Here is a 144,179-nt window from a genome sequence, read left to right as displayed (position 1 = left end):
GCATAATAGATCTGATTATCGATTTAACAAGGGGGACATGCCAATTTGAGAATCAATGCCAATGGAATTACTTATCTATAAGGGGGACACCCGATTAACAGTTAAAGTACACTATTTATTCAACCCCAATTTGAGAATCAAGGCATAATAGAATTTCTTATCTATTCAACAAGGGGGACACCCCAACAACAGTTAAATTACACTACTAATTCAACCCAATTTGAGAATCAAGGCGTAATAGAATTGCTTATCCAAGATTCTACAATTTAAGCTTTGTTAAACACTGATACGTATAACAAAAATTAAGATACTTGTTAAGGGCATTAGAGTTGGATAGTATTATGGGGCCAAACACTGGTTAAAAATTGCCCCCAGTGGGAATATCAGTGACCCTAGAACACATGGTCAACGGTGTGGATTTTATGCAATGTCTGTAAAGTTTATTTAGATACTGAGAGGCAAAGGCATAATTTGAAGCTCCTGGACTCCAAAACAAAATGTGCATAATAACGCTTTTGGCAAAGGGCATCATGGTCTTCTATACTCTCTAAAGTTCTCTCCCTGCTTAGAATGGTGTAGGAGCAGAGTGGTGGGCAAACTTGGGCATAAGAATTTTTCCCAATGACCTAGACACATGCTGGTTGGTAGGGCACTTGCCAGCCACATGCCAGCCATAGTGGGGCCATGCCAAGAATGCTAACTCCAAGCATCTTGAAGTTTTGGAGTGTCTTGGAGTTCCCTACTTTGGTTTCATGAAGCTCTACAAGTGTTTTCCAACAAAACAGCAGCTCTGAGTGTTTCTACAACATCTGCTGTGGAGCAATATATGATTGCCGATTTGAAGACCCCAGCAACTAACAGCAGGACTGCAAGAACAAGCATTCAGGTTGTACATTACAGTTGCCAGGGGGACATTCTTAGTTAAATTTCATGGCAACTTTTATAAGTTATCATAAAGTGGACAGCCTTTATTCCATACTGTTGTGCTTCTACACTCAGAGATAATAAAACAAGAAGCTGGTGTGTTCCCTTTTTTTCCATGCTCTTCTTTCCACATGCAACTCTTTTTGAATTTTGGTATAGTAAATGGCCAATAGTTACGGAATTACAGTGGTCACTGCTTTATAAGATATATTCCTGCTTGTGACTCTAATATAATATTACTAGTATTGCTGTGAATTGCCTTTCCCTTGTGTGTCATTTTATTTACTGTCCCAGTCTTCCCAGGTTTTGTTTGATTAGTTCCCAATTGTACAATTCACTGACATATGTTGCTACAGTATAAAGAGGGCAGGATATTCTGTATGAAAACTGGCATGGTTATACAACACATGGGGAATATTTATGAGGATATAGGATATTGCATAGATGAAGTGTAAAATGTTGAGACAGCAACAGAAGTGGAATATCAGAAAAATGTTGATGCCAATTTCAGTTACTACTTATCTTGGCTATGAGAATCAACAGTCTTAATTATTTCAGCATTGGCATGACATGTGCCACAATTATTAAGAGGTGCATGTATCTTAATAATTGTGGCACATGTCAGGCCACCAATATGCCAGAACTGAAATCTCCTCAAGCCAAGAGATGAAGTAGATTCCAGGTACAATGTGCGCCAATTTAGGGTACTTTACCATTAATGGCAGGGGAGTCCGGCAAGCTGTTCCGGCGGGTGAGAAGCCTGTTGGATCCGTCCTGCCGCTAGTTCACATGTGCCCCCGGACTGCCGCTCCGTCCCCATTGACTATAATGGGGGTGGAGGGGGAGTTCTAGCACGGAAACGCATGGCGAGAGGCAGCCGGACTAAAAGTACTTCATGTCGTAGTTTTAGTCCGGCTGCCTCTCGCCGTGCACTGCCGTCCTGCCACCGGAACTCCGCCCCCATTATAGTCAATGGGAACGGAGCGGCAGTCCGGGGGCACACGTGAACTAGCGGCAGGACGGATCCGACAGGCTGTTCACCCGCCGGAACAGCCTGCCGGACTCCCCTGCCACTAGTGTGAAACTAGCCTTACTGGTACACAGGTTGTTGACCATGAAGATTTCAACTGTGGCCTAGATCCTTCCACCCTGTCCTGTCAACTTTTTTGAAATTATATATGCGGATGAGAGTGGCATAGTCACAGAATTTCTCAAGAAATTCCATAAAGACCTGATGTCAAATTTCTTATTGTATAGCCAAAATGAAAAGGATATCATGTAAAATTGGGCCTATATGTCTGCCTCCATGATTTTTAAAAGTACTGCTCATCTTTAATTTATGTCAAACACACTAAAAAGGGCTATCTATTTTTTTTTTTAACACATGCACAAACCAAACGTATTAAAAAAAGTTATATAATGTCATGGCATACTACACCAGGCACCACTTTTCATTCCTACTTGGCTAAGCCTATGCTTTATTTCCTGTGAGATGCAGAAAGCTATGCTCTACTGTATGGGATACCACCCTTGCAACCGCAGAGGGTACCACTCTCAATTATTCTGCAGCCAAGCCAATATACTGCTTACACCCAATAGATAACTGGGTGCCATCAACAGGGCAACGCAGTAGCTATTAAACTTTTAATATGATTTAGAAAGTTATAGTTACAGATGAGTAAAACAAATAGGATTAGTTAAAACTAAACTCATATCCCTGAAAAAGGTGGTTTGGGTATTTCTGCCAGTAGGACTGTATTCAGTTCTTGTAGTCGTACACTACAGTTTAGCCATTAACTCTATGAAACACTGAGCATGAATATAAGAAACCCAAACATGTCATATGTTTTTCACAAATGACATAAAAATCTGCTGCAATATAAGAGGAGTGGAGAGCACAGCTCTAAAACTACACCAGAAGACATGGACATAGATGTATGTGGGAAGGGCAACGTGGACATGTGCCCCAGGTGCTGGTTGCAATATGGGTGCCAATAAGCCACTTTGTCTTCCAGGGTATTTAGATAAAGGGTGAAGACAGTGTACTGAATCTTTGCCTTAGTGAAGTAAAACCTATCTGCAACTCTGCCAGGAACGGTCCACCTACTTAGCAAGGATGAGAAGAGAAACTTAACATATATAGAATTAGAAGACAGGTAAAAAAATAATAATGTGTGTTATAAAACATTTCTGTAATGATGTTAGGCAGCATGGTGGCTTAGTGATTAACACTGTTGCTTGGCAGCTCGGGGACCTGGATTTGAATGCGGTGAAGGACAACATATGCACAGATTCTGTATTTTCTTCCACACCCCAAAAACATATGGCCAACCTGTTCTGGACTATAGATAGACCATATGTGTCCAGAACAGTCCACATTTATCTCTGCAAGGATGTTCCTCAATGTCCTTGTAGGCTAATTATGTAGGTACAGGAGTGGGGAGCCCATTGTGAATGACAGCAGCTCCCCATAGAGAAGGCAGAAACAGTTTTGGATCACCCCTGCCTTCTCTATCACTGTATGCATGCTGCACAATAAAAAAAAATGCAGTTTGTGATATTTAAAAGAAAAAGAACAGCAAATATGAAAACAGACTATAATTTAAATCATTATAGTGTTTTTAGTTTTTAGATTTTATACCTAGGAAAATGTAAAAAAAAAGAAGAAATATAGTCTGTTTTCACATTTTTTGTTCTTTTTCTTTTAAATATCGCAAACTGCAGTTTTTATTGCACAGTGTTATTATTATATTAGTGTTGTTATTATTATTAAAAATAAAGGCATACAAATAAAGCTTCCTCTTCCCTTTTTAAAATTAAATATACTATAATAAAATGGCATACAAATAAAATGCCACATAACAGTCAATAAAGTAGCCACCCCACTCTACAATGACATTACATGGCAGATGCCAATATCTAGTGTATTATGTGCACAGTTCTTGAAGCCTGTATAGGGCCTTTTCAGCAGAAAGAACACTCTAATTTTCATGGTTGCTGTAGAGTTCATGGTTAGGATTCCATACAGTACATCTATACTAATGTCCGTAAACAAGACAATATCCCTTTTTTTTTTTCAGTACATGGGAAATTTTCTCCCAGCTACTATATTTTTAAAAAAATTTAACAAAGTGAATTCTATGAAGCCCTGTCTTGAATATTAACTGTGAGTTATAAAAAATAGATTCTATTTGCATTTTTCATAGCCATATCAATAAAAAATAAGATGCATTTCTCTTTTGTTAGTCATAGCATGACAGATTTTATAATCCCAAGTTCCAGTATTAATACATTCTTTGTCATTTTGCAGTTAAAAGTACACAAACAAAGGATGAAAGAACTGTTTATTGACTGGAAGACTTCTGGAATATGTTTTATTATTTTCTCTTCAAGAAAGTTCTGCTACTTAATGTCTATGCCCCGGTTGCCGGCAAAGTATCTACTGGAATATTGTACATACCGGTACATATAGTACTATGCATTATGGAACGTTTCTGATTTAAGGTGCAGAGGTAGCTTTGCCCTTCTTCTATAGTGGAATCCAGTTACCATTTTTCTCATGAAAGTCTGCTGTGTATAAATATGCACCTACCACAACTTTAGCTTTCTTCATTGCATAGACAATTTCTAAATGGCAAGTTTCAACACTAACGTGCTAAGATTGTCGCTAAGACAGGTATGTTTCAGTATAGTCAACAGAACTGTATGGAGCAACAGTAAACATGCTCAATCTTCACTCCATAAATGCATTCAAGCTACAGATCTGAGGGAGAACGAGGAGACTGCAAAGAACCATAGTTGTTGTCTGTGTTGGTTCCAGCAGTCTAATATTTATTACCTATTCTAAAGTCATAATTGTTGTTAATGGGAAACTCATTTTAATATGCAATTTTAATTATGCAACTTTCTAATGCACTTTCCCACCCAGTCACATACAATTACATCACAGAGTGCTGATAACAGCATGTTGTGGCAATTTCGCAGTCTCAGGAGCTGAGACCATTCCATTTGTTAAGGGTGCCAGTTGTATTATACCTGCCACCTGGTTCTCACTGTTGCTGTCAGATAAAGCTCAGATCCTGGCAGGTTAACCCCTCAGATGCCACGGTTAATAGCGACTGAAGTATCTAAGTGGTTAGACAAATTGAGAAAGCTCCCTCTGTCCTTTGATCAGCACCATGTGAATGCAATCTCAGGCTGCCAAGTAAATTTTCTGGTCTAAAAGTCGCAGATGTCATTTTTGTGACTTTTTTTTACATTTTTTGTGACATTTAGGTCTTTCTACACCAATTCTGCAAAAGTTCAATTTTCTAGACAAAAACTCCAGATTAGACTGGGATTATGGCACATAATATGTGCAAATTTTCAAAATGTCACAAAAATGTTGCATTTCAAACCCACTGTCTTTTACACAAAAAGGTGTAAACCACTTTACACTCACACAACATACAATATATTATGAAGGTACAACAGTTCATACAAGACAAACAAACCAAGACTTAAAAGTGGCATAAATACAACATTAACCTTCTGTCACATTTAAATTGGAAAAAAAAAACTCCCAAAAAGATTTTTAATATGTGCCTGCAGAAGATTTTGTTGACGCACAACTCAGGGGACACAATTGCATTTTTAACCCCTTAGTGACATAATTTGTTTTAGCTTTAACCACCTCAGCCCCCAGTGCTTAAACATCCTGAAAGACCAGGCCACTTTTTACACTTCTGACCTACACTATTTTCACCGTTTATTGCTCGGTCATGCAACTTACCACCCAAATGAATTTTACCTCCTTTTCTTCTCACTAATAGAGATTTCATTTGGTGGTATTTCATTGCTGCTGACATTTTTACTTTTTTTGTTATTAATCAAAATTTAACGATTTTTTTGCCAAAAAATGACATTTTTCACTTTCAGTTGTAAAATTTTGCAAAAAAAACGAGATCCATATATAAATTTTGCTCTAAATTTATTGTTCTACATGTCTTTGATAAAAAAAAAATGTTTGGGTAAAAAAAAAAGGTTTGGGTAAAAGTTATAGCGTTTACAAACTATGGTACAAAAATGTGAATTTCCGCTTTTTGAAGCAGCTCTGACTTTCTGAGCACCTGTCATGTTTCCTGATGTTCTACAATGGCCAGACAGTACAAACACCCCACAAATGACCCCATTTCAGAAAGTACACACCCTAAGGTATTCACTGATGGGCATAGTGAGTTCATAGAAGTTTTTATTTTTTGTCACAAGTTAGCGGAAAATGATGATTTTTATTTTTATTTTGTTTTTTCTTACAAAGTCTCAAATTCCACTAACTTGTGACAAAAAATAAAAAGTTCTATGAACTCACTATGCCCATCAGCGAATACCTTGGGGTCTCTTCTTTCCAAAATGGGGTCACTTGTGGGGTAGTTATACTGCCCTGGCATTCTAGGGGCCCAAATGTGTGGTAAGGAGTTTGAAATCAAATTCTGTAAAAACTGACCAGTGAAATCCGAAAGGTGCTCTTTGGAATATGGGCCCCTTTGCCCACCTAGGCTGCAAAAAAGTGTCACACATCTGGTATCTCTGTATTCAGGAGAAGTTGAGGAATGTGTTTTGGGGTGTCTTTTTACATATACCCATGCTGGGTGAGATAAATATCTTGGTCAAATGCCAACTTTGTATAAAAAAATGGGAAAAGTTGTCTTTTGCCAAGATATTTCTCTCACCCAGCATTGGTATATGTAAAAAGACACCCCAAAACACATTCCTCAACTTCTCCTGAGTATGGAGATACCAGATGTGTGACACTTTTTTGCAGCCTAAGTGGGCAAAGGGGCCCATATTCCAAAGAGCACCTTTCGGATTTCACTGGTCAGTTTTTACAGAATTTGATTTCAAACTCCTTACCACACATTTGGGCCCCTAGAATGCCAGGGCAGTATAACTACCCCACAAGTGACCCCATTTTGGAAAGAAGAGACCCCAAGGTATTCGCTGATGGGCATAGTGAGTTCATGTAAGTTTTTATTTTTTGTCACAAGTTAGTGGAATATGAGACTTTGTATGAAAAAAAAAAAAAAAAACATCATTTTCCACTAACTTGTGACAAAAAATAAAAAATTCTAGGAACTCGCCATGCCACTCACGGAATACCTTGGGGTGTCTTCTTTCCAAAATGGGGTCACTTGTGGGGTAGTTATACTGCCCTGGCATTCTAGGGGCACAAATGTGTGGTAAGGAGTTTGAAATCAAATTCTGTAAAAAATGACCAGTGAAATCCGAAAGGTGCTCTTTGGAATATGGGCCCCTTTGCCCACCTAGGCTGCAAAAAAGTGTCACACATCTGGTATCTCTGTATTCAGGAGAAGTTGAGGAATGTGTTTTGGGGTGTCTTTTTACATATACCCATGCTGGGTGAGATAAATATCTTGGTCAAATGCCAACTTTGTATAAAAAAATGGGAAAAAATGTCTTTTGCCAAGATATTTCTCTCACCCAGCATGGGTATATGTAAAAAGACACCCCAAAACACAATCCTCAACTTCTACTGAGTCTGGAGATACCAGATGTGTGACACTTTTTTGCAGCCTAGGTGGGCAAAGGGGCCCATATTCCAAAGAGCACCTTTCGGATTTCACTGGTCAGTTTTTACAGAATTTGATTTCAAACTCCTTACCACACATTTGGGCCCCTAGAATGCCAGGGCAGTATAACTACCCCACAAGTGACCCCATTTTGGAAAGAAGAGACCCCAAGGTATTCGCTGATGGGCATAGTGAGTTCATGGAAGTTTTTATTTTTTGTCACAAGTTAGTGGAATATGAGACTTTGTATGAAAAAAAAAACAAAAAAAAAAACATCATTTTCCACTAACTTGTGACAAAAAATAAAAAATTCTAGGAACTCGCCATGCCCCTCACGGAATACCTTGGGGTGTCTTATTTCCAAAATGGGGTCATTTGTGTGGTAGTTATACTGCCCTGGCATTCTAGGGGCCCAAATGTGTGGTAAGGAGTTTGAAATCAAATTCTGTAAAAAATGACCAGTGAAATCCGAAAGGTGCTCTTTGGAATATGGGCCCCTTTGCCCACCTAGGCTGCAAAAAAGTGTCACACATCTGGTATCTCTGTATTCAGGAGAAGTTGAGGAATGTGTTTTGGGGTGTCTTTTTACATATACCCATGCTGGGTGAGATAAATATCTTGGTCAAATGCCAACTTTGTATAAAAAAATGGGAAAAGTTGTCTTTTGCCAAGATATTTCTCTCACCCAGCATTGGTATATGTAAAAAGACACCCCAAAACACATTCCTCAACTTCTCCTGAGTATGGAGATACCAGATGTGTGACACTTTTTTGCAGCCTAAGTGGGCAAAGGGGCCCATATTCCAAAGAGCACCTTTCGGATTTCACTGGTCAGTTTTTACAGAATTTGATTTCAAACTCCTTACCACACATTTGGGCCCCTAGAATGCCAGGGCAGTATAACTACCCCACAAGTGACCCCATTTTGGAAAGAAGAGACCCCAAGGTATTCGCTGATGGGCATAGTGAGTTCATGTAAGTTTTTATTTTTTGTCACAAGTTAGTGGAATATGAGACTTTGTATGAAAAAAAAAAAAAAAAACATCATTTTCCACTAACTTGTGACAAAAAATAAAAAATTCTAGGAACTCGCCATGCCACTCACGGAATACCTTGGGGTGTCTTCTTTCCAAAATGGGGTCACTTGTGGGGTAGTAATACTGCCCTGGCATTCTAGGGGCACAAATGTGTGGTAAGGAGTTTGAAATCAAATTCTGTAAAAAATGACCAGTGAAATCCGAAAAGTGCTCTTTGGAATATGGGCCCCTTTGCCCACCTAGGCTGCAAAAAAGTGTCACACATCTGGTATCTCTGTATTCAGGAGAAGTTGAGGAATGTGTTTTGGGGTGTCTTTTTACATATACCCATGCTGGGTGAGATAAATATCTTGGTCAAATGCCAACTTTGTATAAAAAAATGGGAAAAAATGTCTTTTGCCAAGATATTTCTCTCACCCAGCATGGGTATATGTAAAAAGACACCCCAAAACACAATCCTCAACTTCTCCTGAGTCTGGAGATACCAGATGTGTGACACTTTTTTGCAGCCTAGGTGGGCAAAGGGGCCCATATTCCAAAGAGCACCTTTCGGATTTCACTGGTCAGTTTTTACAGAATTTGATTTCAAACTCCTTACCACACATTTGGGCCCCTAGAATGCCAGGGCAGTATAACTACCCCACAAGTGACCCCATTTTGGAAAGAAGAGACCCCAAGGTATTCGCTGATGGGCATAGTGAGTTCATGGAAGTTTTTATTTTTTGTCACAAGTTAGTGGAATATGAGACTTTGTATGAAAAAAAAAACAAAAAAAAAAACATCATTTTCCACTAACTTGTGACAAAAAATAAAAAATTCTAGGAACTCGCCATGCCCCTCACGGAATACCTTGGGGTGTCTTATTTCCAAAATGGGGTCATTTGTGTGGTAGTTATACTGCCCTGGCATTCTAGGGGCCCAAATGTGTGGTAAGGAGTTTGAAATCAAATTCTGTAAAAAATGACCAGTGAAATCCGAAAGGTGCTCTTTGGAATATGGGCCCCTTTGCCCACCTAGGCTGCAAAAAAGTGTCACACATCTGGTATCTCTGTATTCAGAAGAAGTTGAGGAATGTGTTTTGGGGTGTCTTTTTACATATACCCATGCTGGGTGAGATAAATATCTTGGTCAAATGCCAACTTTGTATAAAAAAATGGGAAAAGTTGTCTTTTGCCAAGATATTTCTCTCACCCAGCATTGGTATATGTAAAAAGACACCCCAAAACACATTCCTCAACTTCTCCTGAGTATGGAGATACCAGATGTGTGACACTTTTTTGCAGCCTAAGTGGGCAAAGGGGCCCATATTCCAAAGAGCACCTTTCGGATTTCACTGGTCAGTTTTTACAGAATTTGATTTCAAACTCCTTACCACACATTTGGGCCCCTAGAATGCCAGGGCAGTATAACTACCCCACAAGTGACCCCATTTTGGAAAGAAGAGACCCCAAGGTATTCGCTGATGGGCATAGTGAGTTCATGTAAGTTTTTATTTTTTGTCACAAGTTAGTGGAATATGAGACTTTGTATGAAAAAAAAAAAAAAAAACATCATTTTCCACTAACTTGTGACAAAAAATAAAAAATTCTAGGAACTCGCCATGCCACTCACGGAATACCTTGGGGTGTCTTCTTTCCAAAATGGGGTCACTTGTGGGGTAGTAATACTGCCCTGGCATTCTAGGGGCACAAATGTGTGGTAAGGAGTTTGAAATCAAATTCTGTAAAAAATGACCAGTGAAATCCGAAAAGTGCTCTTTGGAATATGGGCCCCTTTGCCCACCTAGGCTGCAAAAAAGTGTCACACATCTGGTATCTCTGTATTCAGGAGAAGTTGAGGAATGTGTTTTGGGGTGTCTTTTTACATATACCCATGCTGGGTGAGATAAATATCTTGGTCAAATGCCAACTTTGTATAAAAAAATGGGAAAAAATGTCTTTTGCCAAGATATTTCTCTCACCCAGCATGGGTATATGTAAAAAGACACCCCAAAACACAATCCTCAACTTCTCCTGAGTCTGGAGATACCAGATGTGTGACACTTTTTTGCAGCCTAGGTGGGCAAAGGGGCCCATATTCCAAAGAGCACCTTTCGGATTTCACTGGTCAGTTTTTACAGAATTTGATTTCAAACTCCTTACCACACATTTGGGCCCCTAGAATGCCAGGGCAGTATAACTACCCCACAAGTGACCCCATTTTGGAAAGAAGAGACCCCAAGGTATTCGCTGATGGGCATAGTGAGTTCATGGAAGTTTTTATTTTTTGTCACAAGTTAATGGAATATGAGACTTTGTATGAAAAAAATAACAAAAAAAAAAACATCATTTTCCACTAACTTGTGACAAAAAATAAAAAATTCTAGGAACTCGCCATGCCCCTCACGGAATACCTTGGGGTGTCTTATTTCCAAAATGGGGTCATTTGTGTGGTAGTTATACTGCCCTGGCATTCTAGGGGCCCAAATGTGTGGTAAGGAGTTTGAAATCAAATTCTGTAAAAAATGACCAGTGAAATCCGAAAGGTGCTCTTTGGAATATGGGCCCCTTTGCCCACCTAGGCTGCAAAAAAGTGTCACACATCTGGTATCTCTGTATTCAGAAGAAGTTGAGGAATGTGTTTTGGGGTGTCTTTTTACATATACCCATGCTGGGTGAGATAAATATCTTGGTCAAATGCCAACTTTGTATAAAAAAATGGGAAAAGTTGTCTTTTGCCAAGATATTTCTCTCACCCAGCATGGGTATATGTAAAAAGACACCCCAAAACACATTCCTCAACTTCTCCTGAGTATGGAGATACCAGATGTGTGACACTTTTTTGCAGCCTAAATGGGCAAAGGGGCCCATATTCCAAAGAGCACCTTTCGGATTTCACTGGTCAGTTTTTACAGAATTTGATTTCAAACTCCTTACCACACATTTGGGCCCCTAGAATGCCAGGGCAGTATAACTACCCCACAAGTGACCCCATTTTGGAAAGAAGAGACCCCAAGGTATTCGCTGATGGGCATAGTGAGTTCATGGAAGTTTTTATTTTTTGTCACAAGTTAGTGGAATATGAGACTTTGTATGAAAAAAAAAAAAAAAAAACATCATTTTCCACTAACTTGTGACAAAAAATAAAAAATTCTAGGAACTCGCCATGCCCCTCACGGAATACCTTGGGGTGTCTTCTTTCCAAAATGGGGTCACTTGTGGGGTAGTTATACTGCCCTGGCATTCTAGGGGCACAAATGTGTGGTAAGGAGTTTGAAATCAAATTCTGTAAAAAATGACCAGTGAAAACCGAAAGGTGCTCTTTGGAATATGGGCCCCTTTGCCCACCTAGGCTGCAAAAAAGTGTCACACATCTGGTATCTCTGTATTCAGGAGAAGTTGAGGAATGTGTTTTGGGGTGTCTTTTTACATATACCCATGCTGGGTGAGATAAATATCTTGGTCAAATGCCAACTTTGTATAAAAAAATGGGAAAAAATGTCTTTTGCCAAGATATTTCTCTCACCCAGCATGGGTATATGTAAAAAGACACCCCAAAACACAATCCTCAACTTCTCCTGAGTCTGGAGATACCAGATGTGTGACACTTTTTTGCAGCCTAGGTGGGCAAAGGGGCCCATATTCCAAAGAGCACCTTTCGGATTTCACTGGTCAGTTTTTACAGAATTTGATTTCAAACTCCTTACCACACATTTGGGCCCCTAGAATGCCAGGGCAGTATAACTACCCCACAAGTGACCCCATTTTGGAAAGAAGAGACCCCAAGGTATTCGCTGATGGGCATAGTGAGTTCATGGAAGTTTTTATTTTTTGTCACAAGTTAGTGGAATATGAGACTTTGTATGAAAAAAAAAACAAAAAAAAAAACATCATTTTCCACTAACTTGTGACAAAAAATAAAAAATTCTAGGAACTCGCCATGCCCCTCACGGAATACCTTGGGGTGTCTTATTTCCAAAATGGGGTCATTTGTGTGGTAGTTATACTGCCCTGGCATTCTAGGGGCCCAAATGTGTGGTAAGGAGTTTGAAATCAAATTCTGTAAAAAATGACCAGTGAAATCCGAAAGGTGCTCTTTGGAATATGGGCCCCTTTGCCCACCTAGGCTGCAAAAAAGTGTCACACATCTGGTATCTCTGTATTCAGAAGAAGTTGAGGAATGTGTTTTGGGGTGTCTTTTTACATATACCCATGCTGGGTGAGATAAATATCTTGGTCAAATGCCAACTTTGTATAAAAAAATGGGAAAAGTTGTCTTTTGCCAAGATATTTCTCTCACCCAGCATTGGTATATGTAAAAAGACACCCCAAAACACATTCCTCAACTTCTCCTGAGTATGGAGATACCAGATGTGTGACACTTTTTTGCAGCCTAAATGGGCAAAGGGGCCCATATTCCAAAGAGCACCTTTCGGATTTCACTGGTCAGTTTTTACAGAATTTGATTTCAAACTCCTTACCACACATTTGGGCCCCTAGAATGCCAGGGCAGTATAACTACCCCACAAGTGACCCCATTTTGGAAAGAAGAGACCCCAAGGTATTCGCTGATGGGCATAGTGAGTTCATGGAAGTTTTTATTTTTTGTCACAAGTTAGTGGAATATGAGACTTTGTATGAAAAAAAAAAACAAAAACATCATTTTCCACTAACTTGTGACAAAAAATAAAAAATTCTAGGAACTCGCCATGCCCCTCACGGAATACCTTGGGGTGTCTTCTTTCCAAAATGGGGTCACTTGTGGGGTAGTTATACTGCCCTGGCATTCTAGGGGCACAAATGTGTGGTAAGGAGTTTGAAATCAAATTCTGTAAAAAATGACCAGTGAAAACCGAAAGGTGCTCTTTGGAATATGGGCCCCTTTGCCCACCTAGGCTGCAAAAAAGTGTCACACATCTGGTATCTCTGTATTCAGGAGAAGTTGAGGAATGTGTTTTGGGGTGTCTTTTTACATATACCCATGCTGGGTGAGATAAATATCTTGGTCAAATGCCAACTTTGTATAAAAAAATGGGAAAAGTTGTCTTTTGCCAAGATATTTCTCTCACCCAGCATGGGTATATGTAAAAAGACACCCCAAAACACCTTCCTCAACTTCTCCTGAGTACGGAGATACCAGATGTGTGACACTTTTTTGCAGCCTAGGTGGGCAAAGGGGCCCATATTCCAAAGAGCACCTTTCGGATTTCACTGGTCAGTTTTTACAGAATTTGATTTCAAACTCCTTACCACACATTTGGGCCCCTAGAATGCCAGGGCAGTATAACTACCCCACAAGTGACCCCATTTTGGAAAGAAGAGACCCCAAGGTATTCGTTGATGGGCAAAGTGAGTTCATGGAAGTTTTTATTTTTTGTCACAAGTTAGTGGAATATGAGACTTTGTATGAAAAAAAAAAAAAAAAACAACATCATTTTCCACTAATCTGTGACAAAAAATAAAAAATTCTAGGAACTCGCCATGCCCCTCACGGAATACCTTGGGGTGTCTTCTTTCCAAAATGGGGTCACTTGTGGGGTAGTTATACTGCCCTGGCATTCTAGGGGCCCAAATGTGTGGTAAGGAGTTTGAAATCAAATTCTGTAAAAACTGACCAGTGAAATCCGAAAGGTGCTCTTTGGAATATGGGCCCCTTTGCCCACCTAGGCTGCAAAAAAGTGTCACACATCTGGTATCTCTGTATTCAGGAGAAGTTGAGGAATGTGTTTTGGGGTGTCTTTTTACATATACCCATGCTGGGTGAGATAAATATCTTGGTCAAATGCCAACTTTGTATAAAAAAATGGGAAAAGTTGTCTTTTGCCAAGATATTTCTCTCACCCAGCATTGGTATATGTAAAAAGACACCCCAAAACACATTCCTCAACTTCTCCTGAGTACGGAAATACCAGATGTGTGACACTTTTTTGCAGCCTAGGTGGCCTAAGGGGCCCATATTCCAAAGAGCACCTTTCGGATTTCACTGGTCAGTTTTTACAGAATTTGATTTCAAACTCCTTACCACACATTTGGGCCCCTAGAATGCCAGGGCAGTATAACTACCCCACAAGTGACCCCATTTTGGAAAGAAGAGACCCCAAGGTATTCGCTGATGGGCATAGTGAGTTCATGGAAGTTTTTATTTTTTGTCACAAGTTAGTGGAATATGAGACTTTGTATGGAAAAAAAAAAAAAAACATCATTTTCCACTAACTTGTGACAAAAAATAAAAAATTCTAGGAACTCGCCATGCCCCTCACGGAATACCTTGGGGTGTCTTCTTTCCAAAATGGGGTCACTTGTGGGGTAGTTATACTGCCCTGGCATTCTAGGGGCCCAAATGTGTGGTAAGGAGTTTGAAATCAAATTCTGTAAAAAATGACCAGTGAAATCCGAAAGGTGCTCTTTGGAATATGGGCCCCTTTGCCCACCTAGGCTGCAAAAAGGTGTCACACATCTGGTATCTCCGTACTCAGGAGAAGTTGGGGAATGTGTTTTGGGGTGTCATTTTACATATACCCATGCTGGGTGAGAGAAATATCTTGGCAAAAGACAACTTTTCCCATTTTTTTATACAAAGTTGGCATTTGACTAAGATATTTATCTCACCCAGCATGGGTATATGTAAAAAGACACCCCAAAACACATTCCTCAACTTCTCCTGAATACAGAGATACCAGATGTGTGACACTTTTTTGCAGCCTAGGTGGGCAAAGGGGCCCATATTCCAAAGAGCACCTTTCGGATTTCCCAGGCCATTTTTTACAGAATTTGATTTCAAACTCCTTACCACACATTTGGGCCCCTAGAATGCCAGGACAGTATAACTACCCCACAAGTGACCCCATTTTGGAAAGAAGAGACCCCAAGGTATTCGCTGATGGGCATAGTGAGTTCATGGAAGTTTTTATTTTTTGTCACAAGTTAGTGGAATATGAGACTTTGTATGAAAAAAAAAACAAAAAAAAAAAACATCATTTTCCACTAACTTGTGACAAAAAATAAAAAATTCTAGGAACTTGCCATGCCCCTCACGGAATACCTTGGGGTGTCTTCTTTCCAAAATGGGGTCACTTGTGGGGTAGTTCTACTGCCCTGGAATTCTAGGGGCCCTAATGTGTGGTAAGTAGGTAAATGACCTGTGAAATCCGAAAGGTGCTCTTTGGAATGTGGGCCCCTTTGCCCACCTAGGCTGCAAAAAAGTGTCACACATGTGGTATCGCCGTATTCAGGAAAAGTTGGGGAATGTGTTTTGTGGTGTCATTTTACATATACCTATGCTGGGTGAGAGAAATATCTTGGCAAAAGACAACTTTTCCCATTTTTTTATACAAAGTTGGCATTTGACCAAGATATTTATCTGACCCAGCATGGGTATATGAAAAATGACACCCCAAAACACATTCTCCAACTTCTCCTGAATACGGAGATACCACATGTGTGACACTTTTTTGCAGCCTAGGTGGGCAAAGGGGCCCAAATTCCTTTTAGGAGGGCATTTTTAGACATTTGGATACCAGACTTCTTCTCACGCTTTGGGGCCCCTAAAATGCCAGGGCAGTATAAATACCCCACATGTGACCCGATTTTGGAAAGAAGACACCCCAAGGTATTCAATGAGGGGCATGGCGAGTTCATAGAAAAAAAAAATTTGGCACAAGTTAGCGGAAATTGATTTTTTTGATTTTTTTTCTCACAAAGTCTCCCTTTCCGCTAACTTGGGACAAAAATTTCAATCTTTCATGGACTCAATATGCCCCTCAGCGAATACCTTGGGGTGTCTTCTTTCCAAAATGGTGTTATTTGTGGGGTGTTTGTACTGCCCTGGCATTTGAGGGTCTCCGCAATCATTACATGTATGCCCAGCATTAGGAGTTTCTGCTATTCTCCTTATATTGAGCATACGGGTAATGAGATTTTTTTTTTCCGTTCAGCCTCTGGGCTGAAAGAAAAAAATGAACGGCACAGATTTCTTCATTCGCATCGATCAATGTGGATGAAAAAATCTCTGCCAAAAAAAGAAAAAGGAGGGGAAAGGCGTCTGCCAGGACATAGGAGCTCCGCCCAACATCCATAACCACTTCAGCTCGTATGCCCTGGCAAACCAGATTTCTCCATTCACATCAATCGATGTGGATGAATAAATCCTTGCCGGGATTTATTTTTTTTTAAATATACAAAGTGTTTGCCAAAGCATAGGAACACCGCCACCTCCTCAGCTCATATGCCTCGGCAAACGTATCTTTTACTGCAGAGGAGAAATCTCGTCTTGCAGCGCCGCATACACCGACTTGCGTGTAATCTGACAGCAGCGCAATGCTTCTGTCCAAATGCACATCAGTGCTGCAGCTAGTCGATCGGTTGGTCCACCTGGAAGGTAAAAAAAAAAAAGAAAAAACCAGGCCGCAACACAATAATTTTATTAACTTTGGAAGAGAACATATTAACTTTAACTTTTTGAACTAAACATTAACCTTTTTGCTTACTGGTGTTTTTTTTTTTTTTTTTTTTTTTTTTTACCTTTATAGAACAAACCTCTCCTTCCCCATGGGACAATGTGCAAAGCGCAAATCGCCCAAAGATGTGGCGAAGTACGTTATGCACTTTATCCCAGGTGAAAGGAGAGGTTTGCAGCAGCTGTGAGAGAAAGGGCCCTAATAGCCCTGTGTGCCTGTCCTGGTGAGATGTGATCCCTATGCTAGGTGTACCTGTGTGTGGTACTTCCGGAAACACTCTCCTAAGCATAGGGCAGGGTGGTCCGGACAGTCAGGACAGAAATAGCGGGTGTCACGCCTTATTCCACTCCTGCTACAGACACGACATTTTTTTCGGGGTGGCGGTTGGGTTGAGGTACCAGCAACGACACTGGGGAAATGTCGATCGTGTAGACGGCTAACTACACTGGTGGATGGGGCCACGGAACCTCCTGGGTAAAGGAGGTTCTCGATGATCTCTTCCTGGAATTTGAGGAAGGATCATGTTCTCCCAGCCTTACTGTAGAGAACAAAACTATTATACAGCGCCAATTGAATTAAATATACAGACACCTTCTTATACCAGCGTCTGGTTCTGCGGGAAACTAAATAGGGAGCCAACATCTGGTCATTGAAGTCCACCCCTCCCATGAGCGCATTATAGTCGTGGACTGAGAGGGGCTTTTCAATGACACGGGTTGCCCTTTGAATTTGGATTGTCGTGTCTGCGTGAATGGAGGAGAGCATGTAAACGTCAAGCTTGTCTCTCCATTTCACCGCGAGCAGTTCTTCGTTACACAAGGCAGCCCTCTCCCCCCTTGCAAGACGGGTGGTTACAAGCCGTTGGGGGAAGCCCACGCGACTAGTTCGCGCGGTGCCACAGGCGCAAATCCGTTCTAGAAACAAATGCCTAAAGAGGGCCACACTTGTGTAAAAATTGTCCACATAAAGATGGTACCCCTTGCCGAATAAGGGTGACACCAAGTCCCAGACTGTCTTCCCACTGCTCTCCAGGTAGTCAGGGCAACCGACCGGCTCCAGGGTCTGATCTTTTCCCTCATAGATCTGAAATTTGTGGGTATAGCCTGTGGCCCTTTCACGAGCTTATACAATTTGACCCCATACCGGGCACGCTTGCTTGGGATGTATTGTTTGAAGCCAAGGCGCCCGGTAAAATGTATTAGGGACTCGTCTACGCAGATGTTTTGCTCAGGGGTATACAAATCTGCAAATTTCTGGTTGAAATGGTCTATGAGTGGCCGAATTTTGTGGAGCCGGTCTAAAGCTGGGAGGCCTCTGGGACGGGAGGTGGTGTTGTCGCTAAAGTGCAGGAAACGCAGGATGGCCTCAAATCGTGTCCTGGACATAGCAGCAGAGAACATGGGCATGTGATGAATCGGGTTCATGGACCAATATGACCGCAATTCATGCTTTTTGGTTAGACCCATGTTGAGGAGAAGGCCCAGAAAAATTTTAAGTTCGGAAACTTGGACTGGTTTCCACCGGAAAGGCTGGGCATAAAAGCTTCCCGGGTTTGCGGTTATAAATTGTGTGGCATACCGGTTTGTCTCTGCCACGACTAAGTCCAAGAGCTCCGCAGTCAAGAACAGCTCAAAAAATCCCAGGGCCGTACTGATCTGAGCCGTCTCAACCCGAACTCCAGACTGGGCGGTGAAAGGGGGAACTACTGGTGCGGCTGAAGTTGGTGACTGCCAATCAGGGTTTGCCAGCACCTCAGGGATTCTAGGGGCTCTACGGGCCTGTCTGTGTGGTGGCTGCGACGGGGTAACTAGTGCACGTGCCACCGTACCAGCTTCAACTGCCCTTCTGGTGCTCGCTACTTCACCATGTTGTACGGCAGTGCTGGTACTAGGTCCAGGAAGGGCTGCGCTGCTGGTGTATGCCTCACCACGTGATCCGGCAGCGACAGCCCCACTCTGCTGCTCTTGAAGCGGATCCTGCATAACCTGTGGTCTAGCGACACGGGGCCGGGCTACGCCTGGTGCTGCCAGGGACCTCAACCTCCTCGTCCGAACTTTGGGTCAGAGAGCCATTGCTTTCTACAGGTTCATATTCTGACCCGCTAGATTCGTCAGATGAGGGTTCCCATTCCTCATCCGACTGGGTCAGAATCCTGTAGGCCTCTTCAGAAGAATACCCCCTGTTTGACATTTTGGACTACTAAATTTAGGGGTATTCCCTGAGACTACCTAAGAAAAAAAGCAAGCCTGTCTTACAAAGGGGAGGCTAGCGAAGTACCGGAGGCCGCTGCGGTTAATAAAAAATATCAAAACTGATTTTTTTTATCGCCGCAGAGCGTGTAAAGTGAATGTGCAGTGATCAAAAAAAAATAATTTTTTGTCACTGCGGTGGGGCGGGCGTGGGTGAACGCACGTGTGGGCGACCGATCAGGCCTGATCGGGCAAACACTGCGTTTTGGGTGGAGGGCGAGCTAAGGTGACACTAATACTATTATAGATCTGACCGTGATCAGTTTTGATCACTTACAGATACTATAAAAGTACAAATGCTGATTAGCGATACGCTAAACAGCGAATAAAAGTGACTGCGGTGCGGTGGGGTGGGCGCTAACTGACGCTAACTACCTAACCAAGGGGCCTAAACTATCCCTAAAACCTAACAGCCAATACTAGTGAAAAAAAAAAAGTGTCAGTTTACACTGATCACTTTTTGTCTTTCACTAAGTGATTGACAGGGGGCGATCAAGGGGTTAATTTGGATGATGGGGGTGATGGATGGTGATCAGGGGCTAAGGGCAGTGTTTGGTGTGTACTCACAGTGATGTCTGCTTCTCTGCTGGATCCAACCGACGAAAAGGACCAGCAGAGGAGCAGAGAAGCCATATAACAGATCATATTTACTAATATGATCTGTTATCTGGCTTGTGATTCGATTTTTTAAAAATCAGCAACCTGCCAGCGACGATCATTGGCTGGCAGGTTGCTGATGCAATAGTCCTTTAACTTTTGCCGGCCCGCGATGCGCATGCGCGGGCCGGCTGTGACCGAAATCTCGCGTCTCGCGAGAGGACGCGCCGGCGCGTCCAGGAGGAATGAAACAACCACCTCCAGGACGCGTCTGTGCGTACAGCGGTCCGGAGGTGGTTAAGGACCAGTAATATTTACCCCCTTTGTGTTCCAGCAGTCATAACTTTTTAATTTTTTCTTAAAAATTATCTTTTTTATTTTGCGGGATTAGTTGTAGGTTTTTAGGAGCCAATTTGGGGTAAGCATATTATGGTAAATAACTTATTATATTTTTAGGGGGAAAAATAAAAAAACAGCAATTTTAACATCATATTGTGGAATTTATTTACTGCGGCAGCCCTGCGCAGAGTCACGCATCTACGCGTCATCTCGCGAGACGCGAGATTTCCTGTAAACGCGTGCACACAGGCGCGCGCGTTCACAGGATCGGTAGGTAAGCGAGTGGATCTCCAGCCTGCCAGCGGCGATCGTTCACTGGCAGGCTGGAGAGGTGATTTTTTTAAACCCTAACAGGTATATTAGACGCTGTTTTGATAACAGCGTCTAATATACCTGCTACCTGGTCCTCTGGTGGTCCCTTTTGTTTGGATCGACCACCAGAGGACACAGGCAGCTCAGTAATATGTAGCACCAAACACCACTATACTACACCCCCCCTGTCACTTATTAACCCCTTATTCACCCTTGATCACCCCTGATCACCCCTGATCACCCCATATAGTCTCCCTGATCACCCCCCTGTCATTGATCACCCCCCTGTCATTGATCACCCCCCTGTAAGGCTCCATTCAGACGTCCGTATGATTTTTACAGGTCCACTGATACATGGATCGGAACCGCAAAACACATACGGACGTCTGAATGGAGCCTTACAGGGGGGTGATCAATGACGGGGGTGATCACCCCATATAGACTCCCTGATCACCCCCCTGTCATTGATCACCCCCCTGTAAGGCTGCATTCAGATGTCCGTATGTTTTTTTCAGATCCACGGATACATGGATCGGATCCGCAAAACACATACGGACATCTGAATGGAGCCTTACAGGGGGGTGATCAATCACAGGGGTGATCACCCCATATAGACTCCCTGATCACCCCCCTGTCATTGATCACCCCCCTGTCATTGATCACCCCCCTGTAAGGCTGCATTCAGATGTCCGTATGTTTTTTACGGATCCACGGATACATGGATCGGATCCGCAAAACACATACGGACATCTGAATGGAGCCTTATAGGGGGGTGATCAATGACAGGGGGGTGATCACCCCATATAGACTCCCTGATCACCCCCCTGTCATTGATCACCCCCCTGTCATTGATCACCCCCCTGTAAGGCTGCATTCAGATGTCCGTATGTTTTTTACGGATCCACGGATACATGGATCGGCTCCGCAAAACACATACGGACATCTGAATGGAGCCTTATAGGGGGGTGATCAATGACAGGGAGGTGATCACCCCATATAGACTCCCTGATCACCCCCCTGTCATTGATCACCCCCCTGTCATTGATCACCCCCCTGTAAGGCTGCATTCAGATGTCCGTATGTTTTTTACGGATCCACGGATACATGGATCGGATCCGCAAAACACATACGGACATCTGAATGGAGTCTTATAGGGGGGTGATCAATGACAGGGGGGTGATCACCCCATATAGACTCCCTGATCACCCCCCTGTCATTGATCACCCCCCTGTCATTGATCACCCCCCTGTAAGGCTGCATTCAGATGTCCGTATGTTTTTTACGGATCCACGGATACATGGATCGGATCCGCAAAACACATACGGACATCTGAATGGAGCCTTATAGGGGGGTGATCAATGACAGGGGGGTGATCACCCCATATAGACTCCCTGATCACCCCCCTGTCATTGATCACCCCCCTGTCATTGATCACCCCCCTGTAAGGCTGCATTCAGATGTCCGTATGTTTTTACGGATCCACGGATACATGGATCGGATCCGCAAAACACATACGGACATCTGAATGGAGCCTTATAGGGGGGTGATCAATGACAGGGGGGTGATCACCCCATATAGACTCCCTGATCACCCCCCTGTCATTGATCACCCCCCTGTAAGGCTGCATTCAGATGTCCGTATTTTTTTTACGGATCCACGGATACATGGATCGGATCCGCAAAACACATACGGACATCTGAATGGAGCCTTATAGGGGGGTGATCAATGACAGGGGGGTGATCACCCCATATAGACTCCCTGATCACCCCCCTGTCATTGATCACCCCCTGTTATTGATCACCCCCCTGTAAGGCTCCATTCAGAATTTTTTTGGGCCCAAGTTAGCGGAAATTTTTTATTTTTTTTTCTTACAAAGTCTCATATTCCACTAACTTGTGTCAAAAAATAAAATCTCACATGAACTCACCATACCCCTCACGGAATCCAAATGCATAAAAAAAATTTGACATTTATATTCCAGACTTCTTCTCACGCTTTAGGGCCCCTAGAATGCCAGGGCAGTATAAATACCCCACATGTGACCCCATTTCGGAAAGAAGACACCCCAAGGTATTCCGTGAGGGGCATATTGAGTCCATGAAAGATTGAAATTTTTGTCCCAAGTTAGCGGAAAGGGAGACTTTGTGAGAAAAAAAAATAAAAAATCAATTTCCGCTAACTTGTGCCAAAAAAAAAAAAAATTCTATGACCTCGCCATGCCCCTCATTGAATACCTTGGGTTGTCTTATTTACAAAATAGGGTCACATGTGGGGAATTTATACTGCCCTGGCATTTTAGGGGCCCTAAAGCGTGAGAAGAAGTCTGGGATCCAAATGTCTAAAAATGAGCTCATAAAAGGAATGTGGGCCCCTTTGCGCATCTAGGCTGCAAAAAAGTGTCACACATCTGGTATCGCCGTACTCAGGAGAAGTTTGGCAATGTGTTTTGGGGTGTCATTTTACATATACCCATGCTGGGTGAGATAAATATCTTGGTCAAATGCCAACTTTGTATAAAAAAATGGGAAAAGTTGTCTTTTGCCAAGATATTTCTCTCACCCAGCATGGGTATATGTAAAATGACACCCCAAAACACATTGCCCAACTTCTCCTGAGTACGGCAATACCACATGTGTGACACTTTTTTGCAGCCTAGGTGGGCAAAGGGGCCCACATTCCAAAGAGCACCTTTCGGATTTCACCGGCCATTTTTTACAGATTTTGATTTCAAACTACTTCGCACGCATTTGGGCCCCTAAAATGCCAGGGCAGTATAACTACCCCACAAGTGACCCCATTTTGGAAAGAAGACACCCCAAGGTATTTCGTGATGGGCATAGTGAGTTCATGGAAGTTTTTATTTTTTGTCACAAGTTAGTGGAATATGAGACTTTGTAAGAAAAAAAAAAAAAATCATCTTTTTCCGCTAACTTGTGACAAAAAATAAAAAGTTCTATGAACTCACTATGCCCATCAGCGAATACCTTAGGGTGTCTACTTTCCGAAATGGGGTCATTTGTGGGGTGTTTGTACTGTCTGGCCATTGTAGAACCTCAGGAAACATGACAGGTGCTCAGAAAGTCAGAGCTGCTTCAAAAAGCGGAAATTCACATTTTTGTACCATAGTTTGTAAACGCTATGACTTTTACCCAAACCATTTTTTTTTACCCAAACATTTTTTTTTATCAAAGACATGTAGAACAATAAATTTAGAGAAAAATTTATATATAGATGTCGTTTTTTTTTTCAAAATTTTACAACTGAAAGTGAAAAATGTAATTTTTTTGCAAAAAAATCATTAAATTTCGATTAATAACAAAAAAAGTAAAAATGTCAGCAGCAATGAAATACCACCAAATGAAAGCTCTATTAGTGAGAAGAAAAGGAGGTAAAATTCATTTGGGTGGTAAGTTGCATGACTGAGCAATAAACGGTCAAAGTAGTGTGGGTCAGATGTGTAAAAAGTGGCCTGGTCATTAAGGGTGTTTAAGCTAGGGGAGCTGAGGTGGTTAAATAAGCCTCACAATTCCATGTTATCCATGCTGTGTATTTGGTCATTTGAGCTATTTGTGTTCATTACTAATGTATTAAGATTTGAGCAGAACTAATATTATCTTTTTTTATGTATAGATTGGTATTGAATTTGTGTTGTACATGAAAAACATCTATAATGAATCTGTTCCAGAGAGTCAGCATGTCATGGCTGCTCTGTAATTTGACTTGACCGTTCTGCTTCAATTGGAATCACATTCACAGCCACAGCAGTATAATTTAATGAGTCATAGGGAAGGTCTGTTCTTTTAGCATTCCTCTCTGTAGACAACAGATTTAGAGAAAGAATCTCATTTAACTTGACTGATTCATTAAGGACATTGTAGTACATAGAACTTTCACAAATTCTTTCCTAGGGAAGTTTTTGTACTGTGCACTGTAATCATGTCAGGCTAAGTTTTAAAGGGTTTCTGTCACCAGAATAACCCTATTAAACTAGCAAACATTAGCGATGTGCTAATGTCAGCTGAACCTAACTAGTCTATTCCTCCTTTTATCTACTTTTACTCCAGAAATAAAACTTTAATAATATGCTATTTAGCCTCTAGGAGCAGGAAGGGGGGGGGGGGTGGCATTGCCACTGTTCCTAGAGGCTCCGTTCTCCCACCTCTGGCCACGCCCTGCTACATTAGTTCACCTCCAACTGCCGACCCTGTGTGCAGGGGAAATCTCACGCAGTTCAGTATTTAGTGCAGGCGGAGTGAGGAAGCTGGCAGCCAGCGAGCGCCCTCCACTCACTGCGCCTGCGCCGAATACTGAACGGGACAGTGCAGGCGCGAGATTTACATAACAGTCAGGGCCAGCAGTAGGAGACCAACGCTGCCTGGCCCTGTCAATCTAGTGTAGCAGGGCATAGCCAGAGGTGGGAGAACGGAGCCTCTAGGAGCAGGGGCTAATTAGCATATTATAAAAGTTATATTTCTGGAGTAACGGGGGCATAGATAAAAGTAGGAATAGACTAGTTAGGTTCAGCTGACATTAGCACATCGCTAATGTCAGCTAGCTTAATAGGGTTAATTATGGTGACAGAAACCCTTTAAAAAGGAGCAGAAAGACACAACTCCTAATAAAAGTAGAAGTCAATTTTATTGAAGAATTTGGCAGAATTAACCTTTCTTATCATTCTGGTGCTTTGCTTAATGTGTCAGAATCTAGAAAATTTGGTGTATCAAACTGAAGACTAGAGATGGCCCGAACTATCCGACGGCGAACAGTTCCCGGCGAACATAGCTTGTTCGCGTTCGCCTCTGCCGGGCGAACACATGCGATGTTCGGTCCGCCCCCTATACATCATCATTGAGCAAACTTTGACCCTGTACCTCACAGTCAGCAGACACATTCCAGCCAATCAGCAGCATACCCTCCCTCCCAGACCCTCCCACCTCCTGCACAGCATCCATTTTGGATTCATTCTGAAGCTGCAGTCTTAGTGAGAGGAGGGAGACTGTAACTGCTGCTGATTTAATTGGGAAATCGATAGCTAGGCTAGTGAATTCAGTGTCCACTCCAGTCCTGAAAGACTCATCTGATCTCTGCTGTAAGGACAGCGTCCTGACAGCACCCCAAAAAGCCCTTTTTAGGGCTGCAACATTAGTCTGCTTTTTTTTTTTCCTTTATATACATATTGCAGTTGCCTGGCCTGCCTGTGTGTGAGGAGCTGCAGGCCCACAGACTGTAGTGTGCCCACTGCCAGTGCTCACCCCTGTCATTCCGTGTGGCACAGGACTTTGCTTAAAAAAAGGCACTTAATTTTTACACTTTAATCTAAGGTTAGTTGCCTGCCAGTGTGTGTCAGGCTGACTTCCACTGACTGTAGTGTGCCCACTGCCAGTGCCCACCACTCATACCGGCTGGCACAGGACTTTGCATAAAAAAGGCATTTAATTTTTACACTTTAGTGTAATTTCAGCTGCTTGCCTGCTGCTAGTGTGTGTCAGGCCGACTTCAACTGACTGTAGTGTGCCCACTGCCAGTGCCCACCCCTGTCATCCCGTGTGGCACAGGACTTTGCTTAAAAAAAAGGCACTTCATTTTTACACTTTAATCTAAGGTTAGTTGCCTGCCAGTGTGTGTCAGGCCGACTTCAACTGACTGTAGTGTGCCCACTGCCAGTGCCCACCCCTGTCATCCCGAGTGGCACAGGACTTTGCTTAAAAAATAGGCACTTAATTTTTACACTTTAATCTAAGGTTAGTTGCCTGCCAGTGTGTGTCAGGCTGACTTCCACTGACTGTAGTGTGCCCACTGCCAGTGCCCACCACTCATACCGGCTGGCACAGGACTTTGCTTAAAAAAGGCATTTAATTTTTACACTTTAATGTAATTTCAGCTGCTTGCCTGCTGCTAGTGTGTGTCAGGCCGACTTCAACTGACTGTAGTGTGCCCACTGCCAGTGCCCACCCCTGTCATACCGAGTGGCACAGGACTTTGCTTAAAAAATAGGCACTTAATTTTTACACTTTAATCTAAGGTTAGTTGCCTGCCAGTGTGTGTCAGGCTGACTTCCACTGACTGTAGTGTGCCCACTGCCAGTGCCCACCACTCATACCGGCTGGCACAGGACTTTGCTTAAAAAAGGCATTTAATTTTTACACTTTAATGTAATTTCAGCTGCTTGCCTGCTGCTAGTGTGTGTCAGGCCGACTTCAACTGACTGTAGTGTGCCCACTGGCAGTGCCCACCCCTGTCATACCGAGTGGCACAGGACTTTGCTTAAAAAATAGGCACTTAATTTTTACACTTTAATCTAAGGTTAGTTGCCTGCCAGTGTGTGTCAGGCTGACTTCCACTGACTGTAGTGTGCCCACTGCCAGTGCCCACCACTCATACCGGCTGGCACAGGACTTTGCATAAAAAAGGCATTTAATTTTTACACTTTAGTGTAATTTCAGCTGCTTGCCTGCTGCTAGTGTGTGTCAGGCCGACTTCAACTGACTGTAGTGTGCCCACTGCCAGTGCCCACCCCTGTCATCCCGTGTGGCACAGGACTTTGCTTAAAAAAAAGGCACTTCATTTTTACACTTTAATCTAAGGTTAGTTGCCTGCCAGTGTGTGTCAGGCCGACTTCAACTGACTGTAGTGTGCCCACTGCCAGTGCCCACCCCTGTCATCCCGAGTGGCACAGGACTTTGCTTAAAAAATAGGCACTTAATTTTTACACTTTAATCTAAGGTTAGTTGCCTGCCAGTGTGTGTCAGGCTGACTTCCACTGACTGTAGTGTGCCCACTGCCAGTGCCCACCACTCATACCGGCTGGCACAGGACTTTGCTTAAAAAAGGCATTTAATTTTTACACTTTAATGTAATTTCAGCTGCTTGCCTGCTGCTAGTGTGTGTCAGGCCGACTTCAACTGACTGTAGTGTGCCCACTGCCAGTGCCCACCCCTGTCATACCGAGTGGCACAGGACTTTGCTTAAAAAATAGGCACTTAATTTTTACACTTTAATCTAAGGTTAGTTGCCTGCCAGTGTGTGTCAGGCTGACTTCCACTGACTGTAGTGTGCCCACTGCCAGTGCCCACCACTCATACCGGCTGGCACAGGACTTTGCTTAAAAAAGGCATTTAATTTTTACACTTTAATGTAATTTCAGCTGCTTGCCTGCTGCTAGTGTGTGTCAGGCCGACTTCAACTGACTGTAGTGTGCCCACTGCCAGTGCCCACCCCTGTCATACCGAGTGGCACAGGACTTTGCTTAAAAAATAGGCACTTAATTTTTACACTTTAATCTAAGGTTAGTTGCCTGCCAGTGTGTGTCAGGCTGACTTCCACTGACTGTAGTGTGCCCACTGCCAGTGCCCACCACTCATACCGGCTGGCACAGGACTTTGCATAAAAAAGGCATTTAATTTTTACACTTTAGTGTAATTTCAGCTGCTTGCCTGCTGCTAGTGTGTGTCAGGCCGACTTCAACTGACTGTAGTGTGCCCACTGCCAGTGCCCACCCCTGTCATCCCGTGTGGCACAGGACTTTGCTTAAAAAAAAGGCACTTCATTTTTACACTTTAATCTAAGGTTAGTTGCCTGCCAGTGTGTGTCAGGCCGACTTCAACTGACTGTAGTGTGCCCACTGCCAGTGCCCACCCCTGTCATCCCGAGTGGCACAGGACTTTGCTTAAAAAATAGGCACTTAATTTTTACACTTTAATCTAAGGTTAGTTGCCTGCCAGTGTGTGTCAGGCTGACTTCCACTGACTGTAGTGTGCCCACTGCCAGTGCCCACCACTCATACCGGCTGGCACAGGACTTTGCTTAAAAAAGGCATTTAATTTTTACACTTTAATGTAATTTCAGCTGCTTGCCTGCTGCTAGTGTGTGTCAGGCCGACTTCAACTGACTGTAGTGTGCCCACTGCCAGTGCCCACCCCTGTCATACCGAGTGGCACAGGACTTTGCTTAAAAAATAGGCACTTAATTTTTACACTTTAATCTAAGGTTAGTTGCCTGCCAGTGTGTGTCAGGCTGACTTCCACTGACTGTAGTGTGCCCACTGCCAGTGCCCACCACTCATACCGGCTGGCACAGGACTTTGCTTAAAAAAGGCATTTAATTTTTACACTTTAATGTAATTTCAGCTGCTTGCCTGCTGCTAGTGTGTGTCAGGCCGACTTCAACTGACTGTAGTGTGCCCACTGCCAGTGCCCACCCCTGTCATACCGAGTGGCACAGGACTTTGCTTAAAAAATAGGCACTTAATTTTTACACTTTAATCTAAGGTTAGTTGCCTGCCAGTGTGTGTCAGGCTGACTTCCACTGACTGTAGTGTGCCCACTGCCAGTGCCCACCACTCATACCGGCTGGCACAGGACTTTGCATAAAAAAGGCATTTAATTTTTACACTTTAGTGTAATTTCAGCTGCTTGCCTGCTGCTAGTGTGTGTCAGGCCGACTTCAACTGACTGTAGTGTGCCCACTGCCAGTGCCCACCCCTGTCATACCGAGTGGCACAGGACTTTGCTTAAAAAATAGGCACTTAATTTTTACACTTTAATCTAAGGTTAGTTGCCTGCCAGTGTGTGTCAGGCTGACTTCCACTGACTGTAGTGTGCCCACTGCCAGTGCCCACCACTCATACCGGCTGGCACAGGACTTTGCTTAAAAAAGGCATTTAATTTTTACACTTTAATGTAATTTCAGCTGCTTGCCTGCTGCTAGTGTGTGTCAGGCCGACTTCAACTGACTGTAGTGTGCCCACTGCCAGTGCCCACCCCTGTCATACCGAGTGGCACAGGACTTTGCTTAAAAAATAGGCACTTAATTTTTACACTTTAATCTAAGGTTAGTTGCCTGCCAGTGTGTGTCAGGCTGACTTCCACTGACTGTAGTGTGCCCACTGCCAGTGCCCACCACTCATACCGGCTGGCACAGGACTTTGCATAAAAAAGGCATTTAATTTTTACACTTTAGTGTAATTTCAGCTGCTTGCCTGCTGCTAGTGTGTGTCAGGCCGACTTCAACTGACTGTAGTGTGCCCACTGCCAGTGCCAACCACTGATACCGGGTGGCACAGTAGCTTGCCGATAAATAAGGCATTTAATTTTTAGACAGTAGTCTAAATTCAGTTGCTTGCCTGCTGCCAGTGTGTGTCAGGCCCGCTTCCACTGACTGTAGTGTGCCCACTGCCAGTGCCAACCACTGATACCGGGTGGCACAGTAGCTTGCCGATAAATAAGGCATTTAATTTTTAGACAGTAGTCTAAATTCAGTTGCTTGCCTGCTGCCAGTCAGTGTGTCAGGCCCTCTTCCACTGACTGTAGTGTGCCCACTGCCAGTGCCAACCACTCATACCGGGTGGCACAGTAGCTTGCCGATAAATAAGGCATTTAATTTTTACACTTTAGTGTAATTTCAGTTGCTTGCCTGCTGCCAGTGTGTGTCAGGCCCGCTTCCACTGACTGTAGTGTGCCCACTGCCAGTGCCAACCACTGATACCGGGTGGCACAGTAGCTTGCCGATAAATAAGGCATTTAATTTTTAGACAGTAGTCTAAATTCAGTTGCTTGCCTGCTGCCAGTCAGTGTGTCAGGCCCTCTTCCACTGACTGTAGTGTGCCCACTGCCAGTGCCAACCACTCATACCGGGTGGCACAGTAGCTTGCCGATAAATAAGGCATTTAATTTTTACACTTTAGTGTAATTTCAGTTGCTTGCCTGCTGCCAGTGTGTGTCAGGCCCGCTTCTACTGACTGTAGTGTGCCCACTGCCAGTGCCAACCACTGATACCGGGTGGCACAGTAGCTTGCCGATAAATAAGGCATTTAATTTTTACACTTTAGTGTAATTTCAGTTGCTTGCCTGCTGCCAGTGTGTGTCAGGCCCGCTTCCACTGACTGTAGTGTGCCCACTGCCAGTGCCAACCACTGATACCGGGTGGCACAGTAGCTTGCCGATAAATAAGGCATTTAATTTTTAGACAGTAGTCTAAATTCAGTTGCTTGCCTGCTGCCAGTGTGTGTCAGGCCCTCTTCCACTGACTGTAGTGTGCCCACTGCCAGTGCCAACCATTCATACCGGGTGGCACAGTAGCTTGCCGATAAAAAAGGCATTTAATTTTTACACTTTAGTGTAATTTCAGTTGCTTGCCTGCTGCCAGTGTGTGTCAGGCCCTCTTCCACTGACTGTAGTGTGCCCACTGCCAGTGCCAACCACTGATACCGGGTGGCACAGTAGCTTGCCGATAAATAAGGCATTTAATTTTTAGACAGTAGTCTAAATTCAGTTGCTTGCCTGCTGCCAGTGTGTGTCAGGCCCACTTCCACAGACTGTAGTGTGCCCACTGCCAGTGCCAACCACTCATACCGGGTGGCACAGTACCTAGCACGCGTAGTACCACTTATCTAAAAAAAAAATGACAGGCAGAGGCAGGCCACCCCGCAGGGGCCGTCGTGGTCGTGGTGCTGTGATTTCCACTGTCCCTGGAATAATGCCCAGTTTTCAGAGGCCACGTACCCTGAACCCGAAAAATTCAGAGGACGTAGTTGACTGGCTTAGACAGGACACCCAATCTTCAACAGCTTCCGCTAAGAACCTTGACGCACCATCCTCCTCCAACTCAGCTTCGGTCACCTGCTCTCAAGTTACCACGCACCCGCCCGTCGCCACTACCACCACAGCCACCACAGCCGCTTCACTTGATCCGTCAGAGGAGTTATTTACACATCAGTTGGATGCAATTAGTGATGCGCAACCATTATTGCCAGATGATGTAGATTACGGGGATATGTCTCAGTCAGGCAGGATTACACACATGGACGTACAGTGTGATGATGATGATGTTGTACCCGCTGCTGCTTCCTTTGCTGAGGTGTCAGATACAAGTGAAGCGGTTGATGATGACGATGTGTCCACGGATGCCACGTGGGTGCCTGCTCGAAGAGAAGAAGAGGGGGAAAGTTCTGAAGGGGAGACAGAGAGAATGAGGAGACGAGTTGGAAGCAGGGGGAGGTCGTCGCAAGGAGTTAGTGGCACAGTCAGACAGCATGTATCGGCACCTGGGGTCAGCCAGACAGCACGCCAGTCAACGCATGCTGTTGCCACCACTAGAATGCCGTCATTGCAAAGCTCAGCAGTGTGGCATTTTTTTTGTGTGTCTGCCTCTGATAAAAGCAATGCCATTTGCAACCTGTGCCAAAAGAAACTGAGTCGTGGGAAGTCCAACACCCACCTTGGTACAACTGCTTTGCGAAGGCACATGATCTCACATCACAAACGCCTATGGGATCAACACATGAGTACAAGCAGCACACAAACTCAAAGCCACCATGCTCCTCCTGGTCCTGCATCTTCAGCCACGTCAACCACTGCTGTCCTCCCTGCCCCCTCTCAACCACCCGCCACTCCATCTCTCACCTTCAGCAGTTCCTGCTCATCTGCCCACAGTCAGGTGTCTGTCAAGGACATGTTTGAGCATAAGAAGCCAATGTCACAAAGTCACCCCCTTGCCCGGCGACTGACAGCTGGCTTGACGGAACTCTTAGCCCGCCAGCTTTTACCATACCAGCTGGTAGAGTCTGAGGCCTTCAAAAAATTTGTCGCTATTGGGACACCACAGTGGAAGGTACCCGGACGAAATTTTTTTTCAAAAAAGGCAATCCCAAACCTCTACCATGTCATTGAAAAGGAAGTCATGGCATCTCTGGCATACAGTGTTGGGGCAAGGGTCCATCTGACCACTGATACCTGGTCTGCAAAGCACGGTCAGGGCAGGTATATCACGTATACTGCGCATTGGGTCAACCTGCTGACGGCTGACAAGCATGGAATGCGTGGCTCTGCAGCGGAGTTGGTGACACCACCACGACTTGCAGGCAGACCTACTGCCACCTCCTCTACTCCTACTCCATCCTCTTTAATTTCCTCCTCGGCTGAGTCCTCTTCTGCTGCGGCGTCTGGCTGCACATCAACTGATTCCCCCCAGCTCCCCAGGGGCTATTCCACATCCCGGATACGACAGTGTAACGCTATCTTGGGGTTGACTTGCCTGAAAGCAGAGAGCCACACAGGACCAGCACTCCTGTCCGCCCTGAACGCACAGGTGGATCAGTGGCTGACCCCGCACCAACTGGAGATCGGCAAAGTGGTGTGTGACAATGGAAGCAATCTGTTGGCGGCATTAAATTTGGGCAAGTTGTCACATGTGCCGTGCATGGCACATGTGTTGAATCTCATCGTACAACGTTTTGTGTCTAAGTACCCAGGCTTACAGGACGTCCTCAAGCAGGCCAGGAAGGTGTGTGGCCATTTCAGGCGTTCCTACACGGCCATGGCGCACTTTTCCGATATTCAGCGGCGAAACAACATGCCAGTGAGGCGCTTGATATGCGACAGCCCGACACGTTGGAATTCAACACTCCTAATGTTCGACCGCCTGCTCCAACAAGAAAAAGCCGTCAACGAGTATTTGTATGACCGGGGTGCTAGGACAGCCTCTGCGGAGCTGGGAATCTTTTTGCCACGTTACTGGACACTCATGCGCAATGCCTGTAGGCTTATGCGTCCTTTTGAGGAGGTGACAAACCTAGTCAGTCGCACCGAAGGCACCATCAGCGACCTCATCCCATTTGTTTTCTTCCTGGAGCGTGCCCTGCGAAGAGTTCTGGATCAGGCTGTAGATGAGCGTGAAGAGGAAGAGGAAGAGTTGTGGTCACCATCACCACCAGAAACAGCCTTGTCATCATCGCTTGCCGGACCTGCAGCAACGCTGGAAGAGGAGTATGAGGAAGAGGAGTCAGAGGAGGAATGTGGCGGCTTTGAGGAGGAGGAAGACCAACCACAGCAGGCACCCCAGGGTGCTCGTTGTTGTCACCTATCTGGGACCCATGGTGTTGTACGTGGCTGGGGGGAAGAACAGACCGTCAATGACATCAGTGAGGACGAGGAACGGGAAATGAGAAGCTCTGCATCCAACCTTGTTCAAATGGGGTCTTTCATGCTGTCATGTCTGTTGAGGGACCCACGTATAAAAAGGATAAAGGAGAACGATCTGTACTGGGTGACCACGCTACTAGACCCCCGGTATAAGCAGAAAGTGGCAGAAATGTTACCAAATTACCGAAAGTCGGAAAGGATGCAGCAGTTCAAAACCAAACTAAAAAATATGCTTTACACAGCTTATAAGGGAGATGTCACAGCACAACGGGAATCTAACAGGGGAAGAGGTGAGTGTAATCCTCCTCCTACCACGGCGGCAAGGACTGGACGATTTACAGATGTGTTGTTGATGGAGGACATGCGGAGCTTTTTCAGTCCTACTCATCGCCACAGCCCTTCGGGATCCAGCCTTAGAGAACGACTCGACCGACAGGTAGCAGACTACCTCGCCTTAACAGCAGATATCGACACTCTGAGGAGCAATGAACCCCTTCACTACTGGGTGTGCAGGCTTGACCTGTGGCCTGAGCTATCCCAGTTTGCGATAGAACTTCTGGCCTGCCCTGCTTCAAGTGTCCTGTCAGAAAGGAGCTTCAGTGCAGCAGGAGGCATTGTCACTGACAAGAGAAGTCGCCTCGGTCAAAAAAGTGTTGATTACCTCACCTTCATAAAGATGAATGAGGCATGGATCCCGAAGGGACTGACAGTGGGGGATACGTTTGACTAACAAAAGGCCTGATTACATGCCTTGGCCTCAAAATGGTCCCCACGCTGCTGTATTTAATGTCTGCATACCGGATGACTTTCGTGAATTCTCCACCACCAACTAGGGTTCAAGCCGTAATGTTTTAGTCACTTTTCTGCCTGGAAAACATAAATTTTTCCGGCCGCTGCTACAATAGCGTCTGCAACAGTGCCATTATTTTTCAGGCATGTGTACATGCCTAATTTTTCTGTCCTATGGTGCAGCACTGTGGCTGCAAAAACAAACCAAAAAAAAAAGGCACATACAAGTGTCAATTCCCCTTCGTGATCGTTACCTTGTTGTGGTGAAGGGGCTTGCGTATCACAATGAAGCAATCATCATCACCTCTATAAAAGTGTGTTGGCAATGTTGCCACACCCCAGATGATAAGGCCGTTGCTTCATTATGGTCAGACCAAAAGCGATCGGGTGGCCACGCTACTAGACCCCCGGTATAAGCAGAAAGTGGCAGAAATGTTACCAAATTACCAAAAGTCGGAAAGGATGCAGCAGTTCAAAACCAAACTAAAAAATATGCTTTACACAGCTTATAAGGGGGATGTCAATGGGGGATTCGACAATGGTTAATCAATTCGACCGGATAGGGTCCGTAACAGGGATTAAACTGATAGCAATAGTACTAGTTAAGACACCACTCATATAGGGTGTCACAGCACATTGCTCTGTGCACGCGCAGTGCCCCAATTTGGGAGTAAGAGGACCGACCAAGCTGCTTTTTCCATCTCCCGGTTCCTGAAATCAATTCAGTTTAGTGTATGAGAGTTTGGTCTGTCACTGTGAAGGCAGTCGAAGGTACCCGGCCTAAATTTTTTTTCATAAAAGGCAATTCCTGATATGGGACGTAACAGGGATTAAACTGATGAGAATAATACTACAGAAAATACCACTCATATCGGTGGAGGGAGCCAGCGTTTTTTTAACCATCTCCCCGTTCAAAAAATCTATTTAATAAATGGCCCCCAGATTGGGGATGTTAGAGGGATTAAACTGATGAGAATAGTACTACAGAAAATACCACTCATATCGGGTGTGACAGTAAATTGCACGGCGCAGATGCAGTCACCGTGGTTTAAAACAGAGTGGAGGGAGCCAGCGTTTTTTTAACCATCTCCCCGTTCGAAAAATCTATTCAATAAATGGCACCCAGATTGGGGACGTTAGAGGGATTAAACTGATGAGAATAGTACTACAGAAAATACCACTCATATCGGGTGTGACAGTAAATTGCACGGCGCAGACGCAGTCACCGTGGTTTAAAACAGAGTGGAGGGAGCCAGGTTTTTTTTAACCATCTCCCCGTTCGAAAAATCTATTCAATAAATGGCACCCAGATTGGGGACGTTAGAGGGATTAAACTGATGAGAATAGTACTACAGAAAATACCACTCATATCGGGTGTGACAGTAAATTGCACGGCGCAGACGCAGTCACCGTGGATTAAAACAGAGTGGAGGGAGCCAGCGTTTTTTTAACCATCTCCCCGTCCGAAAAATCTGTTTAATAAATGGCCCCCAGATTGGGGAGTCGGGGACGTTAGAGGGATTAAACTGATGAGAATAGTACTACAGAAAATACCACTCATATCGGGTGTGACAGTAAATTGCACGGCGCAGACGCAGTCACCGTGGATAAAAACAAAGGGGAGGGAGCCAGCGTTTTTTTAACCATCTCCCCGTTCGAAAAATCAATTCAATTGACCTTTCGGGGACCCTTGGTGTTGTACGTGGCTGGGTGGAGGAAGAAACCTTCAATGACATCACCGGGACGTGGCTAGCTTGGTATCCAACCTTGTGCAAATGGGGAGTTTGCGGTTGTGCAAATGAACTGTTTGCGGTGCATTAAAAGGGGAGTTTGGTCTGTCAATGTCTGTGATGCGGGCGTAACCCTTACACTACCTGATCGATACAACATCATACCTGATCGTATACACACACTGGATGTTTTAAAGCACGTTATTCCAAACAATTTAGGAATGTTAGTTGATTTATGCCCTTTATGGATTAAAACCCGACTCTGCGTCCACTACGTAATTTTCCATGGGAGTTTTGCCATAGATCCCCCTCCGGCATGCCACAGTCCAGGTGTTAGACCCCTTGAAACAACTTTCTCATCACTATTGTGGCCAGAAAGAGTCCCTGTGGGTTTTAAAATTCGCCTGTCTATTGAAGTCTATGGCGGTTCGCCCGGTTCGCCAGTTCGCGAACATTTGCGGAAGTTCGCGTTCGCTGTTCGCGAACTGAAAATTTTATGTTCGCGACATCACTACTGAAGACATGCACATCTTAGATGCCCAGATCTGAAATAGTTTGAAGAATAGGACAAATAAGCACAGACAAGTACCCTCTTATTTAGAATCAGTGATTACTGCTATTAATCAACTGTCAGGACTAGAGATGAGTGAATTGAAGCTGACGAATTGGAATTTGATCTAAATTTCAGGAAAACTTTGATTTGCAACGAATGCGAATTTCCTCGCGCTTTGTAGTAACGAATCACAATTTTCCTAAAATGGTGGCCAACCGGCAGCCAGCCAGCCCTGTGATGTCACAGCCCTATAAATATGGCAGCCATTTTAAATTCTGCCATTTTCCAGCATTTAGAGTGCAGGGACAGATGTGTGAAGGCACAGCATCTTAGTGCAAGAAAGAGACATAAGAAGGCGCTAGGGACATTAATATGAAAGTGATTTACAAGTGCAGGGGACGATTATTTGGGGATCCAAATTAGAGAGCTCTGTCATTCCAGCTGTTTGTTATTGGGCTGCAAGTGTTATGTTGGAAAACCTTTAGTGGCCGATATCTTAGCATCTTATTCAGTACGACAAGAAAAATATAAACGCATTTCACTTCTGCAGTTATTTCTGTTGAAAGCGTATAGGGGTGTATTACAGTACAACAAGAAAAATATATACGCACTGCACTGTTGCAGTTATTTCTGGTGAAAGTGTATAGGGGCGTATTACAGTAAAAAAAGAAAAATATATTCTCAATGCATTTCTGCAGTTAATTCTGGTGAAAAATATATACACACTGCACTATTTGTTTTCTGGTAATGCGTATAGTGGCCTATTTTATTCCAACAAGAAATATACACTGCTCAAAAAAATAAAGGGAACACAAAAATAACACATCCTAGATCTGAGTTAATTAAATATTCTTCTGAAATACTTTGTTCTTTACATAGTTGAATGTGCTGACAACAAAATCACACAAAAATAAAAAAAATGGAAATCAAATTTTTCAACCGATGGAGGTCTGGATTTGGAGTCACACTCAAAATTAAAGTGGAAAAACACACTACAGGCTGATCCAATTTTGATGTAATGTCCTTAAAACAAGTCAAAATGAGGCTCAGTAGTGTGTGTGGCCTCCACGTGCCTGTATGACCTCCCTACAACACCTGTGCATGCTCCTGATGAGGTGGCGGACGGTCTCCTGAGGGATCTCCTCCCAGACCTGGACTAAAGCATCTGCCAACTCCTGGACAGTCTGTGGTGCAACGTGACGTTGGTGGATAGATGATGATGACATGATGTCCCAGATGTGCTCAATTGGATTCAGGTCTGGGGAACGGGCGGGCCAGTCCATAGCATCAATGCCTTCATCTTGCAGGAACTGCTGACACACTCCAGCCACATGAGGTCTAGCATTGTCTTGTATTAGGAGGAACCCAGGGCCAACCGCACCAGCATATGGTCTCACAAGGGGTCTGAGGATCTCATCTCGGTACCTAATGGCAGTCAGGCTACCTCTGGCGAGCACATGGAGGGCTGTGCGGCCCTCCAAAGAAATGCCACCCCACACCATTACTGACCCAATGCCAAACCGGTCATGCTGGAGGATGTTGCAGGCAGCAGAACGTTCTCCACGGCGTCTCAAGACTCTGTCACGTCTGTCACATGTGTTCAGTGTAAACCTGCTTTCATCTGTGAAGAGCACAGGGAGCCAGTGGCGAATTTGCCAATCTTGGTGTTCTCTGGCAAATGCCAAAGGTCCTGCACGGTGTTGGTCTGTAAGCACAACCCCCACCTGTGGACGTCGGGCCCTAATATCACCCTCATGGAGTCTTTTTCTGACCGTTTGAGCAGACACATGCACATTTGTGGCCTGCTGGAGGTCATTTTGCAGGGCTCTGGCAGTGCTCCTCCTGTTCCTCCTTGCACAAAGGCGGAGGTAGCGGTCCTGCTGCTGGGTTGTTGCCCTCCTACAGCCTCCTCCACGTCTCCTGATGTACTGGCCTGTCTCCTGGTAGCGCCTCCATGCTCTGGACACTACGCTGACAGACACAGCAAACCTTCTTGCCACAGCTCGCATTGATGTGCCATCCTGGATAAGCTGCATTACCTGAGCCACTTGTGTGGGTTGTAGACTCCGTCTCATGCTACCACTAGAGTGAAAGCACTGCCAGCATTCAAAAGTGACCAAAACATCAGCCATACTATTTACAAATGCCTAACTAGGCAATAGAACCTGTCTTGACCCAGGTGTAAATTAATACTTCACTTTTAATATGATTCTCTAAAAATTGAAATGTACTAGACGTATGTGCAATTGCACTCTTTAATTGAACTTAAACAAGACCAAGAAATAATAAATTAAAAACACAATGCACCTCTGCACTGTTAGTGGCATACAATGTGCACAGTGAAAGTGTGAGAGATGTGCACTATCTCCCACCTTGTATAGTTATGAGCAACGTGCTACTAATATCTCCGCAGATAAGCGTGACACTACCACAGCACCATATGTGGCTCACTTGCAACAGAGAATAGTTGTAATGACAACCTAATGGACTAGTAGGGGAATAGTGATTAAACTATTACATGGGGCTTTACTGATAGGAGAAAGTGGTAACGTTAGAGGCCGTTACAACCTACTCAGTGACCAGCAGTGATCGCCCTATTGATTTAGCAGTGAGACTGACACAACACTGTCGGTGTCTGACCGCTAGGTGCTAATACAGTGGAGAGGTACAGAGCAGTTAAAATTTAAAGCTGTCCCCCAAAAACATCAGCCAGGAAGCATAGGAACTGAGAAGTGGTCTGTGGTCACCACCTGCAGAACCACTCCTTTATTGGGGGTGTCTTGCTAATTGCCTACAATTTCCACCTGTTGTCTATCCCATTTGCACAACAGCATGTGAAACTGATTGTCACTCAGTGTTGCTTCCTAAGTGGTCAGTTTGATTTCACAGAAGTGTGATTGACTTGGAGTTACATTGTGTTGTTTAAGTGTTCCCTTTATTTTTTTGAGCAGTGTATATTCGCAGGTCATTTCTGCAGTTATTTCTGGTGAAAGCATATAGGGGCGTATTTCATTAAAAAAAAGAAAAATAAATACGCACTGCACTGTTGCAGTTATTTCTGTTGAAAGTGTATAGGGGCGTATTTCAGTAAAATAAGAAAAATATATACGCACTGCATTGTTGCAGTTATTTCTGGTGAAAGTGTATAGCGGCGTATTTCAGTAAAATACAAAAAATATATATTCACTGCACTATTTAATTGTTTTCTTGTAAAAGCGTATAGTGGCCTATTTCATTCCAACAAGAAATAAATATTCTCAGGTCACTTCTGCAGTTATTTATGGTGAAAGCATATAGGGAAGTTTTTTATTAAAAAAACTAAAATATATACGCACTGCACTGTTGCAGTTATTTCTGATAAAAGCATATAGGGGCGTATTTCAGTAAAATAAGAAAAATATATACTCACTGCACTATTTAATTGTTTTCTGGTTGAAGCGTCAGTTCACATCGGCGGTTATATGTGTTGAAAGCATGGCTGGGAGTCAGCAGGGTGGCAGCAGTGGGAGGTCAGGAACCAAATGTGCCCGGGGTAGAGCACCTGATTCGCAGCAGCCCACCTGCTTGGTAAGTAGTGGTGCAGGGGTTCACGAAAGTAGCGGCTGTAGCAGTCAGTCAGTGCGGCGGTTATATGTGTTATTTTGTATGTCAGTACAAAAAGAAAAATACATTCTCAGTTCACGTCGGAGGCAGTTAGATGTGTTGAAAGTGTTTAGTGGCCTATTTCAGTGCAAACAGAAAAATGCATGCTCATATCACGTCGGCAGCTGTTAGATGTGTTGAAAGCGTTTAGTGCCCTATTTCAGTACAAACAGAAAAATGCATTCTCAGTTCACGTCGGCGGCAGTTAGATGTGTTGAAAGCGTTTAGTGGCCTATTTCAGTACAAACAGAAAAATATATTCTCAGTTCACATTGGCGGTTATATGTGTTGAAAGCATGGCTGTGATTCAGCAGGGTGGCAGCAGTGGGAGGTTGGGAGCCAAACGTGCCTAGGGTAGAGCACCTGCTTCGGAGCAGCCTACCTACCCGGTAAGTAGCAGGGGTTCATGAAAGTAGTGGCTGTAGCAGTCAGTCAGTGCAACAGTTATATGTGGTAAAATCTTTATTGTATTTCGGCCGAAAAACAAAATGTATTCAGTGGTCAGCGCTGCGGTTATATGCGGTTAAATCTCCATGATGCCTCCATGATAAATCTGCAGCGTGGGGGCCCTGTGTGGCTTCTACACAATTTCAAAATAATCCTTTAGCAGAGCTAAATGCCAGATGACCAGGATGCTCCATGACCTTCCCAGGAGCTGCTGTCGGGAGCAGCGGTTCATTTCTGAGATGTCCGTATAGTGCGGGGGGAATCCGAAGATGCTTTCCATCTCCATGCTCCGTTATATGTGGTAAAATCTTTATTGAAGTATTTTGGTGTGAAAATTAATTTTATTCAGCATTCAGTGCTGCACTTATATGCGTTAAAATCTTTTGTGAATTATTTTGATAGAAAAAAAATTTCATTCAGCGTTCAGCCCTGCCGTTATATGTGGGAAAATCTTTTGTGACCTATTTCAGTGGAAAAAAAAATCAGCGTTCAGAGCTGCAGTTATATGTGGTAAAATCTCCATGATGTCTCTATGATAAATCTGTAGCATGGGGGACCCTGTGTGGCTTCTACACACTTTCAAAATAATCCTTCAGCGGAGCCAATAGATGACGGATGACCGGGATGCTCCATGACCTTCACAGGAGCTTGTATTCAACAATGCTGTAATATGTGGTGAAATCTTGTGAGATTTATTTTGGTGGGGAAAAAAATTGTATTCAGCATTAAGCACTGCAGTTATATGCGGTAAAATCTTTTTTGAATTATTTCGGTGGAAAAAAAATCTTGTATTCAGCATTAAGCGCTGCACTTATATGCAGTAAAATCTTTTTGAATTATTTTGGTGGACAAAAAATATTGTATTCTGCATTAAGCACTGCACTTGTGTTAAAATCTTTTTAGAATTATTTTGGTGGAAATACAAATTTCCACCTCCTTCATTAACTTCCTCATCTCTTCATTAGCATCGGACACACTAACTTTACACCCCCCCCAGCTATATATATAAGTGGTGCAAGCACCACCTAGGGGTGAATAAAGGTAAATGACACTGCCAGCCTGTTAAGGGAATTACAGCATGATACCACAATACATTTGATATGACATTTAGCAAGAGTTTAAAGTGCCCACATATAGCACATAGTGAGACACTAAGATGAATCAGGCGTGGATCAGCCAGGATTTCCACACACCAATGCCTGATGCATCAGGCTAGATCATCCATGGTGCCACACCAACAATTTTTTTATTTTTATTTTAATTTTTTTTTCCCATTCAAGGACCACTTTATTAGGTCTGACCATCACCTTTGGGGGACCTAGGGGAGTAATAAGAGCTGCTTGGGGTGAGCGGCAGACATTTTGAGTACCATTATGTAGAATCTGGGGCTTTGTTGAGAACCGAGAGCAGTACCTGATCTTACACTCTCTGAGGATTTTAGTGACCTCCACAAAATCTTTGCATTTAGCCAGGGTGGCTGCAGAGATCCAGATATATAGATATATACATTTTAAATATTTTTGCAGATGTGGGATTCTCCCTCAGGGTACACTGAAACAAGTCCTTGACTTGATAGAAGTGGATCCTCGAAAGGACATCTCTCGGCACAGAGGGATCCAATCTACATGGCTTTGGTATCTTCTTTTTTTATTTTTATATTTATTTTTTTCATCATACATGAGATTTTTGTAATAACATTGTTAATCAACGTACAAGGTAACACATGAGTGCAGTGAATATTACACAGTGGATTATAATACTATAATGATAATATAATATATCATGGTGTAAGTGAATCAAGAGTTCCTTCTGTTGAAATTCCTATATTGTTCCCAGATTTTCCAGATCGCTCTAAATTTAGGGAAGTTGCGATTTTCCCAGGATGCCAGTTCCTCAAATCTATAAATAGCATCTGCCTTTCCAATCCACTGCTCCACAGAGGGGAGCTCCTGTGTAAGCCAGTATCTAGGTATTAATAGACATGCACTGGTGAGAAGCTTTTTAAAGGGTGGAGGTATTCCCCCCCCCCCCCCCCCCCCGGAGCACCGGGCAGAAAATCCCAGCAGGGCCAATTGAGGAGACAAGGGGATTTTTGCTCCACAAATCTCATTACATTTAGTAAAAATCTCATTCCACCATTTCTGTATCAATGGACATGACCACCATACATGGTAAAAGGATCCTTTCTCGGCTCGGCAGCGCCAACAATTATCACTATTTGCCTGATCATACCTACAAGTGAGATTGGGGGTTCTATACCACCTAGTGAGAATCTTGTATCCGTTTTCCTGGATCCTAACACATCTTGAAGAAGTGTGGGGTATCTTGAATATATTGAAGCATTCTTCTGGTGTGAAGGATAAGCCTAAGTCCCGCTCCCAAGCAACCACACATGCTAATTTTTGTTGTGGAAGGGGGAGCATTAAGTACCTTGTAAAGGTTTGAGATCGGTTTTGTCAACGGAGTTGATCTATCTATTTAGCTTTCAAACCAGGTGATAGGTCTAAGGAGAGCTTGTTTTGGGATATGTTTGGATATGAATGCTCGAAGAAAGGATACCAGAGGCAGATGTTTCCTCAGAACTGGGAAAATGGACACAAGGGTTTCTCCATCCAGCACTGAGCCATTCTCATCGTAGAGGGAGATTATTGGTATTTCTAACTGTCGGATATCAATTGGAACAATTTGACAAAAGAGACCGATTTCTTTTGGCTACCTGCCTCAGCTACTATTCTGATGCTGTTACCCGCCTGATGCCAAGTGCTCCTTCTTTCACCCACCATCTTCAGCGGGTACTGGTATTGCTACCCACCTCCACAGTCACCTTGCCTCCTGATGCTGCTGCCACCTCCAGACTGTCATTGTGCCGCTCTGTGGACTCCTCCTGGTGCTGATGCTGATGCTGCTGCCTCCTCCTCCAGACTGCCATTGTGCCGCTCTGTGGTCTCCTCATGCTGCTGCCACCTCCAGACCCTGTCATTGGGCCACTCTGTGGTCTCCCCATGCTGCTTTTACCTCACCACTATGTCATAGGTCCACTCTGTGGACTTCTCATGCTGTTCCCACCCTCCCCACTTCATGACTGGTCCACTATTTTGGCTTTCGGCTTGGCTGACATCATCATTTATTTGACACTTCTTCTGTCAGAAGGAAGGAAGGAAAAACGAAATGCACAACAGATCCTGTCTGTGTAGCAGCTTCAAGTCCTGTATGGTCCCATCAGAATTGGCTTATGATTTAGTAGCCAAAAGCAGGAGTGGGTACAAAACACAAAAGACATGCAACTATTCAGTTTACGTGTCATCTCTGTTTTGGATCCACTCCTGTTTTTTTTGGCATTAGCAATATTGATGGATTACTGACCAAATGCTGACCGAGTGACGGTGGCTTCTCCACAGACAGGATCCGTTTTTTGTGGGTTATTGTTCTGACGGATCAGAGGAAGGGCAAAATAATAGTGACTTCAACACAAACTTACTGCTGACATCCTCTCCACTCTGTCGGGGGGCTCTACTTGTATAAGTGTTTATTAGAACAGGTTCTGTAGACATCCATGTGGATTCAGCTGACGAGGGTGTAAAAGGAGTGCGCTTCTTCTTGACGCTAACATCTACCTGTAAGGTTGAGGTGATACTTAAGTTATTTGGTCAGTTTTGGCCCCGTGACAGCCCAAATAAGTGAAGTATGCTGTGATTCTAAGAGCGACGCCTGTCATCTGCATGTCATACGGACTCACAGTATTATTTTACTACCAAAGCAGACTCCCTATGCGTTTTACTACAAGGCACAGTGTTCTACACCACTATATAGGCTCTCAGCAGCAAGTAAATAGCAGTTTTTAACGTAATTCACTGCAAATTTTCGGATCAAACCCAATTTTTCCCGAAAAATTTTGGGAACCGGAGAATCTCATTTTTGAAAAATTTGCTCGTCTCTAGTCAGGACTATTGCAAAAGGAGCACTCATTACATCAGTGTTGAGCAATGAACAGGTAAAATACCCCAAAACTATTTGTCCAGTGCTATAACATGATAATAATGAGTATACTAGGATTCAATGGAATAATGTTATTATGGAATTAAAATAACAGTTGTAATAATAGAAAACTATGCCATTTTTATCAGATTTTAGTCTAAGGACTAATCTCCTTAGACCCTATGCAGCAAGATTAATTGGATTTGTCATGATTTTCATCCTCTAAAATGCTTAAAATTTGGTTGGAGATCCAGATACATATCTGTCCTTATCCTTAGGCCTCCTGCACATGAACATATGGTTTTTTGCGGTCCGCAAATCATGGATCCGCAAAACACTGATACCAGCCGCATGCGTTTTTCATTTTGTGCGTCGATACATCCTGCCCTATGCTAGAAATACCTATTGTTGTCCACAACATGGACAAGAATAGGACATGTTCTATTTTTCTAGCGGGTCAGCGGAATGGACATACTGATTCGGACAGTACGTGGTGTGCTGTCCGCATCTTTTGCGATCCCTTTGAAATAAATAGGTCCTTATCCCAGTTGAAAAAAATGCAGACCAAAACTATGGTTGCCTGCATGGGCCCTTAGTCTTACTGATGACCAGAGGGTGTGGAAGCTGTGGACAGCTGACCATTAGTGTTGAGCAAAGCATTTGAAGTGGAATTCGATCCGAAGTTTAGGAAAACCTTGATTCTCATTTAATCCGAATTTCCTTGTGCTTTGTGGTAAAGAATAGTGATGGGCGAGCACCAAAGTGTTCGGGTGTTTGGTCCAAACACTTTGCGATATTCGTGCGCTCGGCCGAGCACCTGAGTATAATGGAAGTCAATGGGAGACAACCAGGCACCCCCTGCTTGGATGAGGGGAGGGTGCCTGGACCATAGGAAAAAGTCTGAAAGTGATGGAAACACCTCTAAAATCAATCAGGAACAGCAGGGGGACCATGTCTGGATGCATCTTGGACACCAATGTTGCTGCCTGCTGGGAACCATGTTGTCCAAGTTGTACGCCATATAAATCACAGAAAAAAATGCACCAAACGGATATGCCACTTACTATACTAGCTAGTCATAGAAGCAGATATTAAAAGCTGAGACTTTTGCCAATATATTCCTGTCAGGAACACATCGGAGCCCATCATGCACCACGTCGCGGTCTCTCAGCACGGCAAGGGTCCTACCACTACGCTAACTATGGTGTGAACACGGTCTGAAGGTGATGAAATCCAGCTCACAGCCAAGCTTCCACACAACCACATAGCAGGACAACTAATGCAATGTGAATAAAGCAAGACTGTAAGCCACATCCATATCAGACCGTGTGATGGAGGTTACCAGGTGCAAAAAAATGTTGAAATGCCAGGTAAAGGCACATTCAATACATATAAAACAGAATCACAGAAATATAGTGGCAAATATGGGGGAACTGCTCAAACCCCAAACACTGTAGCGTGTTTCTCATTGGGGGAGCAGTCCCACCGCATGTGGACCGCAGCAAACGACCATCCCCAGCAAAAAAATGCGTACAATGGAGGATGCCGGCGCTGTCCACATGCACCACAAAGGCATCCTACACAAAACGGAGCATTGTGCGGATGAAAATATAATTATATAAATCACAGAAATTATATAAATTTCTGTGATTTTGTTCAAGTTATACGGCACTTTAACAGACTGAGAAAAAAACTGACAAAACCCCACCCCCACAAAAAAAATCCTTTTTAGAGGAAAAATCGTTAGGAAACATTCTTTCCTGTAGATTCAATTGTATATACAGTGTAAGTGCTTTTAAAAAAGAGATACAGCCTGTATATCACATAAAGGAGGGTCTCATTCACATGGTGCTACAATTACTCAGGTAGCGGGACTCCTACACTTATAAAGCCTATGCACTAAGTGAAAGGGCTGCCAAAAATTACAAGGAACTGGCACTACAATGCACCCTTTATTACACATAAAGGTGGGCATCATACACGCCCTTTAAAAATTATCATTGATGGCCTGCTAGTGACCCTCAAAAACATTAGGAGCAAGGGCCTGCTGATCTGACCACCTAAGAAGTTAATTGACCCGGTCAGCACAGGCTACCAAGAAAGAATGACTAATTTCTAAGGGCTGTTTCACACGAGCGGATGCCGTGCGTGACATCCGCTCCGTGAATGACAGCCAAGACCTGATGCAGACTGCAGAGGCACGGAGCATTATCAATCATGTCCGTGCCTCTGCAGTCTGCATCGGGTCTTGGCTGTCATTCACGGAGCGGATGTCACGCACGGCATCCGCTCGTGTGAAACAGCCCTAATAGTAATGTTCCTTTGGGTTCCAGAGAACGTCACATAGCAGAGTTAGCACAGGGAATGACGGTCAGCACAGACTACCAAGAAAGAATGACCAATTTCTAATCGTAATGTTCCTTTGTGTTTCAGAGAACGTCACATAGCAGAGTTGGTGCAGGGAATGGCGGTCAGAATTTGTTGCCTCTTTACATTATGGAACTGTACCACAATTACAAGCTGCTATCTGACTATCTTGGAATTCTATTGTCTACCCCAAAGATCTAGGGAAAGTGGCGCATACAAGGAAAAAAAAAGGAATACAATTGTAATTCCTCCAGGCCCCAAATGGGTCTAATATCTCCTGAAAGGGCATCTGTAAAAGAGAGAATAGAAAATGCCAGACATTTTTTTTTTTTTAAAACATAGAAATATTTACCCCTGTGCCACTATATAAAAACCAGAATCCTGTAAAACACATGCGTGAAAGATTCACCACTGAAGGAAACAAATTATGTTTCCTTCCAAGTCTGAAACATAGAAAATAATATACCCTGTCAGCTAACCCCCAAAAAAATTGTAGGTGAGGTGACCCTCCCTGAAGAGGGATATGAGGATATTTTATGCACTGATCCCCAAACTCTTAAGCCCCCAAAGTCAGAAGAAGATGACGGGGAAAATGGCAATTAGTGTTTCACTTGGTGGATGATGGGGATGAGACACAGTTGTCAATAAGTAGGGTCTTGTTAGGTCAACACAAGTCAGGAGGATGACCAGAGTGAGGAAGTGGATTTGGAGATGGGGGACGATAACATCAGTGACCCAACCTGGGAAGGTGGAAAGCCAAGCGAGGACAGCAGGACAGAGGAGGAGGGATCCACAGCACCGCAACAGGCTGGAAGAGGCTGTGTGATGGCAAAAGGGAGAAGGCGGGCCACAATAAACAGGCCCGCAACTGTTCCCCCTTGTGCAAATCTCTCTTGACAAGGGGTAGGTGTTCCGCAGTCTGGGGCTTTATTGAGGAAGGTGGGGACGATAAAAGAATTGGAATTTGCTAACTGTAACTGTGCAATACCTAAATAAGAACTCAACATTTCATAAATAACAATAACATAGTAACACAGTAACATAGTATATAATACCCATAACATATTTTACATCCTATTAATAAACTAACTAAAAACATAAGAATAAATACTCAAACACGGGAACAAAATGGGGGAAGACTGTACACTGGAGACTAAATCAGTAGGGGTGGGAACAGTAGCAACCTCAACCCCACCAACATGATCCACCACATGGCATCACAGCACCCTAATTGGTGGGCCGAACCCCTGAGTCCACAATCGGTGTCTGTGGGTCACACCACTGCCTCCTCTTCCTCCCCTGTGTTACGTGCTGGCCAATCCTCTGTCCTAGACGCAGGCCTGGATGACTCCCGCCCTGCAGCTGGGCCTTCACAAGCACCATCTGCTAGCACACCCCTTTTCTGTGTCCAAGCACAGCGTAGAGATGTCCCCAGGCCTTTGGTCATAAGCACCAATACCCCACCACCCACCCACAGGCTATAGCATTAAATACGCACCTTTCAAAATTTGTAGGCATGGAAATGTTACCATCTAGGCAAGTGGACCATAAGGCTTTCCTCAGCCTCATGGCAGCGGCCGTCCTTCGTTACTCAGTCCCCAGCCGCCGCTATTTTTCACGGTGTGCCGTCCCCGCATTCCTTCCCCGCATTACACTAGCAATTGTGTCCCGTAACATCACCCGTGCCCTGACCAACGCAGTTATTGGGAAGGTCCACTTGACGACGGACACATGGACAAGTGCTTTTGGCCAAGGACGCTATATTTCCGTTACGGCACACTGGGTGAACCTTGTGTAGGTCGTTAGCAAGTCGGACCCTGGGATGGCACAGGTGCCACCGACGACAAGGATTGAAAGGGGACTACTTCCATCAGGATTTCTGCCACCACCTACATTAGTGGCAGCAACCCCCCCTTCTTCTCCTCCGCCTCCACCTCCTCCTCCACTGCAAACTCTGAATTCTCATGGGGAAGCGGCAACAGGCCTCGCTGAAATTAATTTGCTTGGGTGATAAAAAGTACACCGCCGTAGAGCTGGGGCAGGGTATAAGGGACCAGGTTCGCTGTGTCTGATAATGGCCATAAGTTGTTGGCAGCTTTGTAGCTTGGCAAGCTCACACACATATCAATCAAACAGCATATATGTACCATGCACAACAAACATCCCAAACTTATACACTAATATAACTGCAAACCTAACAAACAAAAGGTGGAGTTAAACCAATGGCATGAACTTTTTAAGAACTCATAAATAACCAAATAACCATAACATATTTTATTTTACAGCCTAGTCTGAAAATCAAACTCAAACAATAACAATAAAAACATGAAACCCTGGAACATAACAAGCCCAGCTCTCAGCGAATCAGGGCCATCACAGGGGCAGAAATCAACCTCTGCCCAGTGAAGAAGGTAACATTGTACATGGGGCAAATGCTGATATGGCCATGTGGATCCCACCTTAATGTCCGGGATCCAGCCATACCATGCCTAGGCCACATGTTCTCTATTTTCTCCCAACCTCCCCCATTTTGCCTGAGCTACTGGGGAAGGTGCGCTGTGTGTGTGCCCATTTCCAAAAGTCATCTACAACTGCCATCGGTTTGGCAATGCTGTTGCAGCGCTTGCATTTGCCATCTAACAGACTCTTGTGCGACGTGAGCACGTGCTGGAACTCTACGTTCGACATGTGGTCCAGGCTTTGTGAGAAGCAGAGGGCAGTAGTGGAATACCAGCTGCAACATGCTCTTGTGAGTTTTTACGCAACTTTGAGGGATAAACACTGATGGTGAGTGGCGATGCCGCCATTATCAGCCGAACCATACCACTTCTGTGTCTAGCGAAACGCTGGCTGCTAACGATGAAGGCGGACGCCTCACATGTGGAAGAGGTGGAAATAGTAGGAAGACATTACACAGGGTGATAGCCAGAACACCATCAGTTCGGCTTCTCAGTGTGAATTGGATGATGATGAGGAGGAGCAAGAGACAGTTGCCTACGCTACAGAGGGTAGTAGCAATAGCAGGTTTATTCCATCTGTTCTGCATAGATGGGCAGGAGAGGAGGAATAGGATAAGGAGAATGAGAGTCATCCTCCTGATGATGACAGCGAAGTCTTGCCTGTTGGGAATCTGGCACACATGGCTAACTTCATGTCAGGCTGCCTTTCCTGCAACCCGTGCGTTACACGCATGTTAGACAACACGGATTACTGGTTGTTCACCCTTATTGACCCCCCCTACAAAGGGAACTTCTCATCTTTAATTCCTGTGGTGGAGAGGACAAGTAAAACGATGCAATAACATAATGTCCTTGTTTAAAAATTGCTTTGAAAATTTCCATATGACAGCAGTGGAGGCAGAGAGTGGAGGTAAACCAATGGCAGGGCCTTTTAATTAACACATAAACAACCAAATAACCATAGCATATTTTACAACCATAAACCATAATAACAATTATAATACCAACTATTTATACAAACAAAAAACTATAATAATAGAACAGAATGTAATTGCAGAAATATTTACAGCTGACAATGCTGGTGGCAGAGTACGTAGTACCTAGGCCAACCCAGGAGGGGAGATGAGGGGGACACACCGCAGTTCCAACAGAGGCAGGACAACACTCTACAAGGCCTGGGACAGTTTCATGACACCCCGCCAGCACCCTCACCCTGATGCGTGGCCTAGTTTCACAAGGAGGGAAACATTGTGGAAGATTGTGAAGGAGTACATAGCAGACCGTGTCAGCGTCCTTGGTGATCCCTCTGTGCTTTACAACTATTGGGTGTCCAAGCTGGACACGTGGCACAAACTTGCACTCTATGCCTCAGAGGTGCTGGGATGATCTGCAGCCAGCGTTTTGTCAGAACGGGTATATAGTGTTGCTGGGGGCATAATAACTAATAAACACATCCGTCTGTCAACTGAAAATGCTGACAGATCGACTCTTAAAAAAATGAACAAGACCTGGATTGCCCCTGACTCCACCAGAGGAAAGTGGGTGAGCAGGAAGGCACTTTAAATGTGTTGTTTGTAAAGTACTGAATACATTGTATTCACATGCACCTCTGCCACCACCAAAAAGGTTATATGGTTCAATCTTCCTTTTCTCCCCCTTCTCCTCCTCCATCATATCAACATGATTTTTAGGCTGCCCTCACCCATAATGTTTTATAGGGTCAGCAAAACCCTTGCACAGGTGCCAGGGGTGACAATCAGAGCCATCTCTGTGGGCACCCTTACTCTTGAAAAAGTCTATGGTGCTCCAATATGCCTTGCAGTTTTCCCACCATTCAGATGTGACCAAAACCAGTGAAATTTGTCCCAAATAGAAATGATTCTCTGGTGAGAAGTCACCCAAATTAGTGAAATTTGTTCCAAATAGAAATAAATCTATGCTGGATTACTGTATATATTATTGCTGCCTAAACGCAGACACAGATGTGCCCAAAAGTATTGAAATTTGTCCCAAATAGAAATAATTCTCTGCTGAACTACTGTATATATGGTTGCGGACTAAATTCACACACACATGAGACCCAAATTACAGAAATTTGTCACAAATAGAAATAATTCTCTGCTGAACTACTGTATATATGGTTGCGGCCTAAACGCAGACACAGATGTGCCCAAAAGTAATGAAATTTGTCTGAAATAGAAATAATTCTCTGCTGATCTACAATCTCTGATTGCGGCCTAAATTCGGCCTAATGATTGCTAACTAACGCTGAATGATCCGAGCGCCAGAAGTCGGCTCCTATATAAACTAGTGCCACGTGTTCCGGCCAGCCAACCAGTTTAAGGCTTATAGCTAGCATGGCTATGGCATTACACTGGAGGGAATTACTTACCTGAATGCTGATTGGATGCTTCAGGAGGCGCCAAACGAGCGGGGCGGAGACTCGAGCAATGCGACGAGCACACGTGGTATTCGGCCGAGTACCGCCACGTGCCAAGCATAGCGATGCTCAAGCCGAACCGGTACTCGGCCAAGCATGCTCGCTCATCACTAGTAAAGAATCATTTTTCCTAAACAGGCAGCTGAATGTATTAGAAAGTGAAAGTAATTGTGGAGGAGCCGAGCCCAGGAACGCGACATCAACCATAATCCCATGCATCTAGCTACTCTGCAGGTAGCCATTCCCCTGTGATGTCACAGCTAGGCAGATCCCTATAGAACCCTTATCCCACGTGGTCGCCAGCATTTTCCTGTGAGCTGAGCATAGGGAGAGATGTGATAAAATGCTAGGGAAAGTGTTTCTGCAAAGTGCTAACTGTTAATAGTGCAGGGAGGGTGTATTGCCGTGTGCATCACTATGCAGTGCACCGACATTCAGAGCTAATCCGTTCTTTTAGTGATACAATTGTTATACACTATGGCAAACACAAGTAACCGGCACAAGTAGCAGCAGAAAAAGAGGAGGTGGTAGTATCTGCAGAAACAGGCCAGACCTGTCACTGTCATCCAGCGGTCATGTTTTGACAAACAATCTAGCTGTACTGGAATGGTTGACTCACTCTTCACAATCATCTCAATTGACATCAGATACACAGAGCCAGGAATCGGTGGGTTCCCCTTACCCCACGCTTAGTTGGCAAGGCCCAGGAACAGTTTCTATGTCCTCACCTGTCCTGAACCTGGCTGCTTGCTTTTACTGCTCGTTCTGCTAGCCAAGTACTAATTGCTGCTGGCTCTGCTCTGCTTTTCAGCGACGATGAGCTTTATGAGCACATAAAGTCAGTAGTTACAGGCCAGCCAAGTCTTGAAGGAGAGGTCCACTCCGGACTCCTTTAAGTGGCAACTGCCGATGATGACAGTTGCATGGGAGGTCATGTTGCGAGAGGTCAGGGATGTGCGCAAGAGACAGGTGAGGGTGAAACAAGTAGATGATGATGTAGCCGTGTAGAGTGAAGAGGGGGCATCATCAGGGGCAAGGGTATCAGCGTGCTTGTGAGACAGCAGGGTGGAAGCAGTGGGAGATCTGCAGCTAAACGCGGGAGGGGTACACCATCTGTTACTTGGGAGACTACCTATGAGGAACACACTAGCAGGGCACGGGTTCATAAAAGCAGTGGCAAGCAGGCATCACTCAGTGGTAGAAGGAATTTTTTTTTATTTTTATTAATCTTTATTTGTAAATTCATAATGCAATCCCTTCAATAAATAAAAAAAAGAAAGGAATATATAATAAATCTAGTTTATCATAGCCCCTTGGTACCCCTATCCCACCCAAACCGCCCTGTCAACCCGTGTTTGCGATGCGTCTCTGGTAAGGAAAAAAAAAAGGAGAGGCAGGGAAAGGATATATATATGCTTATATAAAATGCTTTCATATCTTTTGACTTTATTCAATACATTAACCCACAGACTATATATTACTCCGATGTGGCTAAATAAATGTGGGTATAGGTATATGTGACGCCCTTGACGCGGACTTCTTACACATTTTTTGGTTTTGTTGTGAGATAAGTAATTATTGGAGATTCATTTCTGAATTTATAGAACACAATTTGGGGGTATTGATCCCATTGATCCCACAATGCTGTTTATTGAATGATTTTTCTGAGGTTAACTGTACTCAAGATATCAAAATACTTCTTATTAGAGTCATCTTTCTGGCTCGCTTAATGATTACAAGATTGTGGTTCTCTAGGAACTCCCCTAATGTAAAGATTTGGGTTAATGTAGTGAATAAAGGCAGTGTGAGAATTTTTCACAGTCACTGGGGGACATTAGCGTGGCACTATGCAGGATGTGTGGGAAGTAGGTGAGGCGCGACCAGGTTGCTAATGTTGGCACAACAGTCCTGTGTCAACATTTGGAGTGTCACCATAAATTGGCCTTGGGAAAACCATGTAATTTATTTAGTCTTACAGCATGATGCAGCAACCGCTGCATCTCCTACCCACCCTCACCCCATCTCCAGCAGTCAGGACTTGTCAAAGTCAGCAGAAGGAAGCTGTTGTTCCTTCCTATTGACTTCAATGTCATCTATTGCTCCTGATGCTCCTCCTTCTCACTTGTCACTTGTTTCCACAGCAATCAATCACGAGGCGATTGCAAAAAGACAACAGTACGTGTGCAGTCATCCAGTTGTACAGAAGCTGAACATGCACCTGGCCAAGTTGCCGTTACTACAGTCCCTCCCTTACCATTTAGATGATGCTGCACATTTCAGAGAACCGATGTATTGTGCCCAGCCCTGCACATGTACATTAAGCAGAAGGTGGGCCAGTCCTTGGGCCTCTCAGTGTCTTGTAGAGTTCACTCCAGCGCTGACGTATAGAGTTGTAACTGTAGTCAAAGACAATATCTGTTATTCACAGCCCACCGAGTAAATGTGGTTCTGCCCAGGCACATCAGCAACTTGGCCAGGTGATGGCAATGTAGTAATGTAATCAAGGGATTTCTGCGCCATTGTACTCCTCTGCCTCCTCATCTGCCACCTTGTCCTCACCCTCCCATCTATGCACAGTTCACAGTGGTCCCTCATCATATTAACTCTGCAAAGCTAGGCTTTGTCGTGCGGTTCTGCACCTTGTCAGCCTGGGCGAACAGAGACAGACAGGGGAGGAACTGCTCAGTGTCGTCAATTAAGAAATTGAACACTGGCTGTCTCCTCACCAACTGGAGATAAGAACCATGGTTACTGATAATGAAAAAAAACATTTTGTCTGCGCTGCATCAGGGAGGGCTGACCCAGGCATGGCACACGTCTTCAAGATTTCCACTGAACTGCAAGAGCTGTTAAAAATGTACATGTATGTACTTCAGCCACTCTTACCACGCAAACAGGCTCGGACTGGCTCACCGGGAAGCCGGTGAAATGCCCGGTGTCCCCTTGCCTGTCTGCTTATACTACAGCCAGAGCCACCAGCAGGGCAGTTACTATACTTTCAGGCGCCTGGCTGCTATCAGGTGCTGGACTGCAGCACTGGCACACATATCATTTTACTTTGGTGAAAGGGACAGCACAATACCTTGCAGCGCTTGTTCCTTTCTCCAAAGTAAACTTCACCGACCTGACATGAGCGGACAGCTCCCCCCCTCCTCTCTGCAGTGTGAGATTCCTTCATGTGTGAGGAGGGGGCGGAGCCAGAGGAGCAGAGGCAGCAGCAGGAGATATGGAGACGCTGCTCTCTCTGAGTCACTGTGCCTCCAGTATAAAGTTCAGTCCTCTTCTCTGGTCCCACTACTCCACACAGCAGCACTAGGGTAAGTTACTGTGGGAGGGAACTGGGAAGTTAGGAGAGTCCTGAAGCTGCTGCCCCTGCACATCTTGTGTCCCCCTGTTCCAGCCCCTCACAGACCTTTGCCCACCAACTATCTCACCTATACTTTATACAGGGCAAGAAGTTCTCCCAGTGTCCCCCTCTTCCCTCTCATCAGTGGCATTTCACACTTCCCCAGCCCCTCACCCCCACATAATATGTAATGTCTCTGGAGCAGTGGCGTACACACAATCCATGGGGCCCCGGTGCAAAAATGAACCATGGGGCCCCCCTCGACGTTGCCGCCCCCCCCCCCCCAACCTCCCTCCACCAGCAGCAGAGTTAGGCTACTTTCACACCTGCGTTTAGGTGCTGATCCGTCTGGTATCTGCACAGACGGATCCGCACCTATAATGCAAACGCTTGTATCCGTTCAGAACGGATCCGTTTGCATTACCACGAAAAAAAAAAAAGATAATGCAAACGGATCCGTTTTGACTTACACTAAACGTCAATGGGAGACGGATCCGTTTTCAATTGCACCATATTGTGTCAGTGAAAACGGATCCGTCCTCATTGACTTACATTGTAAGACAGGACGAATCCGTTTGGCTCCGCATCGCCAGGCAGACACCAAAACGAATCTGCACATACGGATCCGCACCTATAATGCAAACGCTTGTATCCGTTCAGAACAGATCCGTTTGGCTGCAAGCAGTGCTTTGGTGTCCGCCTCCAGAGCGGAATGGAGGCTGATCGGAGGCAAACTGATGCATTCTGAGCGGATCCTTTTCCATTCAGAATGCATTGGGGCTAAACTGATCAGTTTTGGACCACTTGTGAGAGCCCTGAAACAGATCTCACAGGCGGACCCAGAAACGCCAGTGTGAAAGTAGCCTAACTCTGCTATATTTCTGTAGCCTGCAACCTCTGACTGCCCAGTTGGGCTGAAACTACTACACCCATAATGTTCTGGCAGTAATAGTAAATGGATATTGGTGCAATTCTGAGCTACTAGTCTATATAATACAATATAATATTATGTATTATATAGACTAGTAGCTCAGAATTGCACCAATATCCATTTACTATTACTGCCAGAACATGCTGGGTGTAGTAGTTTCAGCCCAACTGGGCAGTCAGAGGTTGCCCCCATCAGACCCTACTCTGAGTCTACTCTGAACTCATTCACCATAAATGTGGTGAGCAATTATGAAGACCTTTTTTTTTTTTTTTACAAATCTTATCTTCACTTCCGGACCGGCACCGGCTTCTTCACGCTCTCCCGAAAGCTTTTCCGGCGCCTTCTCCCTGCTGCGTCTCGGCGTTGTTGTGCGCCTGCGCAGCCTAGAGAAACGTCATGTCCGGTGCGGCCGCCCAACAGGAAATGACTAGGCACGCCACACCCGCACGGGGAGGAGAATCAGGGGGAGGAGACTCACTCAAGGAGGGTAGGCCTGGCCTGGCACTGCAGCGCAGAAACGCAACACTGGGCGGCGGGCCCCGGGTCGGCCGCCCGGGTTAAGGCTGTTTCACACGAGCGAGTCCATTGCGGGAATCACGCTCCGTGTGTGAGTGTGATCCTCCGCTCTAGACTTGCAGGAGCGCACGGCATTATCATGATTTATAATGCTATGTGTCTCTGCATGGCCTTTTTTCCACAGAATCATACTGACAGCTTTATGTCGCTATGTCCAGAGCGGAGGTTCACACTCACACACGGAGCATGATTCCCACAATGGACTCGCTCGTGTGAAACAGCCCTTATACAGGCAGGCACAGCACTACTGCAGGGCGGGGCCAGGGGTCCACAGGCAACTGCGACCCCTGTATGTACGCCCCTGCTCTGGAGGTTATATCAGTACTGGAGCGATATAAGAGGAGCGGCTGATATCAGTCACATAGGATGTAATGTCTCTGAAGGATATATCAGCATTGGAGCGTTATAAGAGGAGCGGCTGATATCAGTCACATATGATGTAATGTCTCTGGAAGTTACCGTATTTTTCGCCCCATAAGACGCACTTTCCCCCTCCAAAAATGGGAGAAAATGCCCCTGCGTCTTATGGGGCGAATGCTGAAATTTTTACATCGCAGGCTGCGATGTATGCGAGAGCGGGGAGGGACTGGGAGGAGGAGCTGGGGGCCGGCAATTGCGGCGGGGCCGGTGCAGTCACTGTACTCCGGCCCCGCCGCTTCAGTGCTGCAATATTCAAATATAAAATGTCTGATTCAATTAAAAGTGATTAAACATGCCCCCCCCCCACTTTTAATATTACCATACACCCTAACAGCTTCTGTAGAATGCAGGCCGGGCGGCCGGCAGCATAACTCCCTGATGTCACTTGCCTGTGCCACCTACTTTATGAATCAAGCAGACGGCGCAGGCACGTGACGTCAGTGAGTGACGCGCTGGCCGCCCGGCCTGCCTGCCTGCGTTGTACAGAAGCTGTTAGGGTGTACGGTAATATTAGGAGTGAGGGGGCATGTTTAATCACTTTTAATTGAATGAGACATTTTATATTTATATACTGCAGCACTGGAGCGGTGGGGGGGGGGAATCTGTGGATGACAGTTTTATCGGGGACATCTGTGGATGGCACTGTTAAGGGGTTGGGGGTCTGTGGATGGCACTGTTATGGGGTGGGGGGGTCTGTGATGGCACATATATAACAGTGCCATCCACAGATCCCCCATAACAGTGCCATCCACAGATCCCCCATAACAGTGCTATCCACAGATCCCCCATAACAGTGCCATCCACAGATCCCCCATAACAGTGCCATCCACAGATCCCCCCCATAACAGTGCCATCCACAGATCCCCCCCCATAACAGTGCCATCCACAGATCCCCCCCATAACAGTGCCATCCACAGATCCCCCCCATAACAGTGCCATCCACAGATACCCCCCATAACAGTGCCATCCACAGATACCCCCCCCATAACAGTGCCATCCACAGATACCCCCCCATAACAATGCCATCCACAGATACCCCCCCATAACAGTGCCATCCACAGATACCGCCCATAACAGTGTCCGTCACAGATACCCCCCCATAACAGTGCGTCATCCACAGATCCCCCCATAACAGTGCGTCATCCACAGATCCCCCCATAAGGCCTCATGCACACGACCGTTGTTGTGTTCCGTTCCGCAAAATGAGGTTCCGTTGTTCCGTGATCCGTTTCCGTTTTTGTTTCCGTGTGTCTTCCTTTATTTTTGGAGGATCACCAGACATGAAGGAAAGTTAAAAAAAAATCTAAGTCAAGTTTGCCATGCAAATGATAGGAAAAAAACGGACGCGGACACGCGGACGTGGATTACAATCTTGTGTGCCTTCGCGTTTTTTCACGGTCCCATTGACTTGAATGGGTCCGCAAACCGTTTTCCATGGAAAAAATAGGACAGGTTATATTTTTTTTGACGGACTGGAATCACGGACGCGGATGACAAACGGTGCATTAGCCGAGTTTTCAACAAACCCATTGAAAGTCAATGGGTCCGCAGAAAATCACGAAATACGGAACAACGGACACGGAATAAAACAACAGTCGTGTGCATGAGGCCTAACAGTGCGTCATCCACAGATCCCCCATAACTGTGCGTCATCCACAGACCCCCCATAACAGTGCCATCCCCAGATCCCCCCATAACAGTGTCCTTCACAGATCCCCCCCATAACAGTGTCCTTCACAGATCCCCAGTAATAGTGCCATCCACAGACCACCATTAGTTCCAAACCCACCAAAAGCACACCTTTTGGTTAAAAATATTTTTTTTTCTTATTTTCCTCCCCAAAAACCTAGGTGCGTCTTATGGGCCGAAAAATACGGTATATCAGTACTAGAGCGTTATAAGAGGAGCGGCTGATATCAGTCACATGTGATGTAATGTCTCTGGAGGTTATATCAGTGCTGGAGCGTTATAAGAGGAGCGGCTGATATCAGTCACATATGACTGTGGATAGGTCATCAGTATCTGATTGGTGGGGGTCTGACACCCGGGACTAGGGATCGACCGATATTGATTTTTTTAGAGCTGATAACCTGTGAACTTTCAGGCCGATAGCCGATAATTTATACCAATATTTTGTGCATTTTCATGCTTGAAAAAAAAAAAAATTCCTACACAAATCTGTTGTTAAATGAAGAGATGCCTTTATATATATCTAAGATTAAATATTTATACTTAATATTTTGGTGTTTTTTTTATTTAATAACTATTTCCCCCTTAGGGGCTAGAACCAGGATCCCTTGTCCTATTCACCCTAATAGAGCTCTATCAGGGTGAATTGGACTTCTCACTCTCCCTGCTGCCCGGTGCATAGTACACATGTCAGCAGGGAGCTGACTATGGCAGCCAGGGCTTCAGTACAGTCTGATAGAGCTCTATCAGGGTGAATAGGACTTCACACTCTCCCTGCTGCCCGGTGCATAGTAAACATGTCAGCAGGGAGCTGACTATGGCAGCCAGGGCGTCAGTAGCGTCCTGGCTGCCATGGTAACCGATCAGAGCCCCGCAATTACACTGCTTGGGCTCTGATCAGAAGCTGCCACTGCCACCAATGAAGATAACTTGCCCATTAATTCAAATATAGCGACACCTGACCTCTATGAGAGGTAGCTCCGATCCGCGACAGTTAACCCCTAAGGTGCAGCTATATGATTCACCCGCCTCCTATATTTGAATTAATAACTGAGTTAACATCATTGGTGGCGCAATGGCCACAGCCCCTCCCCTCCTCCTCCCCTCTTGCCTCTCACTGGTGGCAGCAGCGGCACAGGGGGGAGGGACGGCTTCCTTCTCCCCTGTGCTGCTGAGGGAACATTGATCGCGTTGATAGCAGCGCGATCCATGTTCGCGATTCGTTATCGGCATATCGGCAAGGTTAGATGCTGATACCGATAACTTTGAAAATCCTGAATATCGGCTGATAATATCGGTAAATCCGATAATCGGTCAATCCCTACCTGGGACCACTGCCGATCAGCTGTTTCAGAAGGCATCGGGGCTCCTGTGAGCCCTGTGCCCTTCTCTGTGAATTTTCTGGGCCATGTGTTCATTGATCAAGTGGCCTAGGAGCAGCTCAGCCCTATAGAAGTGAAAGGGGCTGAGCATGATACCAAGCACAACCGCTATACAATGTACGGCGCTGAGCTTGGTGAGCTGTGAGGAGGCCGGGGCACTACTGCCAGCACTTCAATAAACTTTTCCTTTTGAATATGCAGGACACATTTCCTTCACTTTGGATATTGGTTAGGCTGGGGGACTGGGTGGTTCATCTAGGACATGGAAGGTCCACGTGTGACTGCTGTCTAAACTACTGACTGTAAATAACAGATACAGTTATCAACTAAATAAGTTGCATAAAGGGAGTCTGTCCTCACAGTTTCACCTTTTTAACCCTTCCCATAGCTTTCGGCGCATGCGCACTGTGATGTCCATTCCTGGTACGGCATCACAGTAATTAATGCGCATGCGCCGGCTAACGGACTCAGTGTGCAGGCGCGGGCTCTCGGCGAAAGAAGAAGTAAGAAGATGGGCGGGCAGAGGGAAAGGATGGGCGGGCAGAGGGAAAGACTGGGCGGGGGGAAGCGACGATAAGGCAGAGCTGCCTGGGCACCTAGGAGGTTGACGCCGCCCCATGGCACTTGCGAGCCCTCATTTGCATATCCTACTAAGATGATTTTTGCCAGTTTTATAAGTCCACGATTGCTTATAATAAAGGTAACGTTTTTATCAACTGTAGTGCTGCTCGAAAGCTATGGGAAGGGTTAAAAAGGTGAAACTGTGATGACAGACTCCCTTTAACCCCTTAAGGACACAGCCTTTTTACACCTTAGGACCAGGCCATTTTTTGAAAATCTGACCAGAGCCCCTTTAAGTGCTGATAACTTTAAAACGCTTTGACTTATCCAGGCCGTTCTGAGATTGTTTTTTCGTCACATATTGTACTTCATGACACTGGTAAAATGAAGTCAAAAAAATTATTTTTTTGCACAAAAAATACCTAATTTAACAAAAATTTGGAAAAATTTGCAAATTTCAAAGTTTCAGTTTCTCTACTTCTGTAATACATAGTAATACCCCAAAAAATTGTGATGACTTTACATTCCCCATATGTCTACTTCTTGTTAAATTTTGGGAATGATATTTTATTTTTTGGGGATGTTATAAGGCTTAGAAGTTTAGAAGCAAATCTTGAAATTTTTCAGAAATTTACAAAAACTCAATTTTTAGGGACCAGTTCAGGTCTCAAGTCACTTTGCGAGGCTTACATTATAGAAACCACCCAAAAATGACCCCATCTAAGAAACTACACCCCTCAAGGTATTCAAAACTGATTTTGCATACATTGTTAACCCTTTAGGTGTTGCACAAGAGTTATTGGCAAATGGGGAGGAAATTTGAGAATTTCATTTTTTTGTCTAATTTTTCATTTTAACCCATTTTTTCCACTAACAAATCAAGGGTTAACAGCCAAACAAGACTGTATCTTTATTGCCCTCACTCTGCCGTTTACAGAAACACCCAATATGTGGCCGTAAACTACTGTACGGCCACACAGCGGGGCGTAGAGTGAAAGGTGCGCCGTATTGGTTTTTGGAAGGCTGATTTTTATGGACTGGTTTTTCACCATGTCCCATTTGAACCCCCCCCCCCCCCCCCCCCCCCCCCCCCCCACCCCCCCCCCCCCCCCCCCCCCCCCCCCCCCTGATGCACCCCTAGAGGAGAAACTCCCTAAAAGTGACCCCATCTAAGAAACTACACCCCCTCAAGGTATTCAAAACTGATTTTACATACATCGTTAACCCTTTAGGTGTTGCACAGGAGTTATTGGCAAATGGCGATGAAATTTGAGAATTTCATTTTTTTGCCTAATTTTCCATTTTAACCCATTTTTTCCACTAACAAAGCAAGGGTTAACAGCCAAACACCCCATATGTGGCCGTAAACTACTGTACGGCCACACAGCGGGGCGTAGAGTGAAAGGTGCGCCGTTTGGTTTTTGGTGGGCTGATTTTGCTGGACTGTTTTTTTGGCACCATGTCCCATTTGAAGCCCCCCGATGCACCCCTGGAGTAGAAACTCCATAAAAGTGACCCCATCTAAGAAACTACACCCCTCAAGGTATTCAAAACTGATTTTACAAACTTTGTTAACCCTTTAGGTGTTGCACAAGATTTAATGGAAAATAGAGATACAATTTCAAAATTTCACTTTTTTGGCAGATTTTCCATTTTAATATTTTTTTTCCAGTTACAAAGCAAGGGTTAACAGCCAAACAAAACTCATTATTTATGGCCCTGATTCTGTAGTTTACAGAAACACCCCATATGTGGTCGTAAACTGCTGTACGGGCACACGGCAGGGCGCAGAAGGAAAGGAACGCCATACGGTTTTTGGAAGGCAGATTTTGCTGGACAGTTTTTTTTTACACCATGTCCCATTTGAAGCCCCCCTGATGCACCCCTAGAGTAGAAACTCCAAAAAGTGACCCCATTTTAGAAACTACGGGATAGGGTGGCAGTTTTGTTGGTACTAGTTTAGGGTACATATGATTTTTGGTTGCTCTATATTACACTTTTTGTGCGGCAAGGTAACAAGAAATAGATTTTTTGGCACGTTTTTATTTTTTGTTATTGACAACATTTATCTGACAGGTTAGATCATGTGGTAATTTTATAGAGCAGGTTGTCACGGACGCGGCGATACCTAATATGTATACTATTTTTTTTATTTATGTAAGTTTTACACAATGATTTCATTTTTAAAACAAAAAAAATGTTTTAGTGTCTCCATAGTCTAAGAGCCATAGTTTTTTCAGTTTTTGGGCGATTATCTTAAGTAGGGTCTCATTTTTTGCGGGATGAAATGACGGTTTGATTGGCATCTATTTTGGGGATCATATGACTTTTTGATTGCTTGCTATTACACTTTTTGTGACGTAAGATGACAAAAAATGGCTTTTTTTACACCGTTTTTATTTTAATTTTTTTACGGTGGTCATCTGAGGGGTTAGATCATGTGATATTTTTATAGAGCCGGTCGATACGGACGCGGCGATACCTAATATGTATACTTTTTTTTTATTTATGTAAGTTTTACACAATGATTTCATTTTTGAAACAAAAAAAATCATGTTTTAGTGTTTCCATAGTCTAAGAGCCATAGTTTTTTCAGTTTTTGGGCGATTATCTTGGGTAGGGTATGATTTTTGCGGGATGAGATGACGGTTTGATTGGTACTATTTTGGCGTACATGCGACTTTTTTGATCACTTTTATTACCTTTTTTGGGAAGTAAGGTGGGCAAAATTTCAATTTCATCCTAGTTTTTTATTTTTTATTTTTATGGCGTTCACCGTTCGGGTAAAGTAACATAACCGTTTTATAGATCAGGTCGTTACGGACGCGGCGATACCAAACATGTGTAGGGAATTTTATTTTTTTCATTTTTAATCAGTGATAAATGTGTTTTTTGATTTTTACTTTTTTTTCACTTTTTTTAACTTTTTTTTTGACCCAGACCCACTTGGTTCTTGAAGATCCAGTGGGTCTGATGTCTGTATAATACAGTACAGTACAATATATATTGTTCTGTACTGTATTTTACTTACACTGAACAGATCTATGCTTTCAGCACAGATCTGTTCAGCACCATGGACAGCAGGACGCCTGAGAGGCGTCCTGTTGCCATGGGAACCTTCCCCGTCTGCTCAGAACTGCGCAGACGGGGAAGGGTAAGCACAGGGCTGAGGGGGGCTCTCTGGGGGCTCCCTCCCTCTCCCATCGGGGGGCTGCTGTGCCTTTGCAGCCCCCCGATGGGGAGGGAGGGAGCTCCCTGCGCTGTTAACCTTTTCCATACAGCGGTCCGTACGGACCGCTGTATGGAAAGGGTTAACGGCTGACATCGCATCGCAGATGTCAGCCGTTTATACCAGGGTGCCAGCAATGTGCTGGCACCCTGGTATCCCCACTAGAAACCAACGATTATACAAGGGGAGGCGGGCGGGGGATCGCGATCCCGCCTGCCGCACCGCCCGCCTCCCGCACCGCCCACACTGCCCGCAACCCTCCCCCTGCACCTCCCACCGGGCTAAAATCACTCGGGGGGTGCAGGGGGAGGGATACAGATCTATTTTAGGAATACTAAAGTTTCTGATCCCCGCGGTCAGGGACCGCAGGGATCAGAAACTGCAGAAATCGCAGCAAACCGCAGGTCTGAATTGACCTGCGGTTTGCCGCGATCGCCGACATGGGGGGGTCACGGGACCCCCCCGCGCATTTAGCCAAGGTGCCTGCTCGATGATTTGAGCAGGCACCGGGTTCCGATCACTGCCGGCCGGGCGGCAGTGATCGGAACAACACATGACGTACCGGTACGTCATGTGTCCTTAAGTACCAGGACATCATGACGTACCGGTACGTCATGTGTCCTTAAGAGGTTAAAGAGAAACTATTTGCTATAGTGCAGTGCACAATACTGTTCTGTTTAGCATACTGTTACTGTATTGTGTGCTAAAATGCATACATTCATGTGTGCGAGACTGAAAAATGAACAAGTTATATCTCCAGCTCTAGGGTGGGCCCCCAAAATCAATTCCACTGGTGGGCCCTAGGCACCCCAGTCCGACACTGCACGCAAAACATGTCCTCATTGAGCTGCAAAGGTAGAATGTTCTTCTCCAACATTGCCTGATATGCAATGTTTCCACCCATTGGAACTCCACGCTCCATATGTAAGAACAACTGCACGAGCAAAAGAAGGCAGTCAACGATTTCTTAATGCTGTAGATTGAAAAGTTTACTCCTCTGTGTAATTTCCATGTTAGCTAGTGGCAGCTCATGTTTGACATGTGCTGTTTGCTCAGGCCATTTGAGGAGGCCATTTTATTTGTCAGTCGGTAGAACTAGGGGATGAATGATGTCATTCCACTCCTGATGAACTGGCAGAGGAGCAGGATGAGGAGGAGGACATAAACACCCAGGAACTTTATACAGAACTAGGTGGTTTATCTGTCCAAAGGACAGGAGAGGAGCATGAGGATCTGGAGGGCGGTGACAACAACAACACAAATGACCTGACAGGCAGGGAAGTCCTCCAAGTCCCTTGCACAAATGGCAAGATGCATGCTGTCATGTTTGTATAGTGACAGCCACATTGTCAGGATTCAGCTATCCACATTGTAAGACCCTCAAAAAGAGAGGCATTTTTTTAGAACTTCTGAGAGGGATGCAAAAAATGGACTACTAGAGACATGCTGTGTATTTGGTTGGTCGCTGCCTACGAGCGCCATAGCCCATCCTTAGGAAGGTCTGACCAGTGAGACCCTCCACACTCACACTCCACTGCCATGCTCCATAAGTATCAACTTAAGTGTGGAGTCTCTGATGACCAGTTTTCTTCAGCCACCTTCTGAAGAAACCACCCAGCAGCAGCAGTGGTACATGCAGCAGAACCTCAACCAGCAGGTGGTGGCATATTTGGACCGCACCCTGTTACCCATGATCTAAGATCCCCTGAACTACTGGGCATGCAAACTTGAAGTGTGGCTGCAAGTGGCAGAGTTTGCCATGGGCATGCTTTCCTGCCCGGCTAGTAGTGTAGCATTAGAGCGGGTGTTCAGTGAGGCGGGAGGCATAGTTACTCCTAAGAGAACTCCCATTTCCTCCCAAAATGTTGAGAGACTAACCTTTATAAAGATGAATCAGTCATGGATAAACCAGGAATTCCAGAGACTGGTGCCTGATTGTCACGGAACCATGAACCAGACGTACAACAAGAGATAAGTGAAAATAAGAAGGCTTTATTGAAAATAAAGCTGTAAAGCAAAAGTTCAAACGAATGGTGAAACCGAAGCAGAGTCTTTGAGAGGCCAGAGATCAGGAACCAGAAGGGTAGTCAGACGAAGCCAGGATCAGGAACCAGCAGGGTAGTCAGACGAAGCCAGGATCAGGAACCAGCAGGGTAGTCAGACGAAGCCAGGATCAGGAACCAGAAGCAGCTGCAGTCTTAGAAGCATGTGAACACAGGAGGACCAAGCAAGGAACTGAAGCCACAGACCTCCTATATATATGAGCTAGGCATCCAGCTCCTCCCAGTGGGAAGGAGGAGCCGCAGGGTGGAAGGCTACAAGAAACCCAGAAACCAAGATGGCCGCCAGCACATGTCAAACGAAGGAGAACAGCAAGAAGGTAAGACCATGACAGTACCTCCCCCTCAAGGGCCCCTCCTCCGCGGAGCAAAAAAACGGTTTCTGAGGGAAGCGTGCGTGGAAGGCTCGGAGCAAGGCAGGAGCATGGACATCTGCGGAGGGAACCCAGGAACGCTCCTCTGGACCATAACCACGCCAATGGACCAAAAACTGCACCCGACCGCGGACCAGGCGTGAGTCCAGGATATTGCTCACCTCATACTCCTCATGATTGCCCACTCGGACCGGACGAGGCCGAGGAACCGAGGAAGTGAAACGATTACACACCAGTGGCTTCAACAGGGAGACATGAAACACGTTAGAGATCCGCATGCCAGGAGGAAGCGCAAGGGCATAGGCTACCGGGTTTACCCTGCGAAGCACTCGGAAGGGACCAACAAAGCGAGGCGCCAGCTTGGGAGTGGGCACTCGAAGGTTGAGGTTGCGGTTGGACAACCATACACGGTCTCCGACCTGGCAGGAAGGAGCAGGCGCTCGTCTGCGATCAGCCTGGAGTCTCTGGTGCTGCGCAGAGGCCTCAAGGGACTTCTGGATCTGTACCCAAGAAGCACGTAAGACGGAAAGGTGATCCTCCACAGCCGGAATATCCTGGGGAGAGAATACCTCCGGTAACACGGCAGGTTGGAACCCATAATTGGCCATGAAGGGAGACGTCCCAGAGGAAGAGTTCACCGCCGTGTTCCTGGCAAACTCAGCCCAAGGCAGGAGGTCAACCCAATTGTCTTGGTGATCGGAGACATAGCAACGAAGGAATTGCTCCAAGGCCTGATTGGATCGTTCTGCGGCACCATTGGACTGAGGGTGGTAGGCCGAGGAGAAGGAGAGATGAATCCCCAACTGGGAGCAAAAGGCGCGCCAGAACCTGGACACAAACTGACTCCCCCGATCCGACACAATCTTCTTGGGCAAACCGTGCAACCGGAAGACCTCCCTGGCAAAAATCATGGCCAACTCTTGTGCAGAGGGTAACTTCTTGAGAGGAACACAGTGGCACATTTTGGAAAACCGATCCACAATCATGAGAATGACCGTATGGCCTCGGGATGCAGGGAGGTCCACAATGAAATCCATCCCCAGGTGTGACCATGGGCGCTCCCCGGTGGCTATGGGTTGCAGAAGGCCCAACGGAAGGTGCCGAGGGGACTTACTCTGGGCACAAACGGAGCATGCCGCTACATATGCGGCGATGTCGGAACGTAGGGAAGGCCACCAGAACAGACGTGAAACAGCCCAGGACAGCTGATTCTTTCCAGGATGCCCCGCGGTCTTGGAGTTATGGTAGGTTCGCAACAACCGAGTGCGCAACTCCTCAGGCACAAAACATCTGCCGTTGGGTCTCCCAGAGGGAGCACCAGATTGAGCCGCCAAAATCTGCTCACCCAGGGGAGAGGTCAGGCTGGTGCGAATGGCGGCCAGGATCTGATTCGGAGGTATGACCGAAGTTGGAATCGACTCCTCCCTGGACAGCTCGGAGTACTGCCGTGATAGGGCATCCGCCCTGATGTTCTTGGAACCGGGTAGGTAGGAGACCACGTAATTAAAACGTGACAAGAACAGAGCCCATCTGGCCTGACGTGGTGTCAATCTCTTGGCCTCAGAAAGGTAGGTCAGATTCTTATGGTCCGTCAGGATGAGAACCGGAACCACCGAACCCTCGAGCAAGTGCCTCCATTCTTTAAGGGCCTGCACGATGGCCAATAACTCCCTGTCACCAATCTGATAGTTGCACTCCGCGGAAGACAGTTTCCGGGAGTAAAACCCACAAGGAAGCAGAGGACCCTCTGGTGTTCTACGCTGAGACAGAAGGGCGCCTACTCCCGTCTCAGACGCGTCCACCTCGAGGACAAAGGGCAACCCAGGGTTGGGATGCGACAGAATCGGAGCCGACACAAAGGCGGACTTTAGAGCCTCAAAAGCTCGGATGGCCTCGAGCGGCCAGACCTGGGAATTACTGCCCTTCCTGGTCAGATCCGTGAGAGGCTTGGCCAGCATGGAAAAGTCCCTGATGAACTTCCGATAATAATTGGCGAAGCCCAAAAAGCGCTGCAGGGAACGAAGACCACTGGGCTGGGGCCACTGTAAGACAGCCGAAACCTTCTCAGGATCCATGGAGAACCCCTCAGCGGAAAAGATGTAACCTAAGAAGGTTACCTGGGATCGGTGAAATTCGCATTTCTCAAGCTTACCGAACAGCTTGTTCTCTCGTAACCGTTGCAACACTCGTCTGACATCCAGAATGTGGGCCTCCGTGGATTCAGAATATACCAAGATGTCAGCCAAATAGACCACCACACACTGCTGCAACAGGTCACGGAAAACATCGTTGATGAATTCCTGAAAGACTGCGGGCGCATTGCACAACTTAAAGGGCATAACCAAGGATTCATAATGACCGGACCTGGTGTTAAACGCGGTCTTCCACTCATCGCCCGCCTTGATCCTTACCAGGTTATATGCCGCCCTCAGGTCGAGTTTGGTAAAGACAGTGGCCCCTTTAAGGCGATCGAACAGCTCGGAAATCAAGGGTATCGGGTAAGCGTTCTTGATCGTGATGCGATTGAGACCCCTGTAATCGATGCAAGGCCTCAACTCACCGCCCTTCTTTTTCACAAAGAAAAATCCAGCCCCTGCCGGGGACGAGGAGACTCCACCCAAGATCTGCCCCCGACAGGATCTCAGGTACGAGCGTTTCCCGGACGGTTCGGACATGCCAACCGAAAATGCCCACCGAGACCACAGTACATGCATCGACCCTCGCGTCTCCGGAGTACCCTCTCCCCCTCAGACAGGCGAGCAAACCCCAGCTGCATGGGTTCACCCCCAGACAAGTCATCCCCAGGAGGCGTGGGAGGAGAGGGAGGCACGGGTGGGACAGCAAACGTAGGCGCCATTCTGTTAGAAGACCTCCGCAGGCTCTCCTTAAAGGAAGGTCTCTCCCTGAGTCTGGTGTCAATCAAAATCAGGAAAGAAATAAGAGACTCGAGCTCCACTGGTAGGTCCTTAGCTGCAACCTCATCCTTCAAGGCATCCGAGAGACCATGAGAGAAAGCAGCGACCAGAGCCTCATTATTCCAGCCCACCTCTGCTGCCAGGGTACGAAACTCAATGGCGTATTCAGCTACGGATCGTGAACCCTGTCTGATGGACATAAGGAGCTTCGCAGCAGAGGCAGCACGAGCCGGCACATCGAATACCTTCCGAAGAGAAGCAACAAAACCGGAAAACTCGGCAACCACCGGATTGTTGTTCTCCCATAAAGGGCTGGCCCAGGCCAAGGCCTTGTCCGAGAGCAGCGAGATCAAGAAGCCCACCTTTGATCTCTCAGTAGGAAAGGCATGTGGCAGCAACTCGAAATAAATGCCCACCTGGTTAAGGAAACCTCGGCACTGAGTTGGCTCTCCCCCAAAGCGCTGTGGAAGAGGGGCAGAACCGGTCATACCCCGAAACACCGCAGGCGCAACAACAGGTGTCGGGGTAGACTCTGGCGCAACAACCGGAGCAGCAGTAGGAGCGACAACCGACCCATCGGCAACGGGAGCGAAATGAGCCGTGCGTTCAAGCAGGGTTTGCAACGCCACAGCGAACCGACCCAACAGGTGATCCTGCTGATCAAGTCTGGCAACCAGCATGGGTAGCGAGGATGGCCCTGTACCGTCAGAACTCATGGCTTGGTCCTAATGTCACGGAACCATGAACCAGACGTACAACAAGAGATAAGTGAAAATAAGAAGGCTTTATTGAAAATAAAGCTGTAAAGCAAAAGTCCAAACGAATGGTGAAACCGAAGCAGAGTCTTTGAGAGGCCAGAGATCAGGAACCAGAAGGGTAGTCAGACGAAGCCAGGATCAGGAACCAGCAGGGTAGTCAGACGAAGCCAGGATCAGGAACCAGCAGGGTAGTCAGACGAAGCCAGGATCAGGAACCAGAAGCAGCAGCAGTCTTAGAAGCATGTGAACACAGGAGGACCAAGCAAGGAACTGAAGCCACAGACCTCCTATATATATGAGCTAGGCATCCAGCTCCTCCCAGTGGGAAGGAGGAGCCGCAGGGTGGAAGGCTACAAGAAACCCAGAAACCAAGATGGCCGCCAGCACATGTCAAACGAAGGAGAACAGCAAGAAGGTAAGACCATGACACTGATGCAACAGAAGAGTTCATTCTGCCACTAATGATCATACTGTAGCATGCTTGAACACTGGAATATTGTGCAAAATGGACCGTTACTAGTGTTGGGCGATAATACTCGAATTGCGAATATTAATTGTGAATATTGGCACTTCGAGAATTAGCGAATATTTAGAATATAGTGATATATATTCGTATTTTGAATATTCTAGATTTTTTTTTAATCAGTAACTTCCTTTCTTGCTTGTGGGCCAATTGAGAAGGCTGCAATGTCTTTTCTGACCTTAGCAACATCCCTAGCAACCAATAGGAAAGTTGCCTAACCCTTACTATATAAGAACCTCCCAGCAGCCATTTTCTGCAGTTTTGTGTCATTGCTGTGCTCTGTGCTTTCCACACTACTTTTGAGATAGATTGTAGATAGCTTAATATATATATATATATATATATATATATATATCACAGATAGTTAGTGGGAGATAGTCAGTGTAGGTTATATCTGATATAGTGTAGCTGTTGCAGTGCAGTGTGTTAGGTAGTGTGATAGGTTCTGCTGTCCATACATACATGCAGACCTGCTAAAATGAGAAGTTTCACGTATTGCGCCAAAATATGCGCATCATTAGTGCCGATTAGCACAATCGTGAATGGTTTGGAGCACTCACCTAACTGCATATAAAGCCATTTTTTATGTTCTGCCGTGCCAACCATTTTCTCCAGTCTCAGGAAACTTCTATCAGCTTGGAAAATGTAGCAAACGTGCCCACGCCTGTATTTCGCGCGCATTCCGCGAATATTACATTGCCGATTTTTCGCAATCAAGAAAATAATCTTAAATTCGCAATATATGATGAATATTCGCTCAAATATTTGTGAAATATCGCAAATTCAAATATAGCTCCTGCCGCTCATCACTAACTGCGGCTTCTGGCCATGTGCTGCTGCCACCATTCTGATGCCTGCACCTGCCTGATGCAACCCACTCCTGACTCTGCTGCCATTCCTACAATGGAGCTTCTTGGCCTACTGAAATGTATATGTTACATTTTTACAAGAATATGCATGCGACTGAGAAATGCTATCACACTGCTGTTGTTGGGTCCTGCTACTACTGTGATCTGTCATCATTTTAAACTGCCACTGCTACTGCGTCCCCTCACCAATCTGTCATGGGGCCACTATTGTCACTGTTACTGCCACTGCTACCGCTTCCCCTCCCCTTTCTGTCATGGGGCCACTATTGTCAGTGTTTGGCCGTGTTCACATAACCGTTTATTTTTCCATTCTTCTGATCTGTCAGAAGAACAAGACAAAACATCCTGTATTTTGAGCATCCATAATGCCTCTTTCACACGGTGATTATTTGGTCAGTATTTTGCATCAGTATTTGATAAGTATTTGGCTACATGCACGCAAACCTTGTTTGTTTCCGTGTCCGTTCCGTTTTTTTTTTGTGGATAGGATGCTGACCCATTAATTTCAATGGGTCCGCAAAAAATGCGGACAGCACACAGTGTTGTCCACATCAGTATGTGCTTTCCATAGCCCCGCAAAAAAAAAAAAAACATGTACTATTCTTGTCCGTTTTAGGCATTGTTACAATAGATTAGAAGAATGGAAAAATAAACGATGATGTGAACACAGTTTTCAAAATTTCACTCATCTCTTCTAACCATTTAAAACATGGTTGTGTTGAGTCCACCATAACAGAAGATGCTGTTTGCAGATTCTCTTCACTTCTAATTAGAGATGAGCGAATTTCATATTTTGGTGGTAAAATCAGAATTGCGTTATGGACTCCGAGGGTAGTCCTCTCCTGCATAACAGAAACGGGACGGATCCGTTATGCAGGCCATAGACTTCTATTATGACGGAATGAATAACGAAATGCCTCTTAATGCAATTCTGCTTTTACCACCAAACGAAGCGCAAACGAATTTCATAACATAAAATTTGCTCATTCCTACTTCTAATGTTATTTTGATTAACCCTTTCCTGACATGGCGATTTTCCTGTTTTTGTTTTCTTCTTCCTGCCACCCCCCGAGCCATAAGTTTCTGATTTTTACATTCACATAGCCATTTGAGGATTTGTTTTTTTCTACATTCTAATGGTACTATTGAATATTGCATGCCATGTAGTGAGAAGTTAGAAAAAAAAATGCAATTCTGCCACAGTTCCATTAAGCCATTCATCGTATAAGATACGTTTTTTAATACTTTAATAGAATGGACGCTTTCTGGCGCAGCGATGCGGACAAGGACTACAAGTAGCAGACTGCTTCATGCACAAAGAAACATGCAAACATTAAAAAACAAGAATAAATGTAAACCTCATTACTGCTATACTTACTATATGAAAAGTAGAAGCTCTTTTTGTATATTTTGAATATATGAATATGTAGGGCAAAACTACCAGAAACAAGGTGGCTTCTATCAGACAGGACCAACACTAAGGCTAGGTCTACACGATGACATGTGTAGCGCAACAATAAGTCGCGTGACAGATAGGGCACAACTACACTGCAACATTTGGATTCTTTGCGACTGCCGCGTCGCAGTTGCAGCATGTCGCATGTCGCCGTGCGACACCATAGACTACCATTCTAAAAATTGTTGTGCGACAAAATGTCGTCGTGTAGACCTAGCCTAACAATCTCTCCTGAACTTTGGGCCTACAATTTTCAGGGCAATGTAGAATCCAGCCATGGGATACTCTGATTAAAAACACCAGGCAGATGGGTGGCCATGTCTGATAGAAGCCACCTTGTCGCTGCTTGATGGGCCTATATGCAAAGAGATTTTAACTTTCATATAGTATGTATAGCTGCAATGCAGTTTACATACAGTATATTCATTTTCAATGTTTTCATGTGTCTTTGTACATGAAGCAGTGTGCTGCTACTTGTAGTCCTTGTTTCCTTTTGTATTGTAGCCATGGTAACGTGCACCTGAACTCTTTTTGTATATAGTTTGGAGGTACTGGCCTAACTCCCTTTTGCATCCTATACAGAGATTTCTATATTACAATTCAGTGCGGTCACCTGTGGAGCTGAATTGTAATATACACGTAATAATCCTAGAGGCCTAGTACAGGCTCTGGCTTATTACTTCTATGGAATGCCTTCCCCAATCTCCACCCAAGAGAAATGTTTCTGCCCAGCATGCACGCACTTCCGGGTTTTTGGGCCCTCAGATGCCGTGGTCACATGTCCATGATTGGCATTACCACTGATAATGAACATTAGCCCCGGGTGTCTGCTATGTAAAACACCACGCACCTGATTGCTATGGTGTTCAGGAGCTGGTGCCATCTTTAAATACCCGACATCCGCGTACATGTACAGCAGATGTCGGGAAGGGGTTAATTAACCTATCTTCAGCATTCCATACCATTCTATTCCTTTCCTGTCTCCATTATCATACCCTCTTCTGTATTTAGCTTGCATGGTTGTCTCCTAGCCTTTTTCTTAACCCCTTAGTGGGTAGTCTGTTTTGGGCCTTAGTGAGCAAGCAATTTTTTTTAATTTTTTCATTGTCACATTCTAACAGCTATTTCATTTTTATTTTTCTGTCTTACTTTTCATTAGTATCATTTTGAGGTACATAACAGTTTTAGATTTTTTGATCACTTTTTATAGTTTTTTTTGTGTGGAGAATAAGCAAAAACCAGCAATTCTGGCATTGCTTTTTTGTATTTTTAAATTACGTTCACCCTACAGGATAAATTACATGATAGTTATGTAGTGCTGGTCGATATGGAAGCAATGATAGCAAATATGCGGAGGGTATTGAAAAGCTTTTTTTTTTATTTAATGGAAAAAAGAGCGATTTTTTACTTGAATTTGTTCTTATTTAATACATTTTTTTTGCATTTTATTAGTCTCACAGGGGGACTTTTCTAGGTTATATTCTGTTTGCTTCTGTTATAAACTTTGTGTATTATACTGTCAGTGTCATACTGACAGTGTTGGGCGCGAATATTCAAATCGAGAATATCGGCACTTTAGAATATACCGGTAGTGATATATATTCGTATTTTCGAATATTCTGAACCCATGATCCCTCCCTGCTTCTTGCTTGTGGGCCAATGAGAAGTCTGCAATGTCTTTGTCTGAGCTTAGCAACATCCCTAGCAAACAATAGGAAAGTTGCCTACCCCTTACTATATAAGAACCTCCCCAGCAGCCATTTTTTGTAGTTTTATGGAGTTCTGAGAGAGACAACAGTGTCATTGCTGTGCTCTGTGCTTTACTGTTTAATTAACATTAGATAGTTAGTATATATATATATACATATATATATATATATATATATATACATATATATACAGATTAAAAAAAAAAGCTTCTGGGCACCACAAGACCAAAGTACGAACGGAGTGCCAGCGGTTGGGGTAGTGATCCTACCACCCATGCATCAATAAGAATAAGAATACCGCGGCATGTCCGTTAAAGTGACATGTGCTTTATTCACCCAAAAAGTGACGTTTCGGTTCACTCCATGGAACCTTTTTCAAGCAGTGATCACAAACAATGGTGTTAAACCAGTATATAAAGGGGTGTTACAATTAATTAATCAATACATATAATTAGTGCTAAAAACAATTAATAAATTACAAAAGTGTGTATACTTCCATAATCACATTGTAACGGGGCGCCGAAGGCGCACTCGGTCTCCCATCAGCCGCAGACCTGCTGCTTAGCTTTGGGAGCGAGGATCTGTGTTCGGCCTCATTCCCAGGGCGGCTTTGCTAGCTGGGAGGCTCCCTGCTCCTAGGTCTGCCTTGAGCACCGAGCTGATCACTCGGTGCTCGACTTGTCTGTCTGTCGGTCATGTGATGCTGGCCACGTCATATGACCCTCACTCCCCACTATAAATACAGGCAACCTGCTGGCTACAGGTTGCCTGTGATACTAGTCCATTGGTGCTTCCTTGTTCCTTGGTTCTAGTCTGCGGCTGCTTGTTCTGATTGACCTCCTGACCTTGTGACCTCGACTCGTTCTTTGACCTCGACTTCGTCTCATCCTTTGTACGTATTTACTCTCCTGGATTGACCTCGGCTCTGACTATTGACCTTACATTTGCCTGCTCCATTTTTACTCCCGCTTCTCCTGGTTCTGACCCTTGGCTTCTTGACCTTCCGTATCTTTCCTCTATGGACTTACGTAAGTAAGGGACCGTCGCCCAGTTACGCCCCGTCGCCTAGGGTGGGTAGTGTAGGTAGGCATTGACAGGGGTTGAGGGTGGAGTCAGAGTGCACCCTCTTTCCTTCCTCTCTGATCCCTGACACACATTACATATACATTATTCACATTTATAAATAGCAGTGATTACCAAAGTGCAAAATTCATATGTAAATGTAAACATTATTTACATGCTAAAAATCCATGTGACAGGTTTAAGATTAAAAACATAATAACTAAATGAAAAAGATGAGAACCACGAACCAGCATGGGAGGAGGAGCGGCGTCTCACTCACAAGAGTGCGCATGTCCATGACGTAACCCTCTGTTAGCCGGCACCTATGGCGCCTGACAAGACGCAGAACACTGACGTGAGAGCTGTAAGCCGAGAAAGGGAGGCAGGCCGCCGCAGATCACATGACCAACCCGATCACATGATCGCAGTGTGTCCGCACTCACAACCCAAGCCGCCCGCCCACATCACAAATCCGGCATAACATGTGATCCAACATACAGGTCAAAGGGCATAGCATCTCAGGCGCTACAATAGTAATCATTATACCATAGTAATGATGTAATAATGCCTTGGTGTCGCATGTAACCCCACTATTAAGACTAAATCAGTATAAAGCATTACATAGGAGGACTTAAAACATGAGAGCTTATCATTACTTAAGGATACCAAGAGGGACAACATGATCATCATCACAATGTACCCCATAGTGACAGGGATACACATGCCCATCCGCTTAGTTGGAGGTCGATAGGCATAACTGTACCCCCAATATCTAGATAACTCTTGTGTGTTCGTAAATATGAAACTGAATCCACAGTATCACGCCCTTCGAGACATGCGACAGTTTAGTCAGTATTCATGCAATCACACTAGTCCCGGTTTCCACGAGGACACTATTGCATTCGTATAACCCACCTATAAAAATGATGAGCTTGCAGTTCCCTCTTCCCCACAATTGGAAAGGTACCATGTCATCTGAAAAATTAAAATATTAGGGGAACATACAACACACTACAATAATCACTTAAAAAATCTATAACTTGTAATTTGTAGCGCTGGATGATTTCCGAGACTTGCACGTCATAGGACATAATATATAATTCCATGCTGGTTCTGTCAATTCTATCAGATTTATAACTGCACTGCGAGTAAAAAATGAAATAAAAATTAGTCACAAGAAAAGCACCAAACAACAAGACAAATTGTCTCCATGCTAAAGTGATGCGGATTAGATTAAGATAAAATCCAAGGTTTATAATCCACATTTAACCCCACTGGTTTAAGTGTATTGAGTCTAGAGATCCAATGGATTTAAAAAATTTTGAGAGACAGGACCCTATTACCCTCCCCTCCGGGAGATCGGTATATGATCAATGACCGAGGCACCTGAGATCCCTCTCATTGTGTCCACACTCCGTAAAATGTTTGGACACCGGCAGATAGTTAGAGGGAGATTGTCAGTGTAGGTTAGATCGTGATGGAGTGTAGCTGTTGCAGTGTAGCTGTCTATACATACTTGCTACAGACATAGGGCCAGATTTACCATTAGCTCAAGTCAAAATAATGGAGTGCAAAAGTTGCAAATTTTTGCGTAATCGCAAATCGCTAAAAATTTGCGACTTTTATTGGCTCTGCGCTATGCTCGCCAGTTTTATGAAAGTAGGCGTGTTTTCTTATGTAAATGAATCTCTAGACAGATTTACTATTGCGACAATTTAAAAAGTCGCAAGAAATTGCACAAAAAAATGTGCATTTTCACTCCAGGACCATGCTTATCTTATGTGACTTTTTAATATAACATGCAACTTTTTCGTAAAGATGTGCAACTTTTGTAAAGCCGCTTACTGAAGGATAAACTGCTACCGTCAAACCACATTTATCACAGTATTAAAGGACCATTAATAAATCTGACTTAGCCAAAAGTGACTTTTGTAACTGAAGTAAGATGTAAGTGTAATGATAAATCTGGCCCATAGTGCTGTGATGTTACAACAATACATAGTGTACCAATCAGTAATATGTAGTCAGACCTGCTAAAATGTGAAGTTTCACGTATTGCGCCAAAATATTCGCATCATTAGTGCTGATTAGTGCAATCGCAAATATATTGGAGCACTCTATCTGCATATAAAGCCATTTTTCATGTTCTACCCTGCTAACCATTTTCTACAGTCTCAGGAAACTTGGAAAATGTAGCAAAAGTGACCCACGCCTGTATTGCACGCTCATTACGAGAATATTACATTAACGATTTTCGCAATCAAGAAAATAATCACTAATTCTCAAATTTGCGAATATATGACGAATATTCTACAAAATATTTGCGAAATATGGCAAATTCTAATATTGCCCCTGCCGCTCATCACTACTGACAGACAGACACCAGCCGGCTGCTCCGGAGAGGTGCAGCCTGCTATTCATAGACTGCAGGCAGGCCTGGGGCTTTCAGTAGGCCACAGGCTGCAATAGAAAGACATTGGCACTCTGCAATGTCATCTAAACCACTTAGAAGCTGTGGTTGCTATTGACTGCAGACTTTGAGGAGTTAAAAGGCCAGGCCTGGTGCTTCTGCCTCTGATGTTTTTCAAATGGTTATTGATTTCATTAACTTCTTAGTTATAGCCTATAAACTAAGCTTAATTACGTAGCCCTTAGTTAATTTTGCTGTGTTATAGTAGCTAAATGAAGTGTACTTTAATTTTACTTGCTCTTACAGGGTGATTTACCTTAACCTGATTATTAACCAGTCTTACTGTTTTCTCTGGATGAATAAAAAGATGGAGATAATCTAAAATAAGGACCTTTTCTCGCCATAGTCAAATTGCACGACTTTAGCTCTTGTCAACTGGATTTATGAATATAATCTTAATCTTAATTTTTAGACCTTGGATAGTGAACTGATCAAACTTTATGCTATATTTACTCTTCATTTTAAATTAAATATTCATATTCAGTGCTTGTATAATAATTAGGTCAAAAACATGTATTCCAGTAATATATTATTTAATCAGCAAACCAGATCAACCTACATATTTACTGGGTCGAAATATTTTCATACAATGTAATCTCTTCACAAGAAAGTGTCATAAAGTGAGAGACCTTCTATTCAGTAGTACATAGCTATTTGGCAGAATTGCCAAAAAGATAGCTGAAAATAAAACAGCACATCATGAAAATATTAGCAGTTAACTAGTAAGGTGTGATTACCATGTAAATAAAATGCCTAAGGCCTCATTCACACATACATGGACCACAGTCCGTGAAAACCTGTCCTGCCGAGTGCACGAGCGCACGGCGTCATTGGTTGCTATGATGCCGTGTGCTTTGTGCCACCGCCGCTGTACAGTAATACACTCGTATGATCTATACGAGTGTATTACTGTACAGCGGCGGCATAAAGCGCACGTTGTCATAGCAACCAATGACGCCGTGCGCTCGTGCACTCGGCAGGACAGGTTTTCACGGACTGTGGTCCACGTATGTGTTAATGAGGCCTTACAGATGTGTCTACCATTACTTTAGTTCAAAATTTATTAATTTCTCCAGTTTCTCATTAAACAATTTCAATATCACAACATGCTAACAAAAAGCTTGAAAGACTGCAAATCCCAACCCTTGAAAATTGAATCTTGCATTCTGCTTGCTACTATGTGAGATGATGACTTCTCCAGCATATGTGTGATCTCTAACCTGCTCCCTGTGTTTACATCCTGGTGCAAAGCTCATAAGTGGTGTTTGTAGTTTCAGGTCTCTGCTTCTCCTTCCCCTCCCAGCTTGAACATCATGGATTCAAGCCAGTCTGAAGCCCTTCTGGAAAGACCCCACCCTAAGGCTGCGTTCACACGAGCGTGTCCGGATTAGTTCCGGATGCGTCCCGGTGTGTTGCGGCAAACCCGCGCGAGTAGGAATGCAATTGCAGTCAGTTTTGACTGCGATTGCGTTCCGATGTTCAGTTTTTATCGCGCGGGTGCAATGTGTTTTGCACACGCGTGATAAAAAAACGACTGTGGTACCCAGACCCGAACTTCTTCACTGAAGTTCAGGTTTGGGTTCGGTGTTGTGTAGATGCTATTATTTTCCCTTATAACATGGTTATAAGGGAAAATAATAGCATTCTGAATACAGAAAGCTTAGTAGGTGATCAATTGAGGGTTAAAAAATAAAAAAAATTAACTCACCTTGTCCTCTGCGGTGATGGACCCTGTGATTGGAGCATGTGATCTGACGTCACCAAAGGTCCTTTAGCCCATAGTTCATCTTTTTAAAGAACTAAAGACCGGGAGAACTACGCGAACAAGAGGACAAGGTGAGTTAATTTTTTTTATTTTTTAACCCTCAATTGATCACCTACTAAGCCTTCTGTATTCAGAATGCTATTATTTTCCCTTATAACCATGTTATAAGGGAAAATAATACAGTGTATAGACAGTCACCTAGAAACCGTGCGTGAAAATCGCACCGCATCCGCACTTGCTTGCGGATGCATGCGATTTTCACGCAACCCATTCACTTCTATGGGGCCTGCGTTGCGTGAAAAACGCAGAATATAGAGCATGCTGCGATTTTCACGCAACGCATAAGTGATGCGTGAAAATCATCGCTCATCTGAACAGCCCCATTGAAATGAATGGGTCCAGATTCAGTGCGGGTGCAATGCGTTCACCTACCGCATTGCACCCGCGCGGAAATCTCGCCCGTGTGAACGCAGCCTAAGACACAGCATCACTACTGACATCATGTCTACAGGGCAGGGAACCAAAACAGCGGAAAATGTGACAACAGTGATGGAATGCAGGAAAAAGTGTAGTAAGTCATATTATGTGTTGTTTCCTGTCAACTGATGTTGAAAATTGTGAAACCGGATTTCCCTTCTAATGTCTTTTATTGTACTTTTTTTATTGTCTTTTAATGTATTTAGTTTCCAGGCTCAGACTATAAATATGAATACAGTCCTAAAAGTAAACCAGATGTTTCAGTCATATAGACCTTCCTAAGCACTATGTTGCATGGCCCATGAGGTGTAGCCTGTAAATAGACAGGAATTGTTTACAAAGCCGTTACTTCTATTGCCACTATTTTCAAAAAATGCTCCCTTTACAGAATCTCCAGTGAAAGTTGTAAAAGTACATGATGTTTAGTGTTTAAAGGCATTTCTGTGGAAGACTTAAATATTTGTAAAAATACTAAAAAAGAATATAGCGCTGAAGCATCAGGATTGAGCCAAGAGAAACCCTAAAGAGGTAAGCCCATTTGGGACATTTATGACATATTGATAGGATATGCCATAAATGCTTGATAGGTTCAGGTCCCACCTCTGGGTCCCTTTTGTATAACTGGGCCCTGCCATGAATGAAGAGCACAATGGGGGAGAATAATCATAGACTGGCATTTAATGTCGGTCTATATCATCTCCTGCGCTGCAGGAAGATGCGCCTAATTTATGACGAGGCATTAGATGTATCCTCCTGCAGCCTGTGCGCCAGACTGAAATCTACAGCAGCTCTGTGCTTCTTTGAACATTGCTATAAGTAGAAGGTCACAGCGTCATTATTTACATAGATTTTTCTGTGCATTGCAGTATTTTCCTGTACGGCACGATGACTGTTCAGAAAATGACGGATTCATAACTTCTGAGAATGCGCAGAAACTGCTCTGGTCAAAAGGCCTTCTCGCAAGAGGCATCCAAATTATTTAACTGCTTCAAGCAAAGAGGTTATCTATCCTAAGTCATGTCTCCATGAAGCATGGAATGTGGCCAGTTCTGTAGATCGATCCTCTCTAGTCCAGTCAAAAAAAGAAGCGTGATACACAAGAAGTGATTAGGATTATTGGAACCGATGATACTGAATCTCAACAGATTCGGGATATTTTTGGACTGTACTGGTCAGTGATCAAATCTGATGCAGATCTGGAGAAATTTCTCCCTGATTAACCAGCAATCACTTTTAGATGAGGACGGAGTGCAGGTGACATGTTAGTACGCAGCCATTTTGAGACCTTGGAGAAAAACACTTGGTTGAGTAATAGGAACTTGGACACTTTTAAATGCAGCAAATGTAAAGCGTGCCACTTTATTGCAGTGGGTGATACGTTCTCTAATAGTATGGGCAACAAAACATATAAGGCTCGCAGTTTTGCAAATTGCAACACTGCTGGATTGGAATATCTTGCGCAATGTGTATGTGGACTGAATTATGTGGGGAAGACCTGTAGGATGTTCAAAGAAAGAATTTTGGAACATGTTGGTGACATCCGTAACGGGACAAACATTAGCTAGACATGCATGGAGATACCATGCTGGTGATACTAAAATAATACGCTTTTCAATGATTGAAACTATCAAGTGCTCGATCAGAGGTGGAGATGTGGATAGAATTTTAAAACAGAAAGAATTTTGATGGATTTATATCCTCAACACCATAATATCCTTGTGACTCAATGAATGCAATGATTTTGCATGTTTTTTATAATCTACCAGCCATAGTTTTATCTAGTGAGGGAATTTAATTATATACATTTTTTTTCTTTATATCTCCTTATCACTATGGATTTACCAAAATAGGGAACTTGTAGCCACCCTTCAAATAAGTAAAAGAATGTGTATATATATATCTATATCCAGGAAAAATGCCGGCACTGGCAGTGATGAGAAAAAATCGGGTGCACGTTCCAAGGGAATAGACTTCTTACCCCAGCAATAAATCCAGAAAATGAACGCCACTCCGGTAGGTTAAGAACAAATGATTCCTTTATTCACCCATGCGGTGCAACGTTTCGGCTCCAAGCTAGAGCCTTGAAAAGAGCCGAAACGTTGCACCGCATGGGTGAATAAAGGAATCATTTGTTCTTAACCTACCGGAGTGCCGTTCATTTTCTGGATTTATATATATATATATATATATATATATATATATATATATATATATATCACTTGGCCCTCCATTCCCTTATCAGGACCATCCTAGGGTTATATAGGAGGTTCCTGATACGGGATCGCCCCTATCGGGGCGGCCACTCCGTTTTTTAGGGTGAGAGTTAGGGACAGAGTCACTATAGAATGCTTTTCACTATGGAATTCTTTATCTTATACTAGAAGGAAAAAATTTACTGAATCTTTGACTCCAATTTATTGGGGAAAAAAAGGTGAATGTACTGTAAAATAATAATAATGGAATACAACATCAGATTAGGATAAAGAGTTAGATACTGTCACTACTCTGCCCTCAGACAATGTGTAACTGTATTGTGGAGAAGTATTTGGTTGCAAACCATGTACTGTACTTGTGCATCAAATTGCTCATGTTCAAATTGCTCATGTTCTTCTGTGCACTCATTTAGAAAACATCTGGTTGACATTTATCACTAGTGATGGTGAATGTTGACCAAGTAAGACCACAGGAGATAAAAAGTTTGATCACATTTTTATAGGAGTATTTTCAGCTGAAGCACAATGGAACTTTGAGGCATATGAGTTTTAGTGATGAGCTGCAGGGGCTATATTTCACTAATATTTGGGTTAATATTTGTCATATATTCCCGACTTCGCGAATTCAAGATTTTTTTCTTGATTGTGAAAAATCTGCAATTTTTATATTCGTATAATGCACGCAAAATACAGGCGTGGGTCACTTTTGCTACATTTTCCAAGCTGCTAGAAGTTTCCTGAGACTGAAGAAAATTGTTGGCACGGCAGAACATTAAAAATGGCTTTATATGCAGTTAGAGTGCTCCAATATATTTGCGATTGCGCTAATCGGCACTAATGATGCAAATATTTTGGCGCAATACGTGGCACCACATTTTAGCAGGTCTGCATGAATGCATGGATTGGACATCAGAACCTAACACACTGCACTGCAACATCTACACTATATCAGGATATAACCTACACTGACTATCTCCCACTAACTATCTGTATTATATGTATAAGCTATCTAACTATCTAATGTAGTGTGGAATGCACATAGCACAGCAATGACACTGCTGTCTCTCTCAGAACTTTAAAAAACTATGGTAAATGGCTGCTGGGGAGGTTCTTGCATAGTAATGGATAGGCAACTTTCCTATTGGTTGCTAGTGATGTTGCTAAGCTCAGACAAAGACATTTCAGCCTTCTCATTGGCCCACAAGCAAGAAGGGAGGTTACTGATGAAAAAAAAAATCTAGAATATTCTAAATTACGAATATCTATCACTATATTCTAAATATTTGCGAATTCTCAAAGTGCCGATATTCGTGATTAATATTCGCAATTCGAATATTCACACCCAACACTAATGAGTTTGAATATACCTGACCATACACTATAAAGGTGGTTAAAATAAAACGGAATCAATGTTTATTACAGCAAACCAATTATGAAGAATAATTACAATTCCCACACATTTTTTTTATTCTTGTCTTCTAATGATATATTGCTTTAACACTTTTCATGTCCTGAATATTTCAAATTATATAATTTTAGAAATATTCTAGAAAAAGAGTAGAACATCCTGGTTTCTTGTGGCAGCATTACAGGAAGAAAAGATATTCACAGACATCAAAATTTAGATATGCCTGCAAAGGAATATTTAATTATTGCAGCCACTCATGCCCTATATTTTTGAATTTACATTAAAATATATAAAGTTGTCACCTTGGCTCCTTTGACTAATTTGGGCAATAAAATAACTTAGAAATTAAATGCCTGGGTTTGAAATGAGTGAATTTCTTAAAATTCAATCAAGTATTCAACAAAAGAAGACTCATGTCTTCTACAACTGTATCCCAGCTCTTTAGTGCAAAAACAGCATCAAAGTAAAATCAAAATGATATATATGTGTAATGACCGACGACACGCACAGGGAGGAAAACAGGGAAAGCCCTGCCCAAGGGAGAGGGAAAGGTGGTGACCCCTAACTCACCTTGCGGCTGGCACCTGACTGCCCTGACGTCCCTAGACGGGTTCCTCACCCGTGCGGCGATCACGTGCCTAAACCCTGGCTTTCCCTAATATGAGCCCTAGATAGTGAACAGGCCGGTGGGATCGCTAGTCCGCACCACTATCACTAAGAGGGAAACACCAGGGAGAGGACAGACAAAACAGACAAACACATACACCCAGGTGGGCGACCACAATAGACCAAAAAGGTCCAACAGGGATTCGGAGGGTAGCGTTCTGGACCAACTACCAGCGAACGCAGCAACACAGCTCCAGAAGGTCAGAATAGATGTCCAGGCAGGAAGCTCTATCTCTGGCAACCAGAGAAGTGTGAGAGAGGAATATAAGGAGGTCTGGGAGTGCTGGACAAGGAACAGCTGAGGAGAAGGAGCTACGGATCCCTGAGTGAGCCAAAAGGGTTTGCAAAGCAAACCCAGAAAGCTACCATAAGGAAAACAGCCCTATCTTAAATAGAGCGTGCAGCCAACCGCTGCGACTTCCTGACCCCGGGTATAACGGAGTCAGGCGTGGTTCTCCATACCCTCGTGACAATATGGCTACTGTGGTGATCAGTATAACCCCCTGCATGCTCATTGCCTATGGGGACTAGTACTGCTGATGGCCACTTTGCTTGTTTTCTAGGGGTATGATTTACTTACCTACACAATCCTGCTTCCTGCCTCTTCCTCTTCCAGAGGTGGGACCTACACCTATCAGACAATGGAGGCATATCCTAGCAATATACTCCCATTGTCTGTGATGGGAATCATCCTTTAATGAAAACCTAAGCCAGTGTGCAGTGGAGCTCAGGCAGGACTGAAGGTTCAACTTTTAAGACAATGACTCTAAACACACAGCAAAGACAATACACGAGTGTTATAGAGACAACTCTTTGAATATTCTTGAGTGGCCAAGCCGGAGCCCTGTAGAGACCAGAAAATGGTTGTCCACTGACAGCATCCATACAACTTAAAAGACCTTATGAGGATTTTCAGAATGGCAGAAAATCCCCAAATCCAGATGTGCAATCCTTGTGGCATGGAGGCTGTAATGGCTGCCTAAGGTACTTCAACTAAGGCTTATGTCAATGCAATATAATATTTTTTTCCTTTTCAATAAATATGCCAATATTTCAAACATTCTGTTTTCATTTTCTCATTAAAGTGTATTGCAGGAATCAGCAACCTCTGGCACTCCAGGTGTTCTGAAACTACTGGGTGGGCCATTTATATGGATACACCTTAATAAAATGGGAAGGGTTGGTGATATTAACTTCCTGTTTGTGGCACATTAGTATATGTGAGGGGGGAAACTTTTCAAGATGGGTGGTGACCATGGCGGCCATTTTGAAGTCGGACATTTTGAATCACACTTTAGTTTTTTCAATAGGAAGAGGGTCATGTGACACATCAAACTTATTGGGAGTTTCACACGAAAAACAATGGTGTGCTTGGTTTTAACGTAGCTTTATTCTTTCATTAGTTATTTACAAGTTTCTCTTTGTTTACAGCCATTGACATGTCGCCGAGGTTAACACTTGAGGAGCGGATAGAAATTGTGTTGATGTCTGGTGAACGCAGTAACCGGGTCATTGCAGCAGATTTCAATGCAAGACACCCTACGAGACCACCCATCTCTCATGCTACAGTTAGCAAACTGCTTGCTAAGTTTCGTGAAACTGGTTCAGTGTTGGATTTGCCAAAATGTGGACGCATGGAATCTGTCTCTAATGAAGAAACATGAGTGGCTGTCCTAGCTTCATTCAGCAAGAGCCCACAGCGTAGCACTCGCCGCATGTCACTGGAGAGTGGCATTAGTCGAACATCCCTTCAGCGGATATTAGCTACTCACAAATGGCACCCTTACAAACTCCAGCTACTGAAGCATCTCAATGAGGATGACCCAGATCGGCGCACTGAATTTGCAGAATGGGCAAAGCAAAAATTGGAACAGGACCCTCAGTTTACGCAGAAGATTTTGTTTAGTGATGAGGCAAACTTTTATGTGAATGGTGAAGTTAACAAACAAAACCACTGCTATTGGTCTGACACTAACCCACTGTCACGGATGGTGTACAGGAAACAAGACAATACCATATAAACAATGTCTCTCTGGATCCACAACTAAGGAACAAAGGGAGACCCCTGCAATAGAGCTGCCGCTCTCCCTCACTGCTCAGCCTATGCGAACACCCCAAAGGTGGATGGCCGCATATCCACGTTCCTCGGCTATCTATTACCTGAAGACCCTACAATAGTGAAGGGACACGACCACCGGCTCCCTACACTGACATGGAGGGAGTCAGGGTCATCTGGATCCAGAAAAGACAAAAACATAAATACATAAACAGCACTTATCTGCAGACGACTGAGGACTGAGGACTGGGAACTGGGAACAGCATGCACACACACTCCAGGAAGTTGTATCAGCCGCACACTACTGCATTATGGGGAGGAACTTAAAGGGTAGCGATCAGTCTGACTGCATGACAGCTGAGATAGACTAACGAGATGAGAAACTAAACCAAAACAAAGAAATTCAAGGAGGAGGATCTGAGAAGCTCCTGTGAGCGCTTCTCAGCTGTCTGGCTGTGACAGTACCCCTCCCTCTAGGAGTGGACTCCGGACACTCAGGGCCCACCTTCTCAGGATGGGACCTATGGAAAGCCCTGATGAGACGAGAGGCCTTAATGTCCGTCACTGGGACCCACATCCTCTCCTCAGGACCATAACCTTCCCAATGAACGAGGTACTGGAGGGAACCGCGGACAAGACGAGAATCCACAATCCTAGAGACCTGAAATTCAAGATTTCCATCAACCATAATCGGAGGAGGAGGCAAAGGCGAGGGTACAATAGGTTGAACATAAGGTTTCAATAAGGACTTATGAAAAACATTATGGATCTTCCAAGTCTGAGGAAGATCAAGACGGTAGGCAACAGGATTGATGACAGACAGGATCTTGTAAGGCCCAATAAACCTAGGACCCAACTTCCAGGAGGGAACCTTCAATTTGATATTCTTGGTAGACAACCACACCAGATCACCAACATTCAGGTCCGGACCAGGCACACGTCTCTTATCCGCCACACGCTTATATCTCTCACTCATGCTCCTTAGATTATCCTGAATCTTTTGCCAAATAGATGACAAAGACGAGGAGAATCTGTCCTCATCAGGCAAACCAGAAGAGCCCTCTCCCGAGAAAGTCCCAAACTGCGGATGGAACCCATATGCACCAAAAAATGGTGACTTATCAGAGGACTCCTGACGACGGTTATTTAAAGCAAACTCAGCAAGGGACAAAAAAGAACACCAATCCTCCTGATTCTCCGCCACAAAACAGCGCAGATATGTCTCCAGATTCTGATTGACGCGCTCTGTCTGGCCATTCGACTGCGGATGGAAAGCAGAAGAGAATGACAACCGAACCCCCAAGCGAGAACAGAAAGCCTTCCAGAATCTGGAAACAAACTGTGTGCCCCTATCAGAGACTATGTCTGAAGGAATCCCATGCAATTTGACAATGTGGTCAATAAATGCCTGAGCCAGCGTCTTAGCATTGGGCAAACCAGGGAAAGGGATAAAATGCACCATTTTGCTAAAACGGTCCACCACCACCAGAATCACAGACTTCCCCGAGGAACGAGGCAAGTCCGTTATGAAGTCCATGGACAGATGTGTCCAAGGACGGGAAGGAATGGGCAAAGGAAGGAGAGGACCTGATGGCCGTGAATGAGGGACCTTGGCACGAGCGCAAGTCTCGCAAGCTGCCACAAAACCCTCAACCGACTTACGAAGCGCAGGCCACCAGAATCTCCGAGCGATGAGATCCAGTGTGGCTCTTGCCCCCGGGTGCCCAGCAAGGACCGTGTCGTGGTGTTCTTTAAAAATCTTGTGTCTCAAAGCGAGAGGCACAAACAACCTCCCAGGAGGACAAAGATCAGGAGCTTCTGAGTGGGCTGCCTGCACCTCTGCCTCCAATTCAGGAAAAAGAGCAGAGACCACCACACCTTCAGCCAAAATGGGACCCGGGTCTTCAAAATTCCCACCTCCTGGAAAACAACGTGACAGGGCATCTGCCTTCACATTCTTAACCCCAGGGCGGAACGTAACAACAAAATTAAACCTTGAAAAGAACAAAGACCATCTGGCCTGTCTTCGGGTTCAGACGCTTGGCTGACTCCAAATAGGCCAGATTTTTATGGTCAGTAAACACGGCAATAGGGTGTCTGGCTCCCTCTAGCCAATGGCGCCATTCCTCAAAAGCCAACTTGATGGCCAACAATTCCCTATCTCCCACATCATAATTTCTCTCTGCGGAGGAGAGTTTCTTTGAGAAAAAGGCACACGGTTGCCATTTGGCAGGAGAGGAACCCTGAGACAAGACCGCACCCACGCACCCACCCCTACCTCAGAAGCATCAACCTCAACTATGAAGGGTAACGAAATATCAGGTTGTACTAGGATGGGAGCGGAAGCAAAACTCTCCTTGATATTAGAAAAGGCCTTACGCGCCTCTACCGACCAGGAAGAAAAATCTACCCCCTTTCTGGTCATATCAGTGAGTGGTTTAACAACAGAGGAATAATTCAAAATAAATTTCCTGTAATAATTGGCAAAGCCCAAAAAACGCATCAGCGCCTTCTGGTTCTCAGGAAGCTCCCACTCAAGCACAGCGCGGACATTCTCGGGGTCCATGCGAAAACCAGAAGCGGAGACAAGAAACCCCAGAAATTGGATTTCTGGAACCGCAAACACACATTTTTCCAGTTTCGCATATAATTTATTCTCCCGCAGAATGAGCAAGACCTGACGTAAGTGTTCCTTATGAGTCTTGAAATCAGGAGAAAAAATCAAAATGTCATCCAAATACACTAATACAAATTTTCCCATTAAATGATAAAAAATGCTGTTGACGAAATGCTGAAAAACGGCTGGGGCATTCATCAAACCAAAAGGCATAACCAAATTCTCAAAATGGCCATTTAGGGGTATTGAAAGCCGTCTTCCATTCGTCTCCTTCTCTGACCCTAACCAGGTTGTATGCCCCTCTTAGGTCTAATTTGGAAAAGACTTTAGCCCCAACAACCTGGTTAAACAGGTCCGGGATCAGAGGAAGCGGATAAGGATCACGAATAGTGATACTGTTCAGCTCCCTGAAATCCAGACAAGGTCTTAAAGAACCATCTTTTTTCTTAACAAAGAAAAAACCAGCGGCAACAGGTGACTTCGAGAGTCGTATGTGTCCTTTTCTCAAACTCTCAGAGATATAAGCCCGCATAGCGACCCTCTCAGGTTGGGAGAGATTGTATAAATGAGATTTAGGCAGCTTGGCGCCTGGGATGAGATTAATAGGGCAATCATACTCCCTGTGCGGAGGCAAACCCTGAACTCCACTCTCAGAGAAGACATCCAAAAATTCAGAGAGGAAAGGTGGTACAGTCTTAGTAGAAACCTCAGAAACAGATGTTATGAGGCAATTCTCTCTGCAAAAGTCACTCCAACCATTTATTTGCCTCGCTTGCCAATCAATGGTGGGGTTATGTTTAGTGAGCCAGGGTAGCCCCAACACTAGAGGAGTAGGCAAACCGCTAAGGACGAAACATGACACATCCTCAACATGAGCATCACTCACAATTAAACGGATATTGTGAACTATGCCCTTTAATGATTTCTGAGAAAGTGGAGCTGAATCAATAGCAAAAACAGGAATATCCCTTCCCAAAGTGCATACCTGGAAACCATGAGTTATTGCAAATTGATTATCAATGAGGTTGACAGCTGCTCCACTATCCACAAAAATCTCACAAAAAATGCTCTTGCTCTCTAGCGCCACCCTAGCAGGCAGGACAAAACGGGAACTACAAGCAAACGGAAAACCTTCAATTTCCGCCTCAACCCTGCCAATAGTAACAGACGGAACATTTTTAAAAGATTTTTTCCTTTTTGTCTCTTTATTACTCCCAGAAAACTGCCTGAATCTCCTTGAGGGACAAACATTTGCCAAATGATTTATACCTCCACAACAAAAACAAACCCTCCCATGCGGGCTGAATCTTCTATTGTCAGAGGCAATCAACCCCAGCTGCATGGGCTCCTGCTCAGAAGGGGCTGACAGCGACTGAGACTCCTGCGCACAGAATGAGACCGCTGCACTGTTCCGAGACTGAGTAGGACAGGAAGGAGAGATCTCTCGTCTCTCTCTAAGACGCCTTTCAATACGAACGGCCTGAGACATAGCAGAGTCCAAGGAGATAGGCCTCTCATGAAAGGAAAATGCATCCTTCAATCCCTCTGAAAGACCATGGCAAAATTGACTTCGGAGTGCAGCATCATTCCAACCAGTATCAGCTGCCCATCTCCGAAATTCGGAGCAGTATATCTCTGCGGATTGTTTACCCTGGCATAACAGACATAGTCTAGACTCAGCCAGAGCAATACGATCCGGATCATCATATATCTGACCCAGGGCTAAAAAGAATTCATCCACTGAGCGGAGGGGCCGTGCCCCCTCCGGTAGCGAAAAGGCCCAAGACTGAGCGTTACCCCTGAGCAGCGATACAATGATCCCCACCCTCCATTCTTCATCACCAGAAGAATGGGGAAGAAGGCGAAAATGGAGTTTGCAAGCCTCTTTAACCACCTCAGCCCCCAGTGCTTAAACACCCTGAAAGACCAGGCCACTTTTTACACTTCTGACCTACACTACTTTCACCGTTTATTGCTCGGTCATGCAACTTACCACCCAAATGAATTTTACCTCCTTTTCTTCTCACTAATAGAGCTTTCATTTGGTGGTATTTCATTGCTGCTGACATTTTTACTTTTTTTGTTATTAATCGAAATTTAACGATTTTTTTGCAAAAAAATGACATTTTTCACTTTCAGTTGTAAAATTTTGCAAAAAAAAACCACATCCATATATAAATTTTGCTCAAAATTTATTGTTCTACATGTCTTTGATAAAAAAAAATGTTTGGGTAAAAAAAAAATGGTTTGGGTAAAAGTTATAGCGTTTACAAACTATGGTACAAAAATGTGAATTTCCGCTTTTTGAAGCAGCTCTGACTTTCTGAGCACCTGTCATGTTTCCTGAGGTTCTACAATGGCCAGACAGTACAAACACCCCACAAATGACCCCATTTCGGAAAGTACACACCCTAAGGTATTCGCTGATGGGCATAGTGAGTTCATAGAACTTTTTATTTTTTGTCACAAGTTAGTGGAAAATGATGATTTTTTTTTCTTTTTTTTTCTTTTCTTACAAAGTCTCATATTCCACTAACTTGTGACAAAAAATAAAAACTTCTATGAACTCACTATGCCCATCACGAAATACCTTGGGGTCTCTTCTTTCCAAAATGGGGTCACTTGTGGGGTGGTTATACTGCCCTGGCATTCTAGGGGCCCAAATGTGTGGTAAGGAGTTTGAAATCAAATTCTGTAAAAAATGACCTGTGAAATCCGAAAGGTGCTCTTTGGAATATGGGCCCCTTTGCCCACCTAGGCTGCAAAAAAGTGTCACACATCTGGTATCTCCGTACTCAGGAGAAGGTGGGGAATGTGTTTTGGGGTGTCATTTTATATATACCCATGCTGGGTGAGAGAAATATCTTGGTCAAATGCCAACTTTGTATAAAAAAATGGGAAAAGTTGTCTTTTGCCAAGATATTTCTCTCACCCAGCATGGGTATATGTAAAATGACACCCCAAAACACATTCCCCAACTTCTCCTGAGTACGGAGATACCAGATGTGTGACACTTTTTTGCAGCCTAGGTGGGCAAAGGGGCCCATATTCCAAAGAGCACCTTTCGGATTTCACAGGTCATTTTTTACAGAATTTGATTTCAAACTCCTTACCACACATTTGGGCCCCTAGAATGCCAGGGCAGTATAACTACCCCACAAGTGACCCCATTTTGGAAAGAAGACACCCCAAGGTATTCCATGAGCGGCATGGCAAGTTCCTAGAATTTTTTATTTTTTGTCACAAGTTAGTGGAAAATGATGATTTTTAATATTTTTTTTTTTCATACAAAGTCTCATATTCCACTAACTTGTGACAAAAATAAAAACTTCCATGAACTCACTATGCCCATCAGCGAATACCTTGGGGTCTCTTCTTTCCAAAATGGGGTCACTTGTGGGGTAGTTATACTGCCCTGGCATTCTAGGGGCCCAAATGTGTGGTAAGGAGTTTGAAATCAAATTCTCTAAAAAATGACCTGTGAAATCCGAAAGGTGCTCTTTGGAATATGGGCCCCTTTGCCCACCTAGGCTGCAAAAAAGTGTCACACATCTGGTATCTCCGTACTCAGGAGAAGTTGAGGAATGTGTTTTGGGGTGTCTTTTTACATATACCCATGCTGGGTGAGATAAATATCTTGGTCAAATGCCAACTTTGTATAAAAAAATGGGAAAAGTTGTCTTTTGCCAAGATATTTCTCTCACCCAGCATGGGTATATGTAAAATGACACCCCAAAACACATTCCCCAACTTCTCCTGAGTACGGAGATACCAGATGTGTGACACTTTTTTGCAGCCTAGGTGGGCAAAGGCGCCCATATTCCAAAGAGCACCTTTCGGATTTCACAGGTCATTTTTTACAGAATTTGATTTCAAACTCCTTACCACACATTTGGGCCCCTAGAATGCCAGGGCAGTATAACTACCCCACAAGTGAACCCATTTTGGAAAGAAGAGACCCCAAGGTATTCGCTGATGGGCATAGTGAGTTCATGGAAGTTTTTATTTTTTGTCACAAGTTAGTGGAATATGAGACTTTGTATGAAAAAAAAAAAAATCAGCATTTTCCACTAACTTGTGGCAAAAAATAAAAAATTCTAGGAACTTGCCATGCCCCTCACGGAATACCTTGGGGTGTCTTCTTTCCAAAATGGGGTCACTTGTGGGGTAGTTACACTGCCCTGGCATTTTCCAGGGGCCCTAATGTGTGGTAAGTAGGTAAATGACCTGTGAAATCCTAAAGGTGCTCTTTGGAATATGGGCCCCTTTGCCCACCTAGGCTGCAAAAAAGTGTCACACATCTGGTATCTCCGTACTCAGGAGAAGTTGAGGAATGTGTTTTGGGGTGTCTTTTTACATATACCCATGCTGGGTGAGATAAATATCTTGGTCAAATGCCAACTTTGTATAAAAAAATGGGAAAAGTTGTCTTTTGCCAAGATATTTCTCTCACCCAGCATGGGTATATGTAAAATGACACCCCAAAACACATTCCCCAACTTCTCCTGAGTACGGAGATACCAGATGTGTGACACTTTTTTGCAGCCTAGGTGGGCAAAGGGGCCCATATTCCAAAGAGCACCTTTCGGATTTCACAGGTCATTTTTTTTACAGAATTTGATTTCAAACTCCTTACCACACATTTGGGCCCCTAGAATGCCAGGGCAGTATAACTACCCCACAAGTGACCCCATTTTGGAAAGAAGAGACCCCAAGGTATTCGCTGATGGGCATAGTGAGTTCATGGAAGTTTTTATTTTTTGTCACAAGTTAGTGGAATATGAGACTTTGTATGAAAAAAAAAAAAATCAGCATTTTCCACTAACTTGTGACAAAAAATAAAAAATTCTAGGAACTTGCCATGCCCCTCACGGAATACCTTGGGGTGTCTTCTTTCCAAAATGGGGTCACTTGTGGGGTAGTTATACTGCCCTGGCATTTTCCAGGGGCCCTAATGTGTGGTAAGTAGGTAAATGACCTGTGAAATAATAAAGGTGCTCTTTGGAATATGGGCCCCTTTGCCCACCTAGGCTGCAAAAAAGTGTCACACATGTGGTATCGCCGTATTCAGAAGAAGTTGGGGAATGTGTTTTGGGGTGTCATTTTACATATACCCTTGCTGGGTGAGAGAAATATCTTGACAAAAGACAACTTTTCCCATTTTTTTATACAAAGTTGGCATTTGACCAAGATATTTCTCTCACCCAGCATGGGTATATGTAAAATGACACTCCAAAACACATTCCCCAACTTCTCCTGAGTACGGCGATACCAGATGTGTGACACTTTTTTGCAGCCTAGATGCGCAAAGGTGCCCAAATTCCTTTTAGGAGGGCATTTTTAGACATTTGGATACCAGACTTCTTCTCACGCTTTGGGGCCCCTAGAATGCCAGGGCAGTATAAATACCCCACATGTGACCCCATTTTGGAAAGAAGACACCCCAAGGTATTCAATGAGGGGCATGGCGAGTTCATAGAAATTTTTTTTTTTTGGCACAAGTTAGCGGAAATTGATATTTTTAATTTTTTTCTCACAAAGTCTCCCGTTCCGCTAACTTGGGACAAAAATTTCAATCTTTCATGGACTCAATATGCCCCTCACGGAATACCTGGGGGTGTCTTCTTTCCGAAATGGGGTCACATGTGGGGTATTTATACTGCCCCGGCATTCTAGGGGCCCTAAAGCGTGAGAAGAAGTCTGGAATATAAATGTCTAAAAAATTTTACGCATTTGGATTCCGTGAGGGGTAGGGTGAGTTCATGTGAGATTTTATTTTTTGACACAAGTTAGTGGAATATGAGACTTTGTAAGAAAAAATATATATAATTCCGCTAACTTGGGCCAAAAAAATGTCTGAATGGAGCCTTACAGAGGGGTGATCAATGACAGGGGGGGTGATCAATGACAGGGGGGGGTGATCAATGACAGGGGTGTGATCAATGACAGGGGGGTGATCAATGACAGGGGGGTGATCAATGACAGGGGGGTGATCAGGGAGTCTATATGGGGTGATAACCACAGTCATTGATCATGCCCCTGTAAGGCTTCATTCAGACGTCCGGATGCGTTTTGCGGATCCGATCCATCTATCAGTGGATCCGTAAAAATCATGCGGACGTCTGAATGGAGCTTTACAGGGGGGTAATCAATGACAGGGGGGTGATCAGGGAGTCTATATGGGGTGATCACCACAGTCATTGATCATGCCCCTGTAAGGCTTCATTCAGACGTCCGGATGCGTTTTGCGGATCCGATCCATCTATCAGTGGATCCGTAAAAATCATGCGGACGTCTGAATGGAGCTTTACAGGGGGGTAATCAATGACAGGGGGGTAATCAATGACAGGGGGGTGATCAGGGAGTCTATATGGGGTGATAACCACAGTCATTGATCATGCCCCTGTAAGGCTTCATTCAGACGTCCGGATGCGTTTTGCGGATCCGATCCATCTATCAGTGCATCCGTAAAAATCATGCGGACATCTGAATGGAGCTCTACAGGGGGGTAATCAATGACAGGGGGGTGATCAGGGAGTCTATATGGGGTGATCACCACAGTCATTGATCATGCCCCTGTAAGGCTTCATTCAGACGTCCGGATGCATTTTGCGGATCCGATCCATCTATCAGTGGATCCGTAAAAATCATGCGGACGTCTGAATGGAGCTTTACAGGGGGGTAATCAATGACAGGGGGGTGATCAGGGAGTCTATATGGGGTGATCACCACAGTCATTGATCATGCCCCTGTAAGGCTTCATTCAGACGTCCGTATGCGTTTTGCGGATCCGATCCATCTATCAGTGCATCCGTAAAAATCATGCGGACATCTGAATGGAGCTTTACAGGGGGGTGATCAATGACAGGGGTGTAATCAATGACAGGGGGGTGATCAGGGAGTCTATATGGGGTGATAACCACAGTCATTGATCATGCCCCTGTAAGGCTTCATTCAGACGTCCGGATGCGTTTTGCGGATCCGATCCATCTATCAGTGCATCCGTAAAAATCATGCGGACATCTGAATGGAGCTTTACAGGGGGGTGATCAGGGAGTCTATATGGGGTGATCACCACAGTCATTGATCATGCCCCTGTAAGGCTTCATTCAGACGTCCGGATGCGTTTTGCGGATCCGATCCATCTATCAGTGGATCCGTAAAAATCATGCTGACTTCTGAATGGAGCTTTACAGGGGGGTGATCAATGACAGGGGGGTAATCAATGACAGGGGGGTGATCAGGGAGTCTATATGGGGTGATCACCACAGTCATTGATCACGCCCCTGTAAGGCTTCATTCAGACGTACGGATGCGTTTTGCGGATCCGATCCATCTATCAGTGGATCTGTAAAAATCATGCGGACGTCTGAATGGAGCTTTACAGGGGGGTGATCAATGACAGGGGGGTGATCAATGACAGGGGGGTAATCAATGACAGGGGGGTGATCAGGGAGTCTATATGGGGTGATCAGGGGCTAATAAGGGGTTAATAAGTGACGGGGGGGGGGGTGTAGTGTAGTGTAGTGGTGCTTGGTGCTACTTTATTGAGCTACCTGTGTCCTCTGGTGGTCGATCCAAACAAAGGGGACCACCAGAGGACCAGGTAGCAGGTATATTAGACGCTGTTATCAAAACAGCGTCTAATATACCTGTTAGGGGTTAAAAAAAACACATCTCCAGCCTGCCAGCGAACGATCGCCGCTGGCAGGCTGGAGATCAACTCTCTTACCTTCCGTTCCTGTGAGCGCGCGCGCCTGTGTGCGCGCGTTCACAGGAAATCTCGCGTCTCGCGAGAGGAAGCGCCGGCGCGTCCAGGAGGAATGAATCAACCACCTCCAGGACGCGTCTGTGCGTACAGCGGTCCGGAGGTGGTTAAAACGTACAAAATTCTCACTACCCCCAGAGAACGTATCCGGGAGCGAGACCTTGGGCTCAGCACAAACTCCATGACCGCAAGCTGAACCGGTCACTTGAAACTGAGAAAAAATCCTACGGAGATCAGCTACCTCCAATGAAAGACCCTGGAGGCGTTCAGCCAAAAGTGAAACCGGATCCATGCTTGAGACGGTTTTGGCGGCTGATAATGTCACGGATGGTGTACAGGAAACAAGACAATACCATATAAACAATGTCTCTCTGGATCCACAACTAAGGAACAAAGGGAGACCCCTGCAATAGAGCTGCCGCTCTCCCTCACTGCTCAGCCTATGCGAACACCCCAAAGGTGGATGGCCGCATATCCACATTCCTCGGCTATCTATTACCTGAAGACCCTACAATAGTGAAGGGACACGACCACCGGCTCCCTACACTGACACGGAGGGAGTCAGGGTTACCTGGATCCAGAAAAGACAAAAACATAAATACATAAACAGCACTTATCTGCAGACGACTGACGACTGAGGACTGGGAACTGGGAACAGCATGCACACACACTCCAGGAAGTTGTATCAGCCGCACACTACTGCATTATGGGGAGGAACTTAAAGGGTAGCGATCAGTCTGACTGCATGACAGCTGAGATAGACTAACGAGATGAGAAACTAAACCAAAACAAAGAAATTCAAGGAGGAGGATCTGAGAAGCTCCTGTGAGCGCTTCTCAGCTGTCTGGCTGTGACACCCACATTGGATAGATCCCTCCAAGACTGTTGGAACAAAATAATTGATGGCATGGTGTGGTATATGGGGTACAAAGATAGTGGGGCCATTCTTCATCAATGGAAACCTCAAGGCCACTGGATATGCGAAATTGCTACATGATGATGTGTTTCCCTCGTTATGCACTGAAGCTGGCACGTTCCCTGAGTTTTTCCAGCAAGATGGTGCACCACCACATTATGGGTGTCAGGTCCGAGCATTCCAAGATGAACAGTTTCCTGGAAAGTGGATTGGTCGTCGTGGGCCAGTTGAATGACCCCCAAGGTCTCCCGATCTGACCCACTTAGACTTTTATCTTTGGGGTCATCTGAAGGCAATTATCTATGCTGTGAAGATATGAGATGTGCAGCACCTGAAACTACGGATACTGGAAGCCTGTGCTAGCATTTCTCCTGTGGTGTTGCTATTAGTGTGTGAAGAGTGGGAGAAGAGGGTTGCATTGACAATCCAACACAATGGGCAGCACATTGAACACATTTTATAAGTGGTCAGGAACTTGTAAATAACTCATTAAAGAATAAAGTTACGTTAAAACCAAGCACACCATTGTTTTTCTTGTGAAATTCCCAATAAGTTTGATGTGTCACATGACCCTCTTCCTATTGAAAAAGTTGGATTCAAAATGTCAGACTTCAAAATGGCCACCATGGTCACCACCCATCTTGAAAAGTTTCCCCCCTCACATATACTAATGTGCCACAAACAGGAAGTTAATATCACCAACCATTCCCATTTTATTAAGGTGTATCCATATAAATGGCCCACCCTGTACAACTCCTAGAGTGCTTCATTCACTTCCACTGGAGTTATAAGTACATCCGAGCATGTTTGCTTGCTGATCCCTGGTGTATTGAGAGCAGAATGTTGGGAAAAAAATTAGAACTTTTTTTAATCTCACAGGCCACAACATAAAATGTGAAAAGGTCTGAAGACATATACACTATATAGTTATTGAGATAAAGGTGTAATAGCTAGAGATTATAGAATTTTTCAAAAACTTGATTTGCCAGTGTGCTGAATTTTTTTCGGAAAATTTGGTTTGATCCGAAAAAATTTGCTTCAAATTAAGTTAAAAAAAAAACGGCTATTTCCTGGCTGCAGAGAGCCTTTATAGTGATGTAGAACACTATGCCCTGCAGCAACACGCATAGGGAGTCTGCTTTGGTAGTGAAATAAAACTGTGAGTCAGTATGACATGCAGATGACAGGCGTCACACTTAGAATCACTGCACACTTCAGTTATTCGGACAGTCACGGGTTCAAAGCTGACTAAAAATCTCACGTATGAACTCAGCCTTAAAGGTCAATGTTAGAGCAGAGTGAAGAGGGTGTCAGCAGTAAGTTTGCGTTGACATCACTGTCACTGATTATTTTGCCTTTCCTCTGATCCGTCAGAACATTAACCCACAAAAAACAGATCCTGTCTGTGGAGCATCCGCCTTCACTCCGTCAGCATTTGATCAGTAATCTATCAGTATTCCTAATGTCTAAAAAAAACTGAAGCGAATCTAAAGCAGACATAACATGTGAACGGCATATTTGCATGTCTTCTGTGTTTTTTACCCACTCCTGCTTTTGGCTACCAAATCATATGCCAATTCTGATGAGACTATACAGGCCTTACAGCTGCTACACAGAGAGGATCCGTTGTGCGTCTAATTTTTCCTTCCTTCTGACAGATCAGAAGAAGGGTTAAATAAACGATGATGTCAGCCAAGCCATAAAGGCTAAATAGTGGCCCAGTCATGAAGTGGGGAGGGTGAGAACAGCATGAGAAGTCCACAGAGTGGCCCTATGACATAGTGGTGAGGTGGCGGCAGCATCAGGAGGCCAGAGAGTGGCACAGTGACAGAGTGTGGAGGTGGCAGCAGCATGAGAAGGCCACAGAGTGGCACAATTTGAGTGTGTGGAGGTGGTGGCAGCATGAGGAGGCCACAGAGTGGCACAATTACAGAGTATGGAGGTGGCAGCAGCATGAGGACACCACAGAGTGGCAAGGTGACATAGTGTGGAGGTGGCAGCAGCATCAAGAGGCCACAGAGTGGCAAGGTGACATAGTGTGGAAGTGGGTGGCAATATCAGTACACGATGATGGTGGGTGAAAGAAGGAGCACTTGGCATCAGATATGTAGCATCAGGCGGGTGACAGCATCAGAATAGTAGCTAAGGCAGGTAGCCAGAAGAAACTGGTCTCTTTTTTCAAAGTGTTGGTGTGGCACCATGGACTATCTAGTCGGATGCATCAGGAATTGGTGGGTGGAAATCCTGGCTGATCCACGCCTGATTCATCTTGACAAAGGTCAGTCTCTCGACATTTTGGGTGGACAGGCGAGATCTTCTTTGGGTCACTATGGCCCTCCCCCCCCACACTAAACACCCGCTCTGATGCCACACTACTGTCACGGATGGTGTTGCAGAAAGCTGGAACTTATAAATAAATATCCGACTGGCTTGATCCCAAACTAAGGAGCATATGGGTGAGCCCTATAAAACCCCTAGAGCTCTCCCTGACTGCTATGCCCATGCAAAGATCTTTATGGTAGACGATTGCATGCCCACGTACCTTATCCTATGTGACACCTGAAAACCCTATAATAGTGAGGGGACACGACCACCGGCTCCCTGCACTTAATACGGACAGAGTCAGGGTCACCTAGAATCAAGCCAGCAAGGAAACACAAATAAAGGAAAAAGACTTATCTTGAGGAATCAGCAGCAGCAGCCCCAGCAGTGAACACAATCTAGGAAGTAGTATAAACCGCAAAGTGAGTCAGTATGGGAGGGAATATAAAGGGAGGCAATTAGTGTAAATAGGTGACAGCTGGGAGAAGGAAAGGAGATGACAAAGTGAAACCAAAACAAAGAACATCATGCAAGAGGTACAGAAGAACGTCTGCCAGACCTTCTCAGAGAGCTGGCGGTGACAACTACTGGCTAGGCAGGACAATTTTCCAGGGCAAACTCTTCCAGTTGCGGCCACAAATCCAGTTTGGCTGCCCAGTAGTCGAGCGGATATTTAATGTGGGGCGGCAGGGTACTGTCCAAGCATGCCACCACCTGCTAGTTCTGGTCCTGCTCCAGGTCTAGCTGCTGCTGCTGGTGAGTAGTTTCTTCACTAGGCGGGTGAAGAAAGCTGCTCATCAGCGACTCTAGACTCAAGTTGCTGGTGATGGAGCTGGAACTGCTCCTACCTCCCCACCCTGCCACAGAAGCTATGGAAAAAGAACGTGAGTGCAGAGGGCCCACCCAGTCAGACCTGCCAGAGGATGGATGATGGAGCAGATAGGCAGCGGCCAACTGAATACATAGGATGTCTCTATAGTAGTTAATTTGGTCCTCCCTCTCAGCAGGTGTAAAAAAGGCCCCCATTTTGGACCGGTAGTGAGGGTCCAATAAGATGGAGAGCCAGAAGTCATCTCTCTGCCGAATGGTGACAATTTGGCTGTCACTACGCAAACAAGTGAGCGTGCAGCGGGCTATTTGCGCAAGTGACTCGGAGGGACTCCCTGCCTCCATCTCCACTGCATACTGCCAGGGTGTGCCTGGGTCATCTACCTCATCTTCCTCATCTTCCTCTTGCTCCTGCGGCTGCTCCTGCTCCTTCTCTCCTGTCACCTGTGTAGAAAAAACACCCATTTCGCTATACATTGCATGTGCTCCAATGTCCTTTTCCTACAGTTCAGCCCCCACAGGGCTCATGTGGCCATAAGATCTAGGCGCCATGTCTCCAGTCCCCTGACCAGCCAGATTTACCAGCATTTTTTCAAGGACATGAAGCAGTGGAATGACGTTGTTCATCCTGTAGTCCTGATGACTGACAAAAACATGGCCTCCTCAAAGGGCCTGAGCAAATGGCAGGTGTCATGCATGAGCCCCCACTGGCTGACATCAAAGTTACACAGGGGACAGGCTCAATGACTGGCCCACCTTCTGTTTTACATGTGTGTGCAGGGCTGGTACTGCCTTTTAAGCAAAGAAATGACGGCTTGGGACTCTCCACCTCGGTTTGGCACAGGTAATCAGTTCTCTGAAAGGTGCAGAGTCCATAACTTGGAAAAGTAGGGACTGCAGCACCAGCAACTTGGACAAATGGACATTCAGCTTTAGCACTGTTGGATGAGTGCATGCATACTGTTGTATCTTGGCAATTGCTTCGGTGATCGATTGCTGACGGAATGAGTGATGAGAAGGAGCAGGAGCATTGGGACCAGTAGATGATGGGAATGACAGACAGCTCCCTTTGGCTGAGATGGTGGAACCTTGACTGCCTGAAATTGGTTGCGTGCCACTGGGTGATGCAGCGGTTGCTGCATCAGGCTGGACCACCACAGCGGAGCCACGGTTCTCCCAGGTCATGTATGACAATGCTGCATATGTTGATGTAGGTCCGTAGTGCCAACATTGGCACCCTGGCCACGCTTCACCTTCTGCCCACAGATTCTACATATGGCCACTTTCACCACCTCTGCGGGCTTAAGAAAAAATTGCCACACCACAGAGTGGGTGATTTTACCACCAACACTATGCACTGACTGCTACCGCCGCTGCCTCCGTGCACCCCTGCACTGCTACTCACAGGGCAGGTAGGCTCCCGCAAAGTGGGTGGTCTACCCCGGGCACATTTGGCTCCCGACCTCCCACTGCTGCCATCCTGCTGACTCCTGGCCACGCTAGCGACTTGCTGGCTCCGCTGCTTCCTCACAGGCAAGCTGCCACCGTCTACTCCCAATGATGATGAAGCCTCTAATTCACCCGGCTCCCAAGTGCGATCAGCTACATCATCATCATCGAGTACTGTCTGCACATCACTGATGTTCTCCTCAACGGTCTCTGGGTCAGGAGCCTCACCACTCGCAACACCAACTCCTATACCACTCTCCTCATCACTACTTGCCCGCCTAGCAGAGGAAGCGGCGGATGTCTCCTCCAGATCTTGGCTGGGCAGTAGGTGCTGACTGTCCTCTAGTACCTCGTCCTTGCATACAGTATAATACATCTGTGGCTCTGGGAACAGAAAAGTACAGAGGCAGGTTGAGGACAGGTGAGAGCACAGGGCTTGCTCCCGGGCCATGCCAACTAAGGGTTGTGTCTGACGAACCAACTGACTCTTGGCTGGGGGTGTCTGATGTCACTTGTGACAAAGTCGAAGATCGAGTCAACCATTCAAGAACTGCTGGGTTGTGGAACAAGACACGACCGCTAGATGACACCGAGAGCTCAGGCCTCTCGCTGCGACGCTTGCTGCAATGCTCCCTTACTTTGCTGCGACCTCTTCCTGCAATTGAAACATTTAGGCCTCTGCCACTTCCCTGTGCAGTGGCACTTCTCTGTCTGACATACTGCTAGATCCAATAAATAAATAAAAAGGAAATTAAAACACCCCACAAAAGCCTTTACTACAGGTAACTGCACCGCTGAGCAGCAAATATATTTTTTCTTTTTCTGCTAAAACACCCCACAAAAACCTTTACAAAAGATTACTGCACCGCAGAGCGGCAAATATATTTTTTTCTTTTCGCGCTAATACACGTTACAAAAGGCTCAACAAGAAATAACTGCACCACTGAGCGGCAAATGTATTTTTTCTTCTTGCACTAATACATGGCACAAAAGGCTTAACAAGAAATAACTGCACCGCTGAGCGGCAAATATATTTTTTCATTTTACGCTAATACATGTCACAAAATGCTTTACAAGAAATAACTGCACCGCTGAGCGGCAAATATATTTTTTCTTTTTTCGCTAAAACATCCCACAAAAGCCTTTACAACAGAATATTGCACTGCAGAGCGACAAATGTATTTTTTCTTTTTCCTCTAATACACATCACAAGAGGCTTTACAAGAAATAACTGCACCGCTGAGCGGAAAATATATTTTTTCTTTTTTCGCTAAAACATCCCACAAAAGCCTTTACAACAGATTATTGCACTGCAGAGCGGCAAATGTATTTATTCTTTTTGCGCTAACACACATCACAAATGGCTTTAAAATAAATAACTGCACCGCTGAGCGGCAAATATATTTTTTCTTTTTGCGCTACTACATGACATAAAAGGCTTTAAAATAAATAACTGCACCGCTGAGCGGCAAATGTATTTTTTCTTTTTGTGCTAACACACATCACAAAAGGCTTTAAAAGAAATAACTGCACCGCTGAGCTGCAAATTAATTTGTTCTTTTTACACTAAAACACCCCACAAAAGCCTTTACTACAGATAACTGCACCGCACAAGGGCAAATAAGACGTAGAAATATTGCCTTGTAATAAACTGTATTTAACAGCACTTGCACCCTAGTAAGTACAGTTTTCTGGAATTACAGAGCTGTATAATGGCAATTTGGATCCCCAGTCAGTGCTGCAAGCTGTAATAGGAATGTTCCTATTACACAGGCTGTCACCTCCCCGACTGAACCCTGTTTAACAGAAATGCTGTGGAATGATTCCTCCCTATCCTTTCCCTACACCTTGAATAATCTTCCCTGCACTTGTAAATCGTTTTTTTTTTCAGCACAATGATGTTTTTTCTATCACTATCCCTAGCGCCTGCAGACATCTCCCCCTGCACTAAGTACATTGGAAAATGGCAGAATCTAAGATGGCTGCACTATTTATAGGGCTGTGACATCACAGTTCTGTCTGGCTGCTGATTGGCTGCATGCATGGCATTATGGGTGATCCCAGCTTCCCAGAGTTCCTTTCTCCATGTCCTCACACATGCAGCCTCCATTTTAGGAAAAAATGTGATTCGTTACCACGATGCGCGAGGAAATTCACATTCGGTGCAAATCAAATTTTTGCTGAAATTCCACTTCGTCAACTTTGATTCGCTTATCTCTAGTAATAGCATTACAGTCCCATTACAGTCACGTTTAACAAAAATGTCCAGTCAACTTCTTCTCGCAGGCCTTAAAGGTGTTCTCTGTACCACTATTCTCACTTTTGTTACCTGTGGATGGAAGAGATTTTCAGCAGTACTTATCCTTCATTCATTCCACCAATTCGGTGATCTCAGTTATGATTATATAACTGCCTGACCAGCTGTGGGCTCTTCGGCTGAGGTCCCAACCAGATGTGCTCCTATGTATTGCTCTTCAGCTGCAAGTTCATTATGCAGCTGAACAGAAAGTCACATCCGGTTGGGATCACATTGTAAGAGCCTGCAGCCAGTCTGGAGGCCACATGATCACAGCAGAGATCTTGAAATTGATGGTGTATCAGAAGGGTAAGTACTGCTGAAACTCTCTTCCTTTCACTGGTTATCAGAAAGAGAGAATTAAGGTAAAGCCTTGGAGAACCACTGTAATGGCATGTTAGAAGATGTTTAAAGTTACATATGCCTATAAGTAATTTTTTCGTAGAATTTCAAGCGCATAAGGAGCCCCTCCTGGCAGTATTCACTCATATACTCTATGAGATAAATATAGACATTCTTTGAGCATTTTACTAAGTCTTATATAATTTCCACAGTATCATAAAATATTTTTATTTTGTCTAAATTATTATGTGATGTATGCATCTTATAAATGTTGTATATTGTGTTATCTTTAAAATGCCATCACATTTTGGTATGTTTTGCCTGGGGAACAGTAATTGGGAAGCAGCTGTCAGTCACAAACATTCTTACAGCATCTATAAAGATACACTTTTTCTTATGTAGGAGCCCAGATTTATTATTTTATAATATGTCAAAAGACATTTTACAAAACATATCTAAGTAATGTCTGGAGAATCTGTGTTCCTGAGCACTGTGCATTTCATGGGACCAAGCAATGCATGTTTCCATTGACCTTTCTTGACTAGAGCACAGAGCAACAGCACTAAGCTCTTTATGAAGTGATTGGTCTCACTGGTGGTTGATCACAGACGAGACTGCAGTAAGTGACTCAAACTACTTCCTGACTTTCTCAATTTCTTTGAGAGATACTTAAGATTCTACTCTTGTCAAATTCAGATATAAAGATTATACGAGAATAAAGACTCTTCAAATCTCAGCATGAAATACTGTAAATTACATAACAGATGCATATTTCATAGTGAGAGACTGCTGTAGAACTTACAAAACCATTGTCACAATGTTTCTTTCTCTTTCTTGGATAAATAGGGTCATTTGCACATCTAATAAAAGATAACTGAATTGAGATGGAAATATCTAGACAAAAAGTTGTACATTCTATGTCTGCATTTCATCGGTACTGCATCAAATGTGTAATTGATGTGCTGGTGGGTCATGTCACAGTGTATCACATTTTAACAATGTATGGTCTGTGTTTAATGTACAGTATTTAGTACTTCACTTTTGTTTGCTGTATCTATTGTAGTCTTGTGTATTTCCATTGTATGTATTGTTATTATCCATTTTGCTTCCTTTGCTGGCTTGAATAATTTCTTGATCACATTATACACTGCTCATTTCCAAGGTTACAACCACCCTGCAATCCATCAGTGGTGGACTGTACTTGCACACTGTAGGAAAAAGCCCTGGCCTCTCTGGTGGCTGGGACCGTGGGAGCGTACATAGGCTAATGCTTTTTCCTATATTGTCCAAGCACGACTAACAAGACTGGATTGCAGGGTAATTGTAACTAGAGATGAGCGAATTGAAGCTGACGAAGTGGAATTCAATCCGAATTTCAGGAATTATTCGATTAACACCGAATCCGAATTTCCTCACGCTTTGTGGCTAAATGGCTTTCCTAAAATGGCTGCTGCACGTGTGAGGACATGGAGCAAGGAACTCTGGGAAGGCTGTGATGTCACAGCCCTATAAATACCCTCAGCCATCTTGGATTCTGCCATTTTCCAGTGTACTTAGTGCAGGGAGACACAGCAGCAGGCGCTAGGGACAGAGCTATTAAAAACTTCATGGTGCTAAAAAAACGAATTACAAGTGCAGAGAAAGATTATTCAAGGTGCAGGGAAAGTATAGGGAGGAATCATTCCGCAGCATTTATGTTGAACAGGGTTTAGTACGGTAAGTTACAGCCTGGGTAATAGGAACAATGCTATTACACCTTGCTGCACTGACTGGGCACCCAAATTGCCATTATACAGCTCTGTAATTCCAGCAAACTGTTCTTGTTATTAAGTGCTGTTTGATACAGCCATGGATAGGGTTTATTACAAGGAAATATTTCTATGTCTTATTTGCCCTTGTGCAGTGCAGCTTTATGTTCTAAAGCATTTTTTGGCTTGCATTAGTGGGAAAAAAATGGCTTATTAGCCGTTGTGTTGTAAAGTGCGAAAATGACAGCCCTTTTTGTTGTGTATTAGTGGCAAAAGAAAAATATATTTGCCATTCATTAGTGCAGTTATATGTTCTAAAGCCCTTTTTGTCATGCATTAGTGGCAAAAGTAAAATATATTTGCAGTTTAGTTTTAAAGCCTTTTGTGGTGTTTATAAGTGGAAAAAGAAAAATATATTTGCCATTAAGCGGTGCAGTTATATGCTCTAAAGCAGTGGTGCCCAACGATTTCTAGTCTGAGGGCCGCACTAGACATGGTATAAATTTTGCGGGCCAGAACCAGGTAGCTTTGCCAGAAAGAAATATAAACACTACGAGGGAGCATTACTAAAATACATAATAAATAGGCCTTCAAATCTGCATTGGAGGCTGTGTTTGGAGCCTCTGTTGCAGATTCTGTCAAAAGACCAGACAAAAAAGCCTTGTATGCAGCACTTTTCTGTCCGTTAAAAAGACAGGATCCCGAATGGAAACTGAACGGATCCCATAATAGTTGGTGGAGTGTGTTCAGCTTCTTCCCTGTGGGGTGACATGAGGAGGAGGGAGCAAGGTCACTAGTGGGATGACAGGAGGAGGGGGGAGAAGGGTCACTAGTGGGGTGACAGGAAGAGGGGGGAGCAGGGTCACTAGTCGGGTGACAGCAGGAGGGGGGCAGGGTCCCTAGTGGGGTGATAGAAGGAGGGGGGAGCAGGGTCACCAGGGACCAGTCACATGAGTACACGGCTCCTTACCTCTCCATCGGCCCTGTCATGTTTGCCAAGGTCCTCGGGCAGCGCGCCCTGCTCTCCTTACAACAGTCGCCCCTGGAGCCAGCCCCTCCTCCTTCCAGCTCCCGCCTGCTTCCCCTGCTGCAGGACCTGTTTCTCTCTGACGCGTGTCTATACCAACAAATAAGAAAGCTCCTTGCTGTAAGGAGCTTTTCTATTGGTTATTTCAGGCACAGGCAGCATCGCTGCGCTGCCTGTGCCGTTTACAGTGCTCACTGCTCTGATGAATGTGGGGGAAAAGTCTATGGTGTATTTGTACACCTTAGACTTTTTCCAGGGAGTCGCATGGGCCGCGTGACACAGCTTCGCGGGCCGGATTTGGCCTGCAGGCCGTAGGCTAGGCATCACTGCTCTAAAGCCTTTTGTGTCGTGTAATAGTGGCAAAATATTAATAAATTTGCCGTTTAGTGGTGTAGTTATTAGGGATGAGCGAACCCGAACTGTATAGTTCGGGTTCGTACCGAATTTTGGGGTGTCCGTGACACGGACCCGAACCCGAACATTTTCGTAAAAGTCCGGGTTCGGTGTTCGGCGCTTTCTTGGCGCTTTTTGAAAGGCTGCAAAGCAGCCAATCAACAAGCGTCATACTACTTGGCCCAAGAGGCCATCACAGCCATGCCTACTATTGGCATGGCTGTGATTGGCCAGTGCACCATGTGACCCAGCCTCTATTTAAGCTGGAGTCACGTAGCGCCGCACGTCACTCTGCTATGATCAGTATAGGGAGAGGTTGCAGCTGCGACGTTAGGGCGAGATTAGGCAGATTAACTCCTCCAAAAGACTTCATTCTGTGATCGATCTGCAGCTGTGGATCATTGAAGTGCTATTATTGACTTGCTCACTTTTTTGAGGCTGCCCAGAGCGTTTTTAGATCACTTTTTTTCTGGGGTGATCGGCGGCCATTTTGTGACTTGTGGTGCGCCAGCACGAGCTATCACCAAGTGTATTTAACCATCGATAGTGTGGTTATTTTGTGCTATATCCTACATCAGCTGCAGGGTGAGCCTGTGTCACCGAAGTGCATTTAACCATCAACAGTCTGGTTATTTTTTGGCCATATACTACATCAGCTGCAGGCTGAGTCTGTGTCACCCAAGTGCATTTAACCATCAACAGTCTGATTATTTTTTGGCCATATACTACATCAGCTGCAGGCTGAGCCTGTGTCACCCAAGTGTATTTAACCATCGATAGTGTGGTTATTTTGTGCTATATCCTACATCAGCTGCAGGCTGAGCCTGTGTCACCCAAGTGCATTTAACCATCAACAGTCTGATTATTTTTTGGCCATATACTACATCTGGTGCAGGCTGAGCCTGTGTCACCCAAGTGCATTTAACCATCAACAGTCTGATTATTTTTTGGCCATATACTACATCTGGTGCAGGCTGAGCCTGTGTCACCCAAGTGCATTTAACCATCAACAGTGTGGTTATTTTTTGGCCATATATTACATCAGGTGCAAGTTAAGCCTGTCACCCAGCACCTAAAAAATAGACCTGACATTTCTATTCAACCAAATCTGTACTGTTTTAGCTGGTCAAGTTATTTGTATTGATCGTAAAAGCACACTTTTTTTTCTGGGTTGAAAAAGCATTCCCAAATTTGCCATTCTCAAAATAACTAGTTTCTGGTATTTGAGGCCTACTTGAAATCTATCCCAAAAAGAAAATCTTACATTGAAGGTATTGATAGTGTCATTCAGAAAAACCTAAGACACACGCTAGCGTGCAGATAGAAGTGTGATTCTGTGATTAAACCTATACCTGTCACACAGCGCAAAAAAAAACAGGTCTCACATCTCTATTCAACCAAATCTGCACTGTTTTAGCTGGTCAAGTTATTTGTAGTGACCGTAAATGCAGACTTTTTGTTCTGGGTTGAAAAAGCATTCCTAAATTTGCCATTCTCAAAATAACTAGTTTCTAGTATTTGAGGCCTACTTGAAATCTATCCCAAAAAGAAAATCTTACATTGAAGGTATTGATAGTGTCATTCAGAAAAACCTAAGACACACACTAGCGTGCTGATAGAAGTGTGATTCTGTGATTAAACCTATACCTGTCACACAGCGCAAAAAAAAAACAGGTCTCACATCTCTATTCAACCAAATCTGCACTGTTTTAGCTGGTCAAGTTATTTGTAGTGACCGTAAAAGCAGACTTTTTGTTCTGGGTTGAAAAAGCATTCCCAAATTTGCCATTCTCAAAATAACTAGTTTCTGGTATTTGAGGCCTACTTGAAATCTATCCCAAAAAGAAAATCTTACATTGAAGGTATTGATAGTGTCATTCAGAAAAACCTAAGACACACGCTAGCGTGCTGATAGAAGTGTGATTCTGTGATTAAACCTATACCTGTCACACAGCGCAAAAAAAAACAGGTCTCACATCTCTATTCAACCAAATCTGCACAGTTTTAGCTGGTCAAGTTATTTGTAGTGACCGTAAAAGCAGACTTTTTGTTCTGGGTTGAAAAAGCATTCCCAAATTTGCCATTCTCAAAATAACTAGTTTCTGGTATTTGAGGCCTACTTGAAATCTATCCCAAAAAGAAAATCTTACATTGAAGGTATTGATAGTGTCATTCAGAAAAACCTAAGACACACGCTAGTGTGCTGATAGAAGTGTGATTCTGTGATTAAACATATACCTGTCACACAGCGCAAAAAAAAACAGGTCTCACATCTCTATTCAACCAAATCTGCACTGTTTTAGCTGGTCAAGTTATTTGTAGTGACCGTAAAAGCAGACTTTTTGTTCTGGGCTGAAAAAGCATTCCCAAATTTGCCATTCTCAAAATAACTAGTTTCTGGTATTTGAGGCCTACTTGAAATCTATCCCAAAAATAAAATCTTACATTGAAGGTATTGATAGTGTCAAATTTGCCATTCTCAAAATTGTGGTGAACGGGAACAATGAGGAAAACATCTAATAAGGGACGCGGACATGGTCGTGGTGGTGTTAGTGGACCCTCTGGTGCTGGGAGAGGACGTGGCCGTTCTGCCACAGCCACACGTCCTAGTGAACCAACTACCTCAGGTCCCAGTAGCCAGCAGAATTTACAGCGATATTTGGTGGGGCCCAATGCCGTTCTAAGGATGGTAAGGCCTGAGCAGGTACAGGCATTAGTCAATTGGGTGGCCGACAGTGGATCCAGCACGTTCACATTATCTCCCACCCAGTCTTCTGCAGAAAGCGCACAGATGGCGCATGAAAACCAAGCCCATCGGTCTGTCACATCACCCCCATGCATATCAGGGAAACTGTCTGAGCCTCAAGTTATGCAGCAGTCTCTTATGCTGTTTGAAGACTCTGCTGCCAGGGTTTCCCAAGGGCATCCACCTAGCCCTTCCCCAGGGGTGGAAGAGATAGAATGCACTAACGCACAACCACTTATTTTTCCTGATTATGAGGACATGGGAATACCACCTCAGCACGTCTCTGATGATGACGAAACACAGGTGCCAACTGCTGCGTCTTTCTGCAGTGTGCAGACTGAACAGGAGGTCAGGGATCAAGACTGGGTGGAAGACGATGCAGGGGACGATGAGGTCCTAGACCCCACATGGAATGAAGGTCGTGCCACTTACTTTCACAGTTCGGAGGAAGAGGCAGTGGTGAGACCGAGCCAACAGCGTAGCAAAAGAGGGAGCAGTGGGCAAAATCAGAACACCCGCCGCCAAGAGACTCCGCCTGCTACTGACCGCCGCCATCTGGGACCGAGCACCCCAAAGGCAGCTTCAAGGAGTTCCCTGGCATGGCACTTCTTCAAACAATGTGCTGACGACAAGACCCGAGTGGTTTGCACGCTGTGCCATCAGAGCCTGAAGCGAGGCATTAACGTTCTGAACCTTAGCACAACCTGCATGACCAGGCACCTGCATGCAAAGCATGAACTGCAGTGGAGTAAACACCTTAAAAACAAGGAAGTCATTAAGGCTCCCCCTGCTACCTCTTCTGCTGCTGCCGCCTTGGCCTCTTCTGCTGCTGCCGCCGCCTCGGCCTCTTCTGCTGCTGCTGCCGCCGCCTCGGCCTCTTCCTCCGCCTCTGGAGGAACGTTGGCACCTGCCGCCCAGCAAACATGGGATGTACCACCAACACCACCACCTGCGTCACCAAGCATCTCAACCATGTCACACGGCAGCGTTCAGCTCTCCATCTCACAAACATTTGAGAGAAAGCGTAAATTCCCACCTAGCCACCCTCGATCCCTGGCCCTGAATGCCAGCATTTCTAAACTACTGGCCTATGAAATGCTGTCATTTAGGCTGGTGGACACACACAGCTTCAAACAGCTCATGTCACTTGCTGTCCCACAGTATGTTGTTCCCAGCCGCCACTACTTCTCAAAGAGAGCCGTGCCTTCCCTACACAAACAAGTGTCCGATAAAATCAAGTGTGCACTGCGCAACGCCATCTGTGGCAAGGTCCACCTAACCACAGATACGTGGACCAGTAAGCACGGCCAGGGACGCTATATCTCCCTAACTGCACACTGGGTAAATGTAGTGGCGGCTGGGCCCCAGGCGGAGAGCTGTTTGGCGCACGTCCTTCCGCCGCCAAGGATCGCAGGGCAACATTCTTTGCCTCCTGTCTCCTCCTCCTCCTACTCAGCTTCCTCCTCCTCTTCTTCCACCTGCTCATCCAGTCAGCCACACACCTTCACCACCAACTTCAGCACAGCATGGGGTAAAAGTCAGCAGGCCATTCTGAAACTCATATGTTTGGGGGACAGGCCCCACACCGCACAGGAGTTGTGGCGGGGTATAGAACAACAGACCGACGAGTGGTTGCTGCCGGTGAGCCTCAAGCCCGGCCTGGTGGTGTGCGATAATGGGCGAAATCTCGTTGCAGCTCTGGGACTAGCCGGTTTGACGCACATCCCTTGCCTGGTGCATGTGCTGAATTTGGTGGTGCAGAAGTTCATTCGCAACTACCCCGACATGTCAGAGCTGCTGCATAAAGTGCGGGCCGTCTGTTCGCGCTTCCGGCGTTCACACGCTGCCGCTGCTCGCCTGTCTGCGCTACAGCGTAACTTCGGCCTTCCCACTCACCGCCTCATATGCGACGTGCCTACCTTGCATATGCTGGACAGACTGTGCGAGCAGCAGCAGGCCATAGTGGAGTTTCAGCTGCAGCACGCACGGGTCAGTCGCACTGTGGATCAGACCCACTTCACCACCAATGACTGGGCCTCCATGCGAGACCTGTGTGGCCTGTTGCGCTGTTTCGAGTACTCCACCAACATGGCCAGTGGCGATGACGCCGTTATCAGCGTTACAATACCACTTCTATGTCTCCTTGAGAAAACACTTAGGGCGATGATGGAAGAGGAGGTGGCCCAGGAGGAAGAGGAGGAAGAGGGGTCATTTTTAGCACTTTCAGGCCAGTCTCTTCAAAGTGACTCAGAGGGAGGTTTTTTGCAACACCAGAGGCCAGGTACAAATGTGGCCAGACAGGGCCCACTACTGGAGGACGAGGAGGATCAGGATGAGGAGGAGGTGGAGGAGGATGAGGATGAAGCATGTTCACAGCAGCTCAGGCCCATCACTGGTGCGTGTCTGGGGGGAAACACAGGACGATGACGATACGCCTCCCACAGAGGACAGCTTGTCCTTACCTCTGGGCAGCCTGGCACACATGAGAGACTACATGCTGCAGTGCCTACGCAACGACAGCAGAGTTGCCCACATTTTAACGTGTGCGGAATACTGGGTTTCCACCCTGCTGGATCCCCGGTACAAAGACAATGTGCCCACCTTACTTCCTACACTGTAGCGTGATAGGAAGATGCGCGAGTACAAGCGCACGTTGGTAGACGCGCTACTGAGAGCATTCCCAAATGTCACAGGGGAACCAGTGGAAGCCCAAGGCGAAGGCAGAGGAGGAGCAAGAGGTCGCCAACGCAGCTGTGTCACGGCCAGCTCCTCTGAGGGCAGGGTTAGCATGGCAGAGATGTGGAAAAGTTTTGTCACAACGCCACAGCTAACTGCACCACCACCTGATACGGAACGTGTTAGCAGGAGGCAACATTTCACTAACATGGTGGAACAGTACCTGTGCACACCCCTCCACGTACTGACTGATGGTTCGGCCCCATTCAACTTCTGGGTCTCCAAATTGTCCACGTGGCCAGAGCTAGCCTTTTATGCCTTGGAGGTGCTGGCATGCCCGGCGGCCAGCGTTTTGTCTGAACGTGTATTCAGCACGGCAGGGGGCGTCATTACAGACAAACGCAGCCGCCTGTCTACAGCCAATGTGGACAAGCTGACGTTCATAAAAATGAACCAGGCATGGATCCCACAGGACCTGTCCATCCCTTTGTGCAGATTAGATATTAACTACCTCCCCTTAACAAAATATTATTCTACTCCAGGGCACTTCCTCATTCAATACTATTTTTAATTTCATTTTACCATTATATTGCGGGGCAACCCAAAGTTGAATGAACCTCTCCTCTGTCTGGGTGCCGGGGCCTAAATGTGTGACAGTGGCCTGTTCCAGTGGTGGGTGACGTGAAGCCTGATTCTCTGCTATGACATGAAGACAGATTCTGTGCTGACATAAGGCCAGATTCTCTGTTACGGGACCGCTCTCCTCTGTCTGGGTGCCGGGGCCTAAATGTGTGACAGTGGCCTGTTCCAGTGGTGAGTGACGTGAAGCCTGATTCTCTGCTATGACATGAATACAGATTCTGCGCTGACATAAGGCCAGATTCTCTGTTACGGGACCTCTCTCCTCTGCCTGGGTGCCTGGGCCTAAATGTGTGACAGTGGCCTGTTCCAGTGGTGGGTGACGTGAAGCCTGATTCTCTGCTATGACATGAAGACAGATTCTGTGCTGACATAAGGCCAGATTCTCTGTTACGGGACCGCTCTCCTCTGTCTGGGTGCCGGGGCCTAAATGTGTGACAGTGGCCTGTTCCAGTGGTGAGTGACGTGAAGCCTGATTCTCTGCTATGACATGAATACAGATTCTGCGCTGACATAAGGCCAGATTCTCTGTTACGGGACCTCTCTCCTCTGCCTGGGTGCCTGGGCCTAAATGTGTGACAGTGGCCTGTTCCAGTGGTGGGTGACGTGAAGCCTGATTCTCTGCTATGACATGAAGACAGATTCTGCGCTGACATAAGGCCAGATTCTCTGTTACGGGACCTCTCTCCTCTGCCTGGGTGCCTGGGCCTAAATGTGTGACAGTGGCCTGTTCCAGTGGTGGGTGACGTGAAGCCTGATTCTCTGCTATGACATGAAGACAGATTCTGCGCTGACATAAGGCCAGATTCTCTGTTACGTGACCTCTCTCCTCTGCCTGGGTGCCTGGGCCTAAATGTGTGACAGTGGCCTGTTCCAGTGGTGGGTGACGTGAAGCCTGATTCTCTGCTATGACATGAAGACAGATTCTGCGCTGACATAAGGCCAGATTCTCTGTTACGGGACCTCTCTCCTCTGCCTGGGTGCCTGGGCCTAAATGTGTGACAGTGGCCTGTTCCAGTGGTGGGTGACGTGAAGCCTGATTCTCTGCTATGACATGAAGACAGATTCTGCGCTGACATAAGGCCAGATTCTCTGTTACGGGACCTCTCTCCTCTGCCTGGGTGCCTGGGCCTAAATGTGTTACAGTGGCCTGTTCCAGTGGTGGGTGACGTGAAGCCTGATTCTCTGCTATGACATGAAGACAGATTCTGCGCTGACATAAGGCCAGATTCTCTGTTACGGGACCTCTCTCCTCTGCCTGGGTGCCTGGGCCTAAATGTGTGACAGTGGCCTGTTCCAGTGGTGGGTGACGTGAAGCCTGATTCTCTGCTATGACATGAAGACAGATTCTGCGCTGACATAAGGCCAGATTCTCTGTTACGGGACCGCTCTCCTCTGTCTGGGTGCCGGGGCCTAAATGTGTGACAGTGGCCTGTTCCAGTGGTGGGTGACGTGAAGCCTGATTCTCTGCTATGACATGAATACAGATTCTGCGCTGACATAAGGCCAGATTCTCTGTTACGGGACCTATCTCCTCTGCCTGGGTGCCTGGGCCTAAATGTGTGACAGTGGCCTGTTCCAGTGGTGGGTGATGTGAAGCCTGATTCTCTGCTATGACATGAAGACAGATTCTGCGCTGACATAAGGCCAGATTCTCTGTTACGGGACCTATCTCCTCTGCCTGGGTGCCTGGGCCTAAATGTGTGACAGTGGCCTGTTCCAGTGGTGGGTGACGTGAAGCCTGATTCTCTGCTATGACATGAAGACAGATTCTGTACTGACATCAGGCCAGATTCTCTGTTACGGGACCTCTCTCCTCTGCCTGGGTGCCGGGGCCTAAATGTGTGACAGTGGCCTGTTCCAGTGGTGGGTGACGTGAAGCCTGATTCTCTGCTATGACATGAAGACTGATTCTGCGCTGACATGAAGCCAGATTCTCTGCTATGGCATGAAGAGACTGATTCTCTGCTGACATGAAGCCAGATTCTTTGCTTTGGCATGAAGAGACTGATTCTCTGCTGACGTGAAGCCAGATTCTCTGCTATGGGACCTCTGTCCAATTGATATTGGTTCATTTTTATTTTTTTTATTTTTATTTTAATTCATTTCCCTATCCACATTTGTTTGCAGGGGATTTACCTACATGTTGCTGCCTTTTGCAGCCCTCTAGTTCTTTCCTGGGCTGTTTTACAGCCTTTTTAGTGCCCAAAAGTTCGGGTCCCCATTGACTTCAATGGGGTTCGGGACGAAGTTCGGATCGGGTTCGGATCCCGAACCCGAACATTTCGGGAAGTTCGGCCGAACTTCTTGAACCCGAACATCCAGGTGTTCGCTCAACTCTAGTAGTTATTACTGTTGGTCGAGCACCAAAGTGCTCGGGTGCTCGAGTAGAACACCTCGGGATGCTCAGGTGCTCTACTGAGCACCCGAGCACAATGGAAGTCAATGGGAGAACCCGAGCATTAAACCAGGCCTCCCCTGCTCTGAAGAGGGGAGGGTGTCTGGTTCACATGAAAAGGTCAGAAATTGATGGAAACACCACTGAAATGGGAACAGCATGGGGAGGATGTCTGGATGCATCCTGGACTTCCAGGTCACTGCTGGGAACCATGTTGTCCGAGTAGTACTCCACTTTTACAGACTGACAATAATACGCACAAAACCAAAGATAAAATCGATTTTAGAGGAAAAATTTCTTTCCTGTATATTTACTTGTATATAAAGTGCAAGTGCTGCCAAAAATCACAAGGAAGAGGCACTTCGATACAACCTGTATATCACATAAAGGAGGGCCTCATTCACATTGTGGTACAATTGTTCAGGTAGTAGGACTCCTACACTCATAAAGCCTATGCACTAAGTGAAAGGGCTGCCAAAAATTACAAGGAACCGGTACTACAATATACCCTTTATTACACATAAAGGATGGCATCATACACACCCTTATTATTGATAGCCTGCTGGTGACCCTCAAAAACTATTGGAACAAGGGCTGGCTGATCTGACCATCTAAAACATTAGGGGCGAGGGCCTGCTGCTGGGCTAACCCTCTAAAACATTAGGGGCAAGTGCCTGCTGCTGATCTGACTATCTAAAACATTAGGGGTGAGTGCCTACTGCTGATCTGACCATCTAAAACATTAGGGGCGAGGGACTTCTGCTGATATGACCTTCTAAAACATTAGGGGTGAGGGCCTGCTGCTGAGCTGACCCTCTAAAATAATAGGGTTGAGTGGCTGCTGATGATCGGACCATCTAAAACATTAGGGGCGAGGGCATGTTGATATGATGGAGGAGGAGGAGGACGAGAAAAGGGAGATTGAACCATATACCCTTTTTAGTGGTGGAAGGGGTGCATGGGAATACAGTCTATGCAATACACAATAAAAGTCACATTTAGAGTGCCTTTATGTTCAGTTGCTTTCCTATGGTGGAGTATAGAAGTCAGGGGCAGTCTAGGCCGTGTTCATTTTTATAAGTGTCAACCTGTCAGCCTTTACAGTTGACAGTCGGATAAGCTTATCAGTTATTATGCCCCCAGCAGCACTAAATAAACGCTCTGACAAAACGCTGGCGGCAGGGCAGGCCAGCACCTCCAAGGCATAGAGCGCCAGTTTGTGCCAAGTGTCCAGTTTGGACATCCTATAATTGTAAGGCACACAGGGATCACTGAGGACGCTGACATGGTCTGCTACGTACTCCTTCACCATCTTCCAAAATATTTCCCTCCTTGTGACAGTAGGCCGCACATCAGGTTGAGGGTGCTGGCAGGGTGTCATAAAACTGTCCTAGGCCTTGAAGAGTGTTGCCCTGCCTCTGTTGGAGCTGCTGTGTGTTCCCCTCGTCTCCCCTCCTCGGTTGGCCAAGTAACTAGGTACTCTGCAGACAGCGTTGTCATCTGGAAATTTTTGGAGCAATTTTTCCACAAGGGCCTTCTGGTATTGCACCATTTTGCTAGTCCTCTCCACCACAGGAATGAGAGATGAGAAGTTCTCTTTGTAGCGGGGGTCGAGAAGGGTGAAAAACCAGTAATCGGTGTTGGCCAAAATGCGTACAATGCGAGGGTCACGGGAGAGGCAGCCTAACATAAAGTCAACCATGTGTGCCAGAGTCCCAACAGACAAGACTTCGCTGTCCTCATCAGGAGGATGACTCTCAATGTCATCATCTTCTTCCTCCTCTTCTACCCATCCATGCTGAACAGATGGAATAAAACTTCCATCGGTACTACCCTGTGTAGCGGAGGCAATCATCTCCTATTTATCCTCCTCCTCTTCATCCAATTCGCGCTGAGAAGACAAACTGAGGGTGGTCTGGCTATCACCCTGTGTCTTCCCCCATTTTCACCTCTTTCACATGCAAAGCGTCCGCCTTAATTGTAAACAGCGAGCGTTTGAGTAGACACAGAAGTGGGATGGTTACCCTGATAATAGCTTTATCGCCGCTCACCATCTGTGTTGATTCCTCAAAGTTTCGTAAAACCTCACAGAGGTCAGATATCAATGCCCACTCGTTGCCTGTGAAAAGCGGAAGCTGACTGGAAAGGAGATGACCATGTTGCAGCTGGTATTCCACTACTGCCCTCTGCTGCTCACAAAGCCTGGCCAACATGTGGAACGTGGAGTTCCAGCGCGTCCTCACGTCGCACAAGAGTCTGCTGCAGCGTTGTCAGACCGGTGGAAGCTGTCGATGACTTGCGGAAATGTGCACACACGCGGCGCACCTTCACCAGTAGCTCAGGCAATTTGGGGTAGGTTTTAAGAAACCGCTGAACCACTAGGTTGAACACGTGGGCTAGGCATGGTATGTGTGTGAGCTTGCCGAGCTCCAAAGCCGCCACCAAATTACGGCCATTATCAGACACAACCATGCCTGGTTGTAGGTTGAATAGCGAAAGCCACAGCTCAGTGTTTGTCACCTAAACAGATCAGTCTAAGCATGGCCTGTTGTCGCTTCCCCACTGCAGTGCTACACTGCTTCCAGCTACTGACTGATGTCTGACTGGTGCTGCAAGATGATAATTCAGAGGTGGAAGTTGAGGAGGAGGCAGAGGAGGAGAAGGGGGGGGGGGGGGTTGCACCCACTAATGTAGGTAGTAGGGCCCGCAATCCTTGGCGTCGGTTCACCCAATGTGCCTTCAGGGAAATGTAGAACCCCTGGCCAAAAGCACTTGTCCATGTGTCAGTCGTTAAATGGACCTTCCCAATAACTGTATTGGTCAGGGCATCGGTGATGTTACTGGACACATGCTGGTGTAAGGCTGGGACTACACACAGTGAAAAATATTGGCGGCTGGGGGCAGAGTAACGCGGGACAGCCACTGACATAAGGCTGCGGAAAGCCTTAAAGTCCACAAGCCTAAATGGCAACATTTCCAGGGCCAGCAATTTGGAAAGGTGTGCATTTAGTGCTATGGCCTGTGGGTGGGTGGCTGGGTATTTGCGCTTTCGTTCAAAGGTCTGGGGTATAGACATATGTACGCTGAGCTGGGACACAGAAGTGAATGTCCTAGCTGATGGTGCTTACGAAGGTCCAGGTGCATGGCGGCAGGCATCCGGGCCTGCATCTTGGACAGGGGATTGGCCAGCACATAACACAGGGGAAGAGGAGGCAGTGGTGTGACCCGCAGATACTGATTGTGGACCCAGGTGTTCGGCCCACCTAATAGGGTGCTTTGATTCCATGTGGCGGATCATGCTGGTGGTGGCGAGGTTGCTAGTGTTCATGCCCCTGCTCATTTTGGTATGGCACAGGTTGCAAATGATAATTCTTTTATCGTCCGCACTTACCTCAAAAAAGCGCCAGACTGCGGAACACCTACCCCTTGGCAACGGAGATTGCCGCAAGTGGGTGCTCCGGGGAATAGTTGCGGGCCTGTTTGGTCTGACCCGCCTTCTACTTTTTGCTACCCCACTGCCTCTTCCAGCCTGTTGCGGGGCTGCGGATCCCTCCCCCTCTGTACTGCTGTCCTCGCTCGGCTTGCCACCTTCCCAGGTTGGGTCAGTGACTTCATTGTCCAACACCTCCTCTTCCATTTCCTCACTCTGGTTATCCTCCTGAATTGTTGACCTAACAACAACCTCAGTTATTGACAACTGTGTCTCATCCTCATCATCAACCTCTTGAGACAATAATTGCGGTTATTGGCAACTGTGTCTCATCATCCACCTCGTGAAACACTAATTGCCGTTCCCCACTGTCATTTTCTTGTGACTGTGGATGCTCAAGAGTTTGGGAATCAGGGCACAATATATCCTCATGTCCCTCTTTAAGCGGGCAGGCCCAAATCAGGGAATGGTGAAGAAAAGAGCTCCTCGGAATATCTGAGTGTGGGATCACTTGTTTGTCTAGACTCTCCATGGTGGGAGGAAGGAGTTTCAGGGTGAGGATTCTGTTGACCAGACTCTTGGCTACTGAGACTGGGGTTTAATATACCTGCTTCCAGCAAATATTGATTGAGGCCTGCGATATACCTGCTTCCACAAAATACTGATTAAAGGGTTTGATATGCCTGCTTCCACAAAATACTGATTGAGGGATGCAGTATACCTGCTTCCACAAAATACTGATTAAGGGGTTCAATATACAGTGGATATAAAAAGTCTACACACCCCTGTTAAAATGGCAGGTTTATGTGATTTAAAAAAATTAGACAAAGATAAATCATTTCAGAACTTTTTCCACCTTTAATGTAACCTATAAACTGTACCACTCAATTGAAAAACAAACTGAAATCTTTTAGGTTGAGGGAGGAAAACAATAAAAAGACTAAAATAATATGGTTACATAAGTGTGCACACCCTCCTATAACTGGGGATGTAGCTGTGTTCATAATTAAGCAATCACATTCAAAATCATGTTAAATAGGAGTCAGCAGACACCTGCCATCATTTAAAGTGCCTCTGATTAACCCCAAATAAAGTTCAGCTGCTCTAGTTGGACTTTCCTGAAATTTTCTTAGTCGCATCCCACAGCAAAAGCCATGGTCCACAGAGAGCTTCCAAAACATCAGAGGGATCTCATTGTTAAAATGTATCAGTCAGGAGAAGGGTGCAAAATAATTTCCAAGGCATTATTAATACCATGGAACACAGTGAAGACCGACATCATCAAGTGGAGAAAATATGGCACAACAGTGACATACCAAGAACTAGACGTCCCTCCAAAATTGATGAAAAGACGAGAAGAAAAAACTGGTCTGGAAGGCTACCAAGAGGCCTACAGCAACATTTAAGGAGCTGCAGGAATATCTGGCAAGTACTGGCTGTGTGGTACATGTGACAACAATCTCCCGTATTCTTCATATGTATGGGGTAGAGTGGCAAGACGAAAGCCTTTTCTTAGGAAGAAAAAAATCCAGGCTACATTTTGTAAAAACACATCTGAAGTCTCCCAAAAGCATGTGGGAAAAGGTGTTATGGTCTGATGAAACCAAAGTTGAACTTTATGGCCATAAATCCAAAAGATATGTTTGGCACAAAAACAACACTGCACATCACCAAAAGAACACCATACCCACAGTGAAGCATGGTGGTGGCAGCATCATGCTTTAGGACTGTTTTTCTTCAGCTGGAACTGGGGCCTTAGTTAAGCTAGAGGGAATTATGAACAGTTCCAAATACCAGTCAATATTGGTACAAAACCTTCAGGCTTCTGCTAGAAAGCTGAACATAAAGGGGAACTTCATCTTTCAGCATGACAACGACCCAACAAAGGAATGGCTTCACAGAAGAAGATTAAAGTTTTGGAATGGAATGGCCCAGCCAGAGCCCAGATCTGAATCCGATTGAAAATCTGTGGGGTGATCTGAAGAGGGCTGTGCACAGGAGATGCCCTCGCAATCTGAGATTTGGAGTGTTTTTGCAAAGAAGAGTGGGCAAATCTTGCCAAGTCAAAATGTGTCATGCTAATAGACTCATACCCAAAAAGACTGAGTGCTGTAATAAAATCAAAAGGTGCTTCAACAAAGTATTAGTTTAAGGGTGTGCACACTTATGCAACCACATTATTTTTATTTTTATTTTTTTCTTCCCTCTACCTAAAAGATTTCAGTTTGTTTTTCAATTGAGTTGTAAAGTTTATAGGTCACATTAAAGGTGGAAAAAGTTCTGAAATGCTTTATCTTTATCTCATTTTTTTACATCACAGAAACCTGCCATTTTAACAGGGGTGTGTAGACTTTTTATATCCACTGTATCTGCTTCCACCAAATATTAATTGAGGCCTGCGATATACCTGCTTCCACAAAATACTGATTAAGGGGTTTGATGTACCTGCTTCCACAAAATACTGATTGAGGGCTGCAATATACCTGCTTCCACAAAATACTGATTAAGGGGTTCAATATTCCTTTTTCCACCAAATATTGGTTGTGGCCTTCAATATACCTGCTTCCACACAATACCTATTAAGGGGTTTGATATACCTGCTTCCGCCAAATATTGATTGAGGCCTACGATATACCTGCTTCCACACAATACTGATTAAGGGGTTCGATATAACTGTTTCCACCAAATATTGATTGAGGCCTGCGATATACCTGCTTCCACAACATATCGATTAAGGGGTTCAATATACCTGTTTCCACCAAATATTGATTGAGACCTGCAATATACCTGCTTCCACAAAATACTGATTAAGGGGTTCGATATACCTACCTCCACAAAATACTGATTGAGGGCTGCAATATATCTGCTTCCACAAAATACTGATTAACCTGTTTCGAACATAGGGCATACTGGTACGCCCTGATTTTCCGATCCTTAAGGACACAGGGCGTACCGGTACGTCCTATGTATTTCCGATCACCACCGCTCAGCCGCCGGTGATCGGAACCTGATTGATTTCAGCAGGTACCCAGAGTCAATGCCCAGGGGGGTCCTGTGACCCCCCCGTATCGGCGATCGCTGCAAACCGCAGGTCAATTCAGACCTGCGGTTTGTAGCGCTTTCGGGAGGTTTCTGATCCCCGCGGTCTGTGGCGGTGCGGCTGTGCGGGTGGGAGGGCCGCGATCATCAGGGCGGTGCTAGGGGGGGTGGGCAGGCATGCGATCATCCGCCCGCCCCCTCTCTCAGGATGGCCGAGCGGTTTGCAGATTGTCAGCACATTTCTGACACTCTGCTTGAAACGCCTGACATCTGTTCTGGCACAGATGTCAGGCGTTTAACACCTTCCATGCCGCGGTCCGTAGGGACCGCTGTATGGAAGAGGTTATCAGGGAGGGAGCTCCCTCTCCCATCGGGGGCTGCTGTGCCTTTTCAGCCCACGATGGGAGAGGGAGGGGCCCCCCTCCCTCCCCATCACCCACTGCTCTTCTGTGGAAGCGAGTGATGGTTACCATGACAACCGGATGCCTTCACAGGCGTCCGGCTGTCCATAGTGCTGATCAGAGGCTGTCCATGGTTCTGATTAGACTTCTGCTAAAGGCAGAAGTCTAATCAGACTTTGTAAAGTGAAAATACAGTACAGTACACTATATAGTGTACTGTACTGTATTATACAGACATCAGACCCACTGGATATTCAAGAACCAAATGAGTCTGGGTAAAAAAATATAAAAAATTAAAAGTGAAAAAGAAAAGTAAAAATAAAAAAAGACATTTATCACTGATTTAAAAATGAAAAAATAAAACATGTTTAAAATCACTGCGTCCGTAACGACCTTATCTATAAAAGGGTCATGTTACTTTCCCTGTACGGTGAACGCCATAAAAAATAAAAAATAAAAACTATGATGAAATTTTAATTTTGCCCACCTTACTTCCCAAAAAAGGTAATAAAAGTGATCAAAAAAGTCGTCTGTACGCCAAAATAGTACCAATCAAACCGTGACCTCATCCCGCAAAAAATTAGCCCCTACATGAGACAATGGCCCAAAAACTAAAAAAAAACTATGGCTCTCAGACTATGGAGACACTAAAACATGATTTTTTTTGTTTGTTTCAAAAATGATATTATTGTGTAAAACTTACATAAATAAAAAAAAGTATACATATTAGGTGACGCCGCGTCTTTAATAACTTGCTCTATAAAAATATCACATCACCTAACCCCTCCGAATACCGTAGAAAACAAACGGTGTAAAAAAAGCCATTTTTTGTCACATTACAGCACAAAAAGTGTAATAGCAAGCGATCAAAAAAAGTCATATGCACCGAAAAATAGTGCCAATCAAATCGTCATCTCATCCCACAAAAAATTAGACCCTACCTAAGATAATCGTCCAAAAACTGAAAAAACTATGGCTCTCAGACTATGGAAACACTAAGAGATGATTTTATTTTGTTTCAAAAATGAAATCATTGTGTAAAACTTACATAAATAAAGAAAAGTATACATATTATGTATCGCCGTGTCCGTGGCAACCTGCTCTATAAAAATATCACATGATCTAACCTGTCAGATGAATGTTGTAAATAGCAACAACAAAAAACGGTTCCAAAACAGCTATTTCTTGTTACCTTGCCTCACAAAAAGTGTAATATAGAGCAACCAAAAATCATATGTACCCTAAACTAGTACCAACAAAACTGCCACCCTATCCTGTAGTTTTTAAAATGGCGTCCCTATTTTGGAGTTTCTACTCTAGGGGTGCATCAGGGGCGCTTCAAATGGGACATGGTGTCAAAAAACCAGTCCAGCAAATTCTGCCTTCCAAAAACCGTATGGCATTCCTTTCCTTCTGCGCCCTGCCGTGTGGCCATACAGCGGTTTACGACCACATATGGGGTGTTTCTGTAAACTACAGAATCATAGCCATAAATATTGAGTTTGTTTGGCTGTTAACCCTTGCTTTGTAACTGGAAAAAAATTATTAAAATGGAAAATCTGCCAAAAAAGTGAAATTTTGAAATTGTATCTCTATTTTCTATTAATTCTTGTGGAACACATAAAGGGTTAGCAAAGTTTATAAAACCAGTTTTAAATACCTTGAGGGGTGTAATTTCTAAAATGGGGTCACTTTTTTGGAGTTTCTACTCTAGGGGTGCATCAGGGGGGCTTCAAATGGGACATGGTGTCAAAAAAACAGTCCAGCAAAATCTGCTTTCCAAAAACTGTATGGCTTTCCTTTCCTTCTGCGCCTTGCCGTGTGCACGTACAGCGGTTTACGACCACATATGGGGTGTTTCTGTAAACTACAGGATCATAGCCATAAAGATTGAGTTTTGTTTAGCTGTTAACCCTTGCTTTGTAACTGGAAAGAAATGATTAAAATGGTAAATTTGCCAATAAAGTGAAATTTTGAAATTGTATCTCTATTTTCCATAAATTCTTGTGGAACACCTAAAGGGTTAATGCAGTACGCAGCTCTGCAGGGGATTGCGATGGTGAGGTCACGGTTAATAGGCAAACGAGGGTTGCTCTTGGTTGCTCACAGTTTATAGGAAAGACCCTGGGCAGGCGTACAGCAGTGATGGAGAGGCTGGCACAGAAGTCCTCTGGGGCACTCTCAATGTATAGGGACCAGGCCGGTGGTAGGAGAGGTGCCCTGGATGTTGCAAGTTTAATGTGCCGGTGGCAAGATCCCTTTAAGTTCGTGACGCCAGTGCCGGGAATGGCGGCACACCGATTTATAATAGTAATAAGTGAGGTACACAGTTTGCAGTGAACCAAAACTTTTGTTTACTGAAGCAATTAACTATTTACAGTTCTTTAGGTTCAGTTCCATATGACAGAAGCAGTCTCAAGCAGGCTTATACAAATGGCAGGCAACAATGTTCTTGCAAGATACTCAGAGGGTTAACACACTTACAGAGCAGGCTGCACCTTTCCTCAGAAATCCTGTGCACTATTCCTCAGAACTCCTGTCTGTCTTTATCCCAAGGCCCGTATGCCCTATTGTTGGCTTTATCCTTGGTTAGGGAAACTTCCTCAGGTATATATCCTTGCTTTGCATATAAATCCTTCTGCCCTTCAGCTCTGGGGTTCAGCTGGAAAAACTTCTGCTCTGCTCTGCACTTTACTTTTTAGGAACTTCGGGTTTCTTCAGGAGGTAACTCTTCCCCTGGGGACAACTAGAAGCCTGGGCTGTCTAGCTGCATGTCAGAAGCTCCCTTCAGCTGCTGCCTAGCTAAAGCCACACTCACTTCTGACTCTACACACAGACCTCTACCCTGAACAGGATCAGACTATATATATTAGGGGTTCCCTAGCTCCCTCTACTGTCTAGGAGGAAGTACTACACCCTAACAGGCCTGATACACAGATAAACAGGGAAAATGCACAATAAAACATAGCAATACACATTAAAATGTGAGGTAGAATACAATGCCACTGTTCCATAGGAGGTGGAGAACAACGTGGCCCAATTGACCCTTGTGTAGTGCCCACATTTACCTAGTGGGACACTACATACCCCGTTGCTTTAATGTTGCCCATCCTCGGCGCAACTCAAGGGGCCCTGCCCAGCTGGAAACTGTCACCTGAAAGACAAAAATATAATGCAAAGCAGGCACACACATCTACATTTGCAATACATATACAGTACAGACCAAAAGTTTTGACACACCTTCTCATTCAAAGAGTTTTCTTTATTTTCATGACTATGAAAATTGTAGATTCACACTGAAGGCATCAAAACTATGAATTAACACATGTGTAATTATATACATAACAAACAAGTGTGAAATACCTGAAAATATGTCATATTCTAGGTTCTTCAAAGTAGCCACCTTTTGCTTTGATTACTGCTTTGCACACTCTTGGCATTCTCTTCATGAACTTTAAGAGGTAGTCCCCTGAAATGGTTTTCACTTCATAGGTGTGCCCTGTCAGGTTTAATAAGTGGGATTTCTTGACTTATAAATGGGGTTGGGACCATCAGTTGCGTTGAGGAGAAGTCAGGTGGATACACAGCTGATAGTCCTACTGAATAGACTGTTAGAATTTGTATTATGGCAAGAAAAAAGCAGCTAAGTAAAGAAAACTGAGTGGCCATCATTAAGAAATGAAGGTCAGTCAGTCAGCCGAAAAATTGGGAAAACTTTGAAAGTAAGGGCTATTTAACCATGAAGGAGAGTGATGGGGTGCTGCGCCAGATGACCTGGCCTCCACAGTCACCGGACCTGAACCCAATCAAGATGGTTTGGGGTGAGCTCGACCGCAGGGTGAAGGCAAAAGCGCCAACAAGTGCTAAGCATCTCTGGGAACTCCTTCAAGAGTGTTGGAAGACCATTTCAGGGGACTACCTCTTGAAGCTCATCAAGAGAATGCCAAGAGTGTGCAAAGCAGTAATCAAAGCAAAAGGTGTCTACTTTGAAGAACCTAGAATATGACATATTTTTAGTTGTTTTTACACTTGTTTGTTATGTATATAATTCCACATGTTTTAATTCATAGTTTTGATGCCTTCATAGTCATGAAAATAAAGAAAACTCTTTGAATGAGAAGGTGTGTCCAAACTTTTGGTCTGTACTGTATATATCAGGCAGATCCGCTGGCAATGGAACAAGTCCGGTGAAAAGGGGCATCGTTCTCTTCACTCAGGATAGTATAGGGAACAGGGGGCGCTGACCTGGTGCAGCGTATCAAGGATAACCAGTATAGTCCACAATAATTAAATACAGTAGTCCATAAAACAGCATTTCAGAGGCTCACATACATTGGGGTCATCTCTGGGCACATTTCTTGTATCAAGATTTGCATATAAAAGTCAAAGCACGAAAAGTCCACATTATTAAAATGGCATATAAAACAGTGCTGTAATATCCCTATTCAACCTGAAAAGGGAGTTAAAAGGGTTAAGGTGCAAGGAAAACAACAGGCACAACTTGGCTTAAGTGCTTGAAACAGGCAGGAGGTCCTGTAAGAACAGTATGGCATTAGAGCAATGGACTTCTCAGTGGTCATGCAACCACCACTGGGCCGTGGGGAGCAGCTCAATGGTGCCAAAACAAAGGACTCCTGTCCTGTAAGGGTTAAATCAACTGTAAGGGTCCCTCAGCAAAATCAAAACATGGCCTGGCAGGCCTACTCGAAGGTATGTGTCAATTTCACCGTAGTCATCAATGGTGGTACATCCTGGTGCTGCTTGAAGTCTTGGCCTGTAACGAGGATCCAAGCACGGCTGGGCCCACAGAACAGTATTGGCTGGTAGCTGTAATATAAACGGGCCTGTCACAGGTATAGGCCCCATAGGTCTGGGGTTGGACAAGGTAGGAGGCTCCATGGGTCGAGGTGACTCTGGCTGTAAGCGGCGGACCCGACTCCTTGTGTAACAGAGTCTCACCAGTGCCGCGACAGCGGGCACAGCCACAGGGGTCGCCCAACTGGCAGGGACAGGAACCCTGACTACTGGCTCAGGGGCATCTGAGTCCTTTGGTGGATCCACTTTATCCGGTGGCGTAGGCACCGCTCGGGATACCACAAGTTGGTGCAGGCCATTAAGTTGTACCTCCAATCTGGCGATCTGCTCCTCCAGACTTTCGGATGCTGCGTCGCTGCTGGAATCCGTCACAGTTGGTTCAGGTACGGGATCTGTATTCTCGGGCACGGCTGCCGCAGGTTCCGGCGCCGTTCCTGTACTCTTTCCTCGCCATATGTTATCCAGTGCCGCATGGAACTTTTCAAAGTTCTCGATCTCTTTCAGAGTCTTTTCCCGGCGGGGCAACTCAGGTGAAGGGTACGGGCTTACCCACTTCTCCAGGACCGTGGGTTGCCAAAATACATTTGGGCCGGTGAAGGAGCCCCTCTCTTGGTAGGTACTATGCGCCGGCTCCGTTGGGCGCTTCGGTTCACGTTCCGGACTGGTAGGCTCATCGGGCTCTTCCCAACTTTCGGGTCCCGGCTTGGGACGGCTTATAGTTGTGGCGTAGGGGCCTCTCAGGCCCTCGGCAGGGGTAAACGCCACCTCCTCTCCTTCGCGGAGGTTGTGCAGGTGGTCCGGCAGGTAACTGCGCTTGACAGACCTCCGGTTTACATATAAGTCTCTGCCAGTCGAATAGTCTTTTATGAAGCCGAAGCCCCGGTCCTTATCAAAGGCTACCACTACCCCCATCCTCCTTTCCAGGCGGGGTTGAGTTTCAGTGTGGCGCTCGTAGATGGTCTTGGCCAATTCCTCAAAATAAATTTTCTTGCGCGTGGTCTTCTGTATGGCAGCATTTCGAATCTCCGCCATCAGCGCAGATCATTGCGCCGTGGGTCGCGCAAAATCTTTCCATGAGCCGAAGTATGGCTCAGGCTGCGATACCCTTGGCAGGCAGGGTGGTCTCTCCGGTCCCGGAGTATAGGCCGGTGGAGCTTCTTCTTGCTCTAACTGGGTAGGTTCCATTATCTGGACGGCAGGTGCGGCCAATACGTCAGAGCAGTCCTTACTCTGCAGCATGCTCGATCCTTCCTGGGAGAGCGACAGGGCGGCACATATTATTTCAGACAAGACGTCCCATTGCTCCGGGAGGCCGCCCCCTAGGTACTCCAACATGGGGGAGGTGGAGTTCATCTTGGCAGACATGAAAATTCGCAGACATGGCGGTGGCCCGGACATACAGTCTTTCCCGCTCTTCTAGCAGAAGGCGCCAATTTCTCCCACCAATACAGTGCATAAAAATAAAATTTTCGCACCGCGATTTTTCTGTATTTGGCCCAGCAATTTTGCGAATAAACAGATAGGGCTTTATCACTTTATGGCAATAACGGCACACAGTTTATATTCCACAATGGCGTAGGAATGATCGCATCTTGTTCGTGATGCCAAAATATGCAGTACGTTATTGCGATGGTGAGGTCACGGTTAATAGGCAAACGAGGGTGTCTCTTGGTTACTCACAGTTTATAGGAAAGACCCTGGGCAGGCATACAGCAGTGATGGAGAGGCTGGCACAGAAGTCCTCTGGGGCACTCTCAATGTATAGGGACCAGGCCGATGGTAGGTGAGGTGCCCTGGATGTTGCAGGTTTAATGTGCCGGTGGCAAGATCCCTTTAAGTTTGTGACGCCACACCGGTGGCACACCGATTTATAATAGTAATAATAAACTTTTGTTTACTGAAGCAATTAACTATTTACAGTTCTTTAGGTTCAGTTCCATATGACAGAAGCAGTCTCAAGCAGGCTTATACAAATGGCAGGCAACAATGTTCTTGCAAGATACTCAGAGGGTTAACACATTTACAGAGCAGGCTGCACCTTTCCTCAGAAATCCTGTGCACTATTCCTCAGAACTCCTGTCTGTCTTTTTCCCAAGGCCCGTATGCCCTATTGTTGGCTTTATCCTTGGTTAAAGAAACTTCCTCAGGTATATATCCTTGCTTTGCATATAAATCCTTCTGCCCTTCAGCTCTGGGGTTCAGCTGGAAACACTTCTGCTCTGCTCTTTACTTTGTAGGAACTTCAGGTTTCTTCAGGAGGTAACTCTTCCCCTGGGGACAACTAGAAGCCTGGGCTGTCTAGCTGCATGTCAGAAGCTCACTTCAGCTGCTGCCTAGCTAAAGTCCACACTCACTTCTGACTCTACACACAGACCTCTACCCTGAACAGGACCAGACTATATATATTAGGGGTTCCCTAGCTCCCTCTACTGTCTAGGAGGAAGTACTACACCCTAACAGGCCTGATACACAGATAAACAGGGGGTAACGGTCACGTCCACACACACACAGGGGGAGGGATAGTGACCACTGCGCTCCACCCTCACCCCTGGCCCTGCCTACTTGCCTCACGAGTCCTGATGACAGGGGACAACTGGACGACAGTCCCTAACTTAGGATACGTGCAGGGAAGACAGACAAGACAAAATACGGAACATGAACGGACCGGGTCAGAACCAAGAGAGCTACGCAGTACAAAGGGTTAAGCAAAGAGTGGTCAGGAGAAGCCGGGGTCAAATACCAGGAGAGCAGAGAAGTACAAGAGGAGTCCTAAAAGTGTAGTCAGGTGGGAGCCGAGGTCACAATACCAGGACGGATGCGCAGTACAGGAGGAGCAGGCAAAGGATCGTCAGGGAACAGAATCAGGTGAGTCTTCAGTAGTCCAACAAATAGCCAGGAACCTAGAAATTAACAGGCAACCTGTGACTAGCAGGCTGCCTGTATTTATAGTGGGGAGTGAGGGTCATGTGACGTGGCCAGCATCACATGACCGACAGACCAACCAGTTGAGCACCGAGTGATCAGCTCGGCGCTCAAGGCAGACTTAGGAGCAGGGAGTCACCCAGCAGTAAAGCTGCCCTGGGAATGAGGTCAAACACAGATCCTCATTCCCAAAGCCAAGCAACAGGTCTGCGGGTAATGGGGGACTGAGTGCACCTTCGGAACCCCGTTACATAGGCAAAATGCACAATAAAACATAGCAATACACATTAAAATGTGAGGTAAAATACAATGCCACTGTTCCACAGGAGGTGGAGAACAACGTGGCCCAATTGACCCTTCTGTAGTGCCCACATTTACCTAGTGGGACACTACATTAACAAACTTTGTAAAATCAGTTTTAAATAGCTTGAGGGGTGTAGTTTCTAGAATGGGGTCATTTTTGGGTGGTTTCTATTATGTAAGCATCACAAAGTGACTTCAGACCTGAACTGGTCCCTAAAAATTTGGTTTTGGAAAATTTCAGAAAAATTTCAAGGTTTGCTTCTAAACTTCTAAGCCTTGTAACGTCCCCAAAAACTAAAATGTCATTCCCAAAATGATCCAAACATGAAGTAGACATATGGGGTATGTAAAGTAATAACAATTTTTTGAGGTATTACTATGTATTATAGAAGTAATGAAATTGAAACTTGGAAATTTGCTATTTTCTCCCAAATATTGGTAAATTTTGTATTTTTTTATAAATAAAAATTTATTTTTTTACTCCATTTTACCAGTGTCTTGAAGTACCATATGTGACGATAAAACAATCTCAGAATGGCCTGGATAAGTAAAAGCATTTTTAAGTTATCACCACTTAAAGTAACACTGGTCACAGATTTGCAAAAAATGGCCTGGTCCTTAAGGTGAAATAAGGCTGTGTCCTTAAAAGAGTTAAAGGGTTCGATATACAAAATACTGATTGAGGCCTGCGATATACCTGCTTCAACAAAATACTGATTAAGGGGTTTTATATACAGTGGGATGCAAAAGTTTGGGCAACCTTGTTAATCGTCATGATTTTCCTGTATAAATCGTTGGTTGTTACGATAAAAAATGTCAGTTAAATATATCATATAGGAGACACACACAGTGATATTTGAGAAGTGAAATGAAGTTTATTGGATTTACAGAAAGTGTGCTATAATTGTTTAAACAAAATTAGGCAGGTGCATAAATTTGGGCACTGTTGTCATTTTATTGATTCCAAAACCTTTAGAACTAATTATTGGAAATCAAATTGGCTTGGTAAGCTCAGTGACCCCTGACCTACATACACAGGTGAATCCAATTATGAGAAAGAGTTTTTAAGGGGGTCAATTGTAAGTTTCCCTCCTCTTTTAATTTTCTCTGTAGAGTAGCAACATGGGGGTCTCAAAACAACTCTCAAATGACCTGAAGACAAAGATTGTTCACCATCATGGTTTAGGGGAAGGATAAAGAAAGCTGCCTCAGAGATTTCAGCTGTCTGTTTCCACAGTTAGGAACATATTGAGGAAATGGAAGACCACAGGGTCAGTTCAAGTTAAGGCTCGAAGTGGCAGACCAAGAAAAATCTCAGATAGACAGAAGCGACGAATGGTGAGAACAGTCAGAGTCAACCCACAGACCAGCACCAAAGACCTACAACATCATCTTGCTGCAGATGGAGTCACTGTGCATCGTTCAACCATTCGGCGCACTTTACACAAGGAGATGCTGCATGCGAGAGTGATGCAGAGGAAGCCTTTTCTCCGCCCACAGCACAAAAAGTGCCGCTTGCGGTGGGCTAAAGCACATTTGGACAAGCCAGCTTCATTTTGGAATAAGGTGCTGTGGACTGATAAAACTAAAATTGAGTTATTTGGCTATAACAAGGGGCGTTATGCATGGAGGAAAAAGAACACAGCATTCCAAGAAAAACACCTGTTACCTACAGTAAAATATTGTGGTGGTTCCATCATGCTGTGGGGCTGTGTGGCCAGTGCAGGGACTGGGAATCTTGTCAAAGTTGAGGAACGCATGGATTACACTCAGTATCAGCAGATTCTGGAGACCAATGTCCAGGAATCAGTGACAAAGCTGAAGCTGCGCCGGGGCTGGATCTTTCAACAAGACAACGACCCTAAACACTGCTCAAAATTCACTAAGGCATTTATGCAGAGGAACAAGTACAACGTTCTGGAATGGCCATCTCAGTCCCCAGACCTGAATATCATTGAAAATCTGTGGTGTGACTTAAACAGAGCTGTTAATGCTCGGAAGCCATCAAACCTGAATGAACTAAAGATGTTTTGTAAAGAGGAATGGTCCAAAATACCTTCAACCAGAATACAGACTCTCATTGGAACCTACAGGAACCGTTTAGAGGCTGTAATTTCTGCAAAAGGAGGATCTACTAAATATTGATTTCATTTCCTTTTTGTGGTGCCCAAATTTATGCACCTGCCAAATTTTGTTTAAACAATTATAGCACACTTTCTGTAAATCCAATAAACTTCATTTCACTTCTCAAATATCACTGTGTGTGTCTCCTATATGATATATTTAACTGACATTTTCTATCGTAACAACCAACGATTTATACAGGAAAATCATGACGATTAACAAGGTTGCCCAAACTTTTGCATCCCACTGTACCTGTTTCCACCAAATATTGATTGAGGCCTACGATATACTTGCTTTCACAAAATACTGATTAAGGGGTTTGATATACCAGCTTCCACAAAATACTGAAAGGAGGCCTGCGATATTCCTGCAACCACAAAATACTGATTAAAGGGTTTGATATGCTTACTTCCACAAAATACTCATTGAGGGCTGCGATATACCTGCTTCCACAAACTACTGATTAAGGGGTTTGATATATACAAGGAGTGCAGAATTATTAGGCAAATGAGTATTTTGACCACATCATCCTCTTTATGCATGTTGTCTTACTCCAAGCTGTATAGGCTCGAAAGCCTACTACCAATTAAGCATATTAAGTGATGTGCATCTCTGTAATGAGAAGGGGTGTGGTCTAATGACATCAACACCCTATATTAGGTGTGCATAATTATTAGGCAACTTCCTTTCCTTTGGCAAAATGGGTCAAAAGAAGGACTTGACAGGCTCAGAAAAGTAAAAAATAGTGAGATATCTTGCAGAGGGATGCAGCACTCTTAAAATTGCAAAGCTTCTGAAGCGTGATCATTGAACAATCAAGCGTTTCATTCAAAATAGTCAACAGGGTCGCAAGAAGCGTGTGGAAAAACCAAGGCGCAAAATAACTGCCCATGAACTGAGAAAAGTCAAGCGTGCAGCTGCCAAGATGCCACTTGCCACCAGTTTGGCCATATTTCAGAGCTGCAACATCACTGGAGTGCCCAAAAGCACAAGGTGTGCAATACTCAGAGACATGGCCAAGGTAAGAAAGGCTGAAAGACGACCACCACTGAACAAGACACACAAGCTGAAACGTCAAGACTGGGCCAAGAAATATCTCAAGACGGATTTTTCTAAGGTTTTATGGACTGATGAAATGAGAGTGAGTCTTGATGGGCCAGATGGATGGGCCCGTGGCTGGATTGGTAAAGGGGAGAGAGCTCCAGTCCGACTCAGACGCCAGCAAGGTGGAGGTGGAGTACTGGTTTGGGCTGGTATCATCAAAGATGAGCTTGTGGGTAGAGTTGAGCGAACACCTGGATGTTCGGGTTCGAGAAGTTCGGCCGAACTTCCCGGAAATGTTCGGGTTCGGGATCCGAACCCGAACCGAACTTCGTCCCGAACCCGAACCCCATTGAAGTCAATGGGGACCCGAACTTTTCGGCACTAAAAAGGCTGTAAAACAGCCCAGGAAAGAGCTAGAGGGCTGCAAAAGGCAGCAACATGTTGGTAAATCCCCTGCAAACAAATGTGGATAGGGAAATAAATTAAAATAAAAATTTAAAAAATAAAAATGACCCAATATCAATTGGACAGAGGTCCCATAGCAGAGAATCTGGCTTCACGTCAGCAGAGAATCAGTCTCTTCATGCCATAGCAAAGAATCTGGCTTCATGTCAGCAGAGAATCAGTCTCTGCATGCCATAGCAGAGAATCTGGCTTCATGTCACCCACCACTGGAAGAGGCCACTGTCACATATTTAGGCCCCGGCACCCAGACAGAGGAGAGCGGTCCCGTAACAGAGAATCTGGCCTTATGTCAGCGGAGAATCTGTCTTCATGTCATAGCAGAGAATCAGGCTTCACGTCGCCCACCACTGGAACAGGCCACTGTCACATATTTAGGCCCAGGCACCAAGGCAGAGGAGAGAGGTCCTGTAACAGAGAATCTGGCCTTATGTCAGCGCAGAATCTGTCTTCATGTCATAGCAGAGAATCAGGCTTCACGTCACCCACCACTAGAACAGGCCACTGTCACACATTTAGGCCCAGTCACCCAGGCAGAGGAGAGAGGTCCCGTAACAGAGAATCTGGCCTTATGTCAGCGCAGAATCTGTCTTCATGTCATAGCAGAGAATCAGGCTTCACGTCACCCACCACTGGAACAGGCCACTGTCACATATTTAGGCCCAGGCACCCAGGCAGAGGAGAGAGGTCCCGTAACAGAGAATCTGGCCTTATGTCAGCGCAGAATCTGTCTTCATGTCATAGCAGAGAATCAGGCTTCACGTCACCCACCACTGGAACAGGCCACTGTCACACATTTAGGCCCAGGCACCCAGGCAGAGGAGAGAGGTCCCGTAACAGAGAATCTGGCCTTATGTCAGCGCAGAATCTGTCTTCATGTCATAGCAGAGAATCAGGCTTCACGTCACCCACCACTAGAACAGGCCACTGTCACATATTTAGGCCGCGGCACCCAGGCAGAGGAGAGAGGTCCCGTAACAGAGAATCTGGCCTTATGTCAGCGCAGAATCTGTCTTCATGTCATAGCAGAGAATCAGGCTTCACGTCACCCACCACTGGAACAGGCCACTGTCACACATTTAGGCCCAGGCACCCAGGCAGAGGAGAGAGGTACCGTAACAGAGAATCTGGCCTTATGTCAGCGCAGAATCTGTCTTCATGTCATAGCAGAGAATCAGGCTTCACGTCACCCACCACTGGAACAGGCCACTGTCACACATTTAGGCCCAGGCACCCAGGCAGAGGAGAGAGGTCCCGTAACAGAGAATCTGGCCTTATGTCAGCGCAGAATCTGTCTTCATGTCATAGCAGAGAATCAGGCTTCACGTCACCCACCACTGGAACAGGCCACTGTCACACATTTAGGCCCAGGCACCCAGGCAGAGGAGAGAGGTCACGTAACAGAGAATCTGGCCTTATGTCAGCGCAGAATCTGTCTTCATGTCATAGCAGAGAATCAGGCTTCACGTCACCCACCACTGGAACAGGCCACTGTCACACATTTAGGCCCAGGCACCCAGGCAGAGGAGAGAGGTCCCGTAACAGAGAATCTGGCCTTATGTCAGCGCAGAATCTGTCTTCATGTCATAGCAGAGAATCAGGCTTCACGTCACCCACCACTGGAACAGGCCACTGTCACACATTTAGGCCCAGGCACCCAGGCAGAGGAGAGAGGTCCCGTAACAGAGAATCTGGCCTTATGTCAGCGCAGAATCTGTATTCATGTCATAGCAGAGAATCAGGCTTCACGTCACTCACCACTGGAACAGGCCACTGTCACACATTTTGGCCCCGGCACCCAGACAGAGGAGAGCGGTCCCGTAACAGAGAATCTGGCCTTATGTCAGCACAGAATCTGTCTTCATGTCATAGCAGAGAATCAGGCTTCACGTCACCCACCACTGGAACAGGCCACTGTCACACATTTAGGCCCAGGCACCCAGGCAGAGGAGAGAGGTCCCGTAACAGAGAATCTGGCCTTATGTCAGCGCAGAATCTGTATTCATGTCATAGCAGAGAATCAGGCTTCACGTCACTCACCACTGGAACAGGCCACTGTCACACATTTAGGCCCAGGCACCCAGGCAGAGGAGAGAGGTCCCGTAACAGAGAATCTGGCCTTATGCCTGCGCAGAATCTGTCTTCATGTCATAGCAGAGAATCAGGCTTCACGTCACCCACAACTAGAACAGGCCACTGTCACATATTTAGGCCCAGGCACCCAGGCAGAGGAGAGAGGTCCCGTAACAGAGAATCTGGCCTTATGTCAGCGCAGAATCTGTATTCATGTCATAGCAGAGAACCAGGCTTCACGTCACCCACAACTAGAACAGGCCACTGTCACATATTTAGGCCCAGGCACCCAGGCAGAGGAGAGAGGTCCCGTAACAGAGAATCTGGCCTTATGTCAGCGCAGAATCTGTATTCATGTCATAGCAGAGAATCAGGCTTCACGTCACCCACAACTAGAACAGGCCACTGTCACATATTTAGGCCCAGGCACCCAGGCAGAGGAGAGAGGTCCCGTAACAGAGAATCTGGCCTTATGTCAGCGCAGAATCTGTATTCATGTCATAGCAGAGAACCAGGCTTCACGTCACCCACCACTGGAACAGGCCACTGTCACACATTTAGGCCCAGGCACCCAGGCAGAGGAGAGAGGTCGCGTAACAGAGAATCTGGCCTTATGTCTGCGCAGAATCTGTCTTCATGTCATAGCAGAGAATCAGGCTTCACGTCACCCACCACTGGAACAGGCCACTGTCACACATTTAGGCCCAGGCACCCAGACAGAGGAGAGGTTCATTCAACTTTGGGTTGCCCCGCAATATAATGGTAAAATGAAATTAAAAATAGTATTGAATGAGGAAGTGCCCTGGAGTAGAATAATATATTGTTAAGGGGAGGTAGTTAATATCTAATCTGCAAAAATGGATGGACAGGACCTGTGGGATCCATGCCTGGTTCATTTTTATGAACGTCAGCTTGTCCACATTGGCTGTAGACAGGCGGCTGCGTTTGTCTGTAATGACGACCCCTGCCGTGCTGAATACACGTTCAGACAAAACGCTGGCCGCCGGGCAGGCCAGCACCTCCAAGGCATAAAAGGCTAGCTCTGGCCACGTGGACAATTTGGAGACCCAGAAGTTGAATGGGGCCGAACCATCAGTCAGTACGTGGAGGGGTGTGCACAGGTACTGTTCCACCATGTTAGTGAAATGTTGCCTCCTGCTAACACGTTCCGTATCAGATGGTGGTGCAGTTAGCTGTGGCGTGTTGACAAAACTTTTCCACATCTCTGCCATGCTAACCCTGCCCTCTGAGGAGCTGGGCGTGACACAGCTGCGTTGGTGACCTCTTGCTCCTCCTCTGCCTTCGCCTTGGGCTTCCACTGGTTCCCCTGTGACATTTAGGAATGCTCTCAGTAGCGCGTCTACCAACGTGCGCTTGTACTCGTGCATCTTCCTATTACGCTCCAGTGTAGGAAGTAAGTTGGGCACATTGTCTTTGTACCGGGGGTCCAGCAGGGTGGCAACCCAGTAGTCCGCACAAGTTAAAATGTGGGCAACTCTGCTGTCGTTGCACAGGCACTGCAGCATGTAGTCGCTCATGTGTGCCAGGCTGCCCAGAGGTAAGGACAAGCTGTCCTCTGTGGGAGGCGTATCGTCATCGTCCTGTGTTTCCCCCCAGCCACGCACCAGTGATGGGCCCGAGCTGCTTTGGGTGCCACCCCGCTGTGAACATGCTTCATCCTCATCTCCTCCCAGTCATTGATGGTGAAGTGTGTCTGATCCACAGTGCGACTGACCCGTGCGTGCTCCAGCTGAAACTCCACTATGGCCTGCTGCTGCTCGCACAGTCTGTCCAGCATATGCAAGGTGGAGTTCCACCTGGTAGGTACGTCGCATATGAGGCGGTGAGCGGGAAGGCCAAAGTTACGCTGTAGCGCAGACAGGCGAGCAGCGGCAGGGTGTGAACGCCGGAAGCGCGAACAGACGGCCCACACTTTATGCAGCAGCTTTGACATGTCGGGGTAGTTGCGAATGAACTTCTGCACCACCAAATTCAGCACATGCGCCAGGCAAGGGATGTGCGTCAAACCGGCTAGTCCCAGAGCTGCAACGAGATTTCGCCCATTATCGCACACCACCAGGCCGGGCTTGAGGCTCACCGGCAGCAACCACTCGTCGGTCTGTTGTTCTATACCCCGCCACAACTCCTGTGCGGTGTGGGGCCTGTCCCCCAAACATATGAGTTTCAGAATGGCCTGCTGACGTTTACCCCGGGCTGTGCTGAAGTTGGTGGTGAAGGTGTGTGGCTGACTGGATGAGCAGGTGGAAGAAGAGGAGGAGGAAGCTGAGTAGGAGGAGGAGGACACAGGAGGCAAAGAATGTTGCCCTGCGATCCTTGGCGGCGGAAGGACATGCGCCAAACAGCTCTCCGCCTGGGGCCCAGCCGCCACTACATTTACCCAGTGTGCAGTTAGGGAGATATAGCGTCCCTGGCCGTGCTTACTGGTCCACGTATCTGTGGTTAGGTGGACCTTGCCACAGATGGCGTTGCGCAGTGCACACTTGATTTTATCGGACACTTGTTTGTGCAGGGAAGGCACGGCTCTCTTGGAGAAGTAGTGGCGGCTGGGAACAACATACTGTGGGACAGCAAGTGACATGAGCTGTTTGAAGCTGTGTGTCTCCACCAGCCTAAATGACAGCATTTCATAGGCCAGTAGTTTAGAAATGCTGGCATTGAGGGCCAGGGATCGAGGGTGGCTAGGTGGGAGTTTACGCTTTCTCTCAAATGTTTGTGAGATGGAGAGCTGAACGCTGCCGTGTGACATGGTTGAGATGCTTGGTGACGCAGGTGGTGGTGTTGGTGGTACATCCCATGTTTGCTGGGCGGCAGGTGCCAACGTTCCTCCAGAGGCAGAGGAAGAGGCCGAGGCGGCGGCAGCAGCAGCAGAAGAGGCAGAGGCGGCGGCAGCAGCAGAAGAGGCCGAGGCGGCAGCAGCAGAAGAGGCAGCAGGGGGAGCCTGAGTGACTTCCTTGTTTTTAAGGTGTTTACTCCACTGCAGTTCATGCTTTGCATGCAGGTGCCTGGTCATGCAGGTTGTGCTAAGGTTCAGAACGTTAATGCCTCGCTTCAGGCTCTGATGGCACAGCGTGCAAACCACTCGGGTCTTGTCGTCAGCACATTGTTTGAAGAAGTGCCATGCCAGGGAACTCTTTGAAGCTGCCTTTGGGGTGCTCGGTCCCAGATGGCGGCGGTCAGTAGCAGGCGGAGTCTCTTGGCGGCGGGTGTTCTGATTTTGCCCACTGCTCCCTCTTTTGCTACGCTGTTGGCTCGGTCTCACCACTGCCTCTTCCTCCAAACTGTGAAAGTCAGTGGCACGACCTTCATTCCATGTGGGGTCTAGGACCTCATCGTCCCCTGCATCGTCTTCCACCCAGTCTTGATCCCTGACCTCCTGTTCAGTCTGCACACTGCAGAAAGACGCAGCAGTTGGCACCTGTCTTTCGTCATCATCAGAGACGTGCTGAGGTGGTATTTCCATGTCCTCATCATCAGGAAAAATAAGTGGTTGTGCGTTAGTGCATTCTATCTCTTCCACCCCTGGGGAAGGGCTAGGTGGATGCCCTTGGGAAACCCTGGCAGCAGAGTCTTCAAACAGCATAAGAGACTGCTGCATAACTTGAGGCTCAGACAGTTTCCCTGATATGCATGGGGGTGATGTGACAGACCGATGGGCTTGGTTTGCATGCGCCATCTGTGCGCTTTCTGCAAAAGACTGGGTGGGAGATAATGTGAACGTGCTGGATCCACTGTCGGCCACCCAATTGACTAATGCCTGTACCTGCTCAGGCCTTACCATCCTTAGAACGGCATTGGGCCCCACCAAATATCGCTGTAAATTCTGCTGGCTACTGGGACCTGAGGTAGTTGGTTCACTAGGACGTGTGGCTGTGGCAGAACGGCCACGTCCTCTCCCAGCACCAGAGGGTCCACTAACACCACCACGACCATGTCCACGTCCGCGTCCCTTATTAGATGTTTTCCTCATTGTTCCCGTTCACCACAATTTTGAGAATGGCAAATTTGGCAATAGTTTTTCAACCCAGAAAAAAAAATGTGCTTTTACGGTCACTACAAATAACTTGACCAGCTAAAACAGTACAGATTTGGTTGAATAGAGATGTGAGGCCTGTTTTTTTTTGTTCTGTGTGACAGGTATAGGTTTAATTACAGAATCAGACTTCTATCTGCACGGTAGCATGTGTCTTAGGTTTTTATGGATGGCACTATCAGCACCTTCAATGTAAGATATCCTTTTTGGGATAGATTTCAAGTAGGCCTCAAATACCAGAAACTAGTTATTTTGAGAATGGCAAATTTGGGAATAGTTTTTCAACCCAGAAAAAAAAATGTGCTTTGGGGCGGAGCTTCCGTCTGAGCCGGATGGCTGTGTGAAGTGCGGCTCTGCAACTAACGATTCCTACTGAAGCCTAAATACCCAGCTAATTAAGCCCAGAATGGTCAAGATCGGGGGACCGAGACCTGCTGATGCCCCAGAACCGACCAGATCGACTTCTCAAACGGGCGGAATGGAGAAATTTATAAAAAAAGCGGCACAAACTTATGCAGCCAGAGACTCCAAAATGGCGCCGGAACCTCCGTGCACACCAAAAAACAAGCAGCGGGCTGAGTGCACAGCTGAGAAGGTGAGAGATGAATCCCCTGAAGTAGATGCACTGTCGCTCTCTAGATCCTTCCTAAAGAAAGCTTTATCTGAAGCCCTGGAACCACTCAAGTCTGATCTTAATTCTATTAAGGAGGATGTGAGGCATATAGGGAGAAGAGTGGAAGCGCTGGAAGAAGCAAATACTGCCCTTACCGCTCACCAGATCGCGACTTCAGAAAATCTAAGTGTTCACCAAAAACACCTTAACACCCTCTATATGCAGCTTGAAGACCAAGAGAATAGGGGCAGGAGAAATAACCTCCGCTTCAGAGGAGTTCCAGAATTAGTAGGCCCAGATGAAACAGTGATGCAGATCTGCATGAATCTCCTGGGCCCTGACTCCACACATGAAGTGATTATAGAGCGTGTTCACAGAGCACTGCGCCCCAAGCCTCAACCCACGGATCCCCCCAGAGACATAATCTGCAAATTTTTGCACTTTCCCATCAAGGAAGCTATTCTAAAAGGCGCAAGAAGTACCCCCCAAGTTTTATGGGATGACAACCCTATCTCCATATACCAAGACTTGGCCCAATCTACGCTGAAAAAGCGCAAATCCTTAAAACCACTCACTGACCTGCTGAGAAACAAAAAGGTCATGTACAGATGGTTATTCCCGTTTGGGTTATCCTTCTTTCACAATGGGCGCAGAATATCTATTCAATCCTACACAGATTTGGATAAAGCATACGACATCCTGCAAATTGTGCCACTTCCCATTGAAAACTGGGAGCTTGTCCGTGATGCTTCTGATACACCCATTCTGTCGTCAGATGGTCCATGGGAAACCCCTCGCACCCAAAGGTCACACAAGATAAGAAGAAACCGCCAATCTTCTTTTTCTAAGCGACTGACACTCACAGAGGACTGATTGACCCACCTCAGGTTTATCCTTCCAGCTTTAGGCTGAGAATAAGTTGCCTTATCTGATTTGTATGTTTTCAATCTCCCTGGGGTTGTTATTTTACAAAGGTCATTCAGACAGACCAGTAAGAGAAACTAGTCTGTTTTACTACATTTGTAGCTGGAATCTAAACCCATAAAAAAATTTCCCCTTAAAAAGGAATCGTCATATTTGCATTTTACTGAAAAGTAATGCAATACCCCCCCCCCCCTGCCTCTAGTACTTGCCTGCTTTTACTTCTTATGAACATGCTGGTGCTATTTTCTGTTATGTTTTTGTTTAATTTGTTATGTTGTTAATCTTCTTTTGTCCTTTGATAGGTCTCAAGAATTCTCTAAAATGTACAGCCCATATATTGATGTACATCCTCTGTCCGGTGAAAACCCCTACCTATGCTGGAGCCATCGCTTACCTCGAGGTGGTACCCTCCCTCCACTCTGGTTGGTCGTTCATACACACTTGACACCCCTGTTTTTAGTTGTGTCCACTATCTATAATTTTTACAAAAATGTCAGACTTAAGAGTAGTAACTTATAATGTTAAAGGGTTGAGGTCCCCATCAAAGAGATGCCAGATCTTTTCCCTTTTAAATAAAGAAAGGTGTTCCCTAGTTTTCCTTCAGGAAACAAACTTTAAACATGGAAGTTACCCTAACCTTTCTTTTTCTAAATTTCCTACCTGGTACCACTGTGGGGCTGGGGGTGCCGCCTCGAGGGGAGTCAGTATTGGCTTCCATAGAAACATGCCCTTCCACTACAACTCACATATACAGGATCCAGAGGGCAGGTTCCTCATACTCAAAGGCCTGATAGGAAGCTCACTGTATACTTTGGTGAATGTATATGCTCCAAATACGGAACAAGTCCCCTGGCTCTCCACGTCAATAGACTTAATAGAAATCCATAGAGAAGGCATACTAATATTGGCTGGTGATTTTAACTTAGCCTTCAATCCGCTACTAGACACCACTTCCAAAACATCTGCTATTTCCCAAAAAGCCCTTAATTCCCTCCAAACCAAACTCGCAAATCTTGGAGCAACAGATATCTGGCGCTGTCTTAACCCCCAGAGATTAGACTACTCTTTCTACTCTTCCTCCAACAGATCTTATAGTAGGATAGATTACATCCTTATTTCAA

This window comes from Bufo bufo, chromosome 1, assembly GCF_905171765.1.
Source record: "Bufo bufo chromosome 1, aBufBuf1.1, whole genome shotgun sequence".
NCBI lineage: Eukaryota > Metazoa > Chordata > Amphibia > Anura > Bufonidae > Bufo > Bufo bufo.
This window is presented reverse-complemented; position numbering follows the sequence as displayed.